Genomic DNA, 144,179 nt, shown 5'->3' with positions numbered 1-144,179 from the left:
GATTCTCTTCAAGAACCAGCTTCTAGTCCTGTTGATCTGCTCTACTGTACTTCTGGTTTCTGCTTGATTGATTTCAGCTCTAATTTTGGTCAACTGCTTCCTCGTGCGTGGATTAGGCCTGTCCCTCTGTTGCTGTTCCAGCTTCTTGAGGTGAGAATATAAAAACTGCATTTTAGATTTTTCTATTCTTTTGAGTGAAGCTTGGATGGCTATGTATTTCCCCCTTAGGACTGCCTTTGCAGTATCCCATAGGTTTTGGACTGTTGTATTTTCATTCTCATTGGTCTCCATAAATTGTTTAATTTGATTTTTGATTTCCTGGTTTATCGAGTCATTCCTGAGCAGGATGGTTCTTAGTCTCCATGTGTTTGAGTTTCTTCCAAATTTTTCCTTGTGGTTGAGTTCCAATTTCAGAGCGTTGTGGTCTGAGAATATGCAGGGGATAATTTCAATCTTTTGGTATCGGTTGAGACCCGTTTTGTGTCCCAGAACATGGTCTATTCTTGAGAATGTTCCATGGGCATTAGAATAGAATGAGTATTCTTTGGTTCTGGGGTGTAGTGTTCTATATATATCTATGAGGTCCAAATCGTTGAGTATGGCATTCAAAGCCTTTGATTCTTTGCTTAGTTTTTGCCAGGGTGTTCTGTCTATTTCTGATAGTGGAGTGTTGAGGTCCCCTACTATTAATGTATTTTTATCTATATGTCTCTTTATTCTTGTTAAGAGTTGGCTTGTGTATCTTGCTGCTCCCCTGTTGGGGGCATATATATTTATAATTGTCATATCCACTTGTTGAATACTTCCTTTAAGAATAATATAGTGCCCTTCTGCGTCTCTAACTATAGTCTTTACTTTAAAATCCAATTTATCTGATATGAGAATTGCTACCCCAGCTTTCTTTTGAGGTCCATTTGCGTGAAAGATGGTACTCCATCCCCTTACTCTCAGTCTGAATGTATCTTTGGGTTCGAAGTGAGTCTCTTGTAGACAGCAAATGGATGGGTCATTTCTTTTTATCCAATCTGCAACCCTGTGGTGCTTTATGGGAGCATTTAAGCCATTCACATTAAGACTGAGTACTGAGAGATATGATTTTAATGATGCCATGTTGCCTGTAAAGTCTTTGTTTGTATTGGCTGTGACTTTCTGTTCTGTATCACTCTTGGGGCCTTTTTACTTTTATAGAACCCCCCGTAATATCCTCTGTAGGGCTGGTTTCGTGGTTACGAAATTGGTCAATGACTGGCGATTCTGAAATGTCTTTATTTCTCCATCAATTCTGAATGACAGCCTTGCTGGATAAAGGATCCTTGGCTGCATGTTTTTCTCTGAAAGAGCTTTAAATATGCTCCCCCAACCCTTTCTCTCATTCCAGGTCTGTGTAGACAGGTATGACGTAATTCTGATGCCTTTGCCTTGGTACGTGAGAAATTTCTTTGCCCTGGCCGCTTTCAATACTGTATCCTTGCATCTAATATTTGCGAAATGCACTATGACGTGACGTGGCGTAGGTTTGTCGTGGTTGAGCTTGGGAGGGGTCCTCTCTGCCTCTTGGACACGAATGTTTGTTTCCCTCGCTAGATTAGGGAAGTTTTCAGCTACAATTTGTTCAAATATCTCTTCTAGACCTCTGTTTTTCTCCACCCTCTCGGGGATGCCAATGATTCTAACATTGGATCGTTTCATTGAGTCAGTAATCTCCCGTAACCTACATTCGTGTGCGTGGATTTTTTTAAGACCATCTTCTATTTTCATTTTTTCCTCTATTAACCCATCCTCCAATTCACTAACCCGTTCCTCTGCTTCTGTGACCCTGGCCGTCAGAGCCTCTAGTTTTGCCTGCATTTGGCTCATAGAATTTTTAATTTCTGTCAGATTCACTCTCATTTCTGTCCTTAGGGATTCTATATTCTCAGTAACCTTTTCGTTAATAGTTTTTCAATTCTACTCATCATTTTGACCATCGTTACTCTGAATTCCATTTCTGATACTTTGGTTACATCCATATCCATTATTTCTGTGGCAGAGGCCACAGACTCACTGTCTTTTCTTTGCTGGGGGTGGGGGGGCTTCTCCTTCTTGTCATTCTGATGACTAGAGGTTGCAGGGTTGTCCAGAGCCCAAATTATTGACTGGGTCCCAGGCCATGCCCCTTGTTTTATAGGGATCTTAGGGATGTGGGCTTCTTCTTTAAAGATTTTATTTATTTATTTATGTGGCAGCCAACCAGCGAGAGAGGGAACAGAAGCAGGGGAGTGGGAGAGGAAGAAGCAGGCACCTAGCGAGGAGCCCGATGAGGGACTCCTTTCTGGAACGCTGGGATCACGCCCTAAGACGAAGACAGGCGCTCAATGACTGCGCCACCCAGGCGCCTGGGTTGTGGGCTTCTTGATTTTTCAGCCTGCCTTCTGTGTTCTGGGGGAGGGGCCTGCCGTGCCGATACTCAGGCAACCCTGTTTGGGTAGAGTCTCCGTGTCCCCTGCGAGGGGGGATGGGGATGGGCACTCTCTGAGCCGGTATTTCCAGGCTTTTGTTCTCTGGCGGCTTTCCCTGGCGGTTTGCCGTGCTTCTTCTGAGAGAGCAGCAGCGGCCGAATTTCAGCCTCTGTCACAGAACAGAGGGATTGCGGCCCGTTCTCTACTAATGTTCTGGCCACTTTAACTCTGTTACTGTTGGTGCTGCTCAACCCTGCAGTGTCCCGGGATATGTGCCCCACAACCGGCGTCCCTGCCCTCATTTCCAGGGCCGGCGCGTCTCTGTCCTTTGTGTTTCTAACGCCGCCAGCCGCCAGCTGCCCCGCACGCACTCCGGAAGTTCCCGGTCTCAGTTTGGATCCAGTGAGCACACCGGGATTCCGGTGTTTCGCGAGATGCCTGCTGGCGCGCACCCGGCTCACGGTCTCAGTCTGCTGTTTTGCGGGTGCCGTCCACGAGCCCCGCCCGCTCTTGTGCAAGTGGCTACCGCTTCCCGGCACCCGAACGCGGCAGCTCCCTCCCCCTTCCGTTTATCTTCCGATATCTGTGCACGGTTTCATGGCTCCCCGCTTCGTACCTCAATACTCAGCGCTGGAGATGTTCATTTGTAGAGATCCAGATGCATCTTCCTGTGTCTCAGGCTGGTTCCGTGGTTGTTTAGGCTGGTCTGGTACCTATCCAGCTCGACTCGGAGGACCGGCTGAAAACGGTGTCTCCTACTCCTCCGCCATCTTAACTCCTCCCCACAAGAAATGAGCAAAATTACTGACAGCTGCTTGGTCTGAAGTGATAAAAGTAAAGATCTGAAAAATCTCAAACACAAGGCCAGTTTCTTCCTAAATATGCTGAATTCTGCATTGTCCACAATAATTAAATTGTGAAAGGAGCCGAGATGCCCTTCAACAGATGACTGGATTAAGAAGATGTGGCCCATATATACAATGGAATATTACTCAGCCATCAGAAAGAATGATTCCACAATATTTGCAGCAGCATGGACGGGACTGGAGGAGATTATGCTACGTGAAATAGGTCAAGCAGAGAAAGACAATTATCATATGGTTTCACTCATTTATGGAACATAAGAAATAGGAAGATCGGTAGAAGGAAAGGGAAGAATGAAGGTGGGGGATAAACAGAAGGGGGAATGAACCATGAGAGACTGTGGACTCTGGGGAACAAACTGAGGGCTTCAGAGGGGAGGGGGGTGGGGGATTGGGATAGGCCGGTGATGGGTATTAAGGAGGGCACATATTGCATGGTACACTGGGTGTTATACGCAAATAATGAATCATGGAACATTACATCAAAAACTAAGGATATACTGTATGGTGACTAACATAACATAATAAAAAATTATTATAAAAAAAAAGTATTTGCTGAATTCTGAATTCAGCCAAAACTGCTAAAAAGCAGAGTCTAAGTTCTTAGACCACCCATACTCTCAATTAAAAGCTTGAAGGACCATGTTCTAGGAAAAAAGAAAACAAAAGTAGTGTAAATCTGACCAAAACGGCAAAGCAGTCTTGACCTAAGTAAGTTTGTAACTGGATTAAGTTGGTAAGATCCCAACTTTATCTTTTGAATTTCACCTTTGGTGAATGATACTATCCTCTGAAGCCTCTAAGGTTGATGGTGTGTGCATGTGTGCGTGTGTGTGTGTGTGTGTGTGTGTGTTAATATAAAACATTTGACATTTAAACAAAAATTACTAAGTGTATGAAGACAGAACCACCTGACTCATAACCTATAAAAACAGACCCATAGGTGGGGTGCCTGGGTGGTTCAGTCAGTTAAGCAGTGAACTCTTGGTTTCAGCTCAGGTCGTGATCTCAGGGTCCTGGGATCGAGCCCTGTGTTGGGCTCTCTACTCAAAGCAGGGAGTCTGCTTGTCTCCCCCTCTCTGCCCAATCCCCTGCTCACACACTCTCTCTCTAAAATAAATAAATAAATAGAAAAAAAATACCCATAGGTGATCCAGATATGGGAGTTAGCAGACAAGGACTTTAAGTGATTGATATATTTAACAAATAATGTAAAATATGGACAAAAGAGATGAAAAGATATAGAATTTCAACAAAGAATTTATATAAAGAATCAAATGGACATTCTAAAACTGAAAATAAAATCTGAAGATAAAATATATGAAATTAAGAACTTAACAGATGTGTCTAAAAATAGATCGACCTATCAGAAGACAGGAAGTGAACTACAAGAGAAATCAGTAGAAAATATCCAAACTGGAGGGGAGTTAAGATGGCGGAGGAGTAGGGGACCCCTTTTTCAGTCAGTCCCCTGAGTCGAGCTGGATAGGTAACAGACCAGCCTAAATACCCACGGAATCAGCCTGAGACGCAGGAAGATACATCTGGATCTCTACAAATGAACATCTCCAGCGCTGAGTATTGAGGTACCAAGAGGGGAGCTGTAAACCGTGCACAGATATCGGAAGATAAACGGAAGGGGGAGGGAGCCGCCGCGTTTGGGCGCCGGGAAGCGGCAGCCACCTGCACGGGAAGAGGGGGGGGGCGGACTCACGGAGGGCACCCGCGAGAGAGCGGACTGCGACCGGTGAGCCGTGAACGCGCGCCACCAGGCATCTCCCGGAACACCGAAATCCCGGTGTGCTCACGGGATCCAGACTGAGACCGGGAGCTCCCGGAGCGCGCGCGGGGCGGCTGGCGGCTGGCGGGCCACCTGCATGGGGGAGCGGGCGGACTCGCGGTCGGCACCCGCGAAACAGCAGACTGAGACCCTGAACCGGGTGCGCGCGCCACGAGGCTTCTCACGAAACTCCGGAATCGAGGTGTGCTCACCGGGCATAGACTGAGACCGGGAGACCCGGGAGCGCGCGGGGTGGCCCATGGCTGTCGGCATTAGAAACACAAAGGACAGAGACGCCCCGGCCCTGGAAGTGAGGGCAGGGACGCCGGGTTGGTGCGCACATCCCGGGATGCTGCAGGGTTGAGCAGCACCAACAGTAACAGAGTTAAAGTGGCCAGAACATCAGTGGAGAATGGGCCGCAATCCCTCTGTTCTGTGACAATGCAGCCTCTGCTGCTCTCTCAGAAGAGGCATAGCCGGCCGCTAGGGAAAGCCGCCAGAGAACAAAAGCCTGGAAATACCGGCTCAGAGAGTGCCCATCCCCATCCCCCCTCGCAGGGGACACGGAGACTCTACCCAAACAGGGTTGCCTGAGTATCGGCGCGGTAGGCCCCTCCCCCAGAACACAGAAGGCAGGCTGAAAAATCAAGAAGCCCACAACCCGGGCGCCTGGGTGGCGCAGTCATTGAGCACCTGTCTCCGGCTTAGGGCGTGATCCCAGCGTTCCGGAAAGGAGTCCCTCATCGGGCTCTTCCGCTGGGAGCCTGCTTCTTCCTCTCTCACTCCCCTGCTTCTGTTCCGTTCTTGCTGACTGTCTGTCTCCCTCTCAGATAAGTAAATAAATAAAATCTTTAAAGAAGAAGCCCACATCTCTAAGATCCCTATAAAACAAGGGGCACGGCCTGGGACCCAGTCAATAATTTGGACTCTGGACAACCCCGCAACCTCTCCTCATCAGAATGACAAGAAGGAGAAGCCCCCCCCCAGCAAAGAAAAGACAGTGAGTCTGTGGCCTCTGCCACAGAAGTAACAGATATGGATGTAACCAAATTATCAGAAATGGAATTCAGAGTAACAATGGTCAAGATGATGAGTAGACTTGAAAAAAGTATTAAGGAAAATGTTACTGAGAATATAGAATCCCTAAGGGCGGAAATGAGAGAGAATCTGACAGAAATTAAAAATTCTATGAGCCAAATGCAGGCAAAACTAGAGGCTCTGACGGCCAGGGTCACAGAAGCAGAGGAAAGGATTAGTGAATTGGAGGATGGGTTAATAGAGGAAAAAATGAAAATAGAAGATGGTCTTAAAAAAATCCACGCCCACGAATGTTGGCTACGGGAGATTACTGACTCAACGAAACGATCCAATGTTAGAATCATTGGCATCCCCGAGAGGGTGGAGAAAAACAGAGGTCTAGAAGAGATATTTGAACAAATTGTAGCTGAAAACTTCCCTAATCTAGCGAGGGAAACAAACATTCGTGTCCAAGAGGCAGAGAGGACCCCTCCCAAGCTCAACCACGACAAACCTACGCCACGTCATGTCATAGTGCATTTCGCAAATATTAGATCCAAGGATACAGTATTGAAAGCGGCCAGGGCAAAGAAATTTCTCACGTACCAAGGCAAAGACATCAGAATTACGTCATACCTGTCTACACAGACCTGGAATGAGAGAAAGGGTTGGGGGAGCATATTTATTTATTTATTTATTTTAATAATGATTTTTTATTATATTATGTTAGTCACCATACAGTACATCCCCGGTTTTCGATGTAAGGCTCGATGATTCATTAGTTGTGTATAACACCCAGTGCACCATGCAATATGTGCCCTCCTTACTACCCATCACCGGTCTATCCCATTCCCCCACCCCCCTCCCCTCTGTAGCCCTCAGTTTGTTTCTCATAGTCCATAGTCTCTCATGTTTCATGGGGGAGCATATTTAAAGCTCTTTCAGAGAAAAACATGCAGCCAAGGATCCTTTATCCAGCAAGGTTGTCATTCAGAATTGATGAAGAAATAAAGACATTTCAGAATCGACAGTCACTAACCAATTTCATAACCACGAAACCAGCCCTACAGGAGGTATTACAGGGGGTTCTATAAAAGTAAAAAGGCCCCAAGAGTGATACAGAACAGAAAGTCACAGCCAATACAAACAAAGACTTTACTGACAACATGGCATCATTAAAAGCATATCTCTCAGTACTCAGTCTTAATATTAATGGTTTAAATTCTTCCTTAATACGCCACAGGGTTGCAGATTGGATAAAAAGAAATGACCCATCCATTTGCTGTCTACAAGAGACTCACTTCGAACCCAAAGATGCATTCAGACTGAGAGTAAGGGGATGGAGTACCATCTTTCACGCAAATGGACCTCAAAAGAAAGCTGGGATAGCAATTCTCATATCAGATAAACTGGATTTTAAACTACAGACTATAGTTAGAGACGCAGAAGGGCACTATATTATTCTTTTTTTTTTTAAAGATTTTATTTATTTATTCAACAGAGATAGAGACAGTCAGCGAGAGAGGGAACACAAGCAGGGGGAGTGGGAGAGGAAGAAGCAGGCTCATAGCGGAAGAGCCTGATGTAGGGCTCGATCCCGGCTCACCGGGATCACACCCTGAGCCGAAGGCAGACGCTTAACCTCTGTGCCACCCAGGCGCCCCAATTATTCTTAAAGGAAGTATTCAACAAGTGGATATGACAATTATAAATATATATGCCCCCAACAGGGGAGCAGCAAGATACACAAGCCAACTCTTAACAAGAATAAAGAGACATATAAATAAAAATACATTAATAGTAGGGGACCTCAACACTCCACTCTCAGAAATAGACAGAACACCCTGGCAAAAACTAAGCAAAGAATCAAAGGCTTTGAATGCCATACTCGACGAGTTGGACCTCTTATATATATATATAGAACACTACACCCCAGAACCAAAGAATACTCATTCTATTCTAATGCCCATGGAACATTCTCAAGAATAGACCATGTTCTGGGACACAAAACAGGTCTCAGCCGATACCAAAAGATTGAAATTATCCCCTGCATATTCTCAGACCACAACGCTCTGAAATTGGAACTCAACCACAAGGAAAAATTTGGAAGAAACTCAAACACTTGGAGACTAAGAACCATCCTGCTCAGGAATGACTCGATAAACCAGGAAATCAAAAATCAAATTAAACAATTTATGGAGACCAATGAGAATGAAAATACAACAGTCCAAAACCTATGGGATACTGCAAAGGCAGTCCTAAGGGGGAAATACATAGCCATCCAAGCTTCACTCAAAAGAATAGAAAAATCTAAAATGCAGTTTTTATATTCTCACCTCAAGAAGCTGGAACAGCAACAGAGGGACAGGCCTAATCCACGCACGAGGAAGCAGTTGACCAAAATTAGAGCTGAAATCAATCAAGCAGAAACCAGAAGTACAGTAGAGCAGATCAACAGGACTAGAAGCTGGTTCTTGAAGAGAATCAATAAAATTGACAGACCACTGGCAAGACTTATCCAAAAGAAAAGAGAAAGGACTCAGATTATTAAAATTATGAATGAAAAAGGAGAGGTCACAACGAACACCATTGAAATTGGAAGGATTATTAGAAATTTTTATCAACAGCTATATGCCAATAAACTAAGCAATCTGGAAGAGATGGAATCCTTCCTGGAAACCTATAAACTACCAAGAGTGAAACCGGAAGAAATTGATTTCTTAAACAGGCCAATTAATTATGAAGAAATTGAGTCAGTGATAAACAACCTTCCAAATAACACAACTCCAGGCCCGGACGGTTTTCCTGGGGAATTCTACCAAACATTCAAAGAAGAAATAATACCTATTCTCTTAAAGCTATTTCAAAAAATAGAAACAGAAGGAAAGCTACCAAACTCATTCTATGAGGCCAATATTACCTTGATCCCCAAACCAGGCAAAGACCCCCTCAAAAAGGAGAATTACAGACCGATTTCCCTAATGAATATGGACGCCAAAATCCTCAACAAGATACTTGCTAATAGAATCCAACAGTTCATTAAAAGGATTATCCACCACGATCAAGTGGGATTCATACCTGGGATGCAAGCGTGGTTCAATATTTGCAAATCAATCAGCGTGATACATCATATCAACAAGAAAAGACTCAGGAACCATATGATCCTCTCAATCGATGCTGAAAAAGCATCTGACAAAATACAGCACCCTTTCCTGATTAAAACCCTTCAGAGTGTAGGAATAGAAGGTACATTTCTCAATCTCATAAAAGCCATCTATGAAAAGCCTACTGCAAATATTATTCTCAATGGGGAAAAGCTGGAAGCCTTTCCCTTAAGATCAGGAACTCGACAAGGATGCCCACTCTCGCCACTATTATTCAACATAGTACTAGAAGTCCTTGCAACAGCAATCAGACGACAAAAAGGGATCAAAGGTATTCAAATCGGCAAAGAAGAAGTCAAAATGTCTCTCTTCGCAGATGACATGATACTCTATATGGAAAACCCAAAAGAAGCCACTCCCAAACTATTAGAAGTTATAGAGCAATTCAGTAACGTGGCGGGATACAAAATCAATGCTCAGAAATCAGTTGCATTTCTGTACACGAATAACGAGAACGAAGAAAGAGAAATTAGGGAATCCATCCCATTTACAACAGCACCAAAAACCATACGTTACCTTGGAATTAACTTAACCAGAGACGTAAAGGACCTTTATTCTAGAAACTATAAATCACTCTTGAAAGACATTGAAGAAGACATAAAAAGATGGAAAGATATTCCATGCTCATGGATCGGAAGAATTAACATAGTTAAGATGTCCATGCTACCCAGAGCAATCTACACTTTCAATGCTATCCCGATCAAAATACCGAGGACATTTTTCAAAGAACTGGAACAAATAGTCCTTAAATTTGTATGGAACCAGAAAAGACCCCGAATCTCCAAGGAACTGTTGAAAAGGAAAAACAAAGCTGGGGGCATCACAATGCCGGATTTCGAGCTGTACTACAAAGCTGTGATCACAAAGACAGCATGGTACTGGCACAAAAACAGACACATAGACCAATGGAACAGAATAGAGAGCCCAGAAATGGACCCTCAGCTCTTTGGGCAACTAATATTTGATAAAGCAGGAAAAAACATCCGGTGGGAAAAAGACAGTCTCTTCAATAAATGGTGCTGGGAAAATTGGACAGCTACATGCCAAAGAATGAAACTTGACCACTATCTCACACCATACACAAAGATAAACTCCAAATGCATGAAAGACCTCGATGTGAGACAGGAATCCATCAAAATTCTAGAGGAGAACATAGGCAGCAACCTCTACGACATCGGCCAAAGCAACCTTTTTCATGATACATCCCCAAAGGCAAGAGAAACAAAAGATAAAATGAATTTATGGGACTTCATCAAGATTAAAAGTTTCTGCACAGCCAAGGAAACAGAAAAACTAAGAGGCAGCCCAAAGAATGGGAGAATATATTTGCAAATGACACTACAGATAAAGGACTGGTATCCAAGATCTATAAAGAACTTCTCAAACTCAATACACGAGAAACAAATAAACAAATCATAAAATGGGCAGAAGATATGAACAGACACTTTTCCAATGAAGGCATACAAATGGCTAACAGACACATGAAAAAATGTTCAAAATCATTAGCCATCAAGGAAATTCAAATCAAAACCACACTGAGATACCACCTTACGCCAGTTAGAATGGCAAAAATAGACAAGGCAAGAAACAACAATTGTTGGAGAGGATGTGGAGAAAGGGGATCCCTCCTACATTGTTGGTGGGAATGCAAGTTGGTACAGCCACTCTGGAAAACAGTGTGGAGGTCCCTTAAAAAGTTAAAAATTGAGCTACCCTATGATCCAGCCATTGCACTACTGGGTGTTTACCCCAAAGATACAGATGTAGTGAAGAGAAGGGCCATATGCACCCCAATGTTCATAGCAGCAATGTCCACAATAGCTAAATCGTGGAAAGAACCAAGATGCCCTTCAACAGATGACTGGATTAAGAAGTTGTGGTCCATATATACAATGGAATATTACTCAGCTATCAGAAAGAACGAGTTCTCAACATTTGCTGCAACATGGATGGCACTGGAGGAGATAATGCTAAGTGAAATAAGTCAAGCAGAGAAAGACAACTATCATATGATTTCTCTCATCTATGGGACATAAGAACTAGAATGATCAGTAGGGGAAGAAAGGGATAAAGAAAGGGGGGGTAATCAGAAGGGGGAATGAAACATGAGAGACTATGGACTATGAGAAACAAACTGAGGGCTACAGAGGGGAGGGGGGTGGGGGAATGGGATAGGCCGGTGATGGGTAGTAAGGAGGGCACGTATTGCATGGTGCACTGGGTGTTATACACAACTAATGAATCATCGAGCCTTACATCGAAAACCGGGGATGTACTGTATGGTGACTAACATAATATAATAAAAAATCATTATTAAAAAAAAAAAAGAAAAAAGAAAATATCCAAACTGGAGCACAAACAAAAAGACTGCTGGTGGGTGGTAGAAGAGAGAGACAGAATGTGAAAAGAAAGAGAACAAACACAGCACAGAGACATGTGGGGCACAGTCAAAAGATCTATGCAGAGTTCCAAAAGAAGAGGAGAGAGAAAAGTAAGCAATATCTGAGGAGATAATGATGGAGGATTTTCTAAAACTGATCCAAAGATCCACTGGAATAAAACATTTGACTCTGGTTTGGGCAGTTTTCTAGCCCTACCCCTCCCTTTTACCTTCTTGCCCATTTATGGACAAGTCAAGAGTCCTGCTTTGGCACGAGCAAGAAGTCCAAACCACACTAGCCCTGGCCCATGTGTAACTACTCTCACCCCATCCTTGCCCTCTTTCCACAATAAAAGCTAAAGCCAGTGTCTCTTCCTTGCTCTCAAGCCTGGGAGCTTGAGACCTTGGACCTGCCTGGGAGCCTGCCTGCCCTGCTCTCATCCAGAAAGCCTCATTATGTAAATAATACATCCTTTTCTATCCTCATAGTTCATGCACATAAAATCAGTCTCAACATCTGAATGAAATTTTTGGTGGTTGCAGTTGATCTTGCCCCCTATAAGGCAATTGTAACAAAATTAGTGCTGTGAGCAAGATGTTAAGGGTGAGGCGTGTCTTTCTTCTCTTGGTTCAACTTGCTAACTGGGTCCGCTGATCCTAGTGAGCAGACACTTTAAGCAGCTGCCTGCGGGAGAACTTGCACTTAGAGCTCTGTTGTGCTGTTTTGTACTGCATTTTCCGATACCTACTAAGTTTCTGTTAGAGATTTAACTGACCTAAGTTGGAAGTTTCAATAACTGACATCTAGAGACAGAAGTATGAGAGGGGGTCCCTCCTTAAAGTACCCCTGGGTCACTCAGATCAAACTGCGTGTCTGAATTCCAGCATAAGCCATGATTAACACTAGATTAGGAAAATGACTCTTACCCTATAACCAACAGTTGTGTATCTCAAACAAGTGTTGGTCACTATTCTATAGAACACTCAGAGAAAAAACTGATACATTGTGTAGTACACAGCCAATATCATCACTTGTGCAGAGAAGGGGTAATCACTATGTAGCATGCTAAGGTCTACTCTCCTAAGAGCATATGGCTCACTAGCACCCTCTGCCTTAAATACCTCTGCTTCTGCCAGCTAGGCCTATTTCCAAAAAAAGATCCTGATTCTCAGATTTATAGAGAAAAACACTCATAGGACCCCCATGGCACAGCCAAGGAATTAATTCATACTTGAGCTACACCCAATATCCTTAAACCCAATCAAACTACCATTGCTATGGAATAGGACCCTAATCCTGATGATTACAGATTTAAGAATCTCCTATTAAACAAGCCGCCTGGGTGGCTGGTGGTTAAGTGTCCGACTCTTGGTTTCGACTCAGGTCAGGATCTCATGGGTCATGGGATCAACTCTGCGCTCAGCGGGGAGTCCTCTTGAAGACTCTCTCCCTCTGCCCCTCCCCCAAATCGCACACACACACTCTAAAATTAAAAAAAAAAAAAAAAATCTCCTGAAAAAGAAAGTTACAAATACAAGCATAGTAGAGAGAACTCCCACACCAGCAACATATTGAGCAAACATACACATACATGGTTACAGAGGACAGAAACAAAAATCCAGAATTCACAATTTAATCCAAATGGAAATCTAAAATTTACTAAATGAATTTATACAACAAAAAGAAAAAAGAGTACCAACTGGCTTTTGTGCCTCTATAACATAGGTTCTGAATTAACATTTGCATCTGCTGAAAGAGGGGTGCCTGAGTGGCTTAGTAGGTTAAGCGTCTGCCTTCAGCTCAGGTCATGATCTCGGGGTCCTAGGACTGAGCCCCAAATCAGGCTCCCTGCTCAGTGGGGGAGTCTGCTTCTCCCTCACCTTCTTCCACTCCCCCTGCTTGTGCTCGTCTCTCTCAAATAAATGAAATCTTTAAAAAATAAATAAATAAATAGATAAATAAATAAATAAACAAACAAGATACTTCTAGAGGACTTACAAAAAATAAAATAGAGACAAAGGGACAGACCGGTATGCTTCCCTCCCTGACACTGTCAATAGCTATTTATCCTCTCAGCACCTACAACATTAAATAAGCCCAATATCTTTTAGGCCTTTGGGAGTTTTAGAAGCAACATACTTCTCACTAGCCCACTTATGCTATTGATCACAAACTGGCTCACTTTGAAAAGAGCTCCGTACAACAAAAGGCTCTAGAATCTGTCCAAATTTCAGTACAATAGAGCCTAGTTCACTCCAGCAGTGTATCAGTTTTCTACTGCTGCTCTAACTAATTACCACTAACTTGGTAATACAAGTTTATTAGCTCATACAACCTTTCTCTATCTTCAAAATCAGCAATATTGCACCTTTTTGGCCATTCTTCCACAATTAAATCTCCGCCTGATTACAGCCAGGAAAGGTCCTCTACTTTTAAGGACTCCTGTGATTACACTGGACACTGCCAGATAATCCAAGATAATCTCCCTATATCAATTAAGTCTTTATCTTAATTATATCTGCAAAGTCCCTTTTGCCATGTAAAATATTCCAGAGATTAGGACACAGACATCTTTGGGGCCATAATTTTGCCTACCACAAAAAGGCTTTAGCAACCTCCTCTCATAGATCCTAGAGCTCAGGACCACCTTTGATGGCCATCAATTGTCTGTGGGTTTTCAATGCAAGAAACTGCTCTCCTCAACCCCACACTACATGCTATTAGAGAGGCAATTATTGGCTCATTACTGTGATCTCCTGGAAACAGAGGCACTTACAGACTCTGACCCAGTTACTTGGCTGCTCATTGTGCCTTGGGTCATGGAAGCAGCACCCACAAATTCAGCATGGCCACTGAGGTCCCCTTGCTAAAATGTAAACAGAACCTAGAAGTTAGAACCAAACCTGGGCCCTCTGGCATTCCCCATTTGCTAGAGGGAGTAGTCTCTCCTGTTCTCAGTCCCTTGACAAATGCCCCATTGCCAGAGAAGGTCACTTATCTCCCAGGTGCCTGGGGAGCCCCTAGGGATCAACTGAGTAAACAGCAAAGGTAGCTCATATACTTTACAGACAGCAATACCACCATCACACATGATGGGAGTTTAATGGACAACGACTGCTTTTCATCCCTTAATGGCACACGTCTAATAAAAAGAACTCAAAGGTCAGCAAAATTGGCCAAACTTCAGGCAGTCTTCTTAGCACTGGATGCCCTAATCACAATCTGCCCTTTCACACATGTTTACAGACTCCTGGGGTCACTGCAAATGGTAAAAACAATTTCTTATCCATGGTTGCCCCATTTGAGGCAAAGAACTCTCAGAATGTCATGCCTTACTGATACCCAAATTTATATCAAGATCACCCATATCTCTTCACATCTTAATGCCACTCTACAAGATCTAACTAAGACACTTCTTAATGCCTTTGGTGTTCCAAACATTATTTATAGTGACCAGGACACACATTTCAATTCTCAAAATACACAATACTGGCCTTTTGAACAAGGCATTCAGTTGAACTGTAACTCTCTTACCAGCTGCAGGCTGCAGGCCTCAAAAAACGCCACATGGCTTAAACAAATTCAAATTCAATTAAATGAAATATGGAACATCTCAGTTGTCAAATATCAGAGTTGAATTATAATAAAGAGTCTGACTCCCATTTTTGATGTTTGACTGCTGACAGCTTTCACACCCCACACCTGAGAAAGCTGATAGTAATGTACATGAACTCCCTCCTTTGGTACAGATGGAAATTTAAAATACACAAGCCCTGGCCAACGTATAAAAATCCTCACTGTGGCCCAACCCCTAACCACAGTTAAAAGCCAAAGCCAGTCACCTCTTCTGGTTCTTGCAAGTCATTTTTGGACCTATTAGGAGCCTAGCCCTGCTGTCCCTAGAAAGACTCATAAATCCTAATTAAAATCCTGGCCAGTTTTTTAAAAATACATAATAGACAAACTGATTCCAAATGTTTAAGAAAATGCAAAGGACCAACAACAGCCAAGGCAATTTTTTAAAAATTTTTTATTTAAATTCAATTTATTGGGGCACCTGGGTGGCTCGGTTGGTTAAGCGTCCAACTCTTGGTTTCAGCCCAGGTCATGACCTCAGGGTCATGGGATCAAGCCCTGTGTCAGGCTCCACGCTCAGTGTGGAGCCTGCTTGAGATTCTTTCCCCCTGCCTATCCCTCTCCCTCTGCTCCTGCCTCTGCCTGTGTGCACTCTCTCTCTAAGATAAATAAGTAAAGTCTTTAAAAATAAATAAATAAATAAATTCAATTTAGTTAACATATAGTGTATTATTAGTATCGGGGGTAGAATTTAGTGATTCATCAGTTGCATATAACACCCAGTGCTCATTACATCAAGTGCCCTCCTTAATGCCCATCACCCAGTTACCCCATCCCTCCACCCACCTCCCATCCAGCAACCCTCGGTTTGTTCCCTATAGTTAAGAGTCTCTTATGGTTTGCCTCCCTCTCTGTTTTTATCTTATTTTACTTTTCCTTCCCTTCTCCTATGTTCATCTGTTTTGTTTCTTAAATTCCACATATGACTAAAATCATATGGCGTTTGTCTTTCTCTGACTTATTTCATTTAGCATAATACCCTCTACTTCCATCCACACTGTTACAAATGGCAAGATTTCATTCTTGTTGCCAGCTGAATAATATTCCATTGTGTACAGATACCACATCTTCTTTATCCATTCATCTGTTGATGGACATCTGGGCTCTTTCCATAGTTTGGCTATTGTGGACATTGCTGCTATAAACATGGGGGTGCATGTGCCCCTTCAAATCAGTATTTTTGTACCCTTTGGATAAATACCTAGTAGTGCAATTGCTAGGTCATAGAATAATTTCTATTTTTAACTTTTTGAGGAACCTCCAATCTTGAAAAGGCAATCTTGAAAAGAAAAGAAAATGACTAAACTACTGGATACTAAGACCGATTATAAAATCTAGGAATTAAAACACTGGTGAAAGGATAAACAAAAACTAATGTAACAATTCATGCTACAATATGGATAAAAGCTGAAAACATTGTGCTATGTGAAAGAAGCCAGGCACAAAAAGTAACACGGTCTATAATTGAATTTATGTGAAATATCCAGACTGAATACATAGAGTAAATCCATTGGGACAGAAAGCATAGTGGTGGGTGTCAGGAGCAGGGGGAAAAGGAATATGGGAGTATCTGCTTAATGGGTACAGGGAGTGATGAAAATGCTTTGGAACTAGACAGGGGTGGTGGCTGGACATTGTAAATGCATGACGGATTGTTCACTTTAAAATGGCTAATTTTATATTATGTGAATTTCTTCTTAACTTTAAAAATTATGATAAATTGGGGCACCCGGGTGACTTGGTCGTTGAAGCGTCCAACTCTTGATTTTGGCTCAGGTCATGATCTCAGGGTGTTGAGACAGAGCCCCACATCAGGCTCCCACTGGGCGTGGAGCTTGCTTAAGATTGTCTTTCTCCCTCTCCCTCTTCCCCTCCCCCACGTGGCATACGTGTGTGCACACACGCATGCACTCTCTCAAAAAATAACTTAAAAATTATAATAAATGGTTTTCAACTAGAAAGAGTAGCCATGAAATCAAAAAGTGAGCAGCATGCATAAAAAGTTTTAAAATTTTTTTTCAACACTATTAGAACAAAATAGAGAGCCCAGAAACACAACCCATATATGTGACCACCTAATTCATGAAAAAGAGATGATAGTCCACTAAGGAAGTGAATTGGGTATCCATATAAAATTAAAAGGAACCTTGACCTCTAACACCTAAAATCAATTCCAGATGGAATGCAGACCTAATTGTGAAAAGTAAAACAATAAAGCTTTCAGGAAAAAGAACACAGGAAAACATCTTCATAATCTTGGAGTAGACAAAGATTCTTAAATAAGACACAGAAGTGTTAACCAAAAAGAAGAAACGGTAAACTGGATTATATTAGGAGTAAGACCACTTGCTGATTAACAGACATCATTAAGAGTGCAATGGCACCAAGAGAAGACAGAACAAACTCCTACAAATAAAAAACAAAAACCCAATTTTAAAATGAACAAAATGCAACATATAAAAAAGACTATCAACACATGAAAATCAATGTAATATACCACACATACAGAATAAAGGACAATAACCACATAACCATCTCAGTAAATACAGAGAAAACATATGACAAATTCCAACACCCTTTCACAATAAAAGCACTCGATAAACTAGTAATAGAAGGGAACTTCCTCAACATGATAAAGGGCATCTACATAAAACCCACCACTAACATAATATTTAATGGTGAGTCTGAAAGCTTTCTCCCTAAAATCAGAAACAAGACAAAAATAACTCCTCTTATTCCTTCTATTCAACATTTTCCTGGAGGTTTTAACCTAAACAGAGCAATTAAGCAAGAAAAAGAATTTAAAAAGCATCCAGATCGTAGCAGAAGAAGTAAAATGATCTCTATTCACAATGACATTAACATACAGATATGAAATACAATGAACCCCTAAAAATGAAATTAAGAAAACAATTCAATTTACAGTAGCATTAACATGAATAAAATACCTAGGAATAAAATTAACAAAAGAAGTATAAAGCCTGTACACTGAAAACTGCAAAACACTGCTGAAGGAAATTGTAGAAATCCTAAGTAAATGGAAGGACGTCACCTGTTCCAATGTTCGTGGATTGAAAAACTTCATATTGTTAAGTTGGTAATACTCTCAAAATTGATCTACAGATTCAACACAATTCATATCAAAATCCCAGCTGTCTTTTTTTCAGTACTTGACAAGCAAGGGTGACCACCCAGAGTAGCCAAAACAACCTAGAAAAAGAACAAAGTTGGAGGACTGATGCTTCCAGACATCAAAATTTAATGCAAGGCTACAATAATCAAGAAAGTGTGATACTGGCATAAGGCAGACATACAGACAAACAAAACAGAACCAAGAGTCCAAAAATAAACCCTTACATATATAGTCAACTAATTTTCAACAGTGGTGCCAAGACTATTCAATGGGGGAAAGTCTTTTCAACAAATGTTGGGACAACTGGATATCACATGCAAAAGAATGAAGTTGGGCCCTTTCTTGATGCCATAAACAAAAATTATCTCAAAAAGGATCAAATGCCTAAATATAAGAGCAGTTTTGAAACTATAAAACTCTTATAAGTAAACATGAGTGGAAATCATTGTAACTTTGAATTAGGCAATGGTTTCTTAGATAGGATACTAAAAGCCCAACTGACGAAAGAAAAATTAGATAAATTGGTTTTCATCAAAATAAAATACTTTGTGCTTCGAGGACACCAACAAGAAAGTGAAAAGACAACCCACAGAACGGGAGAAAATATTGCAACTAGTATATCAAATAAGGGGCCTGTATCCAGAATGTATAAAGAAATCAAACAACAATAAAAAGATGGACAACTCAATTAAAAAGTGGCCAGAGAATTTAAATAGACATTTCTCCAAAGAATACATACAATTGGCCAATAAACCATGAAAAGATGCTCAATATCATTAGTCATTAAGGAAATGTAAATCAAACCCAATGAAACACCACTTCACACCCACGAGATAGCTATAATGAAAACAGACAGACAATAACAAACAATGGTGAGGATATGAAAAACTGGAACCCTCAGAAGTTCCCAGTAGGACTGTAAAATGTTTCACCTGCTTTGGGAAACAGTTTGGCAGTCCTCAAAATGTTAAACATAAAGTTACCATATGACCCAGCAATTCTACTCCTAGGTATATACCCAAGAGAATTAAAAACATACATCCACACAAAAACTTGTACCTGAATGTTCATAGCATCATTATTCATAATAGCCAAATTGAAATCAATCCAAATGCCCAGCCACTGACAAATGGGTAAACAAAATGTGCTTTATCCAATACAATGGAATGTTACCTGGCCATAAAAAGGAATGAAGTAATGATATATGTTACAACTTGGATGAACTTTGAAAACATTAAGCTAAGCAAAAGCAGCCAGACACAAAAGATCCCATATTATATGATTCCACTTATAGGAAATGTTCAGAAAAAGCAAATCCATGGAGACATAAAGTAGATTAGTCATTGCCAGGGGTTAGGAGCAGAAGGAATGGAAACTAATTGTTAATGGATACGGGTTGGTTTTTTTGGTGTGGGGGTAATGAAATGTGAAATTACGTAGTGATGATGGTTACACAACTCTGTGACTATACTAATGACCACTGAATTGCTATTTTAAAAGGATGAGTTTTATGGTATGTGAATTATATCTCAAACTGTTATTTTAAAAATGAGCAAAATACTTGAAAAAGCATTTCACAAAAGAGTACATCTAAAAGGACAGCACCTAAAAAAATGCTCAACTTCATCAGTCATCAGGGATATGTGATTTAAAGCCATAATGAAATACCAGTACACACTGACTGGAATGGCTAAAAGGAAAAGAACCAAAAATACCAAGTGTTGGTGAGGATACAGAGTAAGGGTCAGCAAACTAGGACCCAACACCTATTTTTGTAAATAAAGTTTTACTGGAAAGCAGCCATGCTCATTCATTTATGTAATGTCTATGGCTTCTTTCATGCTACGATGACAGAGCTGAGTATTTGTCACAAGTCCATATGGCCTATAAAGCCTAACACATTTACTGTCTGACTCTCCTATCTGGCACCCAGCCCTTGATGCAGAGCAACCATAATACTCATACATTGCTACTGGGAGTGTAAATCGCTGCAATCACTCTGGAAAACTATTTGGCATTATCTACTAAAACTGAACATTTGCATACACTATAAACCTTATGTATTAGTTTCCTATGGCTGCTGTTACAAATTACCATAGCCTTGATGGCTTAAAACAGAAATTAATCCTCTCACAGTTCTGGAGGCCAGAAGTCCAAAATCAAGATGTCATTTACCACAACCATAAGACTTGAAGTATTAAAAAGATTTCTTTTGAATGACCCTGTCATTACAATTAGTACCCAACTGAGCAAAATGGCATAAACATAATTTATATAGATATTAAATACAAGAAAATTTTTTGGAATCATAAATCTTAGTGAGAGGAAATGTGGCTTTTAGTTTATAAATCTATGCACTTACTGATAGTATTAATCAATGTACAAAATCAATCACTTCCCTTTCTTAAATTTATTTTTAAATATAAGCTCTGGGGCGCCTGGGTGGCTCAGTCGTTAAGCGTCTGCCTTTGGCTCAGGGCGTGATCCCAAGTCCCTGGAATCGAGCCCCACATCAGGCTCCTCTGCTGGGAGCCTGCTTCTCCTCTTCCACTCTCCCTGCTTGTGTTCCCTCTCTCACTGGCTGTCTCTCTGTCAAATAAATGAATAAAATCTTTTTTTTTAATAAATAAATAAATAAATAAATAAATATAAGCTCTAATAAAGTTTTTTACATAAGTAAATAGGAATGGTAACCATTTTCTTATAGCAACATCACATAACTCTTTGTTCTCCTCTAGAGTTATATGCCAAATCATAGTAATCTCTTATTAAACATTACTTTTAATTATCTATCAATTAACAACTACAGTAGGTGATCCTTCAGTTTTGTAGGAAGAACTGGAAGCCACCTAAATTGTAAAAGTATTTGTGGTACAGTGATTTGGGTCATTTACTTTCTTAAGATTGGCACCAATTTTCCTTCTACGCACCACAGTAAGATTAGGAATGGATGAGAAATATGCAAAGGGAACCAATTATATTGAACTATACTTATCAAAACATTTTTTAAATTAGTGACATAGCATTAAATGTTTCAATGTTAATGCACTGAATTAAAGATCAGGTGGCAAATCAAATAACTCAAAATTTCACAACAGTGAGCAAGAATACTTCTAAATATCTGCAATGTGACCACCAACATCTAAGATTTCTATGGTCAAAGGTACAGGTACTGTTAATACTACATGATGTCTACTGATGACATCACAGGTACTGCTAATACTTCCGTGGTTTACAATTTCATAACTGATGAAAATGCAAAAGTTGATTTAGATGTTAAGCAAAATAAACATGTGATTTTCCTTCAGTCCTAGTTTACGAATCACCAAAATTCTAGGGTTAAGAACGCCTGGTTTAATGGAAGAAAGGAGGGAGTGATGAGGAGAGGAAGCAAGGGAGGGAGTGACAAGTGAGGAGGGGAAGAAGAGGACAGCCAGAAGGAAAGGAAGGAGGGCAAGCAAGAAATATGTATATCTAAATCTCTAGACTCAGGCTATGCAAATAAGTTTGGATATTCACTCCCAGTGCTATCATTATTTCTAAGGAGATTTTATATATCAACATTTTATAACTAGGTTGGTCAGCGGGGTCCTACCCACTCATCTCCTTCTCAGTTCCACAGTCACCCAACTGTAGCAACTTAGAGTCCATAAACAACCAGTATTTCCTGCGATCTTCCAGAACAATGAGCATAAATCTGATCCCTTTAGCCATACCCCAAATCTTGCGCTCTCAGCCCCCACCCCCCTAATTAACAGGGAGTCCATATTTTCTCGGGATACCCCCTCCTCCATTAGTCCTTCTACGAGTTCTCAAAAGCGGGTGGTGCTCACCTGTCTACGGGCCACCACCTGCTGCTCTCCGATCTCGGCCCAGGGTCCCTCAGCTGGGTGTCAGGTCCGTTGGCCTCCTCCGTCCACCGACCCTAGGGCCCTTCGCCCCTGCTGGCCGTGAAAAATAATCCCCTCCTGGGTCCCTCTCTTTTTGAAAGCAGAGCTTTCCCGCGTTTCCAATCCCTATTTTCCTGCTTATCGCCAGCCCTCCGCCGTCGGAGGGCACACGACGACTCCACAGGAGCGCAGGCCCTCTCTTCTACGCTCGCGGGCGTTTTTCCTCTCAGGGACTCCAGTCAGCCGCCCACCATTCTCCCCCAGGCTCTGTCGGGTCCAGTCCGGGGTTCTGGGTCCCACGGAAAGACAAGCCCAGAGGCGGAACACGTGTTGGAAGGTCGGTGCACATTCGAAGACCTAAGAAAATTCCTGAACTTTCGATAAACCCCCGGAATCCGTCAAACGCCATCCCCCTTGGCTTCGGGGGCAGTATCGCGATGCCCTGGTTGTTGACGAGGTCTCGCGATGTTTCCGGCTGTGAGGCGGGTCATGACTGAGAGGGAGCCGCCCTCCCTGGGCTTAGAGAGGCCCGGTGGGGTGGGGTGGCCCCACCCAGCCAAAATGCTGTTAGACCCACGAAGGAGGGCCACTGAGAGGAAAATCCCAAGTGCAAAGCGGTACCAGCTTCCACCCGCTCCAGCTCTTTGTCTCTGTTTTTCCTGAGCTTGTCTGCTGCCTTTGAGTTCTTTCTAGGTTGTGCTTTGAATCGCCACCACAAGAGATCCAAACAGGAAAATAACTCTAGTATTACTTTCCCAACCCCCCGTATTAAGTAGCTAAAAATGTCCAGAATAGGAGAATACCTTGTTAAGGAATTGTAAATCTTCTGTTCGTTTATACAACAAATAGGTTTCCAGTGCCTACTGTGTGGTAGGCCTTGGAGAGGTAATGCTCCCTAAGATCATCGTAGTCCTTGAAATCACAGAATGTAAATTCCTGTCAAGGAACTAAATAAATTGGGGCGCCTGGGTGGCACAGTGGTTAAGCGTCTGCCTTCGGCTCAGGGCGTGATCCTGGCGTTGTGGGATCGAGCCCCACATCAGGCTCTTCCGCTATGGGCCTGCTTCTTCCTCTCCCACTCCCCCTGCTTGTGTTCCCTCTCTTGCTGGCTGTCTCTATCTCTGTCGAATAAATAAATAAAATCTTTAAAAAAAAAAAGAATATTATTACTGGGAAGTTAATTATCTGGGTTTAAATTTCAGCTTTGCCATTTAGCACCATTGAGAAGTAGACTGATGAAGCAGAGAGAAGGCTGCCCACAAAGGACTTTAATAAGCCATGTTAAAGGATTTTTACTTTATCCTAAGACCAATAGAGAGCCATTGGAGGCAGGAGATTGATGTAATCAGATTTCTGTTTTATAAATATTAATCCCTTCCCCAAAAAAGCCTAAAGAATTCATCACCACTAGACTTTCCTTACAACAACAGCTAAAGGGAGCTCTTCAAGCTGAAACAAAAATTTACTAATTAGAAACCAAGAAACAGGGGTGCTTGGGTGGCTCAGATGGTTAAGTGTCTGCCTTCTGCTCAGGTCATGATCTCCAGGTCCTGGGACAGAGGCCCATGTCAGACTCCCAGCTCAGCGGGGAGTCTGCTTCTCCCTCTCCCTCTGCCTCTCCTCCTGCTTATGCTCTCTCTGTCTCTCTCCCTCTCTTATGAATAAATAAAATCTTTTTTAAAATTTTTTTAAAAAGAAACTAGAAAACATATGAAAGTTTAAAATTCCTGGTAAATGTAAATATATAGTCAAGTGTACAATACTCTAATACTGGAATGATGGTGTGTAAATTTGTACTCTCATGTAAAGACTACAAGACAAAAGTGTTAAAAATACCTATAGCTGGGACACCTGGGTGTCTCAGTCGGTTAAGCGTCAGCCTTCGGCTCAGGTCATGATCTCAGGGTCCTCGTATCAGGTCCTGCATCAGGCTCCTTGCTCAACAGGGAGCCTGCTTCTCCCTCTGCCTGCCCCTCCCCCTGCTTGTCTGCTCTCTTTCTCTGACAAATGAATGAATAAAATCTTAAGAAAAAAAATACCTATAGCTAAATATTCTTTTAGTGGCTATCCAGTTTGAAAAGTTGTATTGTGACATTCACATATAAAATATGTGGTGGGGGGGCGCCTGGGTGGCTCAGTCGTTAAGCGTCTGCCTTTGGCTCGGGGCGTGATCCCGGCGTTCTGGGATCGAGCCCCACATCAGGTTCCTCCGCTGGGAGCCTGCTTCTTCCTCTCCCATTCCGCCTGCTTGTCTCTCTCTCACTGGCTGTCTCTCTCACTGGCTGTCTCTGTGTCAAATAAATAAATAAAATCTTTTAAAAAAAAATATGTGTGTGGGAGGGCAAGTAAATATGTAGAGCTTTTTTATACAATTTAACTTAAGTTGTTATTGGTTTAAAATAAACCATTATAAGATGTGCTCATAGTAAGCACAAAGCAAAACCTACAGTAGCTACACTAAAGATAAAGAGAAAAGAATCAAAGCACACTATTACAAAAAAAATTACCAATCACAAAGGAAGACAGCAAGAAAGAAACAAAGGAACTACAAAAAAAAAAAAAACCCACAGGAAACAACTGACAATATGGCAATAGTAAGTCCTTATCTATCAATAATTTTTCTAAATGTAAATGGATTAAATTCCCCAATCAAAAGACATAGAAAGAGGCTGAATGGATTAAACAAAGAGACCTAACTATATGCTGCCTACAAAAGACTCGCTTTAGCTTTAAGGACAAACATAGGCTGAAGGTGAAGGAGTAGAAAAATATATGCTGTGCAAACAGAAAATAAAAGAGAGGAAGGGTAGCTATACAAAAGCAGGAGGGGTGATGGTGGAGGAAGTAGAGAAAGGTGGTCAAAAGCTACAAATTTCCAGTTACAAGATAAATACCAGCATGTATGTACAGGATGTAATGTACAGAATGATGACTGTAGTTAACACTGCTATATGACATATATAAAAGTTGTTAAGAGAGAACATCCTAAAAGATCTCATCACAAGGAAAAGAATTCTTTTTTCTTTTCCTTCTTATTTTTTAAATTTCTCTTTTTATTGTATCTATATGGGATGATAGATGTTAAGTAAACTTACTACAGTAATAATTTCACAATATATGTAAGTCAAACCATTATATCATGTATCCTAGACTTATACAGTGATTTGTCAGTTATATCTCAACAAAAATATTTTTAAAAATTTGAAAAAGAATTTCAGTGATATTTTTCACAGAAATAGAAAAAACAATCTGAAAATTGATATGGAACCAAAAAAGATCCCAAATAACCAAATTATCTTGAAAAAAACAAAACTGAAGTCATCACACTTCCTGATTTCAGAGAATATTACAAAGATATAGTAATTAAAACAGTAGGGTACTGGCATAAAAATAGACCCATACACAAATGGAACAGAACGGAGAGCCCAGAAATAAACCTACACATATACTGTCACCTATTCTTTAACAAGAACACACAATGCGGAAATGATAGTCTCTTCAATAAATGGTGCGGGGAAAACTGGATATTCACATGCAAAAAAATGAAACTGGACCCCTATCTTACAACACTTAAAAACAAACAAACAAACAAACGAACAAAAGCTCAAAATGGTTTTAAAGCCATAAGTGTAAGACCTGAAACCATAAATTTCCTAGAAGAAAACATAGGGGAAAAGCTTCTTGATACTAATATTGGCAATGATTTTTTTTTGGGTATGATGCCAAAAGCATCAGCAACAAAAACTAAAATAAATGAGACTACGTCAAACTGAAAAGCTTCTGTACAGCAAAGGAAATAATAAAATGAAAAGGCAACCTAAATAGCGAGTGAATATATTTATAAACTATACATCCGATAAAGGGTTAATATTCAAAATATATAAGGAACTCATGCAACTCAATAGCAGAAAAACAATCCAATTTTTAAAAATGTGCAAAGAACGTGAATGGACATTTTTCCAAAGAGGATGTACAAATGGCCAATAGGTACATCAGAAAGTGCTCAACATCACAAATCATTAGGAAAATGAAAATCAAAACCACGAGTTATCACCTAATACCTGTTGGGATGGCAATTATCAAAAAGAGAAGAGATAATAAGTATTGGCAAAGATGTGGAGAAAAGGGAATCCTTCTACACTGTCGGTGGAAATGTAAATTAGTATAGTCATTATGGAAAACAGAATGGAGGTTTCTCAAAAAAGAGAGAGAGAGAGAGAACAACCATATCTAGCAATCCCACTGTTCATTGCAGCATCATTCACAATAGCCAAGATATGGAAACAACTGAAGTGTCCAGATGAATGGATAAAGAAAATGTGATAAACACACACACACACACCCCAGATTCCACCTTTTTAATATTATTCCACAGTTAAAAAACAAAAAAGGAAGTTCTTCCATTTACAACAGCATGGATGAACGTGGAGTACATTATGCTAAGTGAAATAAGCCAGATAGAGAAAGACAAATACTATATGATCTCGCTTATATGTGAATAAAAAAAATTTTCAATCTCGTAGAAACAGAGACTAGAATTGTGGTTTCCAGGGGCTGGGAAAAGGGAGAAATAGGGAGATGTAGATCAAACTTTCAATTATAAAATGAATGAGTTTTGAGTAATGTACAGCATTGTCACTATAGTTAATAACATAATATTGTATACTTGAAATTTGCTGAAAATAATTTTCAGTGTTCTCATCACACACACACACAAAAGAGTTAACTGTGAGGTGACAGACGTGTTAATCAACTTGTTCCTGATAATCATTTCACGATGCGTATTTATATATATGTATCAAATCATCACATTGTACAGTTTAAATGTATATAATTTTATCTGTCAATTATTCCTCAATAAAGCTGGAAAAAGTATACAAGGAACTCTTAAGTCCAAACAGTAAAAAAAACAAGCAGATTTTTAAAATGTGCCAAAGATCTAAATGGATCCCTCACCACAGAAAATATAGAGTTGGCAAGTAAGCATATGGAAAGATGCTCCAAATCATGTGTGTTCAGGGAAATGCAAATTAAAGCAACAATAAGACACTACCACATACCTATCAAAATGGCCAAAATCCAGAACACTGACAACACTAAACACTGGTGAGGATGTGGAGCAACAGGAAATCTCATCCATTGCTGGGTGGGAATGCAAAGTCGTATAGCCACTTCAGAAGACAGTTTTGGTGGTTTCTTACAAAGCTAACCGTTCTTTTATCATATGACCCAGCAATTGCTCTCCTTAGTATTTACTAGGTAGTCCTAATAGGTAATAAGATAATAAATGAGTAAGTAAATAATCACATATGTGATAGAGACTTCATTTTTTTTAAGATTTTATTTATTTGTTTGAATGAGAGTGAGAGTGAGAACAACCAGTGGGGAGCGAGGGAGGGACAGAGGGAGAGGGAGAAGCAGACTCCCCACCGAGCAGGGATCCCCATGTGGGGCTCAATCGCAGAACCCTAGGATGGGGACCTGAGCCGAAGGCAGGCACTTAACAGACTGAGCCACCCAGGCACCCCGGGGGATGGACACTTTGGATGACATGTTTATGAAAGGAAGAAAGATGAGAAGGAATCAGTAATGCAAGAAGCTGGAGGAGTGAACAACAAATGCAAAGACCATGAGACTGTAACCATCTTGGAGAGTTGTACAAACCGCAAGGAGGCCAGTGTGGCTGAAGACTGGTGAGTTCAGGGGAGAGTGGTAAAAGCCAAGATACAGGCAAAGGCCAGATTCAGCAGAACAATGTGGGCCCTGTTAAAAAGTTGGGTTTATGCTAAATGCCATGGGAGTCCCCTGGAGGGTTTTAATCAGGAGAATATCAGATCCATGTTTTAGGAGGACCCTTTCTAGAGCTCTATGAAATGCATAGCCCAAGAGCACCCTGCCCAGCTAGCAGAATTTTCGCACAGCCCAGGAACTTAAACATCAAAATTCACCTCCAAAGACCCTCCCTGCTTTATCAATGGGTCCATGCTGAAATTACAGTGAAAAGACCTTTGATTTCTTTGATTTCTCAGCAACGCAATCTAAGTATAGAGTTTCATTATTCCTTTTTCCCTCTGTGCTGTTGGTTTTGTATGGTCAAGTCGTGTCAAATAAATGCTTTTAATTGTTCCTGTTCCTTGCCTCCAAATTCCCAAATGTTAACCAACAATTTTCCACTAATGAATTGTCCAAAACTAAAAATAGCATCCCAGGTGCTGTCTCACTAGGGCCAGACAGAAAGAACCATTATCTCCCTGCTTTGTAACCAGAGGCCAGTGTCATATTTTTCTCACAATATTATACAACAGACATGTATCTAATTTGCCATTTAGCATCACCCTTGGGCCTATTATAGCCATTACTATTTTCCAGGTGTTGCCCTCCGCATGAAAAATTTTCTTTCCAATGACTTCTCCCCAGATGCCTCTACTTGAAATTTTTCCAAGTTGAGTGTCATTCTCTTTACCATATTGCTAATGTTTTACATAATTTCTTCGGCTTTCCTGGTGTTTGCAGCATATCCTCTTTTGGGCTCATCTGCAAATTTCATTAACATGTTTGTGGACAGGATGTAGCTGAAAGGGAACTGTTGAGGGATCCATCTTTTGTTCCTTTATTAGTTAGGAACTACTTCTAGAAATGGAGAAGGAACCCCTTCATCAAAAGTAGAAATTGCTTCTGCTCTTAAACACACACACACAGGCTCACACGTACACACAGACACACACACACATACACATGCATACACCACTTAAAAGTGTTCTCAAATCTCTAGACCTCTCTTTTAAAAAAAAAAAAAAACTTTTTGCCATGATGTAGAACAAAACCTCTGTGTTGGGGTCCCTAACATAAGGATCATGGACACATGGCTGCTGGGGTTCCTATGAACCCCCTACAATTGTAATCACAACATATTCACATTATTGTGTCTTTGCAGACATGTGCAATTTTCTAGGAAAAAGGCCCATAGCTTTCATTGGAAATTCACAGGAATGCATAAATCTAAAAAAGAGTAAGAACCGCTCTTTTGTATCATTGTTTCGCCAAAAGTGAGCCAACAGCTCAGCTCTATTGGAATCACATGAGATGCTTGTTAAAATGCAGATTCTTGATCCACAGAATCAAAATGGAAACAGGGATGTGCATTTTTAATTAAATGTAAATTATTTTGAATAGGAAATGGATGTTAATTGTACAAAATTTTAAAGCTCAAAATGAAAAAGTATCTCTCCTGTTTCCTAGCTACCAGTTTCTCTTCAGAGAGGCAACCACTGTTACCAGTTTCTATGTATTCTTCTAGAAACTGTTTCAACAAAAACAAACTTCCCAGGTGATTTTAATGATTTTATGCATAATAAAATTAGAGAAACATTGCTCTATAAAGAAAAAAAATAATGCTTTACTACATTAAAGACTGTCTTAATCACATTGATTTTTCCCTACCCATCTGGGAACATATTACCCTGAAAAACAGTACTCAAGCTGATCACATCTGAATAATATTCCATTTTTCCCATTTCTTCTCAGTAAAGAAAACATCTTCAATATTTTTTTCTGTTTGCCTAGAGGTTACCTCTGCTTCCAACTCTTTGTGACCCAGTCTGGTACCCCACACTGATTTCCTGATTTCGGTGTTGAGTAAACTAACTCGCTGGTGATCAAGTGGGGTTGACTTTCTGACTGCCCAGATGCTGAAGATTAATCATTTCCCCAAAAAACTCTTGACCTTTTTTGAAAGGAAAAAAAAAAAAACCCTCCCTGCCCTAGACAAGAGCTTTCCTTATTAACTATAGAAATGCCTGTATCTCAGAAATGCTGTGCACACAATTAACTGTTTATTGTAGACATTTACAAGTCCAGACTGCCTTACCTCTGCTTTACTGGGAAGCTCCATCTGTTCTCAGTATGGTCCAGGTCTTCAAGCAGAGTAAAGCATGGGTTAATGTTTTCAGATATAGAACACTGTTGAAAGTATGTCCTATAAAAGCACAGTTGTACTTTAAATTCCAGCCCAAAACTTTAGCCCCATTCCATCCAATTTCACACCTGAACGGCTAATAGATAAATGCAGAGATGCTCAAAGTTGTTAGGAATGATCAAAGACGGGCAATCCCTTCTGGTCCCCTCCCTCCTTGGGAGCTTTGTACTATCATTTTGCTATCGCTCAATAAATCTTGCTTTGCTGCCCACCAAAGAAAGAAAGAAAGAAAGAAAGAAGAAAGAAAGAAAGAAAGAAAGAATCAAACACATTCATATTTTTTAAATGAGATAGCACTTCATACCCCGTCAGCTTGGCCAAATTTGGAGAGTGAATAATACTGAGTTTTAGCTAAGATGTAGGAAAACAGAAAATCACAGACACTACTGGTAGAGAGTAAGCTGGCTATCCTGAGTGGAATTAAGTGTATCTGTACACTGTGACCCAACAGTCTCATAGCAGGCACATCCCTAGAGGGATCCCCTGTAAGTCCAATAGGGAATGGTCAGGGATTTCAGTGTAGCTTTGGGTGTGGTAATGGAAAGTTGATGGTAATCTGTCTACCCCCAAGGGAATAGATGTAAATAATGTGGCTACCCACTGTAGAAGACCACCCAGCATTTAGAAACATTAAACCAGGCATGCATTCAGCAACATGGACTGATTTTATAAACATAGTGTTGAGTGAAAATGTAAGAAACACAAGTTCTACAGCACGTTTAATGAAAATGAAAAGCACATACATAGACAAATGAAGATCAGTAGATGCTAGAGCCTGGGGTAAGGGAAGGGAGGTGATTGCTAATGGGTATGGGATCTCTTTTGGAGGTGATGAAAATATTCTGGAATTGGATAGTGATGGTGGTTGTAGAACTTTATGAATATATGAAAAACCACTGAATTGTTTGGTTTAAGAGGTTGAATTTTATGATATGTTAATCATATCTCAATAAAACACACACACAAAAACCAATTTTACAAGGATACATATGTGTTTAAGGACACATCAAAATATTGGAGTGACTTCCTAATGGGGGAAAGGATGGGATTTGGAATTAGAATGAGGTGAAGGAGGCCTCCACAGCCCATGAACTGAGGAAGATGATTAACTCAATCCTCTGGGCCTACGGTAAAATCAACAAATAAACCACCACCAACACCAACACCAACACCACCGCCATAACACCAGAAGATGAGAGGAGGGAAGGAAAAAGGAAAAACATGCTTATAAATAGCTTGACTGAGGGAAAATATGCTACAATGATGAATGAAAAGAAACAAAATATTATAATTGTAGGAACATTATAAATGTAACTACATAAAACAATATATAAATATTTGTATGTATGTCACAAAAATGTGACAGGTAGCTATAGTGTGTGTAGAGTAAAATAGTGTAATATAGTAGCAGTGCAATGCCACTGGTTGTATAATCTTGTCCACCAAGGTACTTAATCTGTCTGCAGCTTAGCTTCCTCATGAAAAGTGGAAATGATAATAAAAATACCTACTTCCAAAGGTTCTTATGAGAATTAAATGAGTTAGTTGACACCTGATATATAAACCTTATGTAAAGGTTACCTGGTATTATTTTCCCAACTTTTTATACTGTAGACTCCAGACTCAAACTGTGTGTCCAGTTGGGCTCTACTACCCATTGATGACATGACTTTCACAAAGTTACCAATCAGAGCCCCAGTTTTTATCTGTTATGAAGATTAAAAAGGAGAATGTACTTGTCACATAGTAAGATCTCAATAAATGTTAATGAATTTATTATTAGGAGTATTATTAATACATTGTCATAGTTTTTTAAGTAGTACAAAAAGGGATAGAAGGCACAAAATATATTTTTCATGTTCTTCATAACATATAAATTCTTCCATTTTCATTGAATTCCATTTTTGGGTATAGTTTTTCCAAACTTTCCTCTCTAGATGGGTTCCCAGATTATATACTTGTGTGACACTTTGACCATCATCTTCATAGGAATAATTAACTAGGGAGGTAAGCAATTTCTGGTTCACATCTGTCATCTTCAGTAGAATCTAAAGCTCCGTCATGGCAGCCATGGTATCTGTTTATGCAAAGTATCTAGCACAGGGTCTGGCACTTTGTTCACAGAAAGAATTTACTGAATGAATGAAAGAGTAATGAAATAAACGAAAAGCATTTTAACATATACATTCTGAATTATCGTAGTCTTCGGAGTAAAAGCAAGTATCATTTCCACCATCACTCTGGGAAGTGAGGAATTGCCCATCTTGTAAACTATGAAGTGCCCATTTTATAAGAGATCTGATGATTTCATCACCATTCAGATTCCAGGGAGCTTTTTTTGGCAGCTCTTCCTTTCTAGAATCACACTGCCTAAACCTATCCCTGGGTATCCTTTCAGTTATAGTAGAGCTCTGGAAACCCGGTACTTTTCCAGAACCTCTTGTTCAGTAAAGGAAAAGTATGTCTCTCTAGATTATCTTCACCCAGTGTACATTAGCCCTTGCTCACTGACTCATGAAAGGTGAGGCACCTTAAAACTGTCTTTCATTTCACAGATGAGGAAATGGACCCAGAAAACTGGATTGACTTTCCTAAGCCTAACACTTGTGAATAATAGAGTTGATGCAACTGGATATAGTTTCTTTCTTACAGCTCCCCCTTCTCCCAATATAATACATAGATAGAGATATAGTAATAGTCCCATTCATTAAAAATTATGTTTACAGAAGAATTTTTTATATTAAGAAAAAAGCTCTTGATATATTAAGTGACAGAAGCAGAGTAGAATTGTATGTATAATATGTATTCAATTATAAAATAGACAAATATATGAGGGGATGTGTGTGCGTGTTTGTGCGTGTATTTCTCAGTTATCTGTGTATATAGAAAATAAAAAAGGAAATGTGCCAAAATATTAACACTGTTTATCTGGATGGTGGGGTTATAGCTTATTTTTATTAATGCTTTTCTGCATTAAAATTTTATTTTCAATGAGCATGTAATACTTTATAATCAGAAATTTAGGTTTTTCAATTCCTGATCTAATATTTTTGAAGGGTTTTATTTTGGTACTGGTCAACACTACAAGTTGGGCGAGTGTCAATCTAGAGTCCAAAGAAGTTTTACCCAATTAACCTGATCTGTAAAATGGGTAGAATTACATCTACTACAGAGGGCTAGTGTGTGTGTGTGTGTGTGTGTGTGTGTGTGTGTGTGTGTGTGTGTGTAACAATAATAAATATGACATTCCTTTGTAACACTAAAGCTTGACAAAGCTGTTAAGTGGTATTATAATGATGATAAAGTCCTGTGGCCCAAAAGAGGTGGGAGAACCCCTAGGATAGCAGGTAGCTTTGTGCTGAGGAAGTTGGGTTAGAAGAAGAGAGAGATGTAAGTGTCTGGAGAAAAGTGAGAGCAGTTTTTGCCAATTCCTAAGACAAATGATCACGTGCTTGACCCCTCCTCTCCCTATCCTCCATACTTTCCCTACATGCTTCAATGTTCCCTCTTGATATCAAATCTTCCTTCTCTCTCTCAAGCTGCCCACACAAAAGGCAGCTTGTCGTAGACAGGCTCTAGAGAATTTTAAGGCAATGGTAGGTTTGTTTCACAATCCCTGCATTCTATTTCACGTTGCCTATGAAAGGCAGTCTATATAGGAATGTGACCAGAGTTGTCACATTCCACTAAGGCCTGTCCAGTCCCAAACTGGACATCCATTCTGGATGATAAGAGTTTGTAATGAAAACAAGGTCGCTTTTAGCTGGAACCATTTGTACTGAGCTATATTCTTCGCAAGGCTTTCTCAATCAGTATCTTTGGGGGTCTTACAAATTCTATGGAAAATAAGATTTCACACACAGCAATGATTTTTTTTTTAAGTTAGTCAAAGGAGCCAAAGGTAGCATGTCAAATTATTGTTACTTTTACATTTTAAGAAGTAGTACAGACCTATAGTCAATTTGCCCAAGGAAACTGAAAACACATGCTCACACAAAAACCTGCACACAAACATTAACAGCTGCTTTATTCATAATTGCCAAAAACTGGAAATAAGTCAAATATTCTTTAACTTGTAAATGGATAAATAAACTTTGGTGCATCCATGTCATAGAATTCTACCCAGCCATAAAAAGGAATGAACTATTGATTAAACACAACAACAAGGATGACTCTCAAATGTGTAATACTAAATAAGAGGAGCCAGATCCAGAAGGCTTTAATTGTATTATTTCCCTTATATGACATTCTGGAAAAGGAAACTATAGGGGAAAACAAAGCAGTGGTTGTCAGAGGCTGGGGTTGGGGGAGGGGTTCCCCAAAGAGAGACTCAGAGTGAATATTGGAGGGTGATGGCACTATTCTTGATTGTGATACATGAACATGCATTTGTCAAAACTCACAGAACTGCACGTGAGAAAGTTAATTTTACTATATACATTTAAAAAATTAATTTATAGAAGTAAAAATAAAGTAACAGGCCCATGGTAAATTCAAACAATACAAAGAATTCATTAAAAAAAAAAAAGGTCTCTCTCCCAGAGCTTTATGGTGATAGAAAAATTCTGCATTTTGATTGCAGTGATGGTTATGTAAATCTACCCATGTTATAAAATGAGATAGAACTATACATACATACTACACCCATGGCGATTTCCTGCTTTTGGTATTATACTATAGTTAAGATGCAACCCCTGGGGAAAACTGGGTGACGAGTAGGAGGATCTCTGTATTTTCTTTGACCTCCTGTTTATATATATTTTTAAGTAGCTCTCAACCAAACTTCCAATCTAGTCCTGCTCCCCAGAGGTGAACACTTAGAAATTTCTTGTGTATCTTCTGCATATTCATCTTTTATATGTGTATATATGCACATCTACATAACTTTTTAAAAAACATTTTATTTACTTATTTGTCAGAGAGAGAGAGAGCATGCACAAGCAGGGGGAGGGGCAGGCAGAGGGAGAAACAGGCTCCCTGCTGAGCAAGGAGCCCGATGGGCACTGGATTCCAGGACCCTGGGATCATAACCTGAGCCGAAGGAAGACGCTCAACTGACTGAGCCACCAGGCGTCCCTACATTTAACTTTTAATACAAACTAGCATATTACACATATTGTTCTGCATCTCGATATTTTTCTTTTTTAAGATTTATTTATTTGCGGGGGGGGCAGGCACGCATGAGTAGGGGTAGGGACAGAGGGACACGGAGAGAATCTCAGGCAGACTCTCTGCTGAGCACAGTGCCCATCTCAGATCTCAGGACCCTGAGATCATGACTTCAGTGGAACTCAAGGCTCCCACGCTTAACCGACTGAGCCACCCAGGCGCCCCTCCCTATTTTTCAATTACTGCTTTGGAGATATTTCCAGATCACAAACACATGGATCCAGGTCATTCTTTTTTCCTGCTGCATAGTATTCCATCACATAGTAGAGTCACAATTTATTTCAACAGTTTCTTTTTCACGGACATTTGGATCTTAACAAGGAGTTGAACTTAAGTAATTCCTAAATTTTTAAAATGTAAAAGGTCAACCAGAGTTGAGACCAAGTGCAAAGTTTTTACTGACTCAACACTGTCTCCGGAATATCTTTTGACCAGAAGGGGGAAGGCAAGAGGCAGGAGGAGAGGCAAAACGCTGGGAAATATCCCTGGCCAATGGGAAAGCTGTGGTGCCGACAGGGAATTTACTGCCGAGTAGGAGTTCGAGGAGGGGCGCCCTCCTGCTGGAGCAGGAGGCCGAGCTCCAAAGCCAAGCTTTCCTTAGGCTGCCGCTCAGATATACCGAAGTGTTTCGGGGGTTACGCATGGTGCAGTGATGCGTTGCCACCCCCGGCCTCCTGTGGGGACCCCGGGCGGGGGCAGGGTCTAAACCCCCTTCGCCTCCAGCCCACGCTCGCAGGGGGCGAGCACGTGGTGACCTGCCCGCGGCCGGGTTCCAGGCTCCGGCTCCTCCTCCCTTCAGATCTCGCTCTGTTCTCTGCAGTATCACGTGCAGCCGCGCCGGGTGCAGGATGGCGGCTGCGGCAACAGCAGTGGGTGTCAGGCTCCGTGACTGCTGCAGCCGAGGCGCTGTGCTCCTGCTCTTCTTCTCCCTGTCCCCTCAGCCCCCGGCCGCCGCCGCTTGGCTGCTGGGCCTGCGGCCCGAGGACACCGCTGGAGGCCGCGTGTCCCTGGAAGGGGGCACCCTGCGCGCGGCGGAAGGCACCAGTTTCCTCCTGCGCGTCTATTTCCAGCCCGGGCCCGCGACGCCCGCAGCGCCCGTGCCCGCACCCACCCTTTCCCCAGGAGAGAACAGCACCGGCGACTGGGCTCCGCGGCTCGTGTTCATCGAGGAGCCCCCAGGAGCGAGCGGCGTGGCGCCCAGCGCTGTCCCCACGCGCCCCCCGGGGCCGCAGCGCTGCCGCGAGCAGAGCGACTGGGCGTCAGACGTGGAGGTCCTGGGGCCCCTGCGCCCCGGAGGCGTGGCAGGTTCGGCTTTAGTCCAGGTGCGGGTGCGGGAGCTGCGCAAGGGCGAGGCAGAGAGGGGCGGCGCGGGCGGTGGCGGGAAGCTCTTCTCCCTGTGCGCCTGGGACGGGCGCGCCTGGCATCACCACGGCGCCGCCGGCGGCTTTCTGCTGCGCGTCCGCCCGCGGCTGTACGGTCCCGGCGGGGACCTGCTTCCCCCCGCGTGGCTTCGGGCGCTCGGGGCGCTCCTGCTGCTTGCTCTGTCTGCCCTATTCAGCGGCCTGCGCCTGAGCCTGCTCTCGCTGGACCCGGTGGAGTTACGGGTGCTGCGGAACAGCGGCTCGGCCGCAGAGCAGGAGCAGGCGCGCCGCGTGCAGGCCGTGCGCGGCAGGGGGACCCATCTGCTCTGCACCCTGCTCCTGGGCCAAGCCGGAGCCAACGCGGCCCTGGCCGGCTGGCTGTACGCCTCGCTGCCGCCGGGCGTCGGAGGCACTGGAGAAGATTACAGCGAAGCAGGGATTCACTTCCCGTGGCTGCCGGCGCTCGTGTGCACCGGCGCCGTGTTTCTGGGCGCCGAAATCTGCCCCTACTCGGTGTGTTCGCGGCACGGGCTGGCCATCGCCTCGCACAGCGTGTGCCTGACCCGACTCCTGATGGCGGCTGCCTTCCCCGTGTGCTACCCGCTGGGCCGCCTGCTGGACTGGGCGCTGCGTCAGGAGATCAGCACCTTCTACACGCGGGAGAAGCTGCTGGAGACACTACGGGCCGCGGACCCCTACAGCGACCTGGTGAAGGAGGAGCTCAACATCATCCAGGGAGCCTTAGAGCTGCGCACCAAAGTGGTGGAGGAGGTGCTGACCCCCCTCGGGGACTGCTTCATGCTGCGCTCCGACGCGGTGCTCGACTTCGCCACCGTCTCTGAGATTCTGCGCAGTGGCTACACTCGTATCCCGGTGTACGAGGGCGATCAGCGGCACAACATTGTGGACATTCTGTTTGTCAAGGACTTGGCCTTCGTGGACCCCGATGACTGCACGCCGCTGCTCACAGTCACTCGCTTCTACAACCGGCCTCTGCACTGCGTCTTCAATGATACTCGGCTGGATACGGTGCTGGAGGAGTTTAAGAAGGGTGAGCAGTGGTCTGTCTCCTCTCTCAGCTACTTCCCCGTTCGAAAGTATTATCCTTTCATAAACATGTGAAGTTTCAGGTGTGCAAAGCCACTCTTCTATGATGGCAAAAACTCAAGGAAGGCCCCACCTCTTGGTGGCTATTTTCGTTTCACTTTTCTCTACCTTCCTTGCCGCAGACTGAGCCCGAGCCTATAACCTTTTACTTGGCTCACAAGATGCGCCATATTCCTCATTCATCCCCTTCCAGTATTTTTCAGGGTCTAACTATTGCCAGGTATTATTGTGCAGGTTGGACTCTGGGGATAGTCCTTGGAGGTCATTGGGTAGCTCCCCACCCAATACGGGAGGGTCCTCTATGACCTCCCATAACAAGCAGCCTTCCTTTTAAACTCTTCCGGGGGCTGGAAACTCGTATCTCCCCGGCAAACTAACTCCATTGTTGGACAGCTCCAGCTGCTGAGAATGTCTTTCTTACACGGAGCAGAAAGTTATGTCTCAGGAACTTCTCTCTGGGTCCTCTTTCTGTCCTTTGAATCACACAGAGTAATAAGCCCCAGACACCTTAGTGGTTCTTTTCCCTTATTTAACTTTCTCAGTACCCAGGTTGGATTAAAAATTGACCCAGATCAAAAGCTGACTAAGGCAGTGAGGTCTTTGTACTTCTGGGAACCCGGGTCCGGTGAGGGAGGGTGGATCTGGAGGTGAAGAAATATTCTGGTAAAGGGAACCACTAGAAAATTTGCATATACAAATGAATGGAGTTTCCTTCAGAGCACTCACCACTCTACACCTGTCATGTCTATAGCATGTTTACTACTGTCTGGGGTTTGCCTTTAGAAACTGTCTTCTGGAGTTGAGTACAATTCACTTGAAAAATCAGCCTGGATTCTTCAGGGTCAATCTTCTTGGGATTACACAGTTTGACCAGTTCTCCTAGTTAACCAGAGGACACTTGATTGTTTTTGAAAATCAAATCTACCTTCAAGAGTCACCATTGAGTGCAGAAGACTACCTCACAGACCCTGAAAACAATTCCAGGAATGAGTTGAGAACAGTGACATGGTTAGAATAAGTGTAGAACCTTCTAGAGTGACGATTTTGAAGGAGGCATTCATCTGTACATGTGAGTTAGCATGTTTAGTAAAAACAAAACAAAAAAATCAACCCCCTGACTTTAGAATCAAGCTTCAAATATAGATTCCCTGTGGCTAGCAGGAATCTCATTTGGCATATCTTGATGCATCTTTTTGTTTATCAAAAATTCAATCTCATTACTCTATCATCACGGTGCTCTTTAGGACTTTCATACAAAGAAATCTTGGGTCTTCCTCCTGCAATCATTTTTTTAGACAAATACAATTGTGTTTTATCAAAGTGTAGCCTGAAAAGGGGGGGGGGGAGTTGGAAACCTGTTTTCAGTCCCAGCTGTAGACTTCGTGTTGGTATCATGAGCAGGGGTGGGAAATGTGTATATATTACAGCTGTTTTAGCCCAATCTGGGCTACTGTTTCACCCTCTTCCATCTGTCTCCCCCAAGTCCTTGCATGACTCATCCCCACTGTACCCTTAGGTTCATCCATCCACTCTTAGAATTATTCTTACATTTTGTAAGGCTTCTACAGAAGGGAGTCTTGGATCTGGGCATAAAAACTGAAAATCTCTATATTAGTTTGCAAGGACTGCCATAACAAATACTACAAACTGAGTGACTTAAACAACAGTTTATTTCCTCATGGTTCTGGAATCTTGAAGTCCAAGATCAAGGTGTTGGCAGGTTTGGTTTCTTCTGAGGACTCTCTTTTTGCCTTGCAGATGGCTGCCTTCTCTCTGTGTTCTTCCATGGTCATCCTTCAGTGTGTGTGAGCTCATTCCTGGAATCTCTGTGGTTCTAATAATTTCTTCTTATAAAGACACCAGTCAGGTTGGATTAAGGCCCACACTATCAGCCTGATTCTAATGTAACTGTCCCTTAAACATGATAGTTAAGACAGAGTGCAGTTAAGATAGTGTCTCATTGTCATGTCCTACTGGAGGACATTTTTCATGAAACTCCTGTAAACTCATTCATTCATTTCATTCATTCATTCATCTACTATTTATTATCTGTGGAGTAGGCAATAAGGGAGATAATAACAAAGCTCTTAGAAAGTTAACAGTCTTCAAAGGTGTACATGTCAGAATAAGGACAGTCTTCAGAAGCAGGAATTGTGTCTCACTAACCTTTGCATCCCTAGCTCCTTGCACAGTGCCTTGCACATAGTAGGCTGCTCAAAAAAGTCAGTACTGATCTGAAATGAGTCCTGCTGCAGAATTTCTAAGTCTGGTCTGAAAAAGGCTTGTCAGTTGTTCTGTCAGTAGTCAGTTTGTAATTAGGTAGATCGCTAAGGAGAAGCTGGGAATTACAGTGCACACATGCCAACGAAGAGATTTCCACATCCCTTCAGAGCCTTGCTCCTTCTTCAAGGTGTGCTCCAGAAACCAGCAACATGGCCTTCACCTGGGAACTTGTTAGAAATGCAGAATGTTCTACTACCTCATTTTAAATCCACTGAATGAAAATCTGCATTTTAATAAGCCCCCAGGTGACTCATGTGTACATTAAAGTCTGAGAAGCATTGCCTTCAGAGAACCCTTATTAATAGTGGTTGGTAGATTTACCTAGAAAAAATATAAGGAATAAGTATCAAGTTGAGTGTTCTCTGGATTCATGCCATATATCACAGTGGTCATTTTCTATACATGTTGTGTTTGCACCATAGGTTAAGAAAGGAAAGCTGAATTGAGCTACTTTTCTTGACCTTTAAGAATAACTTTTAAAGTAAGTCATAAAAGCCCCCCTGTTTCCCTCACTTTGCATCTCAAGTAACATAACTAAGCAAACCCCTTAGGGGGTAGGGGGGGAAAATGATAAATAGGAACAACAATTACCATCAACTGAGCGACAGCTCTGATAGGCACCCTGCCAAGCCCTGTACACACTCAGAATAACCCTCTTGGGTGGGCATTATCAATTCCATTTTGTACTAAAAGAAGAAACTAAAGCTCAGATCCATTACTTGACTAAACTCTCCACACTTGATAACTGAGTTGTGACTTGAACTAGATCTGCAGGACCCCAAAGCCTGTCCTTTTTCCACCACACCAATCTGATTCCATCCTCCACTGTAGAACTCCTGTCCACAGGGTTCAAAACCAGCCTTTCATCTCTGATTTGCTGCCTCTGACTGATTTACCTCTAGTTTTCATAAGTTAGAAATGGAGCTTTGATAATTACAGTGATTGCTAACATGTATATTGTGTTTTACAAAACATTTCTACCTATCTTCTCTTATCTGATCCATAGAACAACTCTGCAGTTACAGGTGAGGACCCCAAGACTCAGAAAGGTTACTTGGCCTATCTAAGACCATCACTAAGCTAGTATTCCAAGACCCAGATTCAAATCCAGGTCATGTGACTCCAAAGGTCTTATCCATATGGGATTTTACGTCCTTCCTTCTTACGAGCTCCAGGTCTTTAGAAATGGGGATAAGGAAAAAGTTCTTTCTAGCTAGCAAGCTAGCTTTACTAAAAGGAACAGTATTTCTCCCCCATTGGACTGTGAGCTCCTTAAGGGCAGACAATGAATCTTATCTACTTTGTATTCTCAGGACAAGCACAGTCCTTGCATCGGCCACCATGGCAAGGAGATGAATAGACATTTATTGAATGAATGGTTTTTAAGTAGCTAGTTTCTACTGTATTTTTTATGTTTGAGTGAGGTGAACCCAAAGTATAGGAGATTAGTGTCGTTCCGTTGACTATAACCAACCTCTCCTCTTCCCAGATTGTCTACCCCAGTCAGTGGCACCACTGCCCTTCCAGTCTCCCAGGCGAGAAAGCTCGCCTTCATCCTGCTAACCACTGTCTTAGTCTGCTTGGGCGGCCATAACAAAATACCATGGGCTGGCCAGCTTAAACAACAGACGTTTATTTTCTCACAGCTCTAGAGGCCAGAAGTCCAAGATCAAGGTTCCGCTGATTGAGTTTCTGGTGAGAGCTCTCTTCCTGGCTTCTCACTACATCTTCACATGGCCTTTCCTCGGCACATGTATACAGAAAGAGCGAGCTCTGGTCTCTCTTCCTCTTATAAAGATACCAATCCTGTTGGTTTAGGGCCCTACCCTTATGATCTTACCTAACTTAAATTATTTCCTCAGAGGCCCCACTGGGGGGCGGTTAGTGCTTCAGCATATGAATTTGGGTGGGGGGAGAGAGACATTCAGTCCATAACAATCACCAAAGGCTGCCAAAAATTTGCAAAATTGCCTCTAAAATATTTCTTGTATCTATATATGATATAGTCCACTAATTCTTTCACTTAGGTGAGGCATTGAGTTTATTCAAGAAATCGTTACTATGTACCTGTTGTTTAGGCTCGGTGGAGAACATACAATAGTCCCTGTCTGTGTAGAGCTTTCATTCCAATGGGAGAGACTAAAATTAAACAATGAGATAGCGATTAAAAGCATAAACTTTGCTGCCAGACTGCCCGAACTGCATCCTGGCCTTGGGACAGTTACTTAACCGTCTGTTTTGTTAGCTATAAAATGAGGATAATAATGGTATTTACTCATGGGGTTGGTTGAAATAATAAGATACTATTGCATTATAGTGCTTATTTAGTAATTGTCATTATAAATGCTAAATAAATGTTCGTTAAGATTCTTAAATATAAACACAAACCTATTACTCTTTGGTGCACATGCTTCTTAAGGAATTTCGCTTCTTCCAATTTTTGTCTCCCTCAAATCTGTCCTCTCCATTGCCACTAAAATAATCTCTGGTGACGTCATCCCCTGCTTAAAACCCTTCGGCACTCCCCCCACTGCCTGCAGGATAAAGTCTAAGCTGTGCTCTCCTGACACGCTCCCTGCCTTCCCCTCCAGGCTCATCCGTCACTGCTCCCTAACCACAGCTCCATGCTCAGGCAACAATTTCATGGCCACACTGTTATTGCTTGCCTTTGTCCCTTTCCTCGTGCTGTACTGTTTGTCAGGAATATGCATTGCCTGATTAATCCCTACTCCAGCTCCTCCTCTAACACTCAGCACTGGAGCCAACTCCTCTGGGAAGCTTCTCCTGTAAAGCCCAGTTTGAGCTAACTTAATTGTCCCCTATCTTATTGAATTAACAGGTTGCATGATTGGTTTTTGCTTATTAGTGCTGCTCACCCACATAATGAGCCAAGACTATCTTACCTGTCTTTGTAGCTATAGCACCTAACAACGGATAGGGCACGTGCTAAGTGTTCAGTAAGTGTTTGCTGAATGACTAAATGAATAACTGAAGGAGTTAAACTTTTAACAGAAAGGATCTGCACAGATCTCTAGTAAATGAATCATTCATGACCTCCAGCTAATAACTGTGGACCGTGCAGGACAAAGGCAAATTTTAAGTGTTAAAAGAAAAGTGTTGCATCTATGGTTTCTCCACTTTTTTAGGTACATCTGTTTATGGTAACAATTATTTATCCCTTGTTGTGTTGAAAGCACTGTGCTAAGAGTTGGATGTATGAGATACAGTCCTTGCTCCCAAAGAGCCTACAGCCTCATAGGAGAAGAGTGTTCCCCTTTGAAAAGCTAGGAGGTGGACTGGACTCACCTTTCCCCCTGAATTCAACAACGTTACAATTCACAAGTCATGTTTCAGCATGTAGCATGTGGATAAGACAGACCTGTATATAAATCATTAAAACAAAAGTGATACAATAGAAATATAAAAATGCAATGAGAACATGGAGAAGAGAGTGACTATGGTTAGGTTTTGGGTTTTGTTTTGTTTTTGTTTTTTGGCTTTTATTAAATTTTTCCTGAAGTTTGTAGGTTTCTATACTACATATTCATTATAGAAAACTGAAAAATATAGAACAGTAGACAAAGCATGGAAATCACCTAAAGGTAATCACCCCACTGTCCTGAAACTGTAACTCCTAATATTTTGTCATATTAAAAAATATAGCACCCATAGTAACAACCTAAATCAAATTCTTAAAAAGAAAATAAAGAGAAAAACCCATGGTCTTTCCTTCTTCCACTAATAAAATATCCCATTTTAATCCCAAGAGTGATTTTTTTTTATATGATGATATTTTCACTGTAGTCTCCTTGGGGGTGAGTCCCACAGTTTGGGAAGACTAGTTTATAAAATGGAGCCCTAAAGATTTGTTGAACTTAATTTCTACAGTTTACTCTGTTTATTGGATTGTTTTTAGGAGAAAACCAACCATATGCAGAGAACAGGGAGAAGGAATAAAACTTTGTTCTGAAGTCAATGGCCTCTGGGTGCTATGGCTCTAATATTTAACAGTTAAACAACTTTGCTTTGTCGGGTTAGTAATACCATCTTCCTAAACAAAAGACCTCATAATGCACATAATGTTGGGTTATTCTATCTGTATACTAGAATGGCTGTAAAATAGCTTATTGCAGTTTTCATACTTAGTCTTTGCTCCTTCATTGATTGATTCATTCATTTATTCAGTAAATACTGAACTCCTGCTTTAGACCAGGCACTGTACTAGGCCCTGGGAATACAGTGGTGAACAAGACAGACACTGTAGAGCTGAAAAGGTATATCTTCAGTCTTTGGTTCTACTGCCTGTGATCTGTTGCATTAATAAAAGCCATCCAGCTAGCCAATAAGTGCCCCTGGCACAGACCCACAGTGTAACATTTTCACTGAGGGATAATCTGGTTGAAAAGTCAGTGTTTTGCTTTATCACTCCAAATTCTGGTGTGATATTTTAGCAGGAAGAATAATCATCCCATTGCTTACTTCTATAAAAAGCTGCCAAAGTGTTAGTGCTAACATTTTTTTTGTCTTTCGTAAAAGAAAATAAAAAATTATTTCCACTCAAAGTTCTCTTTCACTGATATAATTAGATGTAATATGTTTAAAAACATGTTAAACATTGCTAAATAATAATTAGTAGAATTTAGAATGTTTACCTTCTAAACAGCAATTAGAGCAAACAGTAAACAAAGCGTAGCCCACCATGTACAGGGAGGCAGAAAAAAAACAAACAAGAAAAAGTAGAAATAATTAAGTATACAAGGCGTCGAACTGCCGATTTATATTTCTTTCTTTAGACATTTTTATTATGATTGTTGTAATATTGTTCTGAAATAATTTTTTTTCTCAGCCTGGCAAAAGAAATAAGAAGTAACAATAGAATCTGAGCTGGAAGGGGCCCTGAAAAACCTGACAGAGAATCTAATTCACGCTGTCATTTTTAGATTTAGTTATCTTTTCCAGGACAGAACAGCCTTCATTGTCAGACTTTTTATCTAATCTAAATCCCACAGGCTGCGGTTAGATTCCATTTCCTTGTTTTATCATCCTTGGTGAGTCCTTTCTCATTTGAAGAATATAGTAGCTCACCTCAAGTCCATTTTTTAACAATCAAATACATTTGGTTGTGTTTCTGGACCCCTTAAAGCATTTGGGTATCAAGGTGGGGGGCAGGGTCTGTGGATGTCCCTAATACTTTCTTTAACTGCTTTACCTCTAGGCCCAATTTGGGGGCCCCTAGACCTTCCATAACAACTCTTCCAATTCTCTTTATTTTCTGCTGTCTGTTCCTTTCCAAATTGGGATTCTTCTCAATTCATTCTTCCTTCCTCTCTTTCTCCCTCCCTTTCCTCTCCCCCCACCCTCCCTCCCTCTCCCCGCCCACTCCTTCCTTCCTTCCTTCCTTCCTTCCTTCCTTCCTTCCTTCCTTCCTTCCTACTGCCCTTCCCTCCCTCCCTTCCTTCCAAATGACATTATTCTGTGTCAGGCCTCCTGCCCTCCTGGCTTGCCATACAGTAGAAAGATCTACATTAACCAACACACAATTACAAGTGTCAACAAGTGATTTGAAGAAAAGGCAGAGGGAGCCATGAGGGCGTACTCCCCCTCCCCAAGTGATATTTGAGCTGAATCCTAAAGAAGGAATTTCCCAGAGGAAGAGCTTTCCAGTAGAAGAGAGCAGACATGCAAAGGCTTTGAGGAAAGGGGGCTGGTGTGGGTGTCCTGTGGGTTCCTGGGCCATTTTACATCCATAACGGAAAGTACCACCTCTGCCAGCCAACCTTCCCTCTACTGCTAGTGATTGTGCGGGCAGCTGAGTTCAGGAACATTCACTGAGGGCATGGCTAAATGGACGTAAATACAAATATGGGAAAGAGCCTGCCCTCCAGGAGCCTGAAAGGAGGAAGGGCCCTGATGGGAAGGGTACCGAGCAGCCTGGCGGACAGGCAAGGGCATCCAGACATCTGTGGGGAAGGTGGAAAGGAGAAAGTCCCTTCTCTGAGGAAGTAAGAGGAGAGGGATTCTGATAAGCAATTATGAAAGGAAAGGGCATTTCAGTTGAGGCAGGAGATTGAACTAGAAAAATAAAGGCAGAAAGGAAGCCGACGCCACATTTTAATGCTGGCAAGGCAACGATCTTAATGCTGCTTTTCTTCCAGCAAAGTGGGGAACTAGGCAGAATGAGATATTTGTCAAACATAATTTCTGTTCTCCAAAGGCCAAAACTATATATTTTAACTATTTTTGGTGGTGATATTTCTAAAATGTTTTATGCCCATTCCTGCCTTCCTTAGGGAAGGATCCTAAATATAACTTAATCTTTTCTTGATGACGCAGGAGGGTGGTCATGAGAATGTGGTTATTTTATGCTGTGTTATAAAGCCATTCGTTGTCTATTTTTCTTCTGTCCTCTGGTTATCAGCTGCTAGTTCTCTTTGAGTCGGCCTCGGGCAAACCCCTCCCCCCACCTCACTCATCACAAAACCACTCTTTCTGTGTGTCTTTCAGAGCCTCTATTTAACTGAGAAATCAAGTAAATATACGTGTTGGGAATTGTGTGCCTGGTATACAATAAGCTTCAATAAATATTTGTTGAATAAATGATTAATTAGGCTTTGACTGGGAGCCTAGGGCATGAGGTTGGTGTATGGACCCGGGGTAGTTCCTTCTGGGACCAGATTTAAAGCTGCACAAAGTCAGATCTCCAGATAATGGGTCGTTACTCTGCTATTTTTACAGCGTTGCTTAGCAAGCCAGACTGCCAACCGGCTCAGATCCTAGTGACTAACAACTATTTTTTCGTGCTCTGGTGATACTGGTTACCACGGTGTTCTGGGTGACACAGTTGGCTTTTTTATAATTGCCTTTTAGTGGCTCCAGAAACGTTTTTGTGAGAAGTGTATTGATTATTCTATTTTGGATGAAGTAGAGCAAGATAATTACTACAAAGTATAGCCTTTTTTTATATAAACTAGAGAAAGGGACTGTTTTGTTTTTCCAAATCAAGGTGGTTGCTGCAGGACTGGTAGGTAAGGTAACATTTTTGTGTTTCTCTTTCTGATTTGATAGAAAGTAATTTGATTTGATTACATAGAATAAGAAAATCTAGCACGTGTCAAGGCATCTTGTTCTCATCTTATTCCACTGGAATTCTTCAATATTGAGATATGAACATTAGGAGTCCACAACCCTTTGTAAATTCAAGAGGCTATAACTGTTGGCCCTGTTAAAATTCTGGTATTTCATCACAAAGAAGCATTCTGTAAAGCCAGACTGTTTTTGTAGCCAGGGCTGTTTAGACTTCTAAAAGTAGAGAATTTTAGGGGTGTCTGGGTGGCTCACTTAAGGGTCCGACTCTTGCTTTTGGCTTGGGTCATGATCTCAGACCTGGCGCCTGCTTAAGATTCTCTCTCCCTCTGCACCCCCCTCTAAAAAAAAAAAAAAAAAAAAGTAGAGAATTTTAGAGCCAGAAAAGGCACCTTGGAGGTCACCTGGTCCCATCCTTTAATTTTAAGATGGAGGAAACTGAGGCCCAGAAAAGACAAATAATAAAAATAGCGATGACAATCCCTTATAGTTAATCTTTACATTTGCAAAGAACTTTCCCGAAGTCAGCTCATTCTGCATCACCATGCAGGTGAAGTCAGTAGCAGTGTTTCCCTTTTCATATGTGAGGCACCTGCCATCTGGAGACATGAGTGTGCGGCTCAGTGTTAGTGACTGAGGCAGAATCAGAGGCCACATCTGTGACTTACGGCCTCAGGCCACGGAGCCACAGACACACAGTCCCAGACACCTGGGCTCAGATCCCGGCTTCTTTGTTTACTAACTGCGTACGAGGGCAGGTGACTCTACCACTCTGAGGCTTATCTCCCTTCCCAAACTGGGAATAATGACACTGTGTGGTAAGTTTACTGCAAAGGCTAAAGATAATTCCTGTACGGTACCACATTCCAGACACTCCACTGTTTGCCTCCTACCTTACTGATCTAATGACACGAGCTGTATCTAGTTAGTCATTTAGTATAACAAGTGCTTTCTCTGATCCAACCCACGTAACCATGCCTGCACATAATGAACCGAAGTGAGAGTTGTTTACTTTGGACAAGGGACTGTTTCTCTGAGTCTCCAGTTTTCTCATTCATATATTAGTATAACAATCCCCATTGGGCAGAGATGTGATGAAGACTGGAGGTTAACGTGTGCACCCTCTGAACAATACGTATGGCAGTTACCCCTAGGGCAAAAACTGGAAAGTGGGGTGAATGTTGACCTGTGTTCTCAGGAGTCACCTTCGTTTAGATCAGAACAGTGGGGAGAACGTTGGAGAAGCTGTCGGCTGTCTTTATGAGAACCTTCAAAAGGGTGCGTTTTAAGGTCCCCTCCGGAGTCTGGCTTACTTAAATAGAGCCCCTGAGAGCCACACCTCTCTCCTCCCTGGGACCAGCCTCGTTCGGCCCGAGCGTCTGGACTGGCCCAGGACTGTATGATCTCTAGACAACTCAGGCAGGCCTAGTTGCCATTCAGCATCTTTCTTCATGTCTGAGGTTGGTTCATGGCCTGCGAATGTCACCATCAATCAAAGCTTAGCCAGATCACTCTGGGTCATCATGGCGATTGCTTGAGCTGAGGATCCTGGTTATGTTTAGCCTGAACCTAGAGAGAGACACCCTGGCCCCACGCCTGCCTCTGAGGCCAGCTCTGAGTCTGAGAGGCCTGAGGTTCAAGGATCCAGTCTCGTTTAGTTGTCTTGAAGCTTTCCACGAACCCTAGGTAGGTGGGTCCTTTCAGTTCCCTGAGTTCGAATATTGGCTGTACCATTTATTAGCCGAGTATCCATGGACCAATTGTTGTTTGAATGGGGAATAAACAACAATCCATTTTGGTAGAGTAGTAGGAAAGAAGGCAGAGTATATACCAAAAAACCATGGAGGCCTTTAATGGCAGCAAAAAGCCTTCAGAAATGATCCTTCCTGGTACATGTTACTAAAGTGGGGAATAAGCTCATAAATGCTGTCTGGGGGCGGTCAGTCTGGTTTTGGTGGATAGAATGGATTGGAGCTGGAGAAACCAAAAGGAGGATTGGTTAGGATATTAGTGCCGTTGTCCAGGATGTGATGAGGATGTGGAAATCAAGGACTGTGCACTTGCAATTGGAATGGAGAAAACCTCTGAGACTTCATTATCTTCTGGACATTCCTTCTCAGGCTCCTTTACTGGCTCCTCCTACATCATAGTCACTGATGTATCCTCAGCACTTGGAGCAGGGCCTGCCCATATCAGATGCTCAAGTATTTGTTGCATGAATGTTGAATTTCTATGACCTCTAAATGGTGGAATACCCCAGGGCTCAGAAATGGATCTCTTTGTCTAGTCTCCCTCCTGTGATTATTTCATTCATTCTCCCAAAGATCTCATCAACTCTGGACTTATATTTCCAGCTACCACTTGACATTCCACTTGGAGGTCTGAAAGGCATCCCAAACTTTATCCCCAACTGAGCTTCTGCTGTTGATGCCAAACCGACAACTCACGCAGTATTTCCAAACTCTATAAATTGCAGTTCCATTCTTATTGCTACTCGGGCTCAAACTTCTCTTTTGCTCTTGCCCCACATCCAGTCCGTCATGTAGGCTCTGCTCTCAGCATATCTGGAGAATCTGCTTACATCTCACCACCTCCCCTACTATCTCCCAGCCAAGCCACCGCCCATCTCTCACTCGGATCACTGCCAGAGCTTCATATGTGCTTCTGCCTTTGCCCACTTTGTGTCCATTCTTAACACAACAGCTAGGAAGAGCCTTTTATTTTTTTATTTTTTAAAGATTTTATTTATTTATTTGACAGAGATAGAGACAGCCAGCGAGAGAGGGAACACAAGCAGCGGGAGTGGGAGAGGAAGAAGCAGGCTCATAGCGGAGGAGCCTGATGTGGGGCTCGATCCCATAACACCGGGATCACGCCCTGAGCCGAAGGCAGACGCTTAACGACTGCGCCACCCAGGCGCCCCAGGAAGAGGCTTTTAAAACATAAGTCAGATCACATCCCTCTTTTGTCAAAACACACACACACACGTACACGCACACACATGAAACTGTACAATGGCTTTATCTCTCTCAAAGAGCCAAGCCCTTACAAAGGCCTTCCAGGCTTTATCACAGATGCACCAACCACCCCTTACTTCCCTGACCTTGGCTCCTACTACTGTCCTCTCCCACACTCAGCAGCCACCCCCCTGGCATCCTTGCTATTCCTTAAGCACATCAGTAATACTTCCAACTAAGGGCCTTTGTTTCTTGTTCTACTGTGAAAGGTGTTCCCGAGATACCCACAGGGCCCCCCACTACCCTGCCTTCAGATCTTTACTCGAAAACCACCTTCTCGGGGAGTTCATCCCTGCCCTCTCTTACCTAAAACTGTAACATCCACACACTTCCTCATTGCTCTACCCTGCTTTCCTTTTCCCCTTAGAGCTGTGATGTAGACTTTACATATTTATCTGGCTTATTATCTCTCACCCCAGGTTACTAGAATGTGAGTTACAGAGGGAAATGGTTTTGTCCATTGTGTTTATTGCTGAATTTCTAGTGCCTAGAATAGTGCTTGCAACATAGTAGGCATGAAATAAATACTTGTTGATAAAATGAAGGAAGAAAAGGAGAATTACAAGAATGTGGGGATTTTTGTTTCCTAATAGGAACAAAGGAAAAGAAAGTAAAAAGTGACTCCTGAGTGATGACCCTGGGTAACTAGGAGGTTGATCGTGCCACTTTCTAGAGTGAAGAGGGGCAGGCAGAATGAGGACAGTGGCCCTTGAAGATCATGTGATCCTATTGAGATAAGTGATTTTGAGAAGACAAGGAGACAGCTCAGGCAAAATGTTTAAAACGGGATGGGGGACCAAAGTAGACACGGACGCTGAGATATAATTGCGTCCTCAGGGGAAAGGTGCTGGTGATATTTAAAGTGCTGGGCTCTGCTGGGCTCTGTAATCAAGAAGAGGGGAGCAGAGGATCAAGGACTAGAGCAGAGGCTCTTAACTCAACTGCCCAGTAGAGTCACCTGAAAAAGTTTCAAACATCCTAATGCCTGGACTGCACCCCGGCCAGTTAGATCAGAACTTCTGTGAGTGGCACACAGGTAATCTATAGGTTTTAAAGCTCCCCAAGTGACTCCCACCTGCAACCAGGGTTGAGAATCACTGAGCTAGAGCCTTTGAGATGTGTTTATCTTTAGGTAAGGGTAAAGGAATCTGCAGTGGAAACAGAAAAATAACAGTCCTAAGGGTGGGAAGAAAACCAGGGTCTTGACCAGTTCTTCTCATACTCAAATGTGCATAAGAACCACCTGGAAACCTGAGGACATGCAGATTCTGACTCAGACTTCAGGGATGGGGCTGAGCGGCCACAGCTCTCTCAAGCTTCCCGGTAATGCCAAGTCTTCTGGTCCAGGGGCCACACGTTGAGTAGCGGGTGTCAGAAGCAGTGCTTCTCAAAGTTCAGTGTGCATGAGAATCACCTGGGATATCATTGAAACAACTGTCTGGACCGTACCTCCCCACCAAGTCCCAATTCTGTGTGTCAGACGTGGCACCTGAGAACCTGCATTTTGAACAAGCACCCAAGTGAGGTTCAGTGCTGCTGCTCCCAGGAACACACCTGGAGTTCAGGGCACACTCCAGGGTAGAGGGTTACCAAGACCAAGGTAAGAAAGAGGAGGCACTCAGTGCTGTCTACTAAATGAATAAAAGATGCTGCGGGGACACCAGGGAGAATTAAAAGGTAGCAGATGTCAATGTATTTTACAAGGTGAAGGTCATAAGAGAGGCAGAAACCATAAAACCATAAAACGATTTCTGCTTTCCTTAGTTCTCTATTTCTAAGCAATTATGCTTTTGTCTTAGCTTCTAAATTTTATCTTGGGAACTGTCACCTTAGCAAAGTGCTGTAGCTATTTTTGAAAGAGAAAGGAAGCAAATCAATTTATTTGCTTTTTTTTTTCCCCAAGGCATATGCTAACAGAGGCCTTAGGAGGTCCTCTCTGTAATATGCCTAAACCATCTAGAGGTATATTTATTAGAAACCCTTGGAGAACATTTCCACTTCTTCAAACACCGAAATATAGTTGTAGTATTGCCACGGCTTGCTGACTTTCTGTCTCTTTAAAGCAAGGTTCCAACCTCAGCACTACTGACATTTCTTGTTGTGGGGCTGTCCTGGGCATTGGAGGCTGCTTAGCTGCATTCCCTGGCCTCTACCCACTAGATTCCAGTAGCGTTTGTCTCCAGGAATTGCTAAATGTTCCCTTGGGCTGGGGGTGGGGGGCATCCAATCAGCCCAGTTGAGCTGTAAAAGCAAAGCCTGAAAACCTAGTTGCCCTTCTAAGAAATCTGACGTGTAGTTTGGGTGTGTTGATGCCCACAGTGATGAGATGGGCTACTTCCAGAAACCAGTACTAGGACCACCCTTTGGATTTGGGAGACGAGAGAAGTGACTAGTTTGACTTTCAGTAGTGGGAAATTTTATTGACCTGAGTGAGACACACCAAGAGCCTAATAGGTAGTGCAGCACCTCAAGCTTGTCTCAGACGCGATTGGTACAAAAGCTACAAGAAACCCCTTTTCAAGCTCAGCATTAAACAGTCAACACTCACTCTCTGCCCAATGTCAACCAAATGCCATAACTACCACATCGTACAAGAGCACGCACTCAGCAGTTTTCACTACAACTACTACCATTTGTTCCAGCAGGTTCTTTTCCATCTTTTAGTAAGTACTTAGCATCCGGCGACTTAAACCAGGTGCACCAAACAGGCCAGGATCTTACTAGACATCTCAGTGCTTGTTTTTCTTCCTCATTAGTAAGTTATCAAATAACCAGAGTTCCAAAGCCTACCCATAAACCAGAGTTTTTCAAACTTTAGCCTGCATCAGAACTAGCTGTAGAGCTTCTTAAAATCACAGATCACTGGGCACAACCCCTGAGATTCTGATTTACTAGGGGTGGGGTGGGTCCCTAGAATTTGCATTTCTAACTAAGTTCTCTAGTGCTGCTGCTGCTGCTGGTCCAGGGAGCACACTTTGACAACCATGACTATAAACCAACTAGTAGTTCTCAGCCTCGGCTGAGCATTAGCATCACCTGGGGAATGTTTTAAACTGTTGATGCCATAGCCCCACCCCAAACTGTTGACACCAAATCTCTGGGTGTGGGATCCAGTCTTTAGAACATCAAAGCTTCTCAGATGATTCTAACATATAGCCAGTGTTGGCGACCATTGAACCAGTGAAATGCATCCCAAAGCATTGGGCTTGGAGGATTTCATGCGTCATGGAAGGCTATAACATGACTTAATCCCAGATAGGTATGACTGACCCCTTATGCTTCACTGAGGATTGAGTTCCAAACAAAACCATCCTAATGCTGTGGTCCAAGCAAGACTCAGGCCATAGGTATGTATTCTCTACTTTGTGTCTCAGTAGGGTGTGGACAGCATTGAACTTAGAGGCTGTAAATCAGAGGCTGAGAGAAAGTAGTCCAGGCTGGAGGGAAGCAAACTAAGGCTTAAGAAGCTCACAGCCTCTAGAAGCCAAGAAAGGCGTAATGGCAAGCCAAGCCATCAGGACAGAGCTGGGGCTTCTGCTGAGACTGGACACAAGGAACATGGCAGGGATTGAAGCCAAAGGCCAGAGTGTCTGTAGTTACCAGTTCAGAAGTAGAACACCAGTAAACACAGAATAAAATATACTCTACAACAGAGACAAGTGTAGCCTTAATTTTTAGAAAGGGCATTGCCATAAAATCCACTGTGTCTGCATCGTTCAACTCAGCTCACAGATTTCCCATCTGTTGGTGTTCAGGGCCACACTAGTTTGGTCCAGGGACATAATACCTCATAAAGCAGTAGCATTCATGAGTTTTCTATGTAAAACATTACCTTTTGCCTCATTATGTCTTAATGAGATCTTTGTTCTTAGATTCTTTCCTCCCAGCTGTGACAAACCCTCATCCCAGCTCGCCTTCTCCACCGTCACAGAAATTTATAAGATGGCGCCCTCTCCTCCATTCCTGTTCTCCCGATGGCCTTGCCTGTGTCTGCTTTTGGTCTCTGCCACATCCGAGAGCACAAAATGACAAGTACTCTAAACTAGCATTTTACCAGCATCGCCACCTGTGTCCAAACCAGTATTGCTCTTATATTTCAACCTATTCTCTTTTTATGAAACAGTTCCTATTTTTACTCACCCACTGACTTCCTGCTCATTCAAGCGCCTGTTCTTTTTTTTTTTTCCAGTTGGCTTTAATAACATATTGAGATAAAGTCACATACCATAAAAATCACCCTTATATGGTATACAATTCAGTGGACCATCAATTGTGCAACCATCACTAATTCTGGAACACTTCATCACTCCAAAAGAAACCCCACAGTTTTTCCCCACCCCCTTCTTCCCCTATCTCCTGGCAATCACTAATCTACTTTATTTCTATATAGATTAGTCTATTCTGGACGTTTCATATAAATGGAATCATACAGGGTGTGGCCTCTTGGGTCTAGCTTCTTTCATTCAGCATGATGTTTCAAAGTTTGTCCATGTTGTAGTGTGTACTCCGGCTTCATTCCCTTTTTATGGCCAAACAATAGTCCATTGTCAGGATATACCATGTATTATTCATCCTTTCGTCAGTTGATGCATGTTTGGATTGTCTTGACTCTTTAGCTATTAAGAATAATATGAACCTTTGTGTACACATTTTTGTGAGGACATATGTTTTCAGTTTGCTTGGATGTTTACCGAAGTATACAGCCATATATGGATTTGGTAGAATTGCTGAATCATATAATAATTTATGTTTAATATTTTGAGAAACCACCAAACTTTCCCAAAGCAGGTAACTCATTTTACAATCCCACCCACAATGTCTAAGGGTTCCAGTTTATCCGCATCCATATCAACGTTTGTTACTGTCTTTTTTTATGATAGCCGTTCTGGTAGGTGTGACGTGGTATCTCATTAGGGTTTTGATTTGCGTTTCCTTAGTGATGAAGATGCTTAGCATCTTTTCATGTGCTTATTGGCCAGTTGTATATCTTCCTCGGATAACTGTCCAGTTCCGTTCTTTGCCCACTTTTTAGTTGAGTTGTGTTTTTATGAGTTGTAGATTTTCTTTATATATTCTGGATACAAGCTCCCTATCAGATATTGGATTTGCTGGTAGTCCGTTAACTAATTCTAAAAGCATGCTAAAGTCCAGTTGATCTATTTTTTTCTTGGTTGCTTGTGCTTGTGGTGTCTTATCTAAAAAACCATTTTTTACTCCAAGGTCACAAAGATTTACTCCTATGTTATCTTCTGAAAGTTTTATAATTTTCACTCTTACACTTAGGCATTTGATCCATTTTGAGTTAACTTTTGTGTACAGAGCGAGGTAGGCATCCAGCTTCAGTCTTTTGCGTATGGATATCCATTTGTCACCCACTAGCTATGGAGCTCTTACTCTGTGCCAGGTGCTATTCTTAGATTCTGGGGAAGTGGATATTAAGTAGAACATAGCCTTTGCCCCTCGGAAAGCTTACCATCATAGTAGGGGAAATCACTTAGAACAATAGCATGGTGAAATTATGCCTGGCTCCTGGAGTGGATATAGCAAATGGTAGCTGCCATAATAATAATAATAATAATAATAATAATAATAGCTATTATTGTTGTTATAAATGCCAAAGAAAGTTTTGTACAAAGTGTTATAGTGGGAAGGAGTGACTACGTTTTCCATGTCTCAAGATTGGCTTCACTTGGAGCCACCCCCAACCCTTCTGAGGCCTTGGAGGTAGAGGGGTACAGGGAGATAAGTCTCTTAAAGGGCAGCCTTTTTGAGAGAAGATGGCCCTCAGGTCTGTGTGTCATGAGCACAGAAACACATGGTTTCTGAATAGAGGATTATGTGAACAGGGTTATGTGATTTCTGATTCCTATTTCAGTCTGTACCCAAGAAAGAACAACTTCCTTCATTTGTCTGTAGATCTCTGTAGGCATTTGAGGTGATCAGAAAGGCTGATTGTGAATCATGAAATATTTCTAATAGATTACATAAGTGTATTGTCTTAAATATTATATAATTAGGACTTAAAATCTCTATTCCCTGGCAGTCACAGAGTGGATGTCCTCAAATTGACCTTATGAGGTGTAGACCAATGGTTGATTTTCACATGGAAGTTGTGGCACTCTGTGAAACATCATAAAATGTTAATTTATTTAATCCCATTTCATGAACTTAATCTCTTAGTGGCAGAAGTATGGCTATATTATATATATTCTGAGCTCCACAGTACAAAAATTACCCAATGATAGAAACTAATTTTAAGAAATCGTTTTTCCAAGAGTTCCGTTCTACTAGGCATTTGTTTTGTCATCTGTTAGCACGTGTTAGCGGGAAAGTGAGAACAGGTGCCATAAGCTTAAGAACAACGTGTTGAGGAAAAACCCTTTAAATTGAGCACATTCTAACAATTAGCTTAATCTAATTTAAGCTACAAAATACAGTTGCAGTTGTTTCCAAGAAGGATAATTTTAGAACCACTGATGTAGAGTTTAAATTTTAACTTAAACACATTGTATTTTATCAAAAAATAGAGGTTTTGGTGTCTGGTTTTAATACCGCCTATTGTATCAACTATGGATTTTCGTTCAGTTTAGTTCAGTTCGTTAGGCATTTATTTGGCTTCCTGTTATAGGGAGGGTACCCTATCTTAGTGTATAGCCTGAAGGGGCTTATGGCCTGAGGAAGAAACATGGTCTGGTAGAGGACACGCACATTGCTAGTTACAAGAAGCAGCAAATGGTGACAAATGCTCTAATGGTGTTATCAAGGGTTTCAAAACACAGGCAAGGAGACATTGGTTCAGATTCAAAATGGGGCAAATCCAGTAGGACTTTCTTGAGGAGCTAGCCCCTGAGCTGGAACTTGCAGAGTGGAGATGGGGTGGGAGGGGACAGTGTTCACAAAGCCTTAGAAAGTACACATGGACAAAGTGGGGGTAGCGAAGGTAACATGGCGCCCCCGGAGTATTGAATGAGTAGGGGATGGCGCAGGGCATTTTGCCGTCTTGATAATGCCAAACCAATGAGTCTCGATTTGATTCTGTGCCTACTAGGGAGACTTGGAGGGTTTTTGAGCAGGGCAGTGGCATGATCAGACCAGTTTAGAGATAGTTGAAGGAGAGGTTGAAGGTGCAGAAGAAATTAGAGACCATTCTTGAGTGATACAAATACCATCTTACCAATTAAAATGCCTGATAGGTAGCTATCTTGTGATTTGAAGTGTCTGATACAGAAGTTCATGTGTATAATTTTAATGGTTAATTATGCCTCCAGCAAACTGACTACTCCTTTTATCTGATATTTTTAGCAATGGCCAAGCTTATAAAGGGTAACACTGATAAAGCATGAACTTCCTTTTTTTTTTTGGCAAGAATAACTTCTAACTCAGCACCCTAGATTTTCCCCTTAAATGCCTCTTAGCCAAGGAAAAGAACCACCCAGATTTGCATTTCAGAAATAGGATTTGCAGATTAAAAGCAAACCAAGGTGAAGCAGGATTGCAGAACTGTTAGGTAAGACTCCGTCCCTACTTTAGGACTGAATCCAGTTACCTGGGTTTCCAACCCAGCTGTGCCACTTCCAGGCTGTGTAACTTTAGGCATGTTACTTCACCAGTCTGCGCCTCAGTCCTTTCATCTATAAAATGGGGGTAATAATGGTACTTGTCTCAGGGGTTGTTATGAGGATTAGATGGATCAATACACACAAAGTGCTCCAGATAGTGCCTGACTCATAATGAAAGTTCAATACACGTTCACTATTATTACTCAGTCGTTGGACAGTAAAAATGCACTGCCTGCCTGTGACCCGTTATATTTTACAAAGCACTCTCCACGCACACACTAGGTCATCTGAGCCCCACAGTGACTGAATGGCTACTGGTTATCCTAGTTGCCATTACTGCTCACAAACCACCCCAAAACTTAGAAGCATAAAGCAACAATCATTCTGTTATGCTCACAGGTTCTGTGAGTCGGAGATTTGTACAGCAGGACTTGCTTATCTCCGCCTCACAGCCTACGCGCCCGCAGCTGGAGAAGACTGGATGGAGTGGCGGGAGGGGTGGGGGGGCGGGGGGGGCCCTAGATTAGCCGAGCCTGCAGATCCGTTGCAACACCGCTTCTCCACTCACCTGCCTGGCCCTGCGGTGGGGTGGCTGGAAGGCCAGGCTCAGCTGGACCTGTCACCTAAGCTCTTACACTTGCATGGGCCTCTCCACCATGGTGGCCTCTGACTTGGTAGAGCAGCTCTCCAGCAGAAGCCACGTGCCTTTCGTGACCCAGAAGTATCCTTGCAGACGCTCCCCTGTCCTCTGTCGGTTAAAGCGGTCACAGGCCCGCCCAGACTCAAGGGATGGAGATTTGGGGCCATGTTTTAAAATCACCACACTGGTATCATTCCCTAATTCTAGATGAGAAAATAGAGACTCGGTAGAGGTTAAATGATTTGCCCAGGGTCAGTTCACAGAGAGTAGGTGGGATAGTTACGGGGGACGTTCAGAGGAAGAAAGAAGACTTCTAACCTAATTCTTTTGATTCCAAATTCTCTTTCTTTCAATTCTTTCAATTAGATTATTCATCCTCCTCCAGCTTAGATATACTTGCTAATATGTAAAAGTTAAAAGGAAAAAAGTTAACTGGCTTTATGTATATTCGTTTCTTTCCTAGAAAAGAGACAAATATAAAAGTATAAGGTTGGGGGAACCTGGGTGGCTTAATCGGTTAAGCATCTGCCGTCATCTCAGGTCATGATCTCTGGGTCCTGGGATTGAGCCCCAAATCGGGCTCCCTGCTCAGGAGGGAGTCAGCTTCTCCCTCGCCCTCTGCCCCTTCCCTTCGCTCATGCTCTCTCTCTCTCAAATAAATAAATAAAACCTTTAAAAAAAAAGCATAAGGTTTGTATTTGAAAGAGCTTGCATACAAACTTCATATTTTAAGGAAGTCCTAAGATGAGTTCAGTCCCAAGATGGGTTACAGAGCAACTTTGTATAATTTTCTCATAAGGAAAGACTTCTAAAAATATTCCAGATGCTTACCTGGGACTTCATTTGTTCTCTAGGAAAATCTCACCTGGCCATTGTCCAGCGGGTGAACAACGAGGGAGAAGGAGACCCCTTCTATGAGGTGATGGGCATTGTCACCCTAGAGGACATCATAGAGGAGATCATTAAGTCGGAGATCCTGGATGAAACTGACCTCTACAGTAAGTGCATGGCCTTGGCTCTCGTCCAAGGTCATCCCATTTCTCCTGAGACTCTCAGAGCCCGCTTACTTCGACATACTGTGTGAAAGGGTGTTGGGACAAGCCCATGCATTGCTGGGTCAGCCCCCAAATGTTAGGTGCTGGCACGACAAGATACCCTGGCTTGAGGCACCCCAAGTCACTGACAACATGCTAGCTAAATGTTTATCAGGAGGGAACCTATGGGAACTGAGCCAAGACTGAAAAGGAGACCTCCCGGCCTTTGGGTGGAAAAGGGACTAAAGGAAACTGAGTGTGCCTTGGGTGGCCACCCTGCCCTTGTTTCAGTCTCTCCCCTGAGTTGTTCTGGTTTTTTCTCTTCATCCATCTAGACGCAATCCCAGCACTCTGTGGGGTTGCACTCTCAGTCGGCCCACGCCACAACACCAGCACGCAGCGGGACCGTCAGGAGATCGCCCACACACCACCTAAGCCAAAACCTTAAATACCCTTCTTCGACACTGCTCTTCTCCCTCACGCTTTTCCAGCCCTACAGCCCAGTTGCTCGTCCTGGCTCCCCAGCCCTGCCCTCCCACCCAGCCCCCCTCAGGAACAATATGGACTCTGTGCAGACAGTGACTGCTTTTGGTTAGCCAGAGCCTTATCAAAGCTTGGCTTGCAAACATTACAAAGGCTTGCTTTGTCTGTGGGATGAGAGTGTTATCTAAATCTGCCGGAGTCTCTAGGCCAGGAAGTGTTTCCTCCTCTGAATTTCGCTTCATGAGACAGCAGTTCCTTTTCCCTACCTCGGATAACTCATTCCATCCAGACCCCTGTCCTTAGTTTGCTAGAAGCAGCCATTGAGAAACCAGCTCCCAGTACAAAGAGCTTTAACGCTGTAAGGCAGTGAGCAGTGCAGAAAGACTGCCTTCCCTGTAGACTTAGAAGAGATCAAACCCAAAAGGGGGGTCAGGCCCTGACAAAACACAGTAAGAGCGTCACAGTATCTGGTGTTGCTCTGATACCCTGGCCAGGCCCAACTTCTTCAAATAGGGGTTAACCTCTACCGCCCCCATTCCCTTCTCCCTTCAGCGCTGCCCACTGCTGTTGATTTAGAATTCCCGGGTATCTCAGTAGATGTGTCGCAGAAGACGGTCCCACTACAGCGTTGGTGGCCGATAGTAGTGATGGTCGTCTAAGTGAGTGAGCTCCTCCTCCAGCATTGGTTTTAACAACCTTAATGCTCCAAATACTCACTATTAAAATAAAAGGAATGAAGAGGGAGGTGAGGAATGATTCTCCAATGATGAAATGTTAAGTGGCATTCTGATGGAGGAGGGTGAGGGGAAGTTTAGGCAAACGTGTCCTATAAAGCAGGTTGCTCACCAGTGAGAGCAAAAGAATCAGTCCGATACCTGTATTTGCTGCTCTCTTGCTGAGCAATCCTCCTTCTAAAGGAGAGGGTTAGGGCTTTCCTGCCCTTATAAATAAGCTAATGGCATGATTCCTTAAGAGCTGAGAGAAGGCCAAGGAGCCAGGAATACTGTGTTTCTTCTCACTTGACCCTGACCCACAGGACAGCTGAGTCTGCATCTTGCCACTGTCGCTACCCGAGCAAAAGGGGTGTTAAAGCAGCAGCCCAAATTCTAGATAGGCCCACAGGACTGCAGCACAGTAGAAGGGCATTTTCTGTCTTCCAGCAGGAAACCCAAACAGTGGGGCTGACGTGAGCTCCAAAAGGAGAAGGAGAATACCAGGGAGCCAGATTCTAGGGTCCTGGTTACTTGTCCCCAGAATTCATTCCCTTTAATGTCCACTGCATCCACTCGACCTGCACCAAGAGTTCCCCCCAGCCCTGTCTGTCTCCAGGCCAAGTCTGGAGAAATCCCAAATGCCTTTCCCTGCTCCTGTTAGCACTGTGAAATAGGCAAGATGTTTCAAAATTTTACTCAAAACTAAGGGAAAGCAAAAGACACCTGACCAAAGAAAACATTCCCCCTACCCCTAAGAAAATATTTTTTTAAGACAAGCTTTTAAAAAAAGGGAGAGGGGCGCCTGGGTGGCACAGCGGTTAAGCGTCTGCCTTCGGCTCAGGGCGTGATCCCGGCGTTATGGGATCGAGCCCCACATCAGGCTCTTCCGCTATGAGCCTGCTTCTTCCTCTCCCACTCCCCCTGCTTGTGTTCCCTCTCTCACTGGCTATCTCTATCTCTGTCGAATAAATAAATAAAATTTAAAAAAAAAAAAAAGAAGGGAGAAAAAAGTTAAATTGGAAAAAGCAGGTTTTCTCCATCAGTAGCACAGGCCATCTAAATTCCCCTAGATTTTGCCTGAGGGTCCCACCTAGAGAACCCAACTTTTTAAGTTATAGGGCTATTCCCATTCCTTCTCCTTTCTTCTTCCCTTGATTTTTTCCCAATTGTCTCCCTGGAGAGAGGCTAGGGTTGAAGCAGGAGAATTGTGAGTGAGAAGAGGAGGTGACCACCTACGTCCCTTGGGTGACATGCCTCGGATACTGTGCAGGGCGTGGTTTAAATCAGCAGGAAGAGACGCGGTGAGCCCAGCTTTGGGGACAGGAGAAGGGCAAGAGGCAGAAACCCCCTGGGCTCTGCCAAACCCCTCGATGCTGAGAAAGCTGGTCCCTCGTGTACGAATGCCATTTTGTAAGCACTTCACAGGTAGGTTCTGCTCGGAGTCCCATAACCGCATGGGATGAGCAGAAGTGTTATCGCTACTTCTGAACCTCGTTGTGTAGGTGAAAACAAGCATGCACTCTGAGCCCTAGAGAGCCTGCAGAGCTGTAAGGAGGGGAGCCAGCACTGGAACCCCGTCTTGGGGGCGCCAGGCCAGCCTTTCCCCTCCGCCACCCAGCACCACCTAAGTGTAAATAATCCTGGGACCCGGCAGCGGCTCCCACTTTCCGTCCCTTAGTAGCATCCCTCTGCTCGCCGGGAAAGAGAAGTCGTGAGGTCACCTACAGTTGACACAGTGCAGAAATTCACGGGATCCCAAAGGCTCTATCTGTCCCATGAGACTGTGGGAAAACTGATTCTGAGACGGCTGCCGTCGGTGCCCTGTGTCCCTGCAGCCGACAACCGGAAAAAGCAGAGGGTCCCACACCGGGAGAGGAAGCGGCACGACTTCTCCCTGTTCAAGCTTTCCGACTCGGAGATGAGGGTGAAGATCTCCCCGCAGCTTCTGCTGGCCACACACCGCTTCATGGCCACAGGTATGGCTCTGCCCCCCACCCCCCACCGCCGCATCTCCTCCCCCAGCAAGGGAAGCAGAATCTGGAAGGTGAAACTCAGGCACCAATCACGGTAGTACCTCGCAACCTGATTCCAGTGCGCAGCAGAGAGGGACAACCCCTGTTCCGGGGGACGGGGTGCCGTAGGTCGAGCCGCAGGAGGCCACATGCTGTCCTGTGCAGCCCCAGGCCTGATCTTCTAGGGCAGAGGTAAGTACAACTCCACTCTGCTTGTCTCTCTTCCACTCAAGAGCTAAAGCAACCATTGCTGCCCTTTTCCCTCCACCCCCTGCCCCCTTGCTTCCTGGCAGGAGCCTGAGGCCGAGCTCCATCCTGTTGGAGCTGGAGTGCCCCCGAGGCGTTGCTGAGGAGGGAAAGGCCCTGTCCTACCCAGCAAGGAGGCCCGGGGGTCGGGACCCTCCCAGGACCAGATAGGCTGTGAGCTACAAGTTCTTAAAATACAGAAGTCAGTTTTGAATCTTGGAATCTTCAGAAAAAAAAAATGAGGATCCAAATACAAACTTCTCCTTCTTTTAAAGAGGGTAGTATTTGTCTTTGAACTTTCTAGTCTTCTCGCTCAGGCCTAATTAAGGTGCTGACTTAGAACAATCACACCCACGACTAAATTCAGTTGTCAGTTAGTCCGACATCTATTTATCAGGTGTGTTATGCGTGCTAGTACTGTTCCAGGGGCTAAAAAATAGAAAATTTTAACTTGGAGCTTCTTGAAAGTAGTTTTCAACCTATTTTCTAGTCCTGAGTACAGATTTCTTTTAACTACTGGCTGCCTGTCACAGAAAACAGCTGTATCTGTTCACAACATGATATAACATATAATAATATCCATTAATATGAAAATGTGATGCAACAAGGCTTCACATTTTTGAGAATGTATCACTTAAGTAATTAACTCTATATTAACTTGGGATTTCATTTCATTCAACAGATACATGTCATACCAATAAGTCAGATTAAATTCTCTGTATTTCATTTGATTATAGCATTAAAGCCTTTATTGTTCACATGGCTTGCTTATCCATGCTCTTTTTATCATTGCTTTTTTTTTTCTTAAACCACTTTATTGCGGTAAGATTGACATACAAAAAGTGGTACACACGTAACGCATACGACTTGAGGAGTTTGGAGCTAAGTACACACCTGTGAGACTATTCCCACAGTGTCTGCCATAAGCATATTCATCACCTCCAAGAGTTTCCTCCCACCCTCTTTATTTATTATTTTGTTATGTTAACATAAGATCTACCCTCTTAGCAAAATTTTAAGTATACCATACAGTATTGCTAATTACAGGCACTAAGCTATGCAGGAGATCTCTAGGACTTATTCATCCTGCATAATGGCAACTTTGCACCCTTTGACCAATACCTCGCCCATGTGTCCCTCCCACTAGCCCTGGCCAACCAGGATGCTACTCTCTGCTTCTACGAGTTTGACTATTTTATTACTTTTGAAAAATTTTTTGAGAGAGAGAACACACACAAGGGTGGGGGAAGGCAGAGGGAGAGGAAGATAGAATCTTAAGTAGGCTCCAGGCCTGGCGTGGAGCCCACCGAGGAGTTCACTCTCACAACCCTGAGATCATGACCTGAGCCAAAATCAAGAGTCGGATGCACACCGACTGAGCCACCCAGGCGCCCTGAGGTGACTATTTTAGATTCATCATATAAGTGGTATCATACATGTTTGTCCTTATGCGTCTAGCTTATTTCATTTAGCATGACGTCCTCCGGGTTCATCCATGTTGTTGCAAGTGGCAAAACTGCCTTCTTTTTTAAGTCCACACCCAACTTGAAATAACATCAAGAAGAAAATTAAAAGTGCCATTTCCAGAATGGTGACCTGTTTTCTCCAGGTTGCCAGCACAGGGACACACATGCCCAGAGGGCATAGGGGCGAAGCCGAGGTGCGCACTTGGGTGGAAGACCCCCCCCAAGAGACTCACAAGAGCCCTGCCGGCTCGGTGCCCCGGAGCAGGAATGGAGCTGCCTCCGGACCCATGCCTGGTGTGCCCATCCTGACTCCTCCAGCTGCTGATTCTTCCTGCCTCCCTATCTCCCCTAGAAGTGGAGCCCTTTAAATCCCTGTACCTCTCAGAGAAGATCCTGCTCCGACTCCTGAAGCACCCCAATGTGATCCAGGAGCTGAAGTTTGACGAGAAGAACAAGAAAGCCCCAGAACACTACCTCTACCAGCGCAACCGCCCCGTGGACTACTTCGTGCTGCTTCTGCAGGTGAGCGGGAGAGTTAGAGACCCTCCCAGGGCGGGACAAGGGCATCTCCGGGCTGGATGGACAGGAGCGGCTGTGCCTCCTCAGTGCCGGGTTCGAAGGCTCTGCCTGCTACCTCGGGGCAAGGCCAGATGGGATGGGAGTTTGTCCATGACCCACAGGAGGGGCCAGGTGTGACTGGCCGGTGTCCTGAGAGTGGTGGGATCTTGGTGGCAGTCAGCAGTGTTTATGGTGGGGTGGGTGGGGATGCACGTCTCGGATCTGCCATGCTGACGTCTCACCATACCTGACTCCCACCCACTCCTTGCTCTGGAGGTGCATGGAACACATCCACTCTCTCTGCCCCATTTCAGCCTTTGCGGCCTCTCGAATCTTCTCCGCCTTAAGAGGACCGGGAGGGAACAACTGACTGCATGAAAGAGGTGCAGCATCTTCCCAGTGCTCACATAAGTACCGTCGCCTTCTGCCCTGGGTGCCTGGATAGGCCTGTCGCAAATAGCTGTCATGTGCGGTTCCAGCTTGTGACGCGGCTGGCTCCCTGGCCCTGCTCCACCATTAGCCCTGGCACTATTGCCCATCTCTTCTCAACAGAATCTCACGAACCCGAAATATAGTGATTGCCTTAAAATCTTAATGAAGCTCAGTAACCTTAGAAGTAACTCTTTGCTTACAGTCCACCTACAGCCTGTCTGCTCTGACCCTGTAATGGGCCCCACACCCATCCTTCCACATAGCCTCAGAAAATGACCTCCCTTCTCCAAAAACGGAGTCACACTCTTCACTGCTGAAGACCAACAAGAGTCCCGTTACATTCTTTATATAACATAATGAACTCATATAACCTACTGTCTTATGCTTCCTGTAAACTTAACCACTTTCAAGTAAAAGTTGGAGGGAGTGAAAGGTAGTGGCAAGAGTGTAGGTTCAGAAATGGGAAAGATCTGGCTTTAAAATACCAATGTTGCCATTTTCTAACTAACCTTGACCAAGTTATTTAACCTGAGCCTCAAATTGATTCACCTGTAAACTGGGGGTAAAAGCAGTATGGACGTCATAGGGTGGTGGGACCGAGTGAGTGTACATAGCACAGTGTCGGGCCCACAGATACACGCTACTGCTGGCCATCAGCTGTCGTTATTCCTGCTGATGAATCAAACAAGCTCCCCACAGACTCTGATTTTCTCTCAACCGGACTCAGAGATGGTCTAATCTCAGACCAAACCAGTGGGCCAGTTTACGGGGCCCAGGGCTAGCTGGGGCCAGGACATTCATCATGGAAGGGCCATCAGAGCATGCAAAGAGAGGTGGTTATTCAGGACTCGATGCCTCTGTATGAACTAAGCAATTAATGTACCGCCAAGGCCTACTGAAGTCGGAGGTGCTCTTCTTGAAACGGATCTGGACGGACTTCACATTTCCCTGTGATAAGAACTCAAGTCCAGCTGTTTGTTATCCAGACAGAAGTGCCTAGGGTTGTAGTCAGTAATAGAACTGGAAGTACTCGAACACGCCCTTAGTACGCTTCCTTCTTTCCCCAGGGTAAAGTGGAAGTGGAGGTTGGGAAGGAAGGCCTTCGCTTCGAGAATGGAGCCTTCACGTACTATGGTGTCCCAGCCGTCATGACCACTGCTTGCTCAGGTATGCCAGTTCCAAGCCAGAGCTCCTTGGGGAAGCAATGGGATATTGTGGAGAAGAGCATCTGCGTTCAAGTCCTGACTCCTCTTAGGGACTCTCTGTACAAGCCATTTAACTTCCTAGACTCTAGTTTCCTCCTCCGTAAAATGGGTGGAAGAGTCCTTTCTGATTCAGAGAGTTTGTTTGTGGAAGTACATGGTAGACTGTAACATTAGCAAGTGTCAGGAGCGTATAGGGGTATTTTTCCCTATGAAAAGACAAGTTTATTTTGCTTTCTACACTTCCATTTGATGGCCTGGTTTTTGCAGGGTTACTTGGTGCTGGGGGTGGGGTGAAGGAGGGAGCATTCCCACAAGAAGGTGTGTGTTGTGAACTGCCTCTGAAACGCGCTGCATCCTTCTGTCCTCAGATAACGACGTGCGGAAGGTTGGAAGCCTGGCCGGATCCTCTGTCTTTCGTATGTATCTCTCAAACCCCTCCCTCATCTGCCCCCATCGTTGTCCGGCCTCAGCCCACTCTGGGGACCTGGACTGAGCACTTTGAGCCTGGGCGGGGGCTAACCCAAATGGTGGCAGCCTCTTTGTAATGCTCTGCCAGGAACACTGCCTCCTGCCAGGTACCCACAGTCCACAGGCTTTGCGTTTCTGTGTTTGGAATGTTTTCTGCTGCTTCTCTGCTCACGTGCAAGTGAGGAATGACAGGGAGGGAAGTTGCGAGGGGAGGGGCACCATTTCGTGTCACCTGCTGGGGAATGCAGGCAGGTGACTGGGGTGCTCTGGTGGAGGTTCAGCCTTTCCTTCTCTGCTAGGATGTAATTCACCCACTGGCCTTTACTTTACATGACACGGGTATGTCATCACTGTATCGGTAGGAAATGACCGCAAGGTCGTGGGATGTACGTTCCAGGCTGGCGCGGTGTGTCGCTTACCTGCTTCTCTTTCCTCGTCACCACGTCGTAGCTGGTGGAGAGCTGGCTGCCAGCTGGCTGTGCACGCTGATGCGGGGGGCTGCCGCAGGGCTGATGGCTCGTTTGTTCTGCCCCTTCTGCGCTCTGCCTTCTCGCTGTTTCCTGTGGGGAGTTAGCATACTTGCATTTAGAAGGCATGGCATTTATTGGGCTATAAGTGTGATCCAGAAAGAATTATTTCTCTAGATTTCTTTTTGATTCATGGGTCTGAATTTTGCATTGCTTTCAGCTGTTGGTGTTTACAGTGGTGGCTATTTTCATGCCAAATGGGGTGTTTTCTCTCACCATAAAAAAGATTTTATGGAGTGCTTTCTATTGGGATTTATCAGAGGATCACAAAGCTTGGTATCACAATCCCTGGCACAGGAAAGGTACCATTTTAATACAAAGAAACTAAAGAATTGACTTGCTCCAAATTACCCAGCAAGTTAATGACTCCCCAGACGCATTCCCATGTCCCGGCTAGTTCACACAGGGCAACGAAATACGGATTTGAGGGGTGCCTGGGTGGCTCAGTATGCTGAGTGTCTGCCTTTGGTTCAGGTCATGATCTCAGGGTCCTGGGATCGAGCCCAAAAAAGAAGAAAAAAAAAAGAAATACGGATTTGAGACCCATCATGTTCCAGAAAGCAATTTCCATGTGGAAATACAATTTACAGTGTAATTCATATCCTGGCCGAGCAGAAGGCTGAAATGAAGCTGAGGTACCTGCCCGCACCCAAGGCGTGGCCCAGTGTGAGCTGAAGACCTAGAAAAGTAAAGCCCTGGTACATTATTACACTTACATAGGCCCACAAATCTCAAGCAAGGTTGATGAAGGAAGCATCATCATCTTAGAACAAGAACTCTGGATGGGGAAGGGATGGGCTACAGGAGCAGGGAAATCTTGGGTCTCCAAAGGAGATTTCCATCCATCACATTAGGGATTGTTCCGTAGAGTAATTCCTAGGATTCTGAATGTTACCTAGACATGGGGCCCTATTCTGGCTCTTTCAGAAGACCAAAAAATGGGCGAACAAAGAGCTACGTGAGGCTCCCCAGCCCACCTAATATGGATGACCTTTTTTCTTTAAAAAGAAAATTATTTTAAAAGCCATGGGAAGCTGTTACCTGGTTTCCTCCCTTCCTTTCTTCCTGTCTCTAATTCTTTCTATCCATTTCTCCTTCCATTTTATCAGTGAGACAAGAGTAAACTTGCAACACTGATCTCTCCTTCAAAACTGGTAACTAAAAAGGAGCATTAAATTCTTCCCCTCCCCTCACTTCTGAGTACCTTTATAAATCTTCAGAAGGAGAAAGAAATCGAATTAGCCAGTAGGGGCACAGAGACGTTTCCCATCATCCCCCGCAAGCACTCCCCACTTAGTGGGGTACACTGTGGCATATCCACCAAGGCTGCCACAACCCCCACTTGTGCCGGATGCACCCCCAGCCCAGGGTCCAGCCTCCCAGCATCACTCACCGGCAATGAACCTCAGCCTACAGTCAAAGGAGAGTGTAAGGCAGTGAATTCTTATAGGGTCTGGGTCTAGTAAACTACCCCTGTCCTCAAAGCCAGCCTGTACCTTTATTAGCCTTTGAGGGAGATTAATGGGATGACAGGTTCGCCAGAACCCTGGCCTTGGACCTAGCCTCAAAGTCGAAGTTGAGGTTATGAGTAAGTCACCCTGGTTTTCCTGTGCAGGATAAAGGGAACACAGCCAACACAGTCCCCTGTCTCTCGGATCTACTGCCAGGGAACCCAGGCAGATCACGGTGAGCCTGGGACTCTGAAGGAACCAGGCTTGAGCTCAGGGTAGAAGGAATGGATGCCCACAGGGCAATGCAGGCAGGGAGAGGCTGTCCTCCTACCTTTTGGTGGGGTGTATGTTTCACTTGCAGCCCAGGAAGCTCTAGGATGCTTCTTGAGACTGGGGGGTTTCTTATCCCGGTATGTCTCACATTAGGGGCCCATTCCAATATTCTTTGACATCTGGTGTCAGACCAAATGATTATCAATCAGGGAGGTATAAAGCTCCCCGACTCCCCTGCGTGTATGGGTAATTTCAGGACAATCACTCAGTGCAACAGAGAAGACTACGGAAGTTGCCGATTTCAGTGTGCTGTCACTTGCAGCCTGACTTTATTTAGTCCCCAAGGAAGGGTCTCTCCGAACAATTAGATAAGAGAGGGGAACACAGATTCCCAGCAGAAACACCCCTTGATCCAGCAATGCACAGTTCGTCCCCAGCTCCTCGGAGTCTGAGGCAGGGTTCGGCTTCCTCCGGCTGCCCCTGGCAGGAGCATGCTCTCTGCTTTTAGCTGCGGCGCAGGGGGCAGATCCCTGAGGCGGTGGGGAGAGCCCGGGGCGGGGGGGGGAGGCAATGCTGGACTCCCAGCATCTACGCGGGCTCAGAGAGAATGCTGTAGACACACGTCCCCCCCACCCCCACCCCCACCCCCTAGGGACCCTGCCTGTTCTTGTCATCGGCAGGTCGAATCCCCACTAAGATTACTGCACATCTTTTCAGAAGACTTTCAGCCAAGTCTGTTTTATGTTCCTGTTTCTGGAGAGTGACTTTGTGAGAGAAATTTGCAATTTCCCTGTTTTCAGAGGCAAGATTCCCTTTTGCAGAGAAATGTGACATTGTGAAGATTCAAGAACAGACTGACTCACACACTTTGCTCTTTGTCTTTCTCCTTTTCTGTTTATCTTCCCTTTCGCAACTCACAAATCCTTGGCCCTTGACTCTTTAGTGCCCGTCTCTGTGTCTCGTACCTTCGCCTTCAGCAGAGGGGACTCTCTGGCAGGCTCCCCAGGTAAACATGCGTGGGTGTCTCGGTCTCCATAGATTCAGTGGGGTGTGCAAGAGGCCATCGGTCTCTGTCAGGGTCCCGCAGAGAACTCGTCTCTCCCGGCGGGCACTGCCAGGTCTAAGGCTCATCACACAGATAACGTGGCACAAACGGCCCAGGCATTGCTGAGTCGTGGTGTCACTTGTGAATTTAGCTCCCAGGGATGTCTCTGTGCAGGTACAGGGAGAAATGAGGGGGCGAGGGATGGTGGGAGTTCTTCCTCATCATTTGTCTCACTGCAGAATAGAGGGATGAGGAGTGCATCAGGAGAGGAGTAGAAGGAAACAGCAGAGTACCATTCCTTACTGCTACCTGTTTTCCCTCCACCATTCATTCTGTGTGGCCTCTGCCTTTAGCTGACCGCTAACCCATCCTCATCTTCCCCGTAACGTTACTCTCTCTGGCCTTACTCATACAAAGAATATGTGTGAAAATTTCAAAACAACTTTTCATTAGGTTTAACCTCTGTTGTTAATTAAATAAAAGTTGCTGGGTTTCTTTTTAACTGGGTCAGCCAGCTCCCTCCTAGAACTACCCAGTAACTCAAGGGTGGAGGAGAATGTAATGAATCTAAATAATAAATGAAGTGTTTATATTGTTTTCTTGTCTAGAGGCTGCTCTCTTAGGCTCATGAAACAAGTAATGACCAAACCAAGAATCTATCTGTTAAATTGCCCTGAAGTTAGAATGTGAAAACACGGTCCATTTCCCTGCAACCCCCCATCTGTCTCCCTATCCCAGTGCCACAGTAGGATTCTGAGGCCCCACCATAACCTCAGCCAGCAGGAACCCACTTATGTTTTGCTCTCTGTACAGTAGACCCTCAACTTTCAAAAATGCTATGTCCTGAGACCTCAAAACCCCAAGTTTGCCGCTTCAGAAGTATTTATGTTGACTCCTGCTTTCCAAATCTCATTTTCCCCATCTAAAACCATCTGGTTCCCATGTTTATCTGTACAAGTTAATCACCTTCTCAAATTTCACCAAAGTTTTCTCTCCCATTTAATGATGATTTTCCGCCAAGAAATAACGTTTTTCTCGCTTTGTGAGAGCTCATGCCTTCGTGATGATTCCACACCAGTGTAGTCGATGCGGGATGCCAAGCGGGTGCCTTTTACCAGCTAACTGGTCTACTCCTGCCTGCCGGCAAAATGAGACATGACCACATCATGGACTTCAAGACCCTTCACACGCAGGGAGTCTTGACGAATGAAGAGTATGCTATGAAGTTTCAGCCGCAAGGGAAGGCTTACATTTTTAAAAGATACTCAACCGAAAGGATCAAAGCAGGGGTATAGCTTCCTTTTAAATTACCCTCAGTTAACCAGGCAAGCCAGTTCCTTGTAACTTTCCAGTTAAAGGAAGGTTAATTCTAGCTCATTGATATTTATTATGAAAAACTTGATGGTAACCCAGTGTCAGACCAAGATGAAGGCGACTTGTTTCTGCTGTGTGACACCCCCACCCCCAGGAGGTGCTGCGACTTCTGACCCAACCCTGGTGGGTGGCAGCTGTCCTGCGAGCTCTTTTACCTTCCTCTCATTTTCCATGACTGGCTGTTCAACCCAACAAGAAATAGGTAAGCCGCAAAGCTGAGAGCAAGGCCAGCTTCTCCCCACCCTTGGCTTACCTCTGCAGAGTGGAGCAGTGATGAACACAGCAAGAAAAAAGAAAAGGCGTGGGTGCCCTGCTTCTCCTTGGACTCTCTCCTCCCCACCTCCTTTCGTCTGGTCTCCTTTTGTCTGGCCCCATACTTGATTTATGATCCAAATACAATTATTTGCAGATATTATGTCTCGCCCCCATCTTACACAGAGGGAAGAGAAATCCTGGAAATTAATAGGGCCTTCAAGTTTAAAAAGAACTCAGTCATTTTATTTGATCCCTACAACCACCTCAGGAGATGGGAAGGAGTTATCCGTGGAAAACAATAGTAAGGAAACAGGCTCTGAAAACATTGATCCATCCATCAGTATCACAGGTGTAATGAGAAGGGAGAAGGATGAGGATTGGAATCCAGATCTCTCTTTTTTTAAGGTCACATTTATTTACTTTTCGAATTTTTCCAATTCTTTTTTATTTTTAACAAAAAGTTCCCAGTTGAGGTGAATAAGTCACAGGAACAAAAAGCAGAGCACAAGGAATACTCAGTGATACTGTGATAGCGATGTAATGGACAGATGGGAGCTACACCTGTGAGCACAGCACCATGTGTAGACTTGTCAAATCACTAAGTTGTACACCTGAAACCAGTGGGACCCTGTGTGTCAACTGTACTCAAAATAAAAAAAGGTTTCTGGTTTTATTGAGACATAATTGACATATAACACCGTGTAAGTTTAAGATGTATGTGATAATTTGATACATATATATTGTATACATGGCAAAATTCTTTTTTTGTTTTAAATTCCAGTATGGCTAACATACAGTGTTATATTAGTTTCAGGTGTACAGTGTAGTGACCTGTGGCATTTTAGAAACAAAACAAATGAGCAAAGGAAAAAGAAAGAGACAAACCAAGAAACACACTCAAACTGATGGTTCCCAGAGGCGAGGGGATGGGAGATGAGTAAAATGGGTGATGGTGATTAAGGACTGCACCTGTCTTGATGAGCGCTGGGTGATGTATGGAATCTGAGCCTCTTAGGTCCTACTTCTATTGTCCTGGACTTGGCTACCCCTCTGAACACGGGCATTTTGTGCCCCCTAGAGGACTGTGACTTATTAGCATTTTGAAAGCAGTCATGCTAATGAGTTATGGTGCTCACAATGGATTGAGGCCAGCGGTCCCTGCACCAAATATTGCCACCATTATCCAGAGGCAGTTTCCTTCTATTTGAGCTTTAGTTCGAAATAAGGAGAGCGGAGTGGTTTTGTGCATTGCTTCCAGAGCATGATGTAATTAGCCAGCTTTGCAGGTGCTTTCGTTTAAAAAGTAGACTTCTGATCAACCCACTGAGAGTACACAGCTCCAGTTATCATTCCCTCTCCCCGGCGTCATTCCTTTTTTCTTTTCCCAGTGGAGATGATTTCGAGTTCCCCATGACAATCCTTCCCAATCCACAAAAGCACAGAGGCAGGAGAGAGGTCAGGAGCAGGGATTCTTTTTCAGTGTTCAGTTGACATCTGCAACGTGCTTTGAGATGGATGGGGACCGTTTCTTCCCAGAATATACAGGGAGTCTCTAAAAATAATCCTTTTACTTTGTGAAATGTGGTAAGCGGCAATATTCCTTTGGGTTGGCTTTTGTGTCGTAAACATTTGGGAACCATTAAAGCCCCATGTAATGTGAACGAGTTCATCTGGGCTCCTAACTTGGGCTGATTTGCGGAGTTTACATTGTAGCTTTGACAGAGAGCTTTTGGCATTTGGTTGTCTGATGTTGACTGTTACCCCAGAATGATGAATTTTAATAATCCTACTTTGTGCTCTTATAGACCTATGTAATTAAACTCCCGCATCCAGTTTGGAGAACAGAGATGGCCCATGGCACAGTGACCATGACCCAGAGGACTGTTCCCCCTTGTCCCTCACTGATGCTCCAAAAGATAGAGGCCGGCAGCCGCTGAACCCTATTTCCCCCTCAAATCCCCAGACCGGAACGGGAAGCGGGGCCTTCTTCTGTATCACGGGTTCTGCTCTAGGTACAGGTGTCATGAGTGAGGCAGGCATCCCAGAGCTGTGTACAGGTTCATAGGGTCACGCCTATCGGTGCAGAGGCGATTCCATTCAGCCTCAGTTAGAGTGTAAAATCCTCTTCCACCCCCTCTCCCACCCTAATTTTACCCCAGCGTCTTCTCCACCCAACCCCAGTAACTCCAACTTGCCCTCTAGGACAGATATCCCTTGCAGGCTGACCACACAGAGACAGCAGGAATGGGGTCTATCATGCTTCTCCCCAGCACTTGCGAGTCCAGAGCAGAAAACCCTGCTCCCCACCACCCAGTCTCCAGGGCCAGCTTGAGGATGTGATGTAAGCAAGAGCGGACAAGGGATAAGTTGGCTGCTTGGCCTACCCCCTGGTGAGGGATTCTGTGGTCAGTTTGGTCGCTGTTTGGTCTGTCCCCTCTTAGACCTCTTCCACTATAGCTCTTTTCCTCTTCACTTCACTCCCCCAGCCTGGGCCTCTGCTCTTAGGAAATGCCAAGGGGAATTATACAACTTGAACTAGTTTGCCATGCTGCTGGGACACTCGTCTGTTACTGATTTCTTCTCTTTTTTTTATTAAAAGCATTTCCATTTCCCTTGCTCAGAAACCTCTGAGTGTATGTGCACAATTACCAAAATGCCGAGTCATCAGCGTCCTACCTATTGAGGAATGTCAGGCTCTGGGACACGAAAACACTGATCTTGCACAACACTCAGATGAGCTGGGACTTTCTTTGTCATGAAGTTTTTTTCCTTTTAAAAATTGCTTTTATAGGCCCGACCTTTGTAAGACAGTTGTATCTTTTGGCGTTGGGAAGCCTTTGGGATTTTGAATAAACCTTCAATAGCCTTGTTCTTACTTTAAAAAACAAAATGCCACATGCTTCTCCTCCTAGCACCACAGTGATGTCGCTCGCATCTGACACGTGGTCCCGTGAGTGACAGCAGAGTGGCATGCCTGTGCGGGATGCTGGCGAGGATGAGAGCTCTGGGGGGAACAGGGGGTGTTTGTGGCCTCTGTTTCCAACAGACCGTGGAATTGATGGAGGCAGAGCCTTCTATGGATGGAAGTGGTCTAGCAGATACGAGAGGCCTGTCTCCCCGCCACCCTCCTGGAATGCGCCTGGAACTGTGATATAAGGGGTGACGAGGTGGAACAGCACACGTGGGGTGTGTGCAGCACGTGTCCCACCAGGCAAGGTGGAGGGTGCCCAGGGAGAGGTGGTCATTTCTCAGGACCTGCTCACACTCTCTCCACTTGTTCTAAACCGAGTTGAGGGTAAGACCCGCCAGGTCAGGGTGTGGTGTTCCAGACGCCACACACACGACAAAGAAGTCACCCTCCTGCAGGGCTGCCTGCCCCCCTTTTCCGCAGCAATTACCCCGAGGAAGCGCCATTGACTTACTGAGCAGCCACCGGCCCGGAAGACCAAGAGGGTCCAGCCGAGCCGGAGCGCATCAGCTCGTTTTCAAGGGACCAGAGCCAGAAATGAAATGCACGTTCTTCTGCCCAGTACTGCTGCCATTTACAGTCACCTCGGTGCTTCACTCTGTTCTCCTTGGCACCATCACTGGCCTCAGGCCTTGGTCACTATGGAAGAGGGTCTGTCCCTCCATCACCCAGTGGATAAGTAGGGCCCTAGAGACCTGACTCCAGGATCCCCAGTTTCATACGCTTTTAGTTAACAAAGTCCTGGTGTTCCCTGTGGCCTCCTCCTCAAGTTACTGGGCCAAAGCCCGAGGCCTCTTGGTGCCCTTGGCTCTCATTGCACATTCTCTGACTCTCTCCAGCGTCGGTGTTGGAGTGCCCTTCTATCTGCCCCTAGCTTCTTGGAGAAGTCAGCTTCCCCAGGATGACTGTAAGCTGCAAAGGAAAGGCTTTCCAATCCAGGGTGATTTGAGAGCTCTGAAATCTTTTTTTTTTACAAAATTTAGATTCTACCTTAAAACTCTTTAAGGGACCTTAGGTGTCGATTCATTCGTTCTGTACATTTTTATTGAGCTCTGTTCTAGGCCAGGCCCAGTGCTAGGTACTGAGTGGACCACAATGACCAGAAAAGACAAGATCTCTGCCCTCATGGAATTTAGCGTTGAATTGAGTAGATGTCACAAGTACAAACACATAATGAATTAAAACTTGTGAGAAGTACTTTGAAGGAATGAACAAGGGAAAGTGATAGAAGAAAACAGGGAAAGCGCCAAAGTCTTCAGAGAATGTGGCTTTCAGCTGAGACCTGATGACTGAGACTCAAGAGAGGGGGAGGTCAGGGAGGTAGGGAAAGGTGGGCAGGAGAAGTGGCATCTTCTGAGATAGTGGGGGACACTTTGCATGATGGAGGGCAGCAGAGCAAGCAGGGAGGGGAAGAGAGTCCCCAAGATGAGACCAGACAGGAAAGCAGGAGTCAGGTCATGGGGGGCTTTCAGGGACAAAGCAAGGAGGTTAGGGGTCCAGGTAATTGGGACTTGAGTGGGGAACAGAGATGGGGGCCGACCAGCTTATGTCAGAAGTGGAGGTGAGAGGGCCTGGTGTGGGGTTCGGGGAGTGGCAGGAGTCGGGGGCGCCCCCAGGTTTCCGGCGTAAACAATGGAGTATATGTGAGGGGTACTTACTGAGAAGGGGACACTGGAAATAGAATCCTTAATTCTATTATCCTATCATGGCAGTGATTGTTATGGTTCTAATGCGAAAAATGATTCAGCTGTTGTTATTTTACCCTTTCCACTACCTGGTTTGCCAGACAAGAGTAACAGCTTGCAGCTAAACAGACCACCAACCCTCAAGGACTCTCTCCAAATAGATGCTAATCAATTATCTTGACTGATGGCACCATTATCTCAGGAGACAGGATTGAATTCCCGAGGTTCTACCCTGAAAGCACAAGGAGTGGGATCTCTGAGGAACCAGACTCTGCATCCGAGCCCCTGACCTAAGTCTGTGTTACCAGAGGCTGACAGCACACCCCCTTCCCCTTCGGGGAAAGAAATGCAGCGTGGCATAAGTTGGGAAGCAGAGGGGTGAAAGGGGCTTGACAGTCTCTCCCTCAGGTTTATTCTGTGGTTGAGATTATGCTAGGGTCACTTTAAGAACCTCTCTTCTGTTGATTCAGGGAAGGTAGTTCACATAATCCATTTTGAAACCAAGTGACCAGTGGTCTTAATTGAACTCTCCCTAGAAGTAGTTCTTGAAAATGGGAAAACAAACAAACAAACAAACCCTGACTCTGAACATTTAGGATTCCTGTGGGTTATCCCAGTATCCTCCTCCCCACTTCGGCCTAGATGGAGTCCTGCCCTAGGCCCACACCTCGGAGGACCTCACTTTGGCCCTCCTCAGTCCTAGCCCTTTCTGTGGGGTGAGGAGTTCACAGGGCCAGACCCTGTGTTCTGCCTTCTGGACCACATTTCAGGTATGGGAATCCTGGAATTCCTCCCCTAAACAGCCCTGGGGGGAGGGAACTGTTTTTCCCCATACAGCCCTGTTTTATGTTTTCCGCTTTAGCAGAAATTCTAAGGAGGTGGACCTTGCCTTCCAGGTTATGACAGTATAATTGTCAAGGACAAGGATAGAACATATTTTAACAGTTTATTAATGTGATTCAAATAGGCACCCATATAGTTTGTGGGCCTCTGCTTGTCCAGTGTTAGGATAGGCCTGAGTTATCCCCACTCACGTGCCTCAGCACGGCCAGGATTGGTCATAGGTGAGGTCAAACCTGAGGGGTTCGCCTTCCTGAAATAAGGCCCGTGAATGGAGTTTAGATCCTGGGAGAGGATCTCTCGCTCTGGACTCACAGCACGGTCCTCAACCCCTGCCCTGAGCTCAAAGACCAGGACTGAGAGAGGCTGTGGCCGCCTCTGCCCAGCTGCTCCCTGGTAGAGCTTGTGGGGAGCAGGAGGAACCCCCGTGATGGGAAGGGTGCTGCCCGTTCTACCACCGGGTGTTACCATTGCCCAGAAGGCCTGCGGGCCCTCAGTAAATACCCCCTCCCCGTCTCTCTTTCCCTCCCCTTCTCCTCCCCACCCACCTTGCCTTGCCTTCTCTCCGTCCCTCTCCCCCACCATCTGCAGTAAACCGGTCCCCTTCTCGCTGCAGCGGGTTGAACCGCTCCGAGTCTCCAAACCGCGAGCGCAGTGACTTCGGCGGGAGCAACACGCAGCTGTGCGGCAGCGGCAACAACCTCTACACCCCTGACTACTCGGTGCACATCCTCAGCGATGTGCAGTTTGTGAAGGTAACCCCCCCCCCCCGAGGGCCGTCCCCTCGCCAGCCAGCCAGCCCCGGGGGCAGCGGGCAGGGTGCGCATCCCAGTGCCTGCTGGCTGCTCCTTGTTCCCTGGCTTTGTAAGGGCCCTGTTTTCAGTTACCTTGATGACTGTTCATCACCTGTCATTCATTTAAGATCTCCCGATGCCCATGTCTTGTGTGGGGAAACTGAGGCACAGAGCAACAGAGAATTCGCTTGCCTGAGACAGGTTGTCAGCAGAACTCTTTCCTTTTCCTCCCCTGCCACTGACGCCAGGTTGCTTTGGTGTTTTCAAGATAAACTTGCGGGTGATTAATAAAGCAAGTGTTCAGAAGAAGCCATGCTATGCTTTTACGCATGACGGTCTATTTTTACATCTTAACATTTCAAGTCTGCTATGCAGTTAGGCATGTGTGTTAACCGTTAACCCTTTGCGTGACCGTCCCACCCTTGCGCCGTCGCTGAGCTGTGTGGCGGTCCGGGGAGCGTCACTTTGCACAGGCGGGAGAGAGAAATAGCGACGCTCATTGCTTGTAGTTGCAGAGGAGGGGAGCTGTTTCTTCATACTCCTCGGAGGGGTTGGGATTGCACAGAAACCTAGGATTTCCCCCTTTCTCTTGCTTTGATCGGTTTTATTTTATTTGCTTTGTTGGCTAGCATTCTGCAAACCGCTACTTGCTTGGGCAGGAGATCAGGAGTGAGCCCCTATTTCTCCAAGTCCAACAAAACGCCCAGTGAGTTCACTTGGCAAATCGCAGGCTGGATTATGAGAGATGTATTAATCACACAGGTGGGAGGAGAACACGAGCTCTGATCATTTGAGAGCAGTGTGCGCTGGCTGGTTTTCTGTGTTCTAGAACCTTGCACACACCCTGAGCTGACACTGTAAGGGTGGAAGGTTACCAGAGGCAGGGGCTGAGCCTGGACGGCGGGGTGGGGTACCTGTTTGTGCGGTACTCCGTGCAGGTGCTTTAAGGCCCCTTTGTCTGATTGATCCACTCAGTCTTACCACCACTCTGTGAGGTAGCTACTGCCGCCATTCCTGTTTAGAGACGAAGACATTGGAGCTTGACAATTTAAGGCCCCAGGGCTGGTGAGTGGCAGAGCCAAGCTTCAGAGTTGGGTCTGTCTGTCTCCAGAGTCCAAGCCCTCAAATCCCTGGGCTTTAGGGAGAGTTATGTGAAATCAGAGCTGAAGGACCCCAGGGAGAAGTGACTTTGGGAACTAACCCAGCAATACTCACGGGTCTATAGGACTGGAGACACTTAACAAATCCTATATGACAATGATGTTAAGCCTCAGAAAACTGAAGCCCATGATTCCCCTCCCTGCTTCCAGCTCCGAGGCCCTCTCATTGCAGACCTTCCTCAGAAGTGGAGGTAGGAAAAGTGGGAGCAGAGAAACTCTGCTCTGCCCGCTCTTGCTGGTTTGTAGTACTCGTCACATGGTTTGTGGAAAAGAACTTGAAAGTCACAGTATGGGTAAGTGGCCCAACAATATTGACTGAATGCCTGCTCTGTGCTTGTCCAGGCATTGACCAGAGACCGTGGTGAAGGAGACCGCAAGCTCCTGCCTTTCTAGAGTTTCCGTGCAGGAGGGGGCAGACAGGATAAACACGTAACCGCTACTAAGTTCAGGTAGTGATAAAGGCTATGAAGGAAACAGGGTTGTGGGAGGAACAGGGATTGGGCAGAGTTGGCAAGGGGCCTTCTTGCTTTAAAAGTGCTTATCAGAGTGGGCCGAGAAAAGGGGAGGTGGGGAGAACTCAGGAGAGAAACCACAGAGGCAGGGAAGAGCTCGGGGGCTCACGGATCTGAATGCCGGCACGCGGTGCGCACAGAGCTGACGCGAAATGACAGTGCAGAGGCTCACCAGCAGTGACCTGTGGTGTCCTCAGGCCGCTGGGAGCCCCTGGGATTCACCGGAAGTGCACTGGAGATTTTTGTGAAGTTGGTTTCTCAGGTCTTCCCATTTGTCTTAGTTCAGGCTGCCGTAGCAAGTTGTCAGAGACTGGGTGACTTCAACAAACACTTATTTCTCCCAGTTCTGGAGGCTGGAAGTCCAAGATCCAGGAGCCAGCAGACCCCGTGTCTGTGAGAGCCCACGTTCTAGTTTGCAAATAACCGTCTTCTTGTGTCCCCACGTGGTGGGAAGAGACGGACAGGAAGCAAGCTCTCTTCTTAGCAGGACGCTAATTCTATCCCTGAGGGCTCCCCGCTCATGACCTAACTACTTCCAAAGGCCCCACCGCCGCCTATCAGCACGTGAGGGGTTAGGATTTCAGCATATGAATTTTGGGGGGACACAAACGTTCAGTCCCTCACGTTGTTTATATAATAAGTTTAGGAAATCAAGATGAGGATTTGGCTTGCTGGTCTGGGGAGGAAAAAGAATGAGATTTTGAGGCATCCTGTTTAATGAGCAACTGTGGTGAGCCCAGAGTTTTCTGGAACATCTCTAGGTGTGCATAGATTGGAGAGCACTTTCAGGGAATGGTTGGGGCAGCTCCTCAAAGAGGAATGTGTTAAGATGAACACCTAGCATTACGTTTGTAAGAATCTTCTTTAAACTGACAGGTGAGCCCTTGGACATCCGTGCCTAGAACATACGGAAAGGGGACATTCACAGCTAATGAGGAACATAAAAGGGAAGTGTCTTGCCTGACGTGAGGCGGCAGACGTGTTGAGAACCCCAAACCCGAGGCAGTTCTCAGGCGCAGTTGTCATCCTGTTGGTCAGGCCAGAAGACCATGCTGTGACCCAGGGCAACGGGGCAGCACGGAACATGGTCCTTTTTCCCACCTCGACATTTTGACACTGAGAAGACTACATGTCAGAAGTAGAAGTTGAGGGAGGCTAGAAACCAGTTAAAGTATTATTCAGAAACCTGCTTCAAATCACGGCCCCGTCTCTTAAAAACTTCAATTGTAACAGTTCTATAGAAGGGAACTTGGGGAGTTCAAGCTGTTGTGTGAATGCAAGTTGTGCTTTGTTTCCGTGCTGGTTTTCTCTTTTGTTGTTTTATATAAGATGATGCACTTAGACTAAAGTTAAAAATTCCTTTCTGCTGATATGACAGACTTGTGCAGGCCATTGTTTAGGCTGTCTTTTTATTTCCCTCCCCACCTGGCCCCCCACCACTAGCTTTTTAACAGAGGGGGAGCTTTTGAGGAATCTAAAGAGAAAACTGTGCAAGAGGGGTGGTCTCACAGCCCAAGCCCCCAGGACTGGCTGCAGCAAGATTTTGCAAGGGTTTTTCATGTCCAACAGACCGAGGCTCCAGAACAATTATTAAGTCCAGGAGTAATTTGACTTCAAGAAAAGCTACAAAATTAGATAGAAAGGTGTATCTAATGATTATCTGGGAGAGCTATTAAAGCTGTGATTATCATAGTTAGTGAATTATGAATGAAGGTACCAAAGCATCCTTATGAATTTTTAAAAATTGTATTTTGTAAAATATCATTATGAAACTCAGACTATTAGATGTCTTAACAGTCTGGATTGTGTAACCGTGACCAAGGTGCCCCATCACCATCTGGTGGCAGAATCCCTAAATTGCAGGATGTTGTTTGGGGGGGTGAACGTCATGATCAGAGAGACGGCACACTGGTTGAAGGTTAACTTCTGAACACGTTGGCTGCTAAGTCAAAATGGCCAGAAGGGCACACTTACTTCTGGTTAGTTTCAAGATGATCAGATCTCCATTTCCTTTGTAATTTAGCGGCTGCTTGAGTTCCTAACAGGCCACGTGTAAGAGAAGACAATTTGAACTCAAGCTATTGCTAAGAAATGGTTGTATCCACAGTGATAAAGAGAGAATAAAAACACATTGCCTTTTGAGCTGTGGTTTGATTCCCTCAGTGAGCCAGTCAGTAAGTATTTATTGAGCATTAATAATGGTTCTAGACACCACAGGCTCTCTAAAGAAATATAAAACATATGCCCTGCCTTATGAGGAGATTAAAATCTAGTTAGGGAGAAGAAATGCAGGTGAAGCTGTAGCGACCCATGCAGGGTACTATCTAATTGATTACAAACTCATGTGGCACTTATTTTAAGCACGATAGTGCCGGAGAATGTACTAGACGTTTAAGAATTAGGAAAGAATAGGAAGAGGGACATCGATAAACAGGCGTGTGGAAGACAAGTGGGCAGAGGCGTTCAAGGGACTGTGAAGCAGCAGCTGGCCCTGTGGTTCTGTGACGGCAGGGGAGCACCACTGGTCACGCAAGGCCACATTATCAAAACCGGGCAGAGAGGTTTTGCCGTCCAACACGGGAGCCGGCAGCCACATGTGGCTGCTGAGCCCATGAAACGTGGCTCGTCCAAATTGATATGCCGTACGTGTAAAATACTGCTGGATTCCAAGGACTTAATACAAAAAAGAATGTACAATTCCCCATTCATAATTTTATGTTGATTTCACGTTGAAGTGAATTTTTTTGGGTACGTTGGCTTAAATGAAACATTAAAATTAATGTCACCTATTTGCTTTTACTTATTTTTACTGTGACTAGGAGAGAATTTTCAACTATCTATGTGACTTCCATTCTATTTCTAGCGGATAATACTGTGCTAGAGAGGAAGTTCTTGGACGGTTGAACAGGGGGAGCAAAGTGACAAAGTTATGCTTGGATCAAAGTAAAAACTTAAAAAAAAAAAAAGAAGAAGAAGAAGAACTGAAGGGGGAAAAAGGAATGCTTGAATCTAGAAATGCAGCTGGGGAGAGGTTGTTTCCTGAACACATTTTCTAGAGTGGTGCCTTGTCAACAATTTCTTGGAAGGTGACATGTTGACAGGGCAATAGTTTATGATTTTTTTTTTTTAATTTAAAAAGAGGAAGCATTGTGAAAGCTAGGCTGTGAGATGGAGAGAGAAGGTAACCAGTGGATGGTGCCTTTCCTTTTACACAACCCTCCACCGACAGTGTGGGTCCTCCCCTGACCTCTGCCCCCACCTCTGAACTGGGCACCCCCCCACCCCCACACACAGAGCCGTGCTTCTGCCCACTGGTGTGGGGTCCTGGCTGTAGTCGCCTGAATCTGCCCTCTAACACCACTGAATAGTGGTTATCTGACGTCTGTGTGAACGCTTCCATGACAGGGAACTCAGTACCTTGCAAGGAATACCAGAAACAATACTTTATTCCCAGCTCATTGTCTTACTCCAGAACAATGCTTAAAGAGGGTTGGAGTTCCTGGATCCTTGACTCCAGCCTACTTTACTAGAGGGACGAACTCACTTTTTCTTAAGAACAAAGAGAACGATCACTGCCCACTGCACATGCAGCCTGGACAGAACCTTTCCAAAAATAAACTAAATACAGCACTTTGCAACACTCCCAAGAGGCTTCTGGCGTGGGGACCGCAGCTAATGTACCAGCTGATAGGAGCCCTGAACCTGCAGATCCATTTCAGTCAAACTAAGCACACGGCCTTCCTTCTCCCTCCCTCCTGTCTTCCCTCCCTCACCGTTTCTCCTCTCTCCATCTTCCTCTTCTCATTGTCCCCGCTTGGAATCTCCTTCTTTCCCCTACTTGGTCTTTTGCTTTATTTTCTTAGTTAAGGATTTACTTTCCTAAGACGTCATCCTACTTTGGCAGCCCCTGCTCTCACTCTTACTCCAGGGGCAGAGGGACCATTGCCCCTGCCCCCAACCCATCTCATGACGTGCTGTCCACAGTTTGGACATAACGAGATGGTAGGTTGGACCCCTTTCTTTGAAGTTAACTTGTGGAGATGGGTGTGGACGTGTTTTAAACAGTCGTTTCTAGCAGCTGGATGACAGGTTCACTGATGTTGTCTTATTATCTCTGGGCCTCTGTTATGGGCTCGGAGAGGTTAATGGTTTGGCCAATGTTGCCCAGCTTGAAAGTGGCAAAACTAGACTAAACTAGAAGCCAAATCTAAACTAACTGGTTACCCCAAAAGGGTAATATCAAGTGCTTTGTTGAGCTTATCAGGTGTCATTTAGGAAAATTTTCTGTCCTTTAAGCCAGGAGAACCTGCAAGACTCCAAAGAAAGCTTCACCTTCGGGCAGGCTATGGGCACGTTAGAGAACTGGGTTTGATGGTGACTCTGGTGCAGGCCGTGTGCCAGCTTCTTTTCGGTCATCAGATGCTGATAGACTTCAAGCCTACGAAGCAGTTATTGGGGCACCTGCCCTAAAGGATTGTGAGAGGAGGCCTAGTGCCACCAGGGACATTCACTTACAGTGTATAGAGCCCAGGCTGAGATGATTGTCCCTGGAGAGCAAGAGTAAGGATCTTTAAACCAAAATATCTAGGTTGCAGGGGTACCATTATTAGACTCTGGAGTCTCCCCCTCTGGGAACTTGGAATCCCACCGTCTCACTTCTGCTTCCATCTCCCTGGCTCCAAAGAGCGAATAGCACTTTCCCAGGCAAAGTGCACAGCATAGGAGACAGTGCACTGGCTAGGAATCTGAAAGCTTGCTAACTGTCCGACTTTAGACAGTCCCTCAACATTTCAGGACCTCGTTATCTGTACAGGTGGGGATCACAGGAGCTCTCATACCTACCCCCCCCAGTCACTATGAACAGCAAGGAAAGAATACATATCCCAGTGCTCTGTAAGCCATAATGCGCTCTATGGATGGAAGGTTCCATCCTTATATCCCGACCTCTACCTGCAAAAGCAAGCTCTTGTGGGTAACACTAACACTAGGGCTTCCACCAACATCTGATCACCTAATATCCGTCCTATCTCTTTAGAATATTTATAGCACTTCCAGCAATGTATATGATTCCCCCCCCAAAATTAATCTAATGATGTTTTGAGTAAGAAAAAAGAAATTGCAAACCAATTTGGTGAAAAAGCTATCAAGCATGAATTTGTTACTGTCAGTAAATAATAAATTTATCTGTGAGCTTCCTGGTCGTACAAGCAAAGAGGGCAAACATAGTGGGGTATTTGGATTCTCATCTGGTGTAAGGAAGTACATCATTTACCTAGAGAAGGGAGTTTTTCCTGGCAGTAATTTCTTGAAGGGTTTGTCAAACGGATTTCTATAGGACTATGGAAGGCATCAGAAAAAAAAATACATATTGGCTTCATCTGCAGTTTTGCCAGGGTTTCTGTTCTTCATATGGAGGTTTCTTATTTCACGCTTCTATGCAAGCTAGGGGTCCAGTATGAGAGCCGAGCATCAGTGAAGGCAATTATCAAGGGAAGCCAAGATAATAATTGATTACAGGGGGCGTTTCCAAGAGTCCAGAGCTGTGGTTCTCACCCGCGCTGTGCACTGGGATCACCGGGGGAGCTTTAAATGATCCTGATGTCCGTGCCCCACTCTCAGAGATTTGGATACAGTTGCTTAAGGGTGTTGCCTGAGTATCAGGATATTTTAAAGCTTCCCAAGTGATCCTCCTGTGCTGCCAGGGTTGAGAAGCGCTGTCCCAGGAGGCAGGAATAATTAGCTTGTCACTTCGATCTGCTCTCTGGAGCACTGCAAGCCCGACCCAGCAGCATGGGCTGAGTCACAGACAGTTGGCGGGGAAATCTCTGATACATGCCCGATATTCTGTGTGATTGACTCAGGATAAGGTTTAAGACTGAGCGTAGGCTCCAGAGTTGACATCTGGGGAAGTTTCGGAACCTGACTTCTCCTCTCACTTCCCAACAGAGGGGTCTGCAAAAGTCGACAATCACATTGAACCTATTGAAGACTTTAGACAAATGCTAAGTTGAGGACCCCGTCGTTGCATGCCATGAAACACAGAGTATATCATTTTGACCTGGAAAGTATCAATGCGTTGCCACTTTATCTATTTGACTCCTTTAAAGGGAGAAAAACAAAAACCTGAGCAGGACTGTGGCTGATTCTAACTAGGTCTTAAGCCCGTGGTTCTCAGAGCGTGGTCTCCAAGCCCGCAGCCTCAGCATCACCTGGGAACTTGTTAGAAATGCAAACTCTCGCACACCACCCCAGACCTAGTGAATTAGAAACTTGGAGAGTGGGGTGCAGCAATCTTGTTTGAACAAGCCCTCCAGGTGATTCTGATGCTGAAGTTTGAGAATCACCGTTTTAAAGTATCAAGAGAACTGTATTTGTCCTGTCTAACGGACGACAGCATGGCGGGGGGTTGGGATCTCTGCGTGTGTGTGTCCCATAAGAATTGCCAAAAGACACGCATTCTTAATTGGTGTCTTGTGATTAGATTAGTTGGGCTTAGAATCTGCCTGAACTGCATGCAAGATATCCTGAAGTCTGTAAAGGATAATGTCCAACAGAGTAATGAGTTCCCGACTTGAGGGAAAATAGATTTCTCTGTATGAGGAGGAAACAGTCATTGTCAGGACGGTTGTCAAGGTTAGGTATTTTGGTGAAGATTGTAATCTAACATTCGGGATGAGTACTAAATAATTTTAAAACATTTTGGAGTAATTGGAGGACCGTAGGATCTAGAAAATGTAGGGAGAACATGAAAGGATAATAAAGCAGGAAAAATTAACTCACCTACTCAATCAAAATGACCAGAGCCACAGCCCACGCAGAAAAGAAAGGAGGAACGCCGCTGTGTGAGGAAGGCAGGAGTGGGACGAGCCCCAGCGGATGGAGAGTCAACCCAGAGCATGTGAGGACGGAGCAGTCTAGGCTTGACTCCAGGCCTTGGGTTCAACCATCACCCACAGCCCCCGGGGAGGCCAAGCGCGGGGCACACCCAAGCCACCAGGGAAAGGAGGGCCTGGAGCGCAGGTGCTGAGAAGCGGGCAGTTGACCAGGGGCCACTGTGGGAAGTGCCCTTGCCAGACACCAAGCCAGCTTCAAGCCACCTCTGTTCCAGTGTGGAAATCTTAACCATCCCCTCCCCCGTTTCGAGCCACGCATCCTTCCTGTTCCCACATGTGATACCACTCCCACCCCCGAAGGAAAGAGAAGCACTATGAGCAGTCTGTGGTTTTGCCCGTCTGGCTGAGTGCAACAAAGACAGGAGGAGGACACTGAAGGGGCCGTGGGACGTGGGAAGGACGTAGCGCCGTGTGCCATTTTCACTTTTCACCCAGGGCCTTTCACTGATTAACCGTATCACGTTTCTGTGTTGGGTGGTGCAAAAACCAGCCCAATTTTACTGGAAACGATATCAGGCAGACATACACCCAGAGAACAGGGATGACCGATAAACCTTTCCGTATTCCAAAAAAGACATTTGATCCATACTCTTCCTGCCTGGAATTCTGGAAGTTCCCTTCTGGTCTGGCTAAGCCTGACTCTCTAGATGCTTTTACTTGTAGGTGAGGCTTTACACATGAGGAAAATCACGAGTCAGACTCCCATGATCTGAGGAGGCAACTGGGAGACCTCTGCTGTGCCCTTCTCCCACACGGGAGCATGAGCCCACATCCGGCCAAGTCCAAATCAGAAGTGCCTGCATGCTCTCGGGCCTCCGCTCCCAGCCTCCTGACGGGAGGACCTGGAGCAGCAGAACTTCCCTCCCCACAGTCCCCGCCGACTGACCCTTGAGAAGAGGGCCCTTGGCAATAGTATCAGCACGCCTTTAAAACTTCCCTGCGGGCAGCTACCCTGCTCACTACAGGTACCCTCCATCCTCTCTCGAGGCTCCTCCAGGTGCACCGAGGAGCCCGGAGCTAATAAAAATGAGAGTGGGGACTCACTGTCTCTCAACTGCTAGGCTGGTACAGCTTGGGAAAGGACCCAGTTCATGGATCCTAGGCCGCGAGATCCGGGGTTCCAAAGCACCCTCGTAGAGCTGCTTCCAAGCTCAGAGAAGCTGACCACATCCAGAGACCACATCCAGCTGCCCAGCTCCCCTTGAGCTTCCTCCCCCTCTGCCTCTTTCTCCTAGATCACACGGCAGCAGTACCAGAATGCGCTCACCGCCTGCCACATGGACAGCTCACCCCAGTCCCCCGACATGGAGGCCTTCGCGGACGGAGACTCCACCAAAGCCCCTACCATCCGGGGTACGCCCCAGACCCCCAAGGATGACCCTGCCATCACCCTCCTGAGCAACAGGAACAGCCTGCCGTGTAAGTCAATGGGTGGGTGGGCTGGGCGGCCCATCCTCCCTCACCCCTGCCCAGAGCTGCCATCCTGGGCCAACTGGAGTCTCAGGTCTTCTCCAGAACAGATTGCTCACACACTTGCTATCCTCCCCAGGCAGCCGCTCAGATGGGCTGAGAAGCCCTGGTGAGGTCGTGTACCTGAGGATGGAGGAGATGGCCTTCACCCAGGAGGAAATGACGGACCTCGAGGAGCAGAGCACGCAGCAGCTCTCGCTGTCTTCTGCAGCCATTCCTACGACAGCAGGTCAGGGAGGAAATCAGGGTCGTCGCCGTCGGGCACTGGGATGGCCCGGGGAGAGCCGGGCGAGGGACTCCAGCCCCCGTGTAATGTTTCCCACCTCCTCACACAGCGAGCGAGGGAAGGGAAACTCGCACATACCAAGCACCAGCCCCTCATCAGGCCCACCGCTCCATTCTCCCAGGAAGACAACATGTCAGGCAGTGGTAAGATCAGGTTTGCACCTGGATTCAGATCCCGGCTCCTTCATTTAGGAGCTATGCAATTTTCAGCAAGTTACATTAACCTGAGATTCTGTTTCTATTTCCTGATCTTAATAGATAAGTTTCTTCCTATGTTAAGGGATCTAAATCATGGTGGCTAGGTCATCAGGTAGCTTTGGGCATAAGTGAGATAGCTCATACAGAGGGCACCTCACAGTGCTTGGTACCGTGCTGCAGGCATAGGAGGTAGTTCTCATTAGACCTACCTGACAGATGAGGGAACTGAAGTAAGCCATCACTCTTACTGGCGGGGCTCTTCCCTTCCTTTGAGGTGATCTGTAGGACTTGTCCTGGGCTCTGAGATCATATCACCTCCCTCGGAGACTTTCAACGCTCCCGTCTTGGCAGTGGTGTTGCTCTGAGCCCCCTGTGTCCCACCAGTCCTGAGATCCGTCTGTACTGCCTCACTGAGATCTCCTTCTCAGAGCCTTTAGCCGTGCCTATGCCCCACCCCCGGCAAGGCAGCTGTTACCCCACCTGGCCGCCTAGCCCTGCTCCAGTCCGTAGTCTGAGACCCCTCAAGTCCAGAGCAATGACCCAACAAGTGCTCGTCCATTTTTGTGGTGAGACAACGTATTTGAACTTGTGGCTAACTCAGAGTATCTGGGACATACATAGTCACCACGCCAGGACCTGGATCTAGAACTGATGTTCTTTTTCTTCCTCAACACTGAATTTAGTAGCCAAAGCACGAGAAGTTTTATCAAAGGAATAAGAATGGAGAAGATAGTCTTTGGAGTTCCTCTTGTCCATCGTCCTTGTGTGATACGGGCCCTTGCGTGAGGACGCTGAGCCCCGGAGAAGGCGCTTGTCTGGTCTTCACTGCATTGGAAGCATGCTCAGCCTTGTGGCTTTGCACGTGGTGCAGTGTCCATTACCCCGCTCCGCCTCCCAGCTCAGGTTCTTACCTCACTCGCATTAAGGGCCTGGGCCTCTTCCTGGCTTTGAGATCCTGTGCCTGTCTGAAGCCCCACTGGGTTCGGTGGGAGTAGAGGCCTGTGCTTAATTGTTACTGAGTCCTGTGATTTCCTAGGTCTGAGCAAGTATTGGAAGGAGATATCCCCACCTCAAGGGTCTCAAATGTGCTTTTGGTCTGGCAAAGATACTGAACAGAGAACATCATGTCCTCTTCATTGCTCTCCTGCCAAATAACGTTTGGATAGTTGGATTCTCGCTCCTGATCTCTTTGTTCCTTTTGTGGCACTAAAAAGACCCTTGCTGACTAACGAGAGCCCACAGCTCCGTGGGCATCCCTCCCTGTTGCGGCCACCACGGCCTTGGCTCTGGTTTTGAACTGCCACCTGCTGAGTGACATCAACCAGAATCCCCCTTCCTAGATCCCTGGGTGTTGGGGAGACTTGAGTTCTTTCTTCTGTCCTTTCTCTCAGCATCAGATAGTGAATGTTGTAACATCAACCTGGACACAGAGACCAGCCCCTGCAGTAGCGACTTTGAGGAAACCGTGGGCAAGAAGCTGCTGAGAACTTTGAGTGAGTAGCTCTTCACCCAGATGAGAGCCTCCCACCACCTGGTTACTAGAAAAAGCATGTTAGGGTATTACTCCTGGAGGAGGAACCATTGACTCCTCGTGGGAACCTGATGACGTACACCTGTGAAAATCCGTAACAGGGCCTGGGCCAGTACTGTGCCCTTGATAGTTTGGGGATGTGTCCCATTTGGTTGGTGGTCGTCTAGGACAGGAGTCTGCAAGCCATGGCCATGGCCAAATCCTGACCTCCCTCTCCTGCCTGTTCTTGTAAATCAAAACTTACTGGGTGGTAGACCCATTTGTTATCTGTGGCCACAGTGGCAGCGTTGAGCAGTTGCAGCAGGGACCAGATGGCCTGCAAAACCTCTAAGATTTACTATCTGATCCTTTAAAGAAAGAATTTGTGTCCAGGAGACTCAGTAGAAAGGAAAGCCATATACTTCATGGAAGGAAGTCGATAGCAGAAAGAATAAGGTGAAAAATACTCCTTCCTAAAAGCAACAGAGCTGGGAACAGATTGCCCCTCCCTCCTTGAGGACAATTATGTGATCACCCCACCTGCTCCATTGCAGAAGGAGGGCTGTTTCCAAGCTACAGAACGTAGATCCGTGGGCATGGCTCCCAGCTACACCCACCAAACCCTGGCTAATGGAACGTCGAAGGCTGGGAGACCAGTCTTCTCTCAGGGGTGTGGCCGTGAGTCGGACCAGGGCCTTCAGAGGATGGAGAGGTGATCTTGAGGCATTACTCAATCCTCTGGGGGGAAATCTCCATTCCACTGACACTCGCCTGGCTTTTTGGAGATGTCTCAGGTAGAAGGTTTTGCCCTAATCCTTCAAGATGTGAAAATGCTGGTCTCTACCAGGAGTCCGTGCAGATGACGTCCTGCCAAACTGTCAAGGGCTTTGCATTTCTGTTCCTTCCTGGCCGGAGACTGATCCTTACAAATTGTTTTCCAGGTGGTCGAAGACGGAAGAGGTCGCCCGATGGAGAGAGAGCCTCCGAGGAGAATTCCAATTTGATGCCTCTGATCACATGACGGGGCAGACAGTGTTTGCTGGGTGTGTGAGATTCAGCTTTGAGGGAGAACCCACCCTCCCATCTTCTGCGTCTCCCGAGGCCTCCCACAGGTGACAGAGCATTCTGCTTTCCTTACCACCTCCTCACCCCTAGCTGTCAGTTTGGCAGATTTTCCCTTGTTGCCTCCAGTTTGACTCAGAGCCTTGCTGTGGCCATCATGGATGCAGGTGCCTCCGAACGGTCTCTTCCACAGTACTGTCTGGGACTGGAGAAGAAATGACCCCAAGCTGACAATGCCACTCTGGGACCCCTGACTCCGTTTGTGTTCTTTGGGATCCCCGATGCCATATTTCATGCTTCGCTTAGCTCAGAAGGGGCCACCGGCTCAGAGGCAGTGGAGTAGCTGGTGTGAGGCTTAGTGCGGGAGGTGCGCCGAGATTTCCTCCCGGACTTTACGGCAGTGGGACCCGGCTAGGTTGGCATGGGATGGTACAGAACAGAAAACTGTCGGTGACCGGTTTCCTGTTAGATAAGGGTTCTAGCAGCCATGGAAGCGTGTCTCGGCTGGAATGAATGGAAGGACTGTGAGATGGAACCTCAAGTCACCGTTTTTTCCCAGGGACACATCTTTTTGGCTCCCATTCAGCAGTTCTTGATCCAACAATAAATCTGCTCTGGAAGAGGAGGAGCAGAGAGCAGAGACCCTTTTGGGAGCCAGAGATGGAACTTCAGGTTTTAAGTTGAAATCAAAGCAAACAAAAACTTAACGTAGAAAAATTCTAAGCCGTTAAAGCAAGTTTAGCCATGACAAACCAAAGAGTGCCCAGGTCAGCCAAGAAGGATGCAAGCTCTCGTGGGACTTCAGTGTGCATTACACAGGAACACTGAAGAATCGCTCTTCTTTTTCATCTGTTCCCACCCCACCCTACCCCTTACTCCTCCCCAGCAGGTCCGCTAAGTGTACTTTATTCCAAGAACTTACTAGATCTTATTTCACCTGGATGTTGGGGCAGATGCAATTCCAAGTATGGCCACCAGATGGCAGAATGACTCCATACCTACTTCAAGAATAAAATTCAGATCACTACCCACACAACCAACCAACCTTCAGGGGAAATGTGGGGTTAAGTGAAGGTTGTCTTTGGGACCTGTCTCCTTTCTATCTCCCATCTCTTGAGTTTCCTCTGTCAGGGATCCAGTGATCTCATTCGCCTGCTCAATCTCCAAACCATTCCCAAAACTTTCCCTGGGATATACTATCCAGGCTTACCTTGCCTTCCCCCAAAACCATTAATCTCACCCCCCCACACCCATTCAATCAGCAATCACAGGGGGAGAGGGGGAGACTGATAATTCCTCTGGGTTATTTGCATCTCAAAAGAAAATGCTAACCCAAAGGAACCTTTAACTCAGGGGTTCTTAATTTGGGGGTCACCCCAGGTGGGTCCATTATTGGACTTCAGAGGGTCTGTGAAACCCCTAATACTGTCAGAGTTTAATGTATGTGTTCTTATGTGTGTTGTCCAGAGGGCTAAAGCTTTCATGAGATTCTCAAAGGTCTCAGACCCACAAAGGGTTAAAAACCACTATTTTAGTGAAACTTTCAGCCCAAAGTTTCTGCAATGCAGAGTGAAGTGAATAGGGGGCAATTTGAGACAGACTTTGAGAGACAAGCGGTCTTCTCCGGTGTTTATCAAACCGATGGGGAAAGCTGGCACCCACCAAGAAGTCAAGGTCTTTGGAAATCCTTGGCACACCCCAGGGTACTGTTACCACACCCCCACGTAACTTTGTCCCCACTTCCCCACCAAACCAGAGCAGGTGTTGCAGATGGGAGGGCCACAGCACGTGGAAGGAAAGCCTTTCCAGCTGGAGATGCCCTTTCCAGCAATGGATGATTGACTTCTCCCCCCTTGCCTGGCTCTGCCTGAGGCTCAGCAGTGCATGACCCCTAGAGAACCCCACAGCTGCCACCCACCCCCAACACCTACTCCTGCCTAATAGGAAGAGGCAAAGTGTCAACCCCTCCGTGCTGGGCACCTGAGACCCAAACCAGCCAACAGTGAGTTTCAAGCAAGAACTCTCATCATGCAGTCTTCTTGCCCGGCTGGCCATTGGCCCAACGGGGCCTGCCTGGCTAGTCTTCGTTTCGTTATCCCTCAGGCCACAGGGCTCAGGCCACTGCTGTTGTTAACTTACATCCATCCCTTTGCAAAATCCCAAAGGAGCCTGTCACCACTCCCCTCCCTATTCCCTGCTCCGTTCCCCGAGATTTTCTTCAGGTTAAAAAAAAAAAAGTTTAAAAAAAAGGACTTTAAAATAAAGCATTTATGAAGCTTAATAAATTGTAAATAATTTTTAAATAAAATGAAAAAGCTTTTCCCGGAATGTTTTTCTTGCCCCTGGAAGAGCTCAGTTCTAAAGTGATTTCACATTGGAGATGAAGGCTGGGGGGAGCACACGGAGTTCTCTCAGCCCAGGCCCACCTGCCGAAGAGGGGGGCTCTCAAGGCCAGGTGTGAGGCTGCAGCTAAGGTTACAGGAAAGCACTGGCGCTCTACTCTGGGCCCCAGATGGGTTAGGTTTTGCTGCAGCGAATGCCAGCAATGAAAAGTAAAACCCAAATGAGAAGCCAGAGTGTGAATGAGGACAAGAAGTACTAAGTCGGTCGTGAGAAGGACTGGCATTTGTTGAACCCACATGATGGGCAAGGCACTGTGCTGGGCGCCTTCCAAGTTCAAGGTCTTGGGGGCCAGCCCCTGAGACAATGTGCTGGGCGCACTGCCTCGCCTCCGCAGACCCTTTGGAGAGGAACCAAAGTGGCACAACTCCAGCAGTTTCCAACCAGAGGCTGGGAAAAGTCACAGGGGAGTGGGCCGGGCGTATTGGTCAATGTTAAGCCAACCAGTGCCAGGAGGCAACAGCCAGACAGGTGAGAAGGTAGGTGTGTTTGGGCATTTAGCGTCTTTGTGGAAGGAAGGTTGGAATTTGACACCTACCGTGAGGTTTCTCAAGCCCCCACCAAGGTCAAGGTCAATGAGTGGCCTATGGACAACCACAGATTCCTCCCAGGAGCCCCCCCAGAGTCTGCTACCCTTACTAGCAATAATCATAAATGACAGTAGCAGCTGTCTGGGCGAAGACTTTCTGTGCCAAGTACTGTGCTCATTTCTGACTCAAAACCAAAAACTTCCTGCGAAGTTCAGTTTACGAAACGGGCTCTGAGTCACTAAGTGGCTTGCTCAAGGGTACCCGGCCAGGAAGCGGCAGAGTCTGGAGGTGGGAGTGCCCCTCCTCCAGAGGAGACGACATGTGTCAGAGACAGTCCTGCCTCTGAGATTCGCAGCGTGTGCCTGCAGGAGAGGCCCCGAGAAGTCCGACTACGGTAAAGAAATCTGTGGAACTCCCTAAGCCCAGCTCTCCCCAAACCAAACACGAAACACTTTTTTCATGTGAGCTCGGAGGGGACTAGAACACTGAGGGGAACACCAGCCGGTATGTCAGGATAGACTGAGGGCCCAATTCCCGTTGATTGGAGCTTTAACACAAAAGCATATTTCAACACTTTGGTAGGGACATTTTCATTTAAAGAAGTGTTTTTAATCATTTTTTCACTCGTGTCTTCCCCTGAGAGAAAAACTAAATTCTCCCTAACAAGAGAAATGAAATACTAAGAACCTAGACTTTATGGGGTAGGTCTGCCCGTTGGAGGGCCACACACCATTTTAATGTCTCAGGCTTCTTTAGCCCCCTTGGAGGCACTGTCACCTTCTAGTTTTTTCTCTAGCAACTAGCAAATCCCTCTAGAGCATTCATTTTAAACTGTGGGTTACAACCCATTAGTGGATCACAAAATCAATTCCATGGGTCTCAATCAACTTACATGTCTTTAGTGAAACAGAACCCAACAGGACAGAAAATATCTGAACACACTGCTCACAGAAGGGTAAATACTGTTGTGTTAAAGTTCCATTTCAGTTAAGTGTGGGTGTGGGTGCGTATGTGTATGAGAGAGAGAGAGAGAGAGAGGCAGAGAGAGAGAGGTGTAAGTCTATTTCTTACCTTGCTTGCCCTAAGGGACACAACCATGCAGGAAGAGCAGGAGACAGACACTGGGTAGAGATGACAAGTTTTAATGACACAGCCAACACTCACAATCGCAGTTGGCTCTTCAGACAATCTGATCTTTGGGGCAGGATTTTGTGCAGAGTCAAGCAATACAGAGAAGCACAGGAGCGAGAGGCAACATTCTGGCTTCTAGAGCGGGAGCAAGATAACTACGTCTCATGATCAAAATTCCTTTTTATTCTTCTTAAATAAAAACCTTAATTTGCTCTGGCCTTGCAAGGGGCTCTGATCCCAGGCCCCCGTTTCTTTACAAGGGAGGCTGGCCTCGTGTGGGGCCCCTTAAACAGAGGCCACCTCACCAGAGCAGATCAGCCCTCCGGGGTCTCCCTCCGTGATACACACAGCGAGGTGTTGGCGCAGGCAGGGGACACGCGGGACAGAGGGCCGCTTTGGTGGTGCTGGTCGGGTGGTGTTTCTTCACTGGATTTTGGTGACTGCTTCATGGATGGAGGTGGCCACATAATCTAGATTTTTCGTGGTTAAGCCACACATGTTGATACGACCACTGGGCAGCAGATAGATGTGCTTTTCGTTGACCAGATATTCAACCTGCTTGGCTGTTGAAAACCAAAAGGAACACGATGAGAGTCGTAGCCCTCTCAGCAACAGGTGTTCAGAGATTCCATGACAACTGCCATTTTTCCCTCTTTCCCCCAACACAGAGAAGCAAAATAAAAGGAGCTAATTTGTCCAATTCAAAAACATAGGGAAGTATGCTCATTCGATTCCTATTTCTAGGCCCCAGAAAGTTTAATATGGCTCCTCCTGATGGGAAATTTTAGTCTGGGACTACCTCTCAACGGAAGCTCGCATGTTACCTTCACCGGGACACCCTTTTCAAAACAACCCTCAGACTTAAGCACATCCCACTGATATGAAAAACTGGTTTGAAGTGCTTCCGTTAGCTCTTCCTTCACCCCTGGAAGGAAGGGGGTTTGCTTACCCCCAAACACACAGCAGCAAACTCCCTTTGACGTTTCCTTCTCACAACGCACCGTGCAAGGCCCGTGCTAGAGGCAGTGGGTGAGCGCTGCATGCGGGAACCACAGGCTGAGACGCTGCCAAGGCCCCTGTGACCTGGCCCTTCTCAGGTCCCTCATTCACACACACACAGGAGGGCTAGCCCGCGTGTTTGCCGAAATGCTCACGTAGGAAACAGCAAGGGACTGCCTAGCCTTCCCTTATGCCAGAATCTCTAGAGATTTTTGGTTTATTGCAAAGCCACGAGACAATTTTATTTGATTTTTGCCTGACTAATTAGCACTCTTAATTAGTACCATTTTGAAGGAATGGGTAATTGTCATGGACTGAATGTTTGTGTCCCGCCAAAACTTCTAGGTTGAAACGCTAACCTCTAATGTGATGGTGTTAGGAGCTGGGGCCTCTGGCAGGTAACGAGGTCTGGGTGACGCCCGGAGAGTAGAGCCCTGCGTCAGCAGGACTGCCCTTGTGAGAGACTAGAGAGCTGGTGTGCGTGTGTGCGCATGTGCTCTCTTTCCCTTTTACGCCCAACACGGGAGGACACAGCAAGGCAGCCAGCTGCAAACTAGGAGAGAGCCCCCACCAGAACTGACCACGCTGGCCCCCTGATCTCAGACTGCCCCGCCTCCAGAACCGTGAGAAAGAAACGTCTGTTGTTGAAGCCTCCTAGCCCCTGGTATTTGGCTACATCAGCCCAAACTCGGATGGCAATAAAATCTTAATAATCAGAGGAACAGAGGGAGGCAAGAGGGCATTCGAGTAGGGGAGCTCATTTCATCTGGTCCCTTGAATTTAGCTAGATAACTATCAAATCATTCTGAACACCTAGGAATTCAACCTGAGATCTAAGAAAGGAATTGCTGGAATTCTACAAATAGAAAGACCACCACTTTTTGCAAGGTATGCAGTGAATCGGAGGGGATTTATTGGAAGATAAATGGCAGAGGAGGGAGCCTCCCTAAGCCAGCTACTGGAAGTGATAGAGCCCTGGGGCGCAAACTCGGAACTTTTAGAAATCTGCTCTGGTAAGAGACGTCCCTGCCTGAAAGGTGCTCAGTTGGCCAAGAGGGGCAGAATCCTAGGTGGGACAGAGCGGTCTCAGGATCCCCGGGCTCACGGAAAGAGTGGGGGTGCCCGAGCCACTCCAATGCTTGGGAAACCCACTACAGTCAGTGAGCTCGGGAATGGCCTCTCACCTCGGTTTGCCATCAACCAGGGACCTGCTGCAGAACTGGGTGACTGCTCTCCATCCAGGGGGGCCCCTGCAAGCGGCACGCCCTCGGCAGCCCTCCTCCCTCCCCGAGGACTGGCTCCGGAGCACACCGCAGGGGGCTGCAGAGCCTGGCGCACACAAAAATGAAGACTGCATTTCCCCGAGAGGTTACTGAAGAGAGAGGCCACGATCATTCAGCTCTGGGGCTGGAGATCAGGGCTTGGCCATTTTCATTTTCATCCTCTGAAATGGCTCGGAAAACCTTCGGGGAACAAAAGCCACACAGAAGAACCCGAAGCAGCTTACACTGAGCCTGGCCCCCTGGAAAGGGGCGGTGCAACTCCATCCAGGCAGACACCTGAGAGCCAGCGCAGCAGGCCCCCCCAGAACACCAGGCGAATGCCAAGTTTACCGAGCACCCAGAACTGCACAACTCCAGCACTAGAGGAAGATAGTATATAGAATTTGACGTTTCTTCTTATGATTCTTTCATCTTTCAGTTTAAAATTTTCCTTTTTTTTTCTTTTTTTCCCTTTCAACTAGTTTCTTATTTTATCAACTCTTTATTTTTAAGTCATTTTTTAACACTCATTTTTACATTTACATTTTATAGATATACTCTTCATTTCTGGCTTCTGGCTTCCTTTCACCGTATTCAGTTTTGGTTTTGTATATATATGTTTTGCTTTCTTTACAATTTTGGGATTGAGTGTCTTCTAACAAACAGACCAAAATACACCCAGGAACAGGTGGATCACCCTGTTTTGTCCACCTGGGAGATTATATTCCCTCTTCCCTGACCCCCCTCTTTTTTTTTCTTTTTCCTTTCATTTTGGTTTATGACCTCTTTGGACTTGTCTAGTGTTTTGCTTTGGTTGTGGTTGATATTTTGATTTTGTTCCCTCATTCATCCATTCTTCTCTGGGCACAATGACTAGAAGGAGGAATTCACAACAAAGGAAAGAACCAGAGGTAATACTCTCTGCTCCAGATCTAATCCATATGGATGTAAGTAAAATGGCAAAGCTGGAATTCTGGATAACGATTATAAAGTTACTAGCTGGGCTTGAAAAAAGCATAAAAGACACTTGAAAATCTCTTCGTGTAGAAATAAAATCTAATCAGGCCAAAATTAAAAATGCTTTAACTGAGATGCAGTGTAAATTGGATGCTCTAACAGCCAGGGTAAATGAGGCAGAAGAGAGAGTCAGTGACAGAGAAGACAAGATGATGGAAAGGCAGGAAGCTGAGGAAAAGAAAGAAAAAAAACTAATGGATCATAAGGGGAGGCTTTGAGAAATCAGCAATATCTTCAAGTGAAACAATATTAGACTTATTGGGGTCCCAGAGGAAGAAGAAAGAGAGAGAGGGACAGGAGGTATATTTGAGAAAATCATAGCTGAGAAGTCCCCTAATCTGGGGAAGGAAACAGGCATTCACGTTCAAGAGGTAGAGAGAACACCCCCCAAAATCAATAAAAACAGATCAACACTCCAACATATAATAGTGAACCTTGCAAATTTCAGAAATAAAGAGAAAATCCTGAAAGCAGCTTGAGGAAAAAGCTCCTTAACCTACAGTGGTAGAAACATTAGATTGGCAGCAGACCTATCCACAGAGACCTGGCAGGCCAGAAAGGGCTGGCATGATATATTCAGGGAACTAAATGAGAAAAACATGCAGCCAAGAATACTTTATCCAGCAAGGCTATCATTCAGAATAGAAGGAGAGATAAAGAGCTTCCAGGACAAACAAAAACTAAAAGAATTTGTGATCACTAAACCAGCCCTGCAAGAAATATTAAATGGGCTTCCTGTAAGCGGAGAGAGAGCCCCAAAGTAACATAGACCAGAAAGAAACAGAAACAATCTACAGAAACAGGGACTTTACAGGTAATACAATGGGACTAAATTTATATCTGTGAATAGTCACTCTGAATGTAAATGGGCTAAATGCTCCAATCAAAAGACACAGGGTATCAGCTTGTTTAAAAAAGCAAGACCCATCCATATACTGTCTATAAGAGACTCACTTTAGACCTAAAGAAACCTCCACATTGAAAGTGAGGGGGAGGAGAACCATTTATCAAGCCAATGGACATCAAAAGAAAGCTGGAGCAGCAATCTTCATTATCAGACAAATTAGATTTTAAACAAAAGACTACAGTAAGGAATGAAGAGGGACACTATATCATACTTAAAAGGTCTATCCAACAAGAAGATCTAACAATTATAAATATTTATGCTCCTAACTTGGGAGCAGCCAATTATATAAACCAATTAATAACCAAATTAAAGAAACATATTGATAATAATACAATAATAGTAGGGGACTTCAACACCCCACTCACAGCAACAGATAGATCATCTAAGCAGAAGACCAACAAAGAAGCAAGGGCTTTGAATGACACACTGGACCAGATGGACTTCACAAATATACACAGAACATTCCATCCTAAAGCAACAGAATACACATTCTTCTCAAGTGCACACGAAACTTTCTCCAGGAGAGATCACATCCTGGGTCACAAATCAGGTCTCAACCGGTACCAAAAGACTGGGATTATTCCCTGCATATTTTCAGACCACGATGCTTTGAAACTTGAACTCAATCACAAGAGGAAATTACTAAGGAACTCAAACACTTGGAGGTTAAAGAGCATCCTACTAAAGAATGAATGGGTCAACCAGGAAATTAAAGAACTAAAAAAATTCATGGAAACAAGTGAAAATGAAAACACAACTGTTCAAAACCTTTGGGATACAGCAAAGGTAGTCCTAAGAGGGAAGTACATAGCAAAACAAGCCTTTCTCAAAAAAATTAGGAAAGTCTCAAATGCACAAACTAACCTTACACCTAAAGGAGCTAGAGAAAGAATAGCAAATAAAGCCTAAAACAAGCAGGGGAAGAGAAATAAAAAGATTAGAGCAGAAATCAATGAAATAGAAACCAAAAGAACAGAACAGATCAATGAAACTAGAAGCCGATTCTTTGAAAGAATTAATAAGATTGATAAACCACTGGCCAGACTTATCCAAAAGAAAAAAGAAAGGACCCAAATTAATAAAATTATGAATGAAAGGGGAGAGATCACACCTAGCACCAAGGAAACAGAAACAATTTTAACAACATATTATGAGCAACTATATGCCACACATTAGGCAATCTGGAAGAAACTGATGCATTCCTAGAAATGTATAAACTACCAAAACTGAAACAGGAAGAAACAGAAAGCCTGAACAGACCCACCAGCAAGGAAATTGAAGCAGTAATAAAAAATCTCCCAACAGATAAGAGTCCAGGACCAGATGGCTTCCCAGGGGAATTTTACCAAACATTTAAAGAAGAACTAATACCTATTCTTCTGAAGCTGTTTCAGAAAATAGAAAGGGAAGGAAAATTTCCAAATCATTCTATGAGGCCAGCATTACCTTGATCCCAAAACCAGACAAAGACCCCACCAAAAAGGAGAATATAGACCAATATCCCTGATGAATATGGATGCCAAAATTCTCACCAAGATACCTGCCAATAGGATCCAACAGTATATTAAAAGGATTACTCACCACTAACAAGTGGTATTTATTCCTGGGCTGTAAGGATGGTTTAACATTTGCAAATCAATGTGATACATCACATTAATAAAAGAAAGGACAAGAACCATATGATCCTCTCAACTGATGCAGAAAAAGCATTTGACAAATACAGCATCCTTTCTTGATTAAAATTCTCCACAGTGTAGGGATAGAGGGAACATACCTCAATACCATAAAAGCCATCTATGAAAGTAAATATCATTCTCAATGGGGAAAAACTGAGAGCTTTTCCCCTAAAGTCAGGAACATGACAGGGATGCCCACTCTCACCACTGTTGTTCAACATAGTACTAGAAGTCCTAACAACAGCAATGAACAATAAAAAGAAATAAAAGGCATTCAAATTGTCAAAAAAGTAGTCAAACTCTCACTCTTCGCAGATGACATGATACTTTATGTGGAAAACCCAAAAGACTCCACCTCAAAATTGTTAGAACTTGTACAGGAATTCAGCAAAGTGGCAGGATATAAAATCAATTCAGAGAAATCAGCTGCATTTCTATACACTACCAATGAGACAGAATAAAGAGAAATTAAGGAGTCGATCCCATTTACAATTGCACCAAAAACCATCAGAGACCTAGGAATAAGCCTAACCAAAGAGTTACCTCTAGGATAGGATCTGTACTCTAAAAACTATAGAACACTTATGAAAGAAATTGAGGAAGACACAAAGAAATGGAAAAACATTCCATGTTCATGGAAGAATAAATATTGTTAAAATGTCTATGCTCCCCAGAGCAATCTATATGTTCAATGCAATTGCTATCAGAATACCATCAACATTCTTTACAGAGCTGGAACAAATAATCCTAAAATTTGTGTGGAACCAGAAAAGATCTCAAATAGCCAGAGGAATGTTGAAAAAGAAAACCAAAGTTGGTGGCATCACTGGACTTCAAGCTATATTACAAAGCTGTAATCATCAAGACAGTATGGTACTGGCACAAAAACAGACACACAGATCAATGGAACAGAATAGAGAACCCAGAAATGGACCCTCAACTCTATGGTGAACTAATCTTCGACAAAGCAGGAAAGAATATCCAATGGAAAAAAGTCTCTTCAACAAATGGTGTTGGGAAAATTGGACAGAAGAATGAAACTGGTCCATTTCCTTACACCATACTCAAAAATAGACTCAAAATGGATGAAAGACCTACATGTGAGACAGGAATCCATCAAAATCCTAAAGGAGAACACAGACAGCACCCTCTATGACCTCAGCTGCAGCAACTTCTTGCTAGACATGTCTTCAAAGGTAAAGGAAACAAAGGCAAAAAAGAACTACTGGACTTCATCATGATAAAAAGCTTTTGCACAGCAAAGGAAACAGTCTACAAAACCAAAAGACAGACAACAGAATGGAAGAAGATATTTGCAAATGACATTTCAGATAAAGGACTAGTATCCCAAATCTGTAAAGAACTTATCAAACTCAAACCCAAATAACAAATAATCCAATCAAGAAATGGGCAAAAGACATGAACAGGCATTTCTCCAAAGAAGACATCCAGATGGCCAAGAGACACATGAAAAAATGCTCAACATCACTGGGCATCAGGGAAATACAAATGAAAACCACAATGAGATACCACCTCACACCAGTCAGAATAGCTAAAATTAACAAGACAGGGAACAACAAATGTTGTGAGGATGCAGAGAAAGGGGAACTCTCCTACACTGTTGGTGGGAATGCAAGCTGGTGTAGCCACTCTGGAAAACAGTATGGAGGTTCCCCAAGAAGTTAAAAACAGAGCTACCCTATGGCCCAGCAATCGCACTACTGGGTATCTACCCCAAAGATACAAATGTAGTGATGCGAAGGGGCACCCCAATGCTGATAGCAGCAATGTCCACAATAGCCAAACCATGGAAAGAGCCAAGATGTCCACTGAAAGACGAATAGATAAAGAAGATGTGGTTCATATATACAATGGAATATTACTCAGCCATCAGAAGGGATGAATACTTAACCATTTATATTGACATAGATGGTACTGGAGGGTATTATGCTGAGCGAAATAGGTCAATCAGAGAAAGACAATTATCATATGGTTTCACTCATCTGACGAATATAAGAAACAATGCAGAGGATCATAGGGGAAGGAAGGGAAAACTGAATAAGAAGTCATCAGAAAGAGACACAAACCATGAGAGACTCTTCACTATGAGAAACAAACTGAGGGTTGCTGGAGGGGAGGTTGGGGGGGAAAAGGGTAACTGGGTGACAGGCATTAAGGAGGGCATGTGATGTGATGAGCACTGGGTATTATATGCAACTGATGAATTACTGAACATTGTATCTGAAACTAATGATGTATTATATGTTGGCTAATTGCATTTAAATTTAAAAAAATAATCAGAGGAACAAACACTACGTGCCAGGCAGTGTTCTAAGCACTTTATAGTAACTCAGTTAATCTTGATAATAACCTTGTCTTTCCCATTGTACAGATAGCGCAGAGGGAAGTTAGAAGACCTTAGTCTTCTAAGCTAGTCAGTGGTGGGTCTGCGATTTTAAGGCAGGCAGTGTAACTCCCAAGTCCGAGCTCTTAGCCATGAGGCTAAGCTGCCTCCGTATGGAAGCAGAAAATCTGGACCCTGTACGCAGGGCTACCATGGACCCTTCCAAACAAAGTGACCTTCCGAATTAGCCTTGGCCAGTGTGAACTGTGTGAATTACAGTCATGCGAGGAGACGAGGCCTAACCTCACACACCATCAGAGCCACAGGCACACCATGTCTAAAGCTGAAGCCCCACTGGCAGGCGTGGTTCCAGGGCTCCAACCCTGTTTTTTGTTTATTTTTAAGATTTTATTGTTAAGTAATCCCTACACCCAGTGTGGGGCTCAAACTCACAACCTCGAGATCACGAGTTGCATGCTCCACCACTGAGCCAGCCGGGTGCCCCAACCCTGTTTTGTTTTGTTTTGTTTTGTTTTTTAAATGAAAATGAAACTTCTCTGCATTTTTCAGGGGCAGGGAGCATCACAGCTGAGAAGCTAAACTTATGGACTCTTTCCCAAGAAAAAGGCCAATACGCCTACACACAATTTTTCAAATATCAGTTCAGGGGCTTCACAGATGTCCTAGAGTAGGACACAGACGACAGGCGGCAAACCCCCTGCTGTGAGGGACAGAATGTCATAAAGGAAGCACCGGCAGCGTGAGCACGGCAGAACCGAGGCGGTGGGTGCAATCCCTGCAACTGCTCTGTTCTAACATTTCTCCCAATAAAATGTTGGGAGGGAAAAACAAAACCAAAAACATGTTTTTGAAAAGGGTAAAGAGTGCCAGGTGCTAAAAATATAACTTCCATGTTACAGGCACAGGTCTGTTCTCACCATTTTTAAACTCATAATAAAACCGACTTCCTACTCTGGAGAGTGGGATAATACGGGTATTTCATGGGGAGACATCCCCACCTTGTGAGCCTTTAGAATACACTACTAAATACCATTTCCATTACACTTAATATTTTAAGAACCGTAAAGGATGATTTTACCTATTTAAGCGAACTAATGCCCTACTCCAGAATCACGAGGACACCTATAGCTAACTGACTTCTACTTTTTGGGAAGCCTCATTTGCCCCCAAAGTATTCCTAGGGGTCTACAATATACAGTTGCCACCACCTTTCTTGTTTATATTTCCTTCTGCTTTTTCTGAGCTCATTTCACACAGGCACCCTGATGGCCCTGGTTTACTGTGTTGCCCAGCACCTCTGATGTTCCATTTACTTACCCACACCAGGCACAAACTGTCCCTAGAGCCATGGGGACACAAGCGCCACACGCAGGCGAGTAGCCACATCAGCACTATGTGACCCATGGCTTGCCTAGTAGGTGCTCAGGAATTACTTACTAAATGAATGAATCCTCTATCCGCAGAAGGACAACTTTCAATGGGCTCTCAACTCCAACTCCCAATCTAAGTTCTTATTTATGAAATAGAAAGATCACTCCATCACCTCTTTTTTCAGGGCAATGCTTGGAGACTAGGGAAGACCAGTTAAGACATTAGGTCCCTGAATAATCAGGTATAATAATTATACTTAGGATTAAGGAAAAGACTAAAGGTGCCTGAGCATTTACGAGAGACCTTTCATAAAGCAAGGCTCCGGGCTACAAACGCTGTTACTTCCCAGCCCACAAAAATGAAAATACCCTAGTTACAGGTCAGTAGGTTTTCACTAAGAAAACCTAACTTGTTCTGGCCCAAAGTCATGGTTGACCAAAGAGGTGACAGCTAAAGGAGCCAAACCCAAGAACCTGGAGAGCTGTGTCTGATGGTGAGCATTCGAGGTGGTTGGGGGACACTTACAGTTCAAGCCGGTGAAGCTGAACATTCCAATTTGCTCAGTGATGTGGTTCCAGGTTCCAGGAGTCTTGAGGGCTTCTAAGCGTGCCCTGAGTTCAGATCTCATGGTCAGAATCCGGTCAGCCATTGTCTTCACGTTACCTGTCCTGAGTGGACAGCAATATAAATATCAATCCAGATAGGACGGATAGATGGCTCACAGAAGCACGTAGGTTTAAAAAATGTTATTTAATCTACATGCTGAAAATGAGATCACGACCTGCCTGTGACAGTACGTGGGTGCTGGGATGGGTGGACGAGCAGACCAGAGAGAGACTTACCAGGCAGGAGGAAGGGAGTGAGCTTCTGATGGGGTTTAGTGCTCGTCTTGGATCTACTGGCAGTAATACCACTCATGTTTTAACCCAGAACTCACCTAGGTATTGACCCAGACGGGACAATGTATTTTATCAGGCCTAATTAAGTAGACGGGAGATTTAGCTACTATATAAAAATTACTGTTTCAAAATAAGGCAAAATATATGCAAATTAAATAAGAATGAAGAGTCCCCAAATTGTCACACTGACTTGCAGCTGGGTAATCTATTCTACCAGGAATTCCTTCCTGAGTTTCCCAACTGTTAGGGGAGGAAGCCTAGTGCTGGGAGGGCAGGGGAAACGCCCCATTCATCGAGTGCTTCCTCCTCTGCGCCGACGCTGGGTTACTCACACGTGTGTGTGATACTCATGGGAGTAGGTGCCAGCCTCATTTTACAGAAGGACCTGAGACTCAGTTTAAAGTAATTTTGTCCTGCCTCTGCCAAAATCAAAGGAAGAGACGGTTACATGTAACGGGACAACTACTGTTCTGCATTCCCACGCCTCGCCCGTCGGGCTTCATGCCCCTTACCATTCCTTAAAGAGCTCAGGGTTAGAGAGGGTACAGGCCACAATTCGCGCTCCCTGAGCGGGGGGGTTGGACCAAGTAATTCGCACAATCTTCTCCATCTGGGAAAGGACCCGCAGGATGCTATCGGGATCTTTTGCAACCACGGTCAGATTGCCCACTCGCTCATCTAAAGGGAGGGATGAGAGTCAGCTCAGAGCACTGGGGCGGGTGGGGCGGGTCAGGGCTGTCACTCGGGAGAGCACTCACTGTAGAGCCCGAAGTTCTTGGAGAAGGACTGGGCGCAGAAGAGCTCAAATCCTTCAGACACAAAATAGCGAACGGCCCAGGCGTCTCTTTCTAGGTCTCCAGATGCAAAGCCTTGATAGGCTGAGTCAAAGAAGGGGAACAGAAACCGGCGCTACAAGGAAGGAAAGCGAGTCAGAGCAGGAGATCCTTCTGGAGCCAACCTCAGACACCAGCCTTCCTTCCCCAACTGGTGCCCGTACAGAATTTCTAACAGTACCCATTTCTCCTCGCTCTCCCTTCCTGCATTCAACCACCACTTTACATCTGTCTCTGTTCAGCTAAATACCAACCAACACACCTAACAATTGCAGTAAACCTCATTTTTTTTTTAAGTATATTGTCCTAGAGTGTCAAGCCGCCACTTTGCCAAGAGGACTCATTTGTGAGGCACGGAGGTAGTGTCCTGTGTCGGTGGAGTCTTCCCTCTGAACTCCTGGTGTGATAAGCTTAGTCAGCTTGGTCTCCCCAGGGCTCCCCAACAACCTTGGGGCTAGTCTACTGGGCACTCAAGACAAAGGAGACTGCGGAGTCCCTGCTCTCACCCCTCCGACCTCCTCAAAGGACTCCCCACAACTGAGCTTGCCCCTCCTGCTGGGCTCGTGCTCTGGGTGGACACCACTTCTATGCCTCCAACTGTCCAAGCCAGAGGCCAGGGTACATCCTCCACTCCTACCCCAGCAGCTCCTCCCAACCACGTCCCACTTCCTATCACCCTATCTCCTGGGAGCTCGAGAGTCCTTTCAGGTCTGCCCCGGCCACGGCCTGCATTCAGCTCCCCGTCAGCTCCCACCCAGATCCCAGCAACAGCCTCCTAACTGCTCTCTGGGCCTGTCTAATCCTGCCTCCCTCTGATCCACTCCCTGCTACGTAGCCTGAAGAGTTTTGATGACATCAAAGTTTTTCAGTGGCTCCCCACTGCCCTCCAAATAAAGTCCAATGCTCCGCACAGGATCTGGCCCCCATTTACCTCTCACTCACTCACAACCCCTCAGAACTCTAGACTGTACCGAGAATTACTTCCAGTTCCTTAAATGGCTTAGACTTCTGCCTTGGGCTTTGATCACACTCCTCCCTCCGTAGGGAACATTCCATCCCTGCCAGCCCCCACCTGGCCTCATCCTTCAAGTTTCAGCATGGCTTCTTCTGCCACCAATGCCCTCCCAACACGCACGCGCACATACACACACACACGCACACGCACTCCCCGAAGTCTGGGCTACGTGCCTCCATGTAACCCCATCAACACAGCCACAGTACTTGGCTGTCTCCCCAGACAGGCTGTATGCTCTCTGAGGGCAGGGACCATCTCTGCTGGGCTCACTCTTGTACCCCCTTAGTGCCTGGCACGTAACAGTTTCTCACTGAGTATTCTTTAAACACGTTAATGAAGAATATATACACTTTGAGCTAGAAATTCCAACCTAGAAAGTTATCCCAAAGAAATAATAAAAAGGAGTCTTATACATAATTGTTCAGAAGAAAAAGAAACCTGAGATCTAAATGTCCATCGACTGATTTAATCAATCGCTAACATGACACAGCCATGCATGGGAACTGTGTTAGAACTTCAAATGGCATGTAAAGGAATTCAAATGAAAGACAAAGTATGTTACAAAACAGTTTAGATTGGGGCGCCTGGGTGGCATAGCGGTTAAGCGTCTGCCTTCAGCTCAGGGCGTGATCCCGGTGTTATGGGATCGAGCCCCACATCAGGCTCCTCCGCTATGAGCCTGCTTCTTCCTCTCCCACTCCCCCTGCTTGTGTTCCCTCTCTCGCTGGCTGTCTCTATCTCTGTCAAATAAATAAATAAAATCTTTAAAAAAAAAAAAAACAGTCTAGATAAAATGATGCCATCTTTGTGAAAATATATTTACATGTGTAACTACTTAAAAAACAAAAAACAATATTCTATATACAAAAATAGTAATAGTAGCTTTCAGTTAATACTTATTTTCTTCTTTGGGCTTTTCCCCATTTTCCAAACTCTTCTGTAAACAGGTATTACTTTTGAATACATAAAATAATAATACTATTTTTCAAGAGATGCTCTGAAAGGGCAGTTACCTTCATGACAGAGGCGATCTGCTTCCACTGCTCCGGAGTTGGGTCAGTACCCGTTGGGTTGTGTGCACAGGCATGGAGGACAAAGATGGAGGACTCGGGGGCGTTCTGAGGGGAAGGAAGCTGTGTCAGCTCCAATGGTAGCAGCAATATCCGGGGGTCACAGTCAGTGACAAACTGGGCCAGGGGCAGCGTATTTCTTCCTCATGTGCTAACTCAGAAACCACCATTTTGGTCTATGCAGGGATGTTTCAGACTCTCTCCCTTATCAACTGATCCAAAGACCTTGCCCTGCTCCTCCTGACACCACAGGGGTCTGTTCACTTTTCATCTAATTGCCCACCTCCAGATCATTCAGGAAACCCTGGAGATCGAGTCCTCTCTTCGCTGCATCCCAATAGTGATAGGACCGAATGTCTTTAAATCCAGCGGCAGAAAACACACCGTTATGATTCTCTGCAAGCAGAAGGGTAAAAAGTTAAACGCTTTGACAAACATGGAGGCATAACTGGAAAGGACGACACTCACAGGCCGGCATTCCCTGGACAACACTGAGGTGAGGGGTGAAGACTCAGAAGAATGGCTGCAACCACCAGGAACAAGTTCAACCAGTCAGTCGTGCTAAACTTACATCCTACCACAGTGAGACTTCCTGTATCTACACTTTAGGCCTCCTCGGGGAAGTTTTGAAAACATGAGTCTACCAGGAGTCTTGAAAACAAGTATTCCTAATCGGGACAACAGCATCGGGTTACCCGTGTACTGCCATAACCCACTGCTCGAGCCGTTCCCAAATGTCAGTTGATCCAGGGCTGGGTTACATTTTCTGCATCAACAGTGAGAGTCATGAGGGTAATTCCCCTGGCCCCACTGTTTCTCCTCTCGCTGCTGCTGGAGGACTCACCCCAGGTTGGTGACGACACATAGACGGGTGTGTCCTTGTTGTTCGTTCCATTGTACCATCGTGCTAAGAACTCGGCTCCGATTCGGAGTGCGCCTGTCCCCCCCAAAGACTGCACACCTCCAACCTGAAAGAGAAGCAGCAGCAGGGTCAGCGGCCGATAACGGTGAATTCAGATGATTATTAGTAAAACTGTGGTAACGAGGAGCACTTACTTGGTGCCTGCTCTGCGCTAAGCCCTTTAAACATGTCATCTTACGGAAAGCTCATGACTACACGACAGAGATACTATTATTCGCCTATGCTTACAAACGAGGAAACTGAGCCTAGGAGAAGTGAAGCACTTTGCTCAGTAAGCAGCCCCTGAGCACTAAGGCCAGGTCTTCAACCTGGGACGTCTGGGAGTCTGACTCTCAGGAGCTTCCCAACTGAACACAGGTCGAGGACATACCCAGGCCACATCTGAGTGGGCCCGCCTGGAAGGCAAACCTGTCCCTTTGGCACCCATCCCAAGATCAAAAAAAAATTTTTTTTAAGATTTTATTTATTTATTTGACAGAGAGAGAGACAGCCAGTGAGAGCGGGAACACAAGCAGGGGGAGTGGGAGAGGAAGAAGCAGACTCCCAGCGGAGGAGCCTGATGTGGGGCTTGATCCCAGAACACCGGGATCACGCCCTGAGCCAAAGGCAGACGCTTAACAACTGCACCACCCAGGCGCCCCCAAGATCAAAATTTATGCGTCTAGCAGAAGCCTGTGAAATAATGTCTCCAGCTTCCCAGTGACCTCAATGTGCAATACCCATCGCCATAAAGCAGGCTCAGCGACCCGGAGAAATGCGCTCTAACAAGGTAACGTGTGAAGATGACTTTCCTTAACTTCCTCGCATCTCAAAATGACTTCATGTGGAAATGGCAGAGTCCTGGATCTTCCCGTTACAAAAGACGTTGACACACATTCTTATTTGATTCTTACACAACTCTCTAGAGTCAGTCCCCAACTCACACACGAGGAAATCAGTTCAGAGAAGTGGTCTGCGCAAGGCTAGGAGCAGCAGAAAAGCGGTGAGCGGCAGAGCTGGAAATGAATCCAGGAGGCCGGCTCGCTTCAGATCCAGTCACCTTGCCTGGTGATGCCGCGCTGCCTACAGGCCTCCGACTCTGCCCTCTCGCAATTCTTAGTAGGCTTTGCGTGACTCGGTACGGAAATGGCCTACACTGCTCAATACGGCTAAAGGACTAAGGAGAAAGAAAGAAAAGGATCATCTGAGAAAGTGTATCTGAGTAAAAGGAAGGCACACCAATCTAATAGTGGCAACCCCCAGGGAGCGGCCGACGCGGGGAATAGCCGCCAAGGGGACTCTGGCCTATTCTGCAAGTTAGTTTTTAAATTAAGGAGAATATTATTTGCAAAATTTAAAAATAATTTCTAAAATATATTTAGCTCTCTGGGATTTGCTGTAAAATAATTCACCTTTGGCATGGGGGCCGGGGGTGCGGGGGACACAACACGGGGGTTTTTGTTCAACACATTGTATTATCTACTTTTGTAAATATTTGAAATTTTCCACAATAAAGATGGTTTTAAAAAACCCTTCCTAGACAAAGAAGAAAAACTTCTAAATTTTTTTAAAAAACAAAACACTGATGCTAAAAGATAAGAAAGGGAAAAAAATGGGAAAAAGGGAGACTGAGCTCATTCACAAGTATTGATACTCACTTTCCAAACAAACACTAATGAATGGCACAAATCCGACAGTACACTAAAACATACCCCTTTGCTCAGGTGACAGTCAGCCCATGAATGCAAGGGTGTTAAGAAATATAGTATAAAATGTGTCATGCTGGGCGTCTGGGTGGCTCAGTCAGTTAAGCATCCGACTTGATCTCAGCTCAGGTCTTGATCTCAGGGTCGCGAGTTCAAGCCCTGAACTGGGCTCCACACTGAGCGTAGAGCCTACTTAAAAAAAAAAAAAAGGGTCATGCTGCTACGTAGAGAAAACCCAAAAGATCTTCATAACAGATTAAAAGCGTAGCTATTCCTGATTTTGATGCTCAGTAAAACAGGAGATAATGGAATACTTCTTGAAAATAACAGGAAAAATTCATTCAGCCGTGATGAATAGGTCAGCTTTATGACGAACAGTGAATCATTGGCAGAAACCCTCTTTAAGCCAAGAACGAGGTAGTGATGCCAATTATCACCATCTGCTATTCCTCCCCAGTGCTCCATTTGTACTCAGAGGTCTGAGCGTCTGTGAAGGAATGCTGCCTGAACCGTGAAACAGCAGCAAAGTGGGCACTCGGGAAGGAGGAGCGGTGCACGGTCTCACACCGTAGGCGAACCAAGACAGCGGGCTGGCTGCAAACGGCCAGCACCCCAAAGGCTGGGCACACCAACGCACCCGTCCTTTACAGTGACCCACTGAGTGCCAGGCCCCTCCCATTACTTTCAAGGTCTTTTTTTTTTTAGAACATTCTATTTATTTATTTGAGAGAGAGAGATAGTGAACACAAGCAGAGGGAGAGGGAGAAGCAGGCTCCCTGCTAAGCCAGGAGCCCCACTGGGGCTCGATCCCAGGACCCTGAGATCATGACCTGAGCTGAAGGCAGACACTCAACCAACTAAGCCACCCAGGCGCCCCTACTTTCAAGGTCTTGCCTTCATATGTCATCTATCTGGACTCTTCACACAAATCACTACCACGGTGATATTAGGCCATATGCGCATTTATTTTTCATGGATTTGTCACCAGCTAAGTTGAATGTCAACTTTATCCATTATTTCATATTTCAAACACCTAAGCAATTCTGGAATGTTGATACTTCTATACAAATGAGCAAGGCTCCCCTGGAACCTGGTTTTCAGTTACCATGGATATGTGACAAGTGTATGCGGACATCGGTGCAAACATTTCCAGGTATAATCTTTTATTTCCTTTCTCTCCCACTTCAAAACGCACATTCATTAACTAAAAGAAGTCGGAAGGTCAGTAGACTAGATTGAAAACATGTTTGGAAGAAATAAACCCACTTCAGTAACATTAACTAATCCTTTACGTTTGTGACGTATATGACACTTGACATCAAATTCTCAAGAAATTACCATTTCCCAAAAATTTATTGAACATCGCATGGCTTCAGTGAAACACAGACTGTATCAGCAATTAAAAGAGAAACATTGGGGTGAACCAATAATGTATCAATCTGGTCATTCTGTGAGCTGAACTTTGGCAAAGTGTTCTACAGCCCAAGGAAGGCCTGCATTTGGGGTGAAGGAAACAAGCGTAGCGTTAAAAGGAGCCAGGCAAGTAGCCCTGGGTGGCTACACTGGGGGTGTCCAGAACAAGCAAAATCCAGTAACACATGGTGTGCGTGATGCGTGGAGGTAATCTACACTCCCGATTTAGCTACATGGCTGGAAGAAACCCCTGCCGGACTCGACAACACTTATCTGAGACCACAGTTTGCCAGTGTGAGGACTTCACCGTCAGGAGCAGGAGAGCGGACCAGAAGCTGCTTACGGCCCAGACCATGCCACATGCACCTGGGCACCCCTAGCAGTTCACACGGGCTCTGGCACAGGCTGCTAACACGGGCAAAGCAGATGAAGACGACGACGGTGTGGAAAGGATGAGCCACAGCAGAAGCCCTAAGGCTCCCAGAGGTGACGGTCAAAGTGAGGAACTGGGATGGCATCACATGGCCCACGAGCCCTCCTACCGACAGCGGCTCAGGAATTCCCGAAGCTGAAATATTATAATGAAGGAGGTGAAAACTGGACATGTGGTCTGCATCCTAAGGTCTGAAAATAGAAAGCAGCAAGAGGCAGTGTGGCAAGTGTAGAAAACAGGTCTCCTCAAAATGGTCCATGGACCTGGTAATGTTAAATCTTGAGAAGACAAATCTAAGGGAAGACATATTACTGATTGTTTTCTGGCCCATTCATTCATTCATGCCTCATCTCCTTCACGTTTTGGCTGAGGGATGCCTGGGTGGCGTAGTCGGTTAAGCGTCCAACTTGGTTTCAGCTCAGGTCATGATCTCAGGGTCAAGAGATCAAGCCCCACTCTGGGCTCCACACTCAGCACAGAAAGACTCTCTCTACCTCTCCCTCTGCCCCTCCCCCTGTGCTTTCTCTCTCTCAGATAAATAAATCTTTAAAAAAAAAAAAAAAAGTTTTGGCTGAAATGTCATTTCTATTTCTATCATGACCACCCTAGTGAAAACCATATCTACCCCAACTCCCACGCTCAGCACCCCAATGTGCCTCTTCTACTCTATTTTTATAGCATTTATATTCTTTTAGTATCCTCTATCATGTCCTTATCTATTACATTTACAGTTGGCTTCTCCTCACAAAACTATAAGCCAGGGCAGATTTTGGGTCTTTCGGTCACCACTGTGCTCCAGCTTCCAGAACAGTGCCTGCCCTCAGTGGTAAGCACTCATCTGTTGACTGAGTAAGTGAATTCAAACATCTGAGAATCTCTGAAATGCCAGGCTAGGAGCTAAATGCTGAAGATTTACCAGATAAATAAGTAAGTCATCATCCCTGCCCTGAGGGAAGTCATGGTCTTGTGGGAGACAGACATAAAATTACACATCATAGTAATAAGCACAGTCTTGCGATAACTCAGCATTGCCAGAGAGAGCTAAGGATGCAGCACAGCAGTGACCCTTGGCCGGGCCCCACACGACTTACAGGCTCCTGGAATGGCAGGAACCCAGGGAGGATGGGGCGCTGTGAGTTTGGAGAACAGATGAAGGCTGGCTCCAAAATATACCACACGCCCAGCTCGAAGTCTAGATTTGCCCTGTAGATAACGGAGGGGCTACTGTGTGGGTGTGTGTGAGGTGGGGAGCGGGTGACATGACTATCAGCTTTTTGTGCTACAGAAGATCATCCTAGTTGCACTGCACAGCATCTTTTTTTTAAGATTTTTTTTTTAAAGATTTTATTTATTTATTTGACAGAGAGAGACAGCCAGCGAGAGAGGGAACACAAGCAGGGGGAGTGGGAGAGGAAGAAGCAGGCTCCCAGTGGAGGAGCCTGATGTGGGGCTCGATCCCAGAACGCCTGGATCATGCCCTGAGCCGAAGGCAGACGCTTAACGACTGAGCCACCCAGGCGCCCCTAAGATTTTTTTTTTTTTTTTAATTTGAAAGAGAGAAAGGGGAGGAGGGAGAGAGAGAGAGAACATGAGCAGGGGGGAGGAGAGGAGGGAGAGGGAGAGGCAGACTCCCCACTGAGCAGGGACACATGCAGGACTCATCCCAGGAGCTCAAGATCATGACCTGAGCCAAAGGTGGGCGCTGCACTGCCTGAGCCACCCAGGCGCCCCTACAGGGCAAAATCCAGTAGAATGGGGAGGAGACTAGAGGCAGGAGGCTATCACAAGAATCCACATGAGAGGATGGTGGGCTGAACTAAGACAGCAGCTTGGGGATGGTGAGGACATCCAGAGAAAAAGGAAACAGTCAGAGCTCAGAACCAGCCAGGACCTAAGGTGCTGCAGATGCCAAGAGAGCGCCCTACACCGTGACACCCCCCCCCCGCCAAAACAGAGCGCCTCCAAATAGTTGCCGACTGTCATCTAAATCTGCTCTCCGATCAAAAACACAACACAGGATGAAGCAAGAACACTAAGAGGGAGGGCCATGTTCCACACGTCTTACAGAATGAAATGACCAAAACCAGAGCCCTGGGCTGGGAACAAGCACCCGCCCAAGGGGGTTATTACGTGTGTAAGAAACGTACAGCTTCAGAGGAAGAAGGTTCCCAACAAGGAAACTGTTTTTCTTTGTTAACAACAGAATTCCACCGAATCTATCCACAGCATCTCTCAAGACAACCCCAGCGGCCCAAGTCCTCCACTCCCCAACTTCATCAGGACTCTCCTCCAGCAAAACTCATTAATTACTGGCCTAATCATGACCCGAGTTCCAGGACCTTCACTCAGAACCTCCCTGCCTCCTGAGAGAAGACTGGGCCTGTGTGTCCCTCATTTTTCCCCTGCTTACCGAAGCATCTGGGTGACGGCACGTGGAGAATAAATCAGATGATTCCAAGACGTGGTCCCTTCCACGCACGAAGGCTGCGCTACGACACCGGCCCAGAGGGGCAGTAAGAGCAGCTGGCTTCACTGGACGATACCTACCTGGGCTATCGCAAAAACCCGAGCCCGTCCCCTGCCTATTCCTGCAGCCGGGTTTATCTTCTTCAAACACTTTGGGTAACTCCTCTGCTCAAACCTTCTGGTGGTTTTCCCTGCCCGGGGTGCCAAAATCAGCCTGGCCATGCTCCCAGCTCCAATCAGGTAGGTCTCTCTTCCACCTAGACCTGCTTACCTCCTGACCCCGCATTCCCACTACTCCAAACAAATACCTCTCCTTTTTCCTTCCTCTGTACTTTGCGGCTCCCAGCCCTGGTTGTACTTTGGAGTCACCTGCGGAGCTTTTTTTTTTTTTTTAAGATTTTATTTATTTATTTGACAGAGAGAGAGACAGCCAGCGAGAGAGGGAACACAGCAGGGGGAGTGGGAGAGGAAGAAGCAGGCTCCCAGCAGAGGAGGGAGCCCAATGGGGGGGCTCAATCCCAGGACCCTGGGATCACGCCCTGAGCCGAAGGCAGACGCTTAATGACTGAGCCACCCAGGCGTCCCAACCTGCAGAGCTTTTAAAACTATGCCCTTGCAGGGAAGGGAACTGGGGGGAGGAAGGGGGAGCTGGGAGTGAAAGGGCAGGGAGGGGGTTGCCTGGGTGGCTCAGTCGGTTAAGCGTCTGCCTTTGGCTGGGGTCATGATCCCAGAGTCTTGGAATTGAACCCCACATCGGGCTCTCTGCTCAGCAGGAAGCCTGCTTCTCCCTCTCCCTCTGCCTGCCACTCCCCCTGCTTGTGCACTCTCTCTTTCTCTGTCAAATAAATATACCTTAGAAAGAAAGAAAGAAAGAAAGAAAGAAAGAAAGAAAGAAAGAAAGAAAGAAAGAAAGAAAGAGGAAGAAAGAAAGAAAGAAAGAAAGAAAGAAAGAAAGAAAGAGGAAGAAAGAAAGAAAGAAAGAAAGAAAGAAAGAGGAAGAAAGAAAGAAAGAAAGAAAGAGGAAGAAAGAAAGAAAGACAGAAAAAGAAAGAAAGAAAGAAAGAAAGAAAGAAAGAAAGAAAGAAAGAAAGAAAGAAAGAAAGAAAGAAAAAGAAAGAAAGAAAGAAAAGAGAAAAGGAAAGAAAAAGGGCAGGGAGGACAGGGAGTGAAGAGGCAGAGAACGGTGATACCCTCCAAGATTCTGACTGAACTGGTCTGGACTGGGGTCCACCCATCTGTCCGTGTGTATGTAAAATTCCCCAGGTGATACTAATACAAATTCCCGGAATTGGGAACCAGTGTCCTGGCCTCATTCCCCAAGGTTCAACTCACATCCCAATTCTATCCCTACCACTATCCCTGTCCTCTGAATCCTACAACACTGAAAATCTCTACCAAACCATTCCTGCCCCATACAGCCTATCTCGCTAGATCTGCTTCCAAATGTGTTCTTCCACGTGTCTCTAATCATACACAGAATATACACCAGGAAGCACTTAAGTGGGAGAAGCTGAGATCAAGGCTAGAAGAATTAAAGAACGTTAGAACTGGCAGGAACTTCAGAGAGCATCTAGACTCGTGGCCTTTGAACTTTTGGGGCCACAGACTCCTCCTTTTGAGAATCTAATAAAAGCAGGGCACCTCGCCAGCGCAGTCAGTGAGTCATGCCACTCTTGATCTCAGGGTTTTGAGTCTGAGCCTCACATTGGATGCAGAGATTATTTAAAATAAAATCTTTGAAAAAAAAATTCAATAAAAGCTATAAACTCTCTCCCCAGAAATACACATATACACAGAATTCTGCATACAATGTCAGGGTGAAGGGGCACCGGAGTGGCTCAGTCAGTTAAGCATCCGACTCCTGACTTCGTGAGATCGAGCCCCAGGTTGGCTCTGCGCTGGGTGTGGAGCCTGCTTGGGACTCTCTCTCTCTCCCGCTCCCTCTGCCCCTCCCTACCCCCGCTTGCACGCGCTCTCTTGCTCTCTCAAAAAAAATTTTTTTTTCTCAAGGGGTTCAGAGGCCCCTTAAATGATCCCCTATGCAAGTGTTCCCTATAGGACCATGAACCACAAGCCAGTCCTTTCCTAACATGTAGATGAGATGTAGGGGTTAGAGGGTAAATGCCTTGCTCATGGTCAAAGATGGAGCAGATCTGGGTCCAGACCCTGATCTCTCTTTTTTTGTTTTGGTTTTTGTTTTTCAGACCCTGATCTCTTGATCATTCCATTAAATTTCCTTGGCTTGGCATTTCCGTGGATGGCTTCAACCCCAGCAGCTACAATGTGATCACCTATGGCACATGACGCAATAATCACCGAGGCCGGGCTTGGTGTCCGGCCACACCACGTGAACTTTCAGGGCCTTAAGATCACACACCTTATTCACAGATACTTCAATAGGCAACACCTAATACTTTACACCAAATTGAGTTTTCCTTTTTTTCTTTTTATTTTTTTTATCAATGCTTTCTTATTTTTTTTAAAAGATTTTATTTATTTATTTATTTGCCAGAGAGAGAGAGTGCACAAGCAGAAGGAGCAGCAGGCAGAGGGAGAAGCAGACCCCCCTGAGCAAAGCAGGGAGCCCAATGTGGGACTCAATCCCAGGACTCTGGGATCATGACCTGAGCCAAAGGCAGATGCCTAACTGACTGAGCCACCCACGAGTCCCCAAATTGAGTTTTCTAAAGAAAATACAACTGACCCTGAATGACACAGGTTTGAATTGCACTGGTCCACATACACCTGGATTTTTTTTTTTTTTTTTACAAATCCAGTACAGTACTGGAAATGTATTTTCTCTCCCTTATGGTCTTTTTTTTTTTTTTAAGATTTTATTTATTTATTTGACAGAGACAGCCAGCGAGAGAGGGAACACAAGCAGGGGGAGTGGGAGAGGAAGAAGCAGGCTCCCAGTGGAGGAGCCTGATGTGGGGCTCGATCCCAGAACGCCTGGATCACGCCCTGAGCCGAAGGCGGACGCTTAACGACTGAGCCACCCAGGCGCCCCTCCCTTGTGGTCTTAATAACATTTTCTTTTCTCTTACTTTATTGTAAGAACACATACAACATATGTGTTAACTGACTGTTGAGGTTATCTGTAAGGCTGCCAGTGGACTATCAGAAGGTCATTTTGGGGGAGTTAAAAGTGATATAGGGATCTTCGACCGAGTGTGGAGTCGGCACCCCTAACCCCCGATTGTTCAAGGACCAACTGGACATCTGTACCCAAAACTTACCCGCTTCTCCTGGAGAGCCACGCTGTTATCCCCAAGGGCAAGGCGGGAAGCGCAGGCCCGGAACTCCGCTAGGCCCAGGATCGGCAGGTACTCGTGGTTTAGGCTGTCGTCATTAGCAATCTTCTGCTCCACCTTCCTCACGACCGGCAAAACCCAGGGCTGGCAGTCGTCTGTTCGATAGGCTGGGATATGGCAAAGAGTCAGGTAAGAGGGAGGAGACAGGTTTCATTCAAGTGAGAGCTGGCAATGGGACGGGGGCGCCTTCCACCTTCTTCCAGCAAACAGAACGGAGAGCGAAATAAAAATAAAGTTCATTCACTTCCTGCCTGCCTGCTTTGGGCCAGGCACTGGGCTCAGTGCTACACAGGCAGGGCAGACATGGTTCCTACCCTGAGCTCTTAAACATGTGACCTCGAAAAGCCAGAATGCGGACATAACACTGGGACATCACAGAGCCTGACAGATGGGAACAGTGCACGAGAGAGCACGCTGCACACTCAGAAACACCTCACAGCTGCTCTGCTCACAGTCTTGGCACACAGAGATCGGTAAAGCTATGAGCCCAGAATTTCCTCCTTCTGCATCTCCCCAAGACATTTTCGGAAAAGTGCTAGGTGCTACTTCCCATGACTGCTGCAACTTCAAACATAAAATGTGGAGAGGGGGTGGCAGAAGGCCTACCTCCTCCTCTCGCCCTGTAAGAACAGAAGTGGGACAAATCTTGAGCAAAGCCGCAGGGCTGAAGATTCCAGCAGATGGTTACACAATCACCCAACACCCTATTTGGTATCTGCGCACAACTTGGTCCTCTCTCTGCCACTGTTGACCATTCTGACTGTTCCTCCTACTTCATATTCCACACTTTTATTGATCTACATGTACCTCTTTCATAATATTTAGTCTTGCCTATAGCAAGTTTCTAAGCAGCTCGACACCAAGTATTTTTAGTCCCGTTATCCTACCACTGATTTCTTTCCCCCCTAGTACTGTATGATTATCTCAGGATTATAGCTTTAAAGGGCAGCTGCTGCGGCTTGCACCCAAGCCAATGATTTGAACAGATTCCTCCCAGGGGTCACTTGACTCTGCTGGAATGTTTAGGTCTCCAATGGACCCACACTTTTGCAAATGATTTTGAAACTGAAAATTCTAGAATAATTCTGATTATTTTATCTTTTTGATTTCTGCCCAACATGAATCCCTATTTTTTAAAAACCACTTTTTAGTGGCTGATACTGTTTACTGAACGACATACGTTGACTGTAGGAAATTTTAAAAAGCCCAGAAAGCAAATGGCAAACATTATGATTAATATGTAATCCCAGCACTCAGAGATAGAGTATGAACATTTTGGTGTACAACCTTCTAAGCTTTATTTTACACGAGTATATTCTTTCATAAAATATGCATCATATTGCATATAAAATCTTCAACATGCTTTTTCTACTTACCAAATATGAGTATTTTTTCATTGTCACTAACTATTCTTTTAATAGGTGATATATTCACATGTCCCCACCCCATCCTAATCCTCCATCTATCTCGTTCCAAATCCTTACCCTCCAATAAATAACAGCTGTTCTTAATTTCTTTTGTATCCTTCCAGAATTTCCCTATGCATACATAAGCAAATGCAGCCCCTTATGTCCCCCCTTTTTACCCAAAGGGAATATACAGCATACTATACACTGTTTTGTTCCTTGCTTTTTCTAAAGATCTTTTTCTATCTGTGCATAGAGTGCCCTTGATTCTTTTAAGATTCTATTTACCTATTTTGAGAAAGAGAGAGAGAGAGAGCACAAGTGAGTGCAAGTGGGGAGAGACAGAGACAGAATCTCAGGCAGATGCCAGGCTGAGGGCAAAGCCCCCCTCAAGCTCAATCTCACAACCCTGAGATCATTACCTGAGCCAAAATCAAGAGGCACATGCTTAACCAACTGAGCCACCCATATGCCCTCTTTCATTCTTTTTTACAGCTGCATAACGGATGAATGTACCATAACTTGTTTTGCCAGTCTCTTGTTGATGGACATTTGAGTCGTTCCCAATCTCTGGCTATTACAAAACAATGCTTCAATGAACCACCTCATATATATGTCAACTTACATGTAAATATATCCATAAGATGCAGGGTTGAAAATGGAAGAGGAGGCTAAGAAGTATGTGTATTTGTAGTTTCGGCAGATACATCCAAATTGGCCTCCATAGGGATTTCATCAGTTAACACTCCTACCATCAATGTGTTAAGTGTCTGCTTCCCACAGCCTCATCCAGAGTAAATTTTTGCCAGTATGAGAATGTAAATGGTACCTCAGGGTAGTTTTAATTCGCATTTCTCTTATTATGAATGCAACTGGGCATTTGTCTTATTTACTTATTTACGCTCATACTTATTTAAGTAGGCTCCATGCTCAGCATAGAGCCTAACACGGGACTTGAACTCATGACCCTGAGATCAAGACGTGAATTGAGATCAAGAGCTGGTGGCTGAACTGACTGAGCCACCCAGGCGCCCCTGGTCTGGTTTTTTAAAGAGATACCAAAATAACCACTTTTAAGTAAGAGTCGTCCCTGAAGGAAATCTATGCTCACAACGCTACCACTGTTCAAAATATTCTTGGAATTCTTCTTTTGGAATTATTTTCAGACGTGATGTCTCATTATTTTGAATATCCTCAGTGGTGCCAAATCGTTGTCCTTTGAAAGTAAATTTGAGTTTTGGAAATGGAACTGGCAGCAAGAGCAAACACATCTTTAAACCACACGGAGGGGTTACTATTTAGATGCACAACGTGGATGTTCATAGAAAAACCAGTTCTATTATGCTTCACATCTGTGTTTGGAGGTTATGTATATTACATAATTATGCCCTATGTATTATATTTACGATAACATGTCATTTGTAAACCATGTATTACAAATAAATAGGAAAGATGAAAAAGTCACAGAACCGCTGTTCTTACCCATACTGTATATTCTGCACTACTCTAAAAAATCCTGTCACATGACCAGACGCAAGGAGGCATCGTGTCTATATTGTGACAAAAGAGAAAATGGCCAACTTATAGCTCCCCTGCCTCCTTCATGGTCGATTCTCCCAGGTTCAGTTCCGGATTTATTCCCCAAGCGTTGTCTAACTGCCCTAACAAAGCAGAACAGCGGAAGGCTCTTGGGTGATTAGAGCAATGAGGTCAAGCATTATCAACAACGATGACTCCTGCTCTCCCAGGGGATTATTATTCCTGTTTGTCAGGCCCAGGAGTTTCTCATTCATGTTATCATTCACTCATTCATTTAGTAAGGACTTACTGAATCTACCAAGAGCCAGACACTGGCTACAAGTAGCCACACAGAAATGGGTAAGGTAAAATAAGATACTGTCTGCCCTGAAGGAAACATAGATTATACAGCCCTTAATTCTCTTGTAACAAGTCAGGGAAGATTTTACAGAGAATGAAGGATGAAAGATGAATGAGAGTTTAAAACGTAGCCAAGGAAAGAGCATTCCAGCGTAGAAGAGGAGTTTTCCCTTCTACCCTTCTAGGTTCTTTATTTTAGCTGGCCTAATGATTAAATTGCCATAACAGATTAACAGGAGAAAAACAAGTTTCATAACCTCTGCCACCTGTATACATGGGAGAAACCCCGGAAAACTGAGTGACTCCCCAAAGTGGCCAAAGCCATCACCTTAAATACCGCCTTCAGCTAAAGACAAAAGATGTTGGGGGTGGGGAGTCAGTTCTGGGAGGTGACCAGTAAAAGCACAGGAAACAAGAGAAAGATTGTGATGCAGATTTAAGCCCCGCCTCCCCACTGATTAGTTCCTCCAGATATAGAGTCATCTGAGAGAGACATTCTTACAAATGGATATTTCCCTTATAAATGTAACTGTTTCTTCTAAAAGGGTAACTTCGACTTGGTTTTCAGAGCCTCTCCTGTATTTTCAGTTTCTTAAAAGTAACCAGCTTAGGCATATTTCAGACTCGTACATTTTGCTATCTTTCACCAGACTGAGGGGACACCTGTCTGAAGGTCCAAGAGGCTTGGAGACGAGAGGTTTCTGAGGGTCTGCATTTTCACGGCTCAGACATAGGATCCATGGAGGAATATGAGTCTTTCTCATCTAAGGGACGTCATTTCAATGGGGAAACCACTGAAAGCATTTAAACAAGAGGATGATGTGGGCAGCTGTACATTTTAACAGGATCATTTGAGTGACTTGATAGAAAAACTGCAAATGGGAACAGAGACGGATGGTTAAGTCAGGTGGGTACTGCAACAATTCAGAAAGGGAATAATGAAGTCTTCAACTCCGGTAGTGGCAGCAGGGATAAAAAAAAAAAAAAAAAAAGGAGATACTCAAAATAGATGGGTGAGGTAGAAAACATAGAACCTAACGACCAAATACACTGCCGTGGGATCGAGGAAAGGATGACAAATGACTCAAAAGTCTCTCTAGTCTGGAAAAAGGCTGATAGTGATGTAGGGGTGGGGGAGCAGTCTAAGATATAAAACATAAGCAGAAAAAAAAAAAGTTTGAGGGGAAGGTGGAAATGATGAGTTGTGTTCTAAACATGTTGAATTTGAGGTGGTTATAGGATGTGTCTAGCAAACTGTACCAAGTATGGGTCCGGCATTCAGGGAAGCAGTGCAGGATGGAAAGAAAGACTCTGTAATTATAGACACGGACGGTACCTGAGCCATAGTAGGAGCAAGGGCTCACTGAATACTTAGGACCTACGAGGCACTGTGCTAAGTGCTTTACTTGTTCTTCTAACCCCCATGTAATTCCTATAATAACTCACAATATAGATACTATGATCTGGAAACTGAGGTCAGAAGAGTTGAATAATTTGCCCAAGATCAAAGGGATTGTAAGAGCGAGGCTGTCATACTATTAAATGCATGCATCCACGTGTTTGTTTGTTTGTTTGTTTGTTTAAGAGCAAGAGAAAGCCTGAAGCAAGCAGGCCCCAGAGGACTCTCACACAAGTTTATCAGCAGGCTCCCCCGCTCCAGGCACTTGTGCCCTCCTCCATGGGTATAAGCTCTTTTACAGGAGTCACACAAGTTTCAGGAGAGTGCAGCAGTGTTGCTTTCCAGAAGAAAGGAAGAACACAGAGAATTAAATGATCAAACCATCCCCTCCTCTCCTCCAAACACCTCCACTCCCCTCACCGCCCCCCCACCCCAGGAGCCCCTGCACATATGTATGCCTCCTAAGGCCCTTTTCCAACTAGAGTCGTGGGAAGAAGGCCAGGGAGTATTCAGAAACACCTGATACACCACATATATCCAACAATTTTATGTGAAGATGATAGAAATCCACATTAAAAACCACAACAAATATTAAAATAAGAACAGTTTATCTGGAATCAAAGGAAGCTCAGTTTATGTGATAAACGGACTGAAGTCTAGGAAGAAATGTCTTGCTTCAGGCTGCATCAGGCTGGACCCATGTCCCCCTGCCCTTGAAGCCACTAGTCTGAAACTCTGAGAAGCACTAACACGGTCAGCTCAGAGCACGTTATACTTAAACGTGATGCTGTGCTTTGTTTAACTAGAAGGAAATTATGGCAACAGTCACAGCAAGAATATCTCTGGAGAAACTATCAGCAGGTAGGAACTAGATAGTGAAATTATAGTTGCAGCTTATTTTAAACACGTCCAACATCACTAGAACTTGAGCTGGATCATCTCCACTGGGCTTTATCTTAACATGGGGGGGAAAAGTACCTTCTGCCAAGTCAGTGATTAATTACATTTCCTTCACAAAGTGTATACTTGGGGATGTGTATAACTAGAGATAGGACATACAAAAGCTGGAGGGAGACCTCTTATTCCACTCTAATCAGACCGTTATCTGAGCACCTGCCATCCACAAAAAAAGAGATCATAAAAAGAAAAATAATATTTATAGCACATACTTTTCACTTTTATATCACCCTTCACACATAACTATTCATTTAATCCCCAGCCAACTGATGAGGCTAGTAGCATCATTATCCTACATGTAATGTGCTAGAGGATCTTCGAGTAGAATTTTAGAGAGAGATCACTCCATCCCGCTCCTCATTTAGCAGACTGAGTTCCAGGACGTTAAACAGCCCTCCCAAGGTCACATTGCTGGACTGCAGGGATGGCCTGTACTCAGATCTCCCGGCTCTTCCCACTACAGTGCACTGGGAGCCTCTGGACCAGCTGAAGGACCCAAAATAGAGGAGAGGACAGTTCCATCACTGATAGCCATATGACCTGGTGCAAACTGCTTCATCCACCTGGGCTTCAGCTTCCTTACGTCTACAACCCTGCAGAGTCGCTGGAAGCATTACATAAGATAAATGCATAAATCATGTGTTCATGGTAAGGAGGGGAAGTTCCTGGGAAACATGGCAAAGGCACCATCACCGGTGAGGTGACCACCTGAATGCAAACTATACTTCTGAGCCAATCACGTCTGGCCTGGGCTGGCAGGGCACTCTTTCTCTGCAGGAGCAGTTTATTTCTGAACCAATGTAAGAAATGATTTCATTTTGCACATCTTAAGCTGAAAATTTTTATTCAGCATCTTCTATGCAACCTATCCGAAGAAATGCCAAAACAACAATAATCGTAACAGAAATACCAAAACAACTCTGACATAACCCCTACTTCGTTGCCAGACACTATTCTAAGTACTTGAAATGTATTTGATCTCACAAAAACCCTGTAAGACAGTTTAATGGTAACTGAGTCCAAAAAAAAAAAAAAAAAAAAAAAATTAAACATTTTTAAAAGAGGTATTTAAGTCAACATCAACATATATACCTGGCCCTAAATAAATACTTGGAGGTTTTAAATTGGGTTTAAATTAAGAATGTGAATGATGCCCAATTCCAATTCAACTCAAGGCAACCTTTCAATTTTTCTCCCACTCAGATGCCTGCTAAAAACATCACTTACTCTCCATGGGTGAAACTATGTGGTATTTACTTTTTAAAAAATGCTTTATTATGGAAAATGTCAAACATACAGAAGTCACAAGAATGATATAATGGATGCCCACGTACACATTACCTAGCTTCAACAAACCATACTTTTTAATGGCGCTTTTCTCACCCCTCTCCCATAGTCCTTAGTGAAGACTTATTTTTAACAGGTCCTATTACAGTCACTCTGGGGAGCCGGATTCTGAACCTCCTTCTCACCATCATCTACTACAAAATAGTCCGATTTTCTCTTCCCAACATTGCCCGTACTTTTACTCTAAATCTGTTCCTTAGCACAGAACATCATCATACCCATTTTCAACCTGGCTGATCTTTGCGTGTGGTCAAGTGTCTTTGGGGCTTCAAACATTCAAATGAGGGTGATAAGAAATAACAAATTCACCAAAGGTTAGAGTTATTCTGAGGCACTCCAGTCTAAACCCTTCTCTTGCAGAAGGGGAAACTGAGGCCCATGCTCTAAGCCGTCCAAAGTCCAAGAAACACAAGCAAGAACTGAAGACAAGAATGTGTGAAAAGTGGGCTTCTACTTCCTTTCCACTCTTTCCACTCCTTCCCACCATCTCTACCCATTTCTACCACATCTGTGAGGGCCAGAATATTATTCCCAGATCCTCCGCGGCTCCATTAACCTCTCAGAAGCATTTTAGATTTCTATTCTATCACACCTCGATCTTAAAATCCTTGAGATCAAAGCCAAGCCTCAGTCTTTCCCCCCACAAGGCTTGGTAAAGTGCTGACTGATTGGGACCTACCTGGTAGTCACTCAAATATTTACTGACCCAGACCAGACCTCCCTAAGGATTAGAGTTCTCCTTCATCCATTCTCCAGCAACCGGGACATCAAGCCTATCAGGATTCCTACCTTCCTCCCTCTCCTTACGATTTCTGGCCTCCCCATTTATTAACAGGCGAAAGGATGCAGTGTAAAGAACAGAATGGGGAATCAGAAAAACTGGGTTTGTGTCCTGGCTGCTAGACCTCTACTGCGGACCTTGGACACATCTCCTTTTTCCAATGACTCCACATGCCCATCTGTAAAATGGGCAGATTGAAAAAAAAAAAACAGCCTCGTGATTCTTGCTTCCTCTCCAGCGAGCGCCAAGCTGGGCCTCGGCCTCTCCCACCGTACCCACCGCCCGGGTTAGGTCCGCTCCACTCCCCAGGCTGCTCCTACTCTCTGCAGCCTTACCTCCCACTCCCAGGTTGACCTTGCGGGGGTCCGGATCCTCCCGGAAGTCGGCAGTGAGCTTAAAGACCAGGACCGGCTGGGCTTGCGGAACCTCGGCGAACACAGACGGAGGCGCCATGGCAGGAGAGCTCGAGACGACCGAGAGCCTTCACTCTGCGTCTGGAGCCACTGGGTCGGGTCTAGCCACGGTGACTGGAGGAGACTCTCACCTTCACCTAGCCGGCAGGGGCGGGCCCGCAGCCTCCAATGGTCCAGCAGCGTCCGAAACTTGGCAACGCGGTTAACCAATCGCGAGCTTCTGACGCAGAAAGGACAGGAGGGAGGGGATGCTATTAGCCAATCCCAGCAGAGCATCTTATCGGAGGCCAGTCATGATGCAACCAATGCTCTGTACGCCGGCGGAGAGGGGACCCGGACTGGGGTTGATTGGCAGAGCGGACTCCTATGGCTGAGGGCGTTCTTCCTTGGGCCTCCGGGGCTGAGGGGAGGAGCCGAGCGGCCCGGGGGCGCCGGAGGTGGCCTCCCTGACCTTCGAGGGCCCAGCGAGGAGAGAGGTGGCCGGCGGGAATTGCGGAGAACCGGTCTTCCGGCACCCGAGAGCAGAAGTTCTCGGTGCCGGGCCGGCAGCGCGCGCCTTCCTGACCCGGGCTGGCGGCCAAATCCTCGGCCCCAGCGCTGGGGACGAATAGTCCTTGGCCTGGACGTGCAGCTCCGGAGCCCGCGCGGGCGACCTTGACCAAGCCGGCCGTCTGTTCCCCCTGAAGGAAATACGGGTGGGCTGCCTGCCTGAATTTCAGGCAGGGGACATCCTACTAAGAGTGGGGGAGTGACCTGGAATTCCTTTATGCCGCTCTTAGAGTTTGACATTTTTTGCTCCCCTTTCTTACAAAGAGGGGCCTGGTCCTCAGGCTCTTCAGGATCTGGGCACAACGTCCCTCTCCAGCTTTGCGCCCACGTACGCACTCAACCAGATCTTGCTGTCATCAGCTGGCTGGTACCCAAACTGCCTACTTCTTTTAGTCTGGATGTTCCTTCCTCCCCAGAGTCCCTCTCCACCTGATGACCTTCAAGACCCAGAGTAAATAAATGCCTCCTTCATAAAGACTTTCCTTAACTCCCACCTCTGGTCAAAATCCGCCTCTCTTTTCCTGTACTTCTATATGTTGTTGGCAATATTACCATTTCAGAAAATGCCCCAGTTAAGAACCTAGGTCTGGAGCCAAACCACCTAGGTTTAGATTCTGGCTCTGTCATTTACTGACTTAGGCAGGTTTAGGCAAGTGACTTAACCTCTCTGTTCCTGCTCTGTAGGGTGAAGATCATAGTATTGTCCTTAGGGCTGTTGTGGGGATTATAGGAGTTAATACATATAAAGTGTTTAGTTGCCTGTAGTAAGCACCCCCTAAAGGTTAGCTGTTGTTGTCATGGCACATCTGCCACACCCCTTGTAAATGGTAAGCTGCTTTTGGCTAGAGATCTTACCCTGTGTAAGTATCCCCTAGTTTTTGCCCTTAGTAAGTATTCAATAAATGGTGGAAGGACGAATCCATTCTCTTGGTGTTTCAGGAGAAAACAATACCTCAGCCTCTGTTCATTGATAATACAACAAATCTCAAAATGAATTTTCCATTCATAGTAATGAATGGAAGCCGAAGAAACTTTGTGCAACATCTGCCAACCTTTGCATCTCCTGCTTTTTTTCAGAAGCTTTGCCTCTGCTTTTAAAGCTAACTGCCCAGGGTGTTTCATTAACAGTGCTTTCCTCTAAGATTGCAAGTTCAACACTGAAGGTGAAACGACAACGAACTTTTAGTGGTTCCAAAAGCAGAGGCAAAGGGCAACTGCTGAGAGGGGTGTTCTACAGCCCAGCCTTCCCAGGGTTTGAGAAGAATGATCTTCACAGCGTTGGCCAACAATATCATGGTCATTTCTTACGTCATTCTCTGGGGGAAAAACAACCCATGGTTACCTAAACATGATGAACTTAACTAAGTCCAAATATTTATTGACAATCTAAGCAGCTCCATAATGAAGTCAAGCTGATAGGGGCAAAGAAAGTGACATATGCAGTTTTTCTTCATGTCTTCATAATATCTGTTCAAAATTTTAGAAAGGGGCAGTTAACTGGGTGCAGCGGGGAGGGAAACTACATATTATGTGAGATCCAAGGCTCAAACTTTTTCCTTGGTAATATTAGGTTCTTGGAGATTACATTCAGTTCCCTCTATCTTGAGCCCTGCAGGCTACCCCTCTACACAAAATGCCAGTCTTGAAATAAACAAGATGCTTTCCAGGCCATTGCTAATTTTAACACTTTGACTTGGAATTGAGCAATGCTGCCTCCCTGCTGAATGGATAGAACAAGCAAAAGACTCTTAAGAGGCGAACATTGCCCAGACAAGTAGGCAGACAGGTAAAGTGAGTGTCCAGGGAGAGGGCAATAGGGTCAAAGGAAAGAAGGACCAGTATTCTCCTCGCCTCATTTGCTATGAATGTCTGTCATAGCATCCTCCCTACCATCTCCCTTCTGGCTTTTTTTCTTTCCCTTTTTTCTTCAAAAGAATTGGGAGGGAGGAACCGGGAACCCACACAGCAACAGCTTCATCTGGAATGAATTCCTTCAGAATATACTCTCCTGGAAATCGGAAACCTTCAGGGCTGAGCAGTGCTGCCCCATAGCATAAGAGGCAGGCCAGGCCAGGTCAGCTATAGACACTGCATGGACCTCTAAGCAAATCCAAACCTGCTTATTGTATTCAGTTTTGCCCCTGATACCCAGAAGGTCTAAACTTAGGAACAAGTTGGGAGAGGGAGGAGTTTTTCACACTTTGCACTCAAGTGCAAAGTGCTTTGGAATAGTTACATTGAGGTGTATGCTGTCACTAAGTGTAGGATATTGTTCAAAAGCTGACTTGTGTGCTGAGCAAGTGTTTCTTTAGAAACTAAACCTGCAAGAGGAGATCTGTTCAAGAATCACCCTGTGGCTAAATAGTGGGCAATCAGCTAAGCCTAGAGCCCCTAAGGCAGTGCTGTTCTCCTGCTGTATTGAGTTCACCCTGGCTGAGGAACGTGATCTTTGATCAACCTCGCCCTTCAAATTAACTGCGTTGTTTCCTGGGCACGCCTTAGTGGAATTGTCATCTACTTTTGCTTCTCTTCCCTCGCTTCTCTCCCTCCTGTATGTATGACTCTTCTCCCCACCTGCACACATGGATGGGACCAAGTGAGCTATTGTTTCTTCCTAACTCATAGAAGGGTACGTGCAATGAAGCCTGAAATAGACAGGATCTAACATTAGCTCCTGAACCGGGCACCCACATGGGCAGAACGTTTTTTAAAGCTGCTGAGACCTTTGTATGATGGAGATGTCAATAGAATGACAACTGTTGATGGTTTTATCTACTTGCTGAACATAATTAAGCTCCAGGGCACCATTTAGAAATTGTTGTGCGGGCACACCAGACTGGCTCGGTCCATGAAACATGTGACTCTTGATCTCGGGGTTTTAAATTCAAGCCCCCACATTAGGTGCAGAGATGGCTTAAAAATAAAATCTTTAAAGGGGCACTTGGGCGGCTTGGGCGGTTAAGCATCTGACTCTTGATCTCAGCTCAGGTCTTGATCCTAGGGTCTTGATCTCAAGCCCCATGCTGGGCTCCACGCATGGAGCCTACTTTAAAAAATAAAATAAAATTATTAAAAATAAAATCTTAAAAGAAAGAAAATTGTTGTGCTGTATAGTTTTTGTACTTAAGAAGCAGTATAGCTTGTGGTTAAAGGCATGGCCTCCAGAACTAGTTTCCTCTGTATGCCTCAGTTTCCTCATCTCATCTGTAACGTGGGCATAATAACAGTTCTACCTCATGGGTTGCTGTGAGGATAGAATGATGTATTTTTTTTTAAAAAGATTTATTTATTTTCTTGAGAGAGAGAGCGTGCATGCACGTGACTGGGGGAGAGTGGCAGAGAGAGAGGGAGAGAAGCAGACTCCCCCGCTGAGCACGGAGCCCGATGCGGGGCTCGATCTCACAACTCTGAGATCACAACCCAAGCCAAAATCAAGAGTCGGACACTCACGCCCAGCACCCCAGGATTAAATAATTTAACGGAAGACACTTTGAATTGTACAGGACACTTAGTAAGTAGTCAATATGTTCTCGGTCACCATCACCATCATCATCACAGATGTTGTTTACCAGCACTTGCCTTTGAGATTTGTTTAGTTTGTTCATTGAATGAGGAGCTGCCTAGTAAAACAATGCATAGGCTTTGCACCTACAATCAAATTCTAGTTTTGCCTCTTACTAGTCTTGGAACTTGGAATAAGCTACTTAACATGGATGAGTGTAAATTGGGACAAAAAGATTTTTGCTTAGAGTTGACACACCATCTTTAACACAGTTGTAGAAATTATTGCTATTATTTTACTATGATGATGACAATGATTATGATTATTATTACTATAGAGATTACACTTTGATCCCTGGGTAGCTATAGGGTAATAGTTAGGCTAACTCTGAAATCTCTCTGCCCTGGCCTCTTGCAGGCACATACTCTGAAATTTCTTTTAAGATTTTATTTATTCATTTGACAGAGAGAGAGCACAAGCATGAGGAGGAGCAGGCAGAGGGAGAAGCAGACTCCCCGTGGAGCAGGGAGCCCAATGCGGAGCTCAATCCCAGGACCCTGGGATCAGGATCTGAGCCGAAGGAGGACACTTAACCAATTGAGCCACCCAGGTGCCCCTATACTCTGAAATTTTTTAAAGATGGAAAAGAAAGCAAGAACACAAGTTCTTGAATATTTAGAGTCCTCCAAAAAATCTTTGTAGAGATCTGTAAAATCTCAAAGCAATTTAAAGGTAACAAGACAATATAATTAATATTTAATTAAAGTATAACAATGTTAATAACTCCTCGTGTTTCTATATTATCTCTTTCTGAAGAATAGAAAGTGTTTTAGAAAACGCTATTCCAGGGGCACCTGGGTGGCTCAGCTGTTAAGCATCTGCCTTTGGCTCAGGTCACGATCTCAGGGTTCTGGGATTGAGCCCCGCATTGAGCTCCCTGCTCGGCAGGAAGCCTGCTTCTCCCTCTCACACTCCCCTTGCTTGTGTTCCCTCTCTCGCTGTCTCTCTCTGTCAAATAAATAAATAAAATCTTTAAAAAAAAAAAAAAAGAAATGCTAGTCCACTACTCTCTCAACATTTCAAGGTGACTGTCATCTCCTGTCAAAAAACACAAAGGAAATGGATAGGTCTAGCAAAAAGCAAATGAAAACACTTCAAATAACAGAAGAGTGGGAAGTCTGCAGAGCTTAAGTCATAAGACAAGTTCCTCTCCTTACCCTGTTTCTCCCTAAATGCATCAGCCTAAATACAGCCTCTTACGTCTAGAGCAAGGTCTTAAGCTTTCCTCCCCCTCTCCCACCTCAAGATGGGATATCTTTTTTTTTTTTTGTCGGGTCATGTCCTAACATCCTATGCTTTGATGCCAGATGAAAGTAGATGAAGAGGTAATGAAGGGAATAAATTCAGTGGGTTTGCTAAGAACAAATTTCTTTTAAACAACTCCTAAAGGGATAGTTTACCGCAACGTGTCATATTATCCTAACCTAGTCCTCGTAGCTCTCTAGGATATAGAAGAGTATTGCTAAATTTCAACATCCAGCAGTAGAGGGCAGCACTGCCCTTCTTTTGCAAAATGCCCTGCGCTCATAAGAAGGAAAATAAAAGACACTCTTGAACAGTGTCTGTGTGTTTACTTTTACCCAATGCTTTAGGAAAAAAAAAACTATTAGAGTCTTTTTCTTATTGTTTAGGTGATTAGGTAGAAAGAACGTCAGAGCCTGTATTGCCTTGAAGTAAATGGTGAAAAACACAGAACATGCTCAGGATATGGGTTCTGTCTAGCAAAGATAAACAGAAGCTTGACCTCAGGCAATCAGATAGGGTTATTGTATGAACAGACCTAATTCTCCTGCATTTTCTGGGTAGAAGTCAATCTACTGAACTAGCAGGATGTGGTTTTAAAAATGTGTGTAACTCATATGGTCTTAGCCCTGATAACTGGTTTTAAATCCTGATTCATGAGCTTCATTCTGCTGTGTTCGTTTTCCTCTCTATCAGATCTGGGTCAGATCAGACCTATTTCAACTATAACACTTGTATTATGACCTTAAAGAATGCTGTTAGACATGATGGTGAGGAACGTCTTTCGTGAGACTCTAGTTGGCTAAAGGACTGTGTGTATATAGCAGTGAAGCTGAAGGCTTGTATGCTAGTCCTCATTTTATTGCCCTATGATTTGAGTTTCTCTGTCCAGTAAGTAGCAAGAAAAAAATAATCTGTTATTTTGCACTAAAAGTCACTTGATGCTCCTTGGCAGGATGACAGAGAGGAGAGAATAATCTTAACTTTAGCAAATACATAACCACAGTATCCCTAGCACATTTGGGTTCTGCTCTAGCCCTCAAAAACTTTTTGACAGCAAATCTTCAGTGCCAATTCAAATAAATTCTACCAGGAGTAAGAGCTGGAAGATGGAATCTAGTTCCCAGCTCTCTGTGTGAACTTGGAAAAATTACAACCTCTGAGCCTCTGTTTCCTCATCTGTTAAACAGAGATAATGCCTCCTAGATCTAGTAAAAGGGTCAATTTAGAAACTATTTATTAAAGTGCTTTGAAAGCCATTTAAGGAGCCAACGAATATTTCTATCACTGTAGTCCAAAGAGATTCCTGCCTTTTCTAAAAATAAGACTGTGTCTTTTCTCCACACGTGGTATCATTATATTACCTGAAATGGTACATTTTCACGGGTACTTAACTTTTTCCTCCAACTGGATTGCTTGTTAGTTCCTTGAGAACTGAAACCATCAACTATACTTCCCAGTACCCTCTATGAGAATATATTTGGTACATAATAGGTACTCAAATATGTGTTGCTGGATTAAAAGAAAAAACCACAATGCAGAATTAACTTTTTATTGCATTGTGGTAAAAAAAAAACCACATAATATAAAATTTATCATCTTAACCATCTTCAAGTGTATATATAGTAGTGTTAACTATATGCACATTGTCGAGCAACAGATCCCTAGAACTTTTTCATCATAGTTATTTCTATTTCAATTTAATTACTCTTAATACTATCTTCCACATCTCATAGTGTCCAAAGTGCTTCTTTATTGATTGGGCAAAAATAGGAAAAAAATATAGGACTGTCCCTCTGTGGCTAGGGATGTGTGGAACAAGGTTATCCAAAGACTTCTACTCTTTCAAAAACTTCCTGCTTTCATCGAGGTTCTGCCCTAGTCTCTCTCTAATCCACAGATCAGTCATTTTCTATAAACTTGGGAACAGACGCCAGAAAGGGAGTGCCTCTATAAAATGCCTCTATAAAATGTGTTCACAAGTCATTTACATCTAACATGTAATTAAACATTTATATGAAGGAAACCGTTACATTAAAATAGCAACACTCACCAATTATTTGATTTTCAGAATAGCTGACTTTTGTTAATTACTGAAAATAAAGTACTATTTTAAATCCTTAATGGTATCACAGTAGCACTTTTATTTAGCTGGTAGGGGAAGGACTGGAGTATAAGGGGAGATTGTCCTCCAAAAAGACCCTGCTTTGGCTATAGATCTCTGTGTTTTTAGGGGTCTCAGGAGAGCATGACAATATTGAACTCTCAATATGTAGTTTTAGAAGCTGCATCTTTTCAAGCACGGAACTACATCTAAAGTGTTGATTATCATGTCAAATTCATTTGAGATAAAAAATTTGGTTTTCTCTTTTCCACCAAGTGAAAACAAAAATAAACACTAGGTGGACTTAAGTTTAAACATTTTAAACTATGAACAAAATATGGAAAATAAAGGAGATTTTTAAATTTTTATTTTTATAGGGTAGCAGAGACTTTCCCAATCATGACACAATCTCAGAAGCCATAAAAAAAAAATGGACTTTGTATGATGATAGACACCATAAACAGAAATATGATGACTTGGAAAAAATATCTGGAGCATGTCTACCATGCATATCGCATCTGTATATGCTCAGAGCTTCATTGAATTGATAGAAAAATGAATTAAGGGTATAAAAAATCAATGAAGAAAGAGCCAATACAAATGGCAAATAAACATACCAAAAATCATCCTTATTATTAAATTGAAACCACACCAATGCATCCATTTTTGTCCATCAGAGTGATAAAAATTAAAAATATTGGTAAATGGTGTTGTTGAGAGTGCGGGAGAAAAGGTATCTCGTGCACTATTGGTGAGAATGTTGACTGATGACACGTCTTCTTACAGTGCATTTTGGCAGTATTGGTCAAAATTAAAATGGACAAGCAAGTTCTCCTCTAGGAATCTATTCTAACGAAGCTTATACAAGTTTGACAAGATAGGTAGGTACAGAAGTATACAGCTGTGCATTGCAGCATTGCTTTAATAGAAAAATACTAAACAATGAGAGACTTTCCAACAAATGTGTCATTTTATAATGTAAAAAAATCAAGTTTTTATTGAAAAAATAACCGATTTGAAAGAGATTTCATAAGAATACAAAATTAAGATAGTCTCTAACAATGATAATTAATTAGAACAGGAAGAAAAATAGTTGTCCGAAGCACTATAGATGTTGCCATTTAAAACTTCAGAAGGGGGGCATCTGGGTGGCACAGCGGTTAAGCGTCTGCCTTTGGCTCAGGGCGTGATCCCGGCGTTATGGGATCGAGCTCCACATCAGGCTCTTCCGCTATGAGCCTGCTTCTTCCTCTCCCACTCCCTCTGCTTGTGTTCCCTCTCTTGCTGGCTGTCTCTATCTCTGTCGAATAAATAAATAAAATCTTAAAAAAAAAATAAAAATAAAAAATAAAACTTCAGAAGGTATGAGAGACTACTTTTAATAAAGAATAATGTGGTGTGTTATAGTTTAGAGCTAATCTGGAAATCAAGAGAGCTATAAAAAAATCACTCGTTAATAAAATAGTGATTTTTTAAAATATAAATCCCAGACCTAAATAAAACAATTCCTGGCACCTAGTAGACAATAAATATTGGCTGAATGAATGAGAACGACACTTGATCAGGGTTATCCTAAGACTTGATACAAAACTGCCTGAAGATTAGTGCTTGATACATAACAAGTGTTTAGCAGATAACAGTTCACTACTTTCCTGGAGGTCTGTTGGTGCTTAACACCTGCCTGGCACATTACAGGAGTTTGTTTATTTAAAGCCATGTATATAGTGCTTCCCATATGCCAGGTACTGTGCTGAGTGCTTTACAAACACGAACTCATTCAAATTACAATAAGCTGAAGTAGCTGGTCTCATCCCAGTTAACAGATGAGGCAATTGAAGCAAAAGCAATTGAGCAATTCGCCCACAAGGGCCCAGCAGGACAACGGCGGGGATATGAACACAGAGAGTCTACCTTCAGGGCCCCTGCTCTGCTGGGCCACGTTGCTGGTCATGTGATAAAAATTTATCCAATGAAAGAATGAACATTACTGTTTTTAGAAATTATATTGTGCTTTTAAAATCATACCTGAAAGTTAATCCTGCAACTTCCCTTTGAGGGAGAGCATGTTTTAAAAATATTTAAAACGTATTACTAGTTCATGAATTGTGTTTGAAAAGACCATGGGCGGTCCTTGTTCCTGGCGATGAAGTCACGACATTTGCTTTCTGATGTCATGGAATTTCCACACAACAGTTCAAAGTTCTGAGCAGAGATTCTGCTATAGAAATGGAAGAGGCATAAGAGTTTACAGAGAACAATTTTGTAACAAGGTTAAAATTATTGAAAGAGTAAGGGGGTGTGAGTTTGAATCTTCCACGTGACTAATGCATCGGATCTCCACCTTTTCCAACTAGGAATCCTTCTTCTGTAGCTAGGATGTGTAGCCTTATTGAGAGCTTTTTCCTTGTTCGTTTAAACCTACTTTAACTTCATCTCATTACATCATACCACTGTTTCTTTTTCATGATTTATTGATTCATGTATTCAATTCATTCAGTTAATGTTTACTGACCATCTCCTATCCGTCAGGCAGAGTACCATGTTAAGGATAACATGGTGAACAAAAAGACAAAGTCCCCATCCTCATGGTTTCTCTAATCTGATGGGGAAGACAGATAACAAGAACACTGCATAAATGAAATTAGGAACATCACAGCCAGGATAAGTGTTACATACCTTTGTGGAAAAGGCACATGAGAGTATATGAGGGGGGGGATGAACCTTGTTGAGGCCAGTTCTTTTCCTCCCAGAATGTTCCCTTCAGCATGGATAGCATTCCTCTTCTAATTCCCGTCCCAGGAGCCCCACTTAGACCCTGCAGTGAGCACGTATTAATCTTCAATTTCTGGAATCCATTTGGCAGCCAATATATTCAAGAGAAAATGGTCCCCTTAAAAACAATACCTTTATTATTTCAATATCGCTTCTAGCTCTTTTGTTTGAAAAGATAAAAACACCAAAACATCACTTTAAAAAAATCTAATTTCCATTAGTAAGAGGTATTTTTTTAAATTTAAAGATTGAATTGGCTTTATTAAATGATTCATGAACGTGCCCCCGTTTAGGGCGTGGTATTCTAGGATGAGGGCATCCTGATTTAGCTGATGTAGAAGACGGGCTTCTTTGCCCTCCATCCTTCCCCACCCTGTATTCCCTTTTCCTTTCCTTCTTTCCTTCGTTTTACCAAGTGTTCATCATTCGGACGACACCCTACGTCTGCTGTTGGGTCAGGCTCTCCATTGTATTTAGCTCAGCACCCTTTCCTTACATGTTTATCAATCAGAGTGTGGTCCTCAGGCCAGTGACATCAGAGTCACACGTGTGCTTGTTAGGAATGCAGTATCTCTGGCCCCACCCCAGGCCAGCTAAGGCAGGATCTGCGTATCGAGAAGACCCCCAGATTTTCTCTAAGCACGTTAAAATTGAGAGGCATCATTTTATCCCTATTAGCTTCCAGGAATGTAAAATGGACAAGGTCATTCCTGCCCAGCCCACCTTGCTCACAGCTTTGAATTAAAGATGCTCTCCGATTTCATAACAAAACAAAACAAAAGGCACTTTCGAGAGAGAAAACTGCTATGTAACTATTAAACACCCAGTGTAGCACCATTTGTTCTCACCTGGATGGCTCGATGTACTAAACCTGTTTCCAGAGGAAACGAAGATTACTCCTGCCGTTTGATGGGCTCAGTTCCTATAAAAATGCCTTGCATTACCTTAAAATACGCTAGAGTTGTTTTATTTTGTGTAATGTATAGATCTTTCAAATATTGCTACACAGGAGAATTTTCAGATTTTTTCCTGAAAATCCAAAGCCTGAGCCCTACTCCCAAAGATTATTCTGATTCAGCGGGTCTGTGGTGTAGCTTGGACAGATGAATTTTTTTAAGGTTCCCCAGGAAATCTAAGGTACTGCTAGGGTTAAGAATCATTGATGGAGGGGCGCCTGGGTGGCACAGCGGTTAAGCGTCTGCCTTCGGCTCAGGGCGTGATCCCAGCGTTATGGGATCGAGCCCCACATCAGGCTCCTCCGCTATGAGCCTGCTTCTTCCTCTCCCACTCTCTCTGCTTGTGTTCCCTCTCTCGCTGGCTGTCTCTATCTCTGTCAAATAAATAAATAAAATCTTAAAAAAAAAGATGTTTTATAAAAAAAAAGAATCATTGATGGAAATAAATAAGAGATGAGAGTTAGAAATCGCAACTGCATTTCTGTTTTTAGGAATTCATTCTACAAGGATGTGTGTACAAAGATGTATGTGCACAGAGCCTCGTTGCAGCCTTATTCATAAGAGCAAACATATGGGAAACAATTTTAATGTCCACCAGTCAGCGACTGATCACACAAGCAGGACACATCCGTATAATTTAGCAATACCGTCCTGATGTTAAAGTGAATGAGGAAGCCATATCTATTGCCATGAGAATATCTCCAAGAAATACATTATTACAGTTTTAAAAGTTACCTAACAATATGTGATAAATGATCTTGCTCATGTGAAAAGACAAGTGGGCATATGTACATACATGGGTATGTAAATGTTTGGAAAGATCACTGAAGGATAGTCACCAAACTGTTGACAGTGGTCACCTCTGGGAAGAAGAATGGGTGGGTAAGGGACTTTTCACCGCGTAAACTTCTAAATATTTTACAACAAGAATGTATCCATGCACTACTTGCGTAAGTATTCAAAACACATTCCAGGGCTGCTGGCTGTCATACCATCTGTAATCCTGGATAATAGACTATTTAAACTAATTATTATTTTAATATTATAATCTTGAATATAATTGTATAATAAATAGGAGAGTGGCTGACAAAAACAAAACAAATTTGTAATACCTACGCAACACAAACAGTTTTTTGCTGGGGCACCCAGCATTTTTGTTATTCGACCTGTCACTTCTCAACTCTGGGATTACTGGAATTACGTTGTTCTGACTTCTCCAGATACCATCCCATCCGATGTTATACTTGGCACTGCCTCTACCGACTGCTCTAGTACCTTGAGTAACTCACCTGTGCAAGCAGATCCCACTTCTAGAAGGATCTCTGTATTAGCACTCTGGAAATTCTCCCTTGTCCAGCCCTAGAAATCACTAAGGACAGAAGGCCACCTACAACTCACCCTTGCTGAGAGCCAGGCCTCCTTCGTTTTAGGTCATCGGGAAGAGCAGGCCGATGAAGCCATAGTCTGAAGGAGGTGCACCCCGTCTAGGGAAAAATTCTCCAAGTCGGCTGTGAGAGCGCTTCCTCTTTGAAATGGTGAGGAAGCCCTGGAAGTGCATAATGAGAGAAATTACTTATGAATCTGTCCCTCTCGGCCCCAGGCCACCTCTCGTTCTCTGAAAGAAACTGAAGGATTTCAGGCTAATAGCATTGGAATAAAGTCAGCGCAGAGGCCGCCTGACAAAGAGCAAGGCTCCCAGCCCAGAGCGGGGCCCTGCTGACAGCTCGTTAGAAACTGTCTCTCTCCCGAGCCCCCTTTCATTTCTGCAAGTTACAGAGCCTGACAGAGTTTGATGGGGAAAGCAAGGCACTAACATGCCCTGTGGCAACCGAGTCCCTGCTCGTCTCTCTGTGTCTGACAGGCAAGGAGAGTGGGTGTCACCTACACAACGTTTCACTCACCTGAGCCGAGTGTGCCGGGACAGGCCCTACAGGAGGGATCCTGACAAGACCCACTTACCCCGATTGAGATTTCTCTCGAAAGAAAATTATCGTCACCAGACAGTTCCTGGAAACCAAATGCCCCCTCCAGTCCCCAGGAAAGTGCGTAACACCTCAGGACTCCCAGGCAGTTATGCTTTGGTTTACGAAAGTCTTTTCCGGGTTACACCCTCCATGTGGTCTTGGAGGGCTGGTGACCATCTGAGATCTGAGAAGTCCGTCCGAGATTCCCAGCAGAGTGTCTGGAACTCCAGCTTTGCCAAATTACTGGGAAGGGGAGTGTGATGAAACAAAACGCTGCTGGGTTCAGACTGCGGGGAAAGAGCACGCTGGTGGCTCAAGGTCTTCTGTCAGCGGCTCTCCAACTGTGAACCCGCCTCTGAAACGTCTCTGAAGTCCATTTAAAATGCACATCCTGACTCAGAAGGTCTGGGGTCGGTCCAAGGAATCTGCATTCTACAAACTCTCTAGGGGATTCTGGACGCAGGTGATCCTGGGGCCCCACTTTGAGAAGCACTGCTGTTACCAGCGCCAGCACCTCCTGCCCGGCTCGTCATGGTGCTTCCAGCACACCTCTCGGCCAGAGCTCCTCTCCCCCTTGGCCCACAAGCCTGGAGCCGGTTCTCAGCAGCTGTTTCCATTGGAAGTGGAGCCAGCTGTCTCTAGGATGCTCCTTTGGGTAACAATAGTCCCCAGAGGCCACACCCAGCAGAGAGCATCTCCCAGAGACCCATCTTTCTGAGCCCCCTGTGGAAGGCGACTCCCAACAAAGAGCTGCTCAGCCCCCCCGCTGCCACATGGACCTAGTGGTTGATTTGAACCAATTGATTTTTATTAGACCACAGGTTCTTAAACTTCAGTATGCACCGGAATGACCAGGACAGCTTGGTTAAAGTCCACGGACCCAGGCCCCGTCCCAGGACCACCCCCGTTGAACCCATGATTTAACAAGCTACCAGTTGATGCAGATTTACTACAAAGTTTGAGAACCGTCATCTTGAACAAAAGCATCATAACACTCCAACCACGGTACTGCAAAAATTGAAATCTAAAACATTATTTTTTTAAAGATTTTTTTATTTATTTTAGAAAGAGCGGGGGGAAGGGCAGAGGGAGAGAGAGAATCCCGAAGCAGACTCCCTGGTGAGTGCAGAGCCCAGCACAGGGCGCTGTCCCAGGACCCGGAGATCATGACCTCAGCCAAAACCAAGAGTTGGCTGCTTAACCAGCTAAGCTACACCCAGGTGCCCGGAAATCTAAAACATTATTAACACTGAACACAATTGGTTCTCCTTCCTTGCTCTCTTAATGTCCCTAATAATTTTCCACCCAAGTATTCAAATACTTTCCTAGAGGAAAATAGCTACCAGACTATCTGACTTGCTAAGTACCAATATGCCGTGGTTTAAGAAAATCTATACTCAAAAATCTAAACTTGTAAAACTAATTAGAGATTATTTTTATCATGACTAAAAGTATAGTGATAATAACTAATATTAAGTTCTTATTATGTGCCAGGAACAGCTCTAAGCATTTTTTAAATGTTAAAATAACAGGGTGCCTGGGTGGTTTAGTCAGAAGAGCATGCAACTCTTGATCTCGAAGTCATGAGTTCGAGCCCCACGTTGTAGCGATTACTTAAATGAGTAAGTAAAAACTGAAATGTTAAAATAACTAGCATTTATTGAACATTTGCTTTGTAATGAAAAAGATTATTTCATTTAGTCTATCGTTTCACCTAAGCATTTTAGATGGAGTAACAGATAAGGAAACTGAGGCACAAGCAAGTTAATTTACTTGCCAAACATTGCACAGCCGTGAAGCAGTAGGGCTATATTTGAATCCAGAGACCAATTTTTTTAAAATATTTTTTTATTATATTATGTTAGTCACCATACAGTACATTCCTGGTTTTTGATGTGAAGTTCGATGATTCATTAGTTGCGTATAACACCCAGTGCACCATGCAATACGTGCCCTCCTTACTACCCATCACCGGTCTATCCCATTCCCCCACCCCCCTCCCCTCTGAAGCCCTCAGTTTGTTTCTCAGAGTCCATAGTCTCTCATGCAGAGACCAATTCTTAACCATTATCACCTTGCTCATATTAATCATAAGAGTGCTTTATTCAACAGATATCTATCATAAGGCTATTGATTGCCACTATTGGGGGTTATGTTCTCAGTATACAGCTACAGAAAAGACAAATATGGGTCTCGCTTTCACAGTGCCCATGATCTGTTGAACTATCCAAATGTGTAAGCAAGTTATTCAGTGTAGCGTGAGGAGCACAGTACCAGGAAATCACAGGTCGGGGGATAAGACACACAGCCTAGCCCTGGAGGAATAAGGAGGGTTTCTCACAAAAAGTGAGGCTTGAGTGAAAATCTAAAGGATGAGTATGAATTGGCCAAGAGAAGAGAAGGAGAAAGGGGAGTTGGGGCTGAAGAGAGTAGTTGTGAAGGCCCAGCGTCAAGAGAGCCCATGATGCGGTGAGTCAAGGAAATGAAAATGATTGGTACGATGGGAGCAGGGAGGGATGAGGGCAATGTGTGAACAGTGAGATTGGAGAGAGAAATCCACCCAGATTTTGAAGTGTCACATAAAGCATGTTAAAGGATGTTAGTGTGTGGGAAATGGGGATCCATTAAAAGGTGTCAGTCAGAGCATGGAGCTAAGGGGAGAGATTTGGCCTCCTCCGTTGACTTGCATATCACAGGAGATCATATCACCCAGGGAAGGGAAAAGCCAGAGGCCTTGGGACCACCAACATTCCAGGGCTGGAAAGAGAAGGAGGAGCCCCCAGAAGAGACTCAGGAGGTGTAAGTGGAAAACAATGAGAGGTGACTCAATTTACCAAAGATCACAAAGCTAGTAAGTGGCCAAATCAGAATTCAAAATGTCTCTGTCTTTCTCAAGCCACATTCTTGACCTCAACGTCTCTCTTTTTCTTTTTAAAGATTGTATTTATTTATTTATTAGAGAGAGAGGCAGCCAGCGAGAGAGGGAACACAAGCAGGGGGAGTGGGAGAGGAAGAAGCAGGCTCCCAGTGGAGGAGCCTGATGTGGGGCTCGATCCCATAACGCCGGGATCACGCCCTGAGCCGAAGGCAGACGCTTAACCGCTGTGCCACCCAGGCGCCCCTTGACCTCAACATCTCTTAAATATTGTTTCCCTTACTACCTAAAATTATGGTTGATATAAAAATTTTATTTATACGTATTTTTCCAGTAGCTCATTTATACCAAACAAAAATAAAAGCAAACAAACAAAAACTTGTCAAGAAATTGGTTCACTGGATCCTTGAATTGCATTAAGGTTCTAGCTGCTTCCTCGTTTCTCTGGGGTGTGCCCCACCCTATCTTTGGCTTGGATATGCTTTCATTCTACCTAAGAATGAGTCCTAGGGCATAGCTATGTATAGCCCATGGGCAAAGGCTTAGGATTTCTCTTCAGAAGTCCTCCTGTACAAATCCAGGAACCACTCAGGTATCCGGAATTCTCCAAGGTGCAAACCAAACATTAGTAATAATCTTGTTCCCGACCACGTGTGTCTTCTCCAAAAGACAGATTAACGAAAACTCTGGCTGCTTAAGTTCACTGTTTATTACTTCATTAAAGCAATAAATGCTCATTCTAAAAATATATATATAATTGAGTGCAGAATATAATTGAGTTCCGAAGTTACAGAGTGAAAATAAATTCTTACATTCCCCTGCCGGCCTGTCTCCTCCACGCCATTGCCTAG

General features: G+C 44.6%; 2 protein-coding genes across 2 annotated transcripts; one reads left to right on the top strand and one right to left on the bottom strand.

The window, feature by feature from the left end:
- The first annotated feature begins 36,256 nt into the window (after positions 1-36,256).
- On the top strand, positions 36,257-93,735 carry CNNM1 (cyclin and CBS domain divalent metal cation transport mediator 1). Its single transcript, XM_045784485.2, has 11 exons — positions 36,257-37,858; positions 59,351-59,494; positions 62,562-62,702; positions 64,803-64,972; positions 66,508-66,607; positions 67,014-67,061; positions 78,123-78,286; positions 88,126-88,309; positions 88,440-88,589; positions 90,235-90,336; positions 91,295-93,735. The coding sequence occupies exons 1-11, from the start codon at positions 36,295-36,297 to the stop codon at positions 91,372-91,374; spliced, it is 2,847 nt and encodes a 948-aa protein (XP_045640441.2). The 5' UTR covers positions 36,257-36,294; the 3' UTR covers positions 91,375-93,735.
- Positions 93,736-95,471: 1,736 nt separating this feature from the next.
- GOT1 (glutamic-oxaloacetic transaminase 1) lies at positions 95,472-127,469 on the bottom strand. The gene is made up of 9 exons (XM_045784473.2): positions 127,227-127,469; positions 119,049-119,230; positions 109,735-109,858; positions 109,174-109,286; positions 108,834-108,938; positions 106,731-106,881; positions 106,485-106,650; positions 105,599-105,741; positions 95,472-96,039 (listed from the first exon to the last, which is right to left on the bottom strand). Exons 1-9 carry the CDS (start codon positions 127,342-127,344, stop codon positions 95,900-95,902), a joined length of 1,242 nt encoding a protein of 413 aa, XP_045640429.1. The 5' UTR covers positions 127,345-127,469; the 3' UTR covers positions 95,472-95,899.
- Between the last annotated feature and the right edge of the window lie 16,710 nt (positions 127,470-144,179).

The sequence above is a fragment of the Ursus americanus genome, chromosome 6 (assembly GCF_024610735.1).
Source record: "Ursus americanus isolate L20-20 chromosome 6, mUrsAme1.1.p, whole genome shotgun sequence".
In the NCBI taxonomy this organism is placed as follows: Eukaryota; Metazoa; Chordata; class Mammalia; order Carnivora; family Ursidae; genus Ursus; species Ursus americanus.
Note: the sequence above shows the minus strand (reverse complement) of the source record. Positions and strands in the feature narration are given on the sequence as shown.

Bases quoted from the DNA above. Each gene is read 5' to 3' on its own strand.
- CNNM1 (XM_045784485.2), top strand. From the start codon at position 36,295: ATGGCGGCTGCGGCAACAGCAGTGGGTGTCAGGCTCCGTGACTGCTGC. The intron at 64,973-66,507 runs GTGAGCGGGAGA...TTCTTTCCCCAG, and splicing joins ACTTCGTGCTGCTTCTGCAG to GGTAAAGTGGAAGTGGAGGT. The intron at 88,310-88,439 runs GTAAGTCAATGG...TATCCTCCCCAG, and splicing joins CAACAGGAACAGCCTGCCGT to GCAGCCGCTCAGATGGGCTG.
- GOT1 (XM_045784473.2), bottom strand. From the start codon at position 127,344: ATGGCGCCTCCGTCTGTGTTCGCCGAGGTTCCGCAAGCCCAGCCGGTC. The intron at 109,859-119,048 runs GTAAGTTTTGGG...CTTCTCTTTCAG, and splicing joins TGGCTCTCCAGGAGAAGCGG to GTTGGAGGTGTGCAGTCTTT. The intron at 105,742-106,484 runs GTAAGGGGCATG...CTGTCCACTCAG, and splicing joins CCTGAGCTCTTTAAGGAATG to GACAGGTAACGTGAAGACAA.